The 144,179-nt window shown below is 47.0% G+C and overlaps 1 protein-coding gene across 1 annotated transcript; it reads right to left on the bottom strand.

Annotated features, from left to right (window-relative positions):
* Nucleotides 1–47,848: 47,848 nt before the first annotated feature.
* On the bottom strand, nt 47,849–111,879 carry Mme (membrane metalloendopeptidase). The gene is made up of 23 exons (XM_090337926.1): nt 111,737–111,879; nt 106,822–106,991; nt 105,966–106,001; nt 88,054–88,215; nt 87,180–87,260; nt 86,981–87,076; nt 86,744–86,862; nt 86,151–86,216; nt 79,217–79,351; nt 77,123–77,224; nt 75,559–75,695; nt 75,341–75,434; nt 73,928–74,056; nt 73,164–73,262; nt 69,753–69,833; nt 67,876–67,979; nt 61,339–61,397; nt 55,209–55,328; nt 54,152–54,285; nt 53,989–54,054; nt 52,224–52,319; nt 51,880–51,956; nt 47,849–48,729 (listed from the first exon to the last, which is right to left on the bottom strand). The coding sequence occupies exons 2-23, from the start codon at nt 106,979–106,981 to the stop codon at nt 48,630–48,632; spliced, it is 2,253 nt and encodes a 750-aa protein (XP_090194052.1). The 5' UTR covers nt 106,982–106,991; nt 111,737–111,879; the 3' UTR covers nt 47,849–48,629.
* Between the last annotated feature and the right edge of the window lie 32,300 nt (nt 111,880–144,179).

Genomic DNA, 144,179 nt, shown 5'->3' with positions numbered 1-144,179 from the left:
CACTTAGCTGCAACAGGTTCCCCCGGGGCCTCCAAGACTGTGACCCAGTGTCCCGTCATGTAGCTTTTGTTGGCATTGCAGCTTTCAGTGCAATGAACAGCACGCCTGTGCTCCCTGAGCCTGAGGGTTTGTGGAACGTGGCCTCAGACGAGCTACTTGTGATGGACATGTGACATGAAGCCAGGCTCGTGGTGTGAGCCATGTCCTTTGCCCAGCTCTAACTCTGGCGATTGTCAGTGGTGGAACTGACCCCCCTTCCACCCCCCACCCCAGCCTGGCTTGAGGACAGGCATGATAATCAGAGGAGGGCAGTTTATTAGGAGCAGACGTCCCTCCAGAAGGAGCCCCCAGAGGAGCCAAGGGCACAGAATGGGTGCGCTTGCCTGGCCCCCTTCGGGCTCACCACTGGACTGGCTCCTCTCTGCGGCTGAGAGGCAGAGTTGTGTGGAGACGGAGGAGGGTAAGGGGCAGTGTGGCCGGCGGTTCTGGCCAAGGGCCTGTCCTTGGTGCTGGCCCTGAATTAGTCCCAAAAGTGGGTCCTGGTCATTTGTCCTGATGGAAGCTGGAGTGGACACTTCCAGGTCACTGGGTACTCGACCAGGCTCAATTAGACACAGCGAACCCGCCGGCATTGGCTGCTTGTATTTTTGGAGCAGACTGGTGTGGTAAAAGAGTGGATCGCCAGGGCAGCTCCATGGGCTGGGAGACAGGACATGCTGCTTCCTCATCCTCTGGCTTTGGGATAAATGTCATTTCTGTACCAGTGGATAGAGGTGTTTGTTAGGCTCTCTTGGGCTCCTACTTTCCAATCATTCAGTCTGTAGATTTGCTTATTTTTCTTTCTTAATGTAGACTTTAAAGTGCTATCATTTGGAACACTTCTATCAATCAAGCATGTCACATCTTGCCTTAATTTCAGAACTCAAATTTGCATTGTTCCTGCTATTTAAGTTTTGGAGGCTTTTGTAGAATTCATCACTTACAGCATGTGTGATTTATAGCACTTCTTAGAATTTCCTCTGTCCAGGGTAAACCCTAATGGTTTGCATAAGCACACATCAGACCTGCTCACAGCAAATGAAATGGTTTCGTCGATTTCAGTGCAGTCTTTGCTGCAGTTTCTTTTAACTTTTATTTTGCTTTGAAGCAAGTAGATTCATTAATTCTCCTCTTAAGACAATTTGTTTAGGGTCAAAGACTATTTTCCCCTGTGTTGTTAGTTTCAAACTGGCTTTTTGGTCTTTTATTTCTTGAAGAATTTCTGGCTAAGATGGGTATTGCTGAACAGAGCTAATAATCCAGATGCAATGTTTTTCTCATTACACGTAGCTTTAAACCTGCTTAAGGCTCACTGAGTGATTGTGTGAACTACAAAGTAGGCGGTGTTCTGGTTTGAATTTGCTAATGAAGTTTTCTGCAACTTTCTAAGGAAAAGTTACATCTTACATTGCAGATTAAGGCTTCCAGCAGGGGAGTGAGCGAGTGGACTGAATCTGTGCATTATCTAATTCCACACTCTGTGATTAAGATCAGCTTGTCTTTGGGAGACAAGCTCATTGAATTTCTCTTCCTAGCTTTTGAACATTTGCACTGGTTATTATTTCAGAGGTCAAGCACAAAGTAAGCCATGCACACTAAGCATGTAATGCTTGGAGCTGAGAAAACACTTATCCCATCCAGAGTGCCACGGAACAGTTCCAAGGTGAGGGCAGGACTCTGCCTCCTGGCTGGAAGTGAGGACACCCTTCCCTTTCCAACGAGAAGGACTCGGCGCAAAGGGTCCACTTCCCTTTCTTTGCATTTGATCAGTATCAGATCCACTGCTAAGAAATGCCTTTTATTATCTCCTTGGTTTCCAGCCTCCTCCAAAAATGAGCCTTCAAGATATGACTGGGGCAGTGGTAAAGTCTGCTGTCCACAGTCATAGATCTCAGGTGGCAAAAGAGAAGGACTGACTGTTGAACGCAGGTCTGGACTGTGTGGCGAGGTTCTATAAGCACCTCTATAAGCTGGATATGTAGCCCCGTGACAGAGTACTTGCTTTGCAGGCATAGGCCTCGAGTTTGAGCCCCCGTTTGGAAAAAAAAATAAAGAAGAAAGGCTTGAATATTTCCTGGGACTCAAGGGGCTGAGTGTTCTTGGTGGTAGGATTGTGGCAGAGGGGTTTGCTTGTCATTCCTAAGTCTTTGGCCAAAAGCAGAGAGCTGTGGTTGTAGGTGCAGGTGTAGACTCTTGTATCTTTTTATTTATTTATTGCCAGTTGTGGGTCTGTCCCTGAGCTCTTTGGCTTAAGGCTGGTGCTCTACCACTTTGAACCGCAGCCCCACTCCACTGGTTTGCTGGTGATTAATTGGAGATAAGAGCCTCACAGGCTTTCCTGCCTGGACAAGCTTTGAACCAGGATCCTCAGCTCTCAGCCTCCTGAGAAGCTAGGAGAATAGGCATGAGCCACCAGCGTCTAGCAGGCTACTGTATTTTTATATCCTTTTCTAGTTCATCCGGAAGAATGAGATGATGGCACAGTGTGTCAGAACAAGCGTTTTGAGCAGGTATTTGGCAAGTATTCCACGTTCCTGTCTCCCAGTACATACACACGCAGTGGTGGTAATCTAGTCTGTTTCCCCTGAGGAAGAGAAACATAATGTTGTGGTCATGTTCGATTGTCTTAGTATTTCCGGGCCTCCTTTCTAACATTCTAGCCACATGATTTAACCAATGTCCCAGACATTCTTAGATGCATAAAATATTCTCTTATTTGTTCTGGTAAATCTAAAGTGAATATGATGAGTTAATGGCTGCCCTGAGGATGATGGAAGAATTATATGACAATGGCCTTGTCAACCTAAAATGGTTTACAGAGACCAACTCCTTCAGCAAACGGGTATGGATAGGAATGGTGGTGGGCTGTGGTCTGGCTGTGGGGCCCAAGGCTGGCAATGTGTGTGTGTATCCAAGGATACAGAGGGAAGGGAGGGGCTTGAAAGGCAAAGTGAGGAAGATGCGGTAGTTATTGGAAGCTGTCATCCTTGATCCTAAGAATGTGCTGTGGGGCCCATGCTTGGGGCCGATGTCCATGTGAGCACGAGCTCTGTGCCCAGTGGAGGTGGCCTTTGTTCAAGCTGATGGTGTGCATGAGTTCCTGCCAAGTTCTTGATGTGGCAGAGCCCAGGAGAGCCCTTCCCACACAGACTCCCAGCTTACCCTCCCACTCCATTTTGGTATTGTCAACTTACACATTCACAGGCAAAGTAAGTGTAGAATTGCTAAGCTTGAGTGTTTCCCCTTAGTCATCTGGAGATGGCTATTTACAGTTCTCAGATTCATTATGAGTGAATTCAAGGTATTTGGCTTGTTACATTCATTTATTTATTTTGTATTATCTATTTATATTACAACAAATAAAATAGTTTATTCTGCTCTAAATGGAGAGTGACAATGGAGACAAGTTCTAGTTGACCTCTATGTGTAGTGTGGCTGATGATTTAGTTCTAAAAAAATCTCAGCATAAGCACAACATAATTTATGATTTTTAAGACAGACTTCCTTGAAAGAGCCAAACTTGGCCAGCTTACAAAATCCTCCTTCTTCTGCACCCAAGTGCTGAGATTACAGGCAGGCACTACAAACCCAGCACAATACGTATTTCCTTAGCAGCTATAAAATAGATCCCATATTAATTTATATGATCTCCTTGTCCTTGTATGTCACTTGTACTTATAAGGCAGTGGCTAAAAAAATGAGTCACCTTATTTAAGTTGACATACCTGGTTTCTTTATCTAATGCTACATTTTGCTCAGTGTTTATCATGTGAATTATTTTGTGATTTATTTAGAGCCAAACTTAGAATTATAGTCCTTTAAACATGAAATCTTTTTTTTTTTCCTTTTTTGGCCAGTCCTGGGGCTTGAACTTGGGGCTCTGTCCTTGGGCTTTCTCAAGGCTAGCACTCTACCACTTGAAGCCACAGCACCACTTCTGGCTTTTTCCGTGTATATGGTACTGAGGGATAGAACCCAGGGCTTCATGCATGCTGGGCAGGCACTCTGCCACTAGGCCATGCTCCAGGCCTAAACATGACATTCTTATTGGAAGGTTGATCCTTGGACACTTCTAGAATCAACCAGTGACATCATGATTGCAAGATGTTCTTGCATTCTAAATCCCCGCTCCCATGTGTGGGGGCTGCACAACTTCCTCAGAAGGGCAGAACAGGTGGTCTCTGTAACAGATGGCTCTGCAGCCACTTCTCCAGAGGGGCAGTGTGGGCCCTCAGGCCTCCCTGTGTGAAAGGGAGCCCAGAGGCAGATGGAATAAGAGTACTGTAAGAGCAGGAAACCAGTCTTAAAGACTGGGAGTCCAGAGTGTAAAGCATTAGCAGTGACACCTTCTGTGGTTATTGGGTTATGGCCACAGCTGGATGAGTGAGTGAGGTGTCATGGGGCCTAGTGGATCAGTGGAAGCTTAGAAAGTCACACGCACAAAGTCAGAGTGTTCAGGCTGGGCAAGTCTCTTGGATGAATTTAGCCCATCCAGATGATGGCTGAGGAGGTTGGGCAGAAAGGTGTGAGTCGGTGAATATTGAAAGGATACCTGGAGATCAGTGTCATTAAAGAAGAATAAAGAGGGCTGGGCCCTGCGGCTCATACCTGTAATCCTGGCTGCTCAGGAGGCTGAGGATTAAGGTTCAAAGTGAGCCTAAGCAGGAAAGCCCGTGGTACTCTCATTGCCAATGAATCACTGAAAAGTTAGAAGTGGAGCTGTGGTTCAAGTGGTAGACGCCAGTCTTGAAGGAAAAAGTTACAGGACAGCCCCCAAGCCTTGATTTCAGGACTATAGTACCATACCAGAAAAAAAACCCAGCAAACAGACAACAAAAACAGAAAAGAAGATGAGGAAGAAGAGAAACAGAAGGAAGAAAACAGAGGGGAGAAGAAGGCAAGAGAAACAGCTGTCGAGTGGTAGCTGTAGATACGGCTGGAATGGCCTGATCTTGCCGCCAGCCATCATTCCCAACTCAAAAGTTGTTACTACAACTCTTTTCTATGTGTCCTCTCCCATGAATCCCAAGACCCAAAGCCTTTTCTAGAACAGCCAAGTGCCACAGCATTCCTTCCCCCCACAGGTCCATTAGCAGTGGTAGTTCCTTACTGGACACCGATCCAACTCACACACACATGCACATACACGTACGCACACATGCACACACATGCATGCATACACACACAGCCCTCTGTTTCAGGGAGGTGGTGTCTTGGTTCCACAGAATCTCACTGTCGAAGGAAAACAACAGGGGGCAGTGGGCAGTCTGTTTTGGGAAGGAAAGTATTGCTGATGCCAGCAAAGGCTGCATGCGTAGTGTCAAATCCACAGAGCTCCGTGGACTGCCAGTCTCCGAGCAGGCCTGATGGTAATAGTGTGAGTTTTGCTGCCGTGTCTATTGGTACCAACTTCTGCACAGACTGGGGCTTGAGCTGCACTCAACAGCACTTATGTACAATGGCTTAGAAAGATGTGCAGACTGAATCACTCTGAAGCTGTGGCCTGCGAGCTGGGTGCTCGAGGCGGCCTGCAGTTGTGAGTCCAGGGTGCTGGAGAACGCCCTTGGCTCATTGTGGAAGGACTTACGTGCTCCATCTGCAGAGGAGTCCATCATACACCCAGCATTCCAGTGCTCCCCTTCTGTTCCTGACCTTCTTGCAGCCAAAAGGAACAAGGGAGAGGGAGGAATGTTTCTGAATTGGACTTTCAATGAGCAACCGTAATTGCATCAACTCCTGGGATTTCGTCAATATTCCCGATTAGCCCGGCACACCACTGGGCAGAAGACGGGGTCTGACGCTGCAGAGAAGCTTGAGTCGGGCCTGTTTCTTCGAATCTCTGATTTACTCTCGTTTAGCCTGTCAGAAGGTGTTCTAGCTGCCTGGGATTTGCTGAGAAAACCAGATTGCTTTGGTTAAAATGAAATTTTTGGTTTATGTATTCATCTCAGTTATGAATGTTGATCTTATTATGTCAAAACAGAACCGACAATCAAAAAGGTGTGAAATTTAATTCTGAGGAGGCTGCAGAGAAATGGAGTAGATAATTAAGTGGAGGCCACATGACAGGCACACTGGAAGCATTTCTCTTCCCATCAACATCTTCAGCTGCTTCTCTTCTTAGAAAAAAACCAGGGAGCTGGGCGCAGTGGCTCTCGCCTGTAACCCTAGCCACTCAGGAGGCTGAGATCCGAGGACTGAGGTTCAAAGCCAGCGGGGCACTAAAGTCAGTGAGTCTCTTATCTCAAATTAATCACGGGAAAACCAGATGTGGGGCGGTGGCTCAAGGGATAGGGTGGTAGTCCTGAGCTGAAGAGTTCAGGGACAGCAACAGACCCAGAGTTCAAGCCCCATGACCGACCAAGAAAAAGAAAAAACAAGCAAACAACCCAGGGAAATGGCCTGGGTCATGAAGCAGGGCCTGCCACACATGGTGACTCAGGAATGGGCTCCAGTCCGGGGAGGTGCTGTGTCCACTCACTGATGGCACGACTCTGACCGTGAGTGCTCAGATGCCAGTCCTGAAGAAATCCCCAGCTACAAGGCAAGAGCAGGCATCCATCAGAGGCTTCCCCTGTGCCAGGATTATTCTAATACTGGAGTCACACAGGCACTGTTTTCAGTGTGTACATCAGGACACGAACACGCAGAGGCTGATCCTGCCGCCTGGCTCACAGGGGTTGTGAGCTCCAGAGCCTGGGCTTTCTACTGAAGAAAGGTCATGGATGGAAAGTCTGCCAAACATTCTCACAACTGGAATCTTCCTCCCCCCTCCTTGAACTCCACCCCTTTTTCCCTTCTTCCTCCTGTCTTCCTCCCCCACCTTTCTCCTCCTCCCTCTTTCCCTCCATCTCCTTCTCCTTTGCCAGTCTTGGGGCTACGACTCAGGGCCTTGGTGCTATTCCTGAGCCTTTGTGCTCTATCACTTGAGCCACAGCTTTACTTCTAGCTTCTTAGTGGTTCACTGGAGATAAGAATCTCTTGGAGTTTCCTGCCCTGGCTGGCTTTGAACCACGATCTTCAGATCTCAGCTTCCCGAGTAGCTATGAGCCACCAGTGCCCAGTAACTGTCAATTCTGTCCTGTCTTTCCTGCTGGCTCTCTAGTTGTCTAAGCAATGACATCTGCTCAAGACAATTCAATATGACGGTACTGTTCCAATGACAGGCCCTGAGTCAGCCTTCCTCCAGTTTGCCTCTCTCTAGTCAATCAGATTTCCCTTCAAACAGCCCTCCCTCAACTCAATGTCCAATGGACACTGGTCCTTAGATACCAGGCTCCATCTGTTGGCCCTGAAGAGACCCCTAAAGCTCTACAGTTTGAAGGAGTGGAGAAATCACCTTCTGTCAGGATGTCCTTGACCAGAAATGGTGAAGGATTGGCCCCCACTCTGTTTTCCCAGGTACATACAGATACCAGGCAAGCCACTCAAGGTAGAAAACTGGAAATGGGGCTGTGGCGCAAGGGATAGGGTGGTAGTTCTGAGCTGAAGAGCTCAGGGACAGCAACAGGGCAATCTGAGCCTGGCTGTAAGCATTCCATCATGGGCCCAACAAAAAGCCCCCACCTCCCTTGACCTAGTAGCTTTTGCATTCACCTCTACCTCCTTGCTGTGACCTCATAAAAACCCAGCTCCTTTGCCAGCTCTTTCACAGAGTCTCCAAGCTGATGGGAAGGCTGTGTCCCTCACTGCTCTATCTCAATAAACAGTCTAGACTGTTGAAGATGGAGTCCAGTCTGTTTCCTTCCTTTCTCCTCCATTTTCCTAACAGATGCCAGCTTCCTCGGCTGACAGCTGGTTGTTTTGGAGGGTGGTGGGGTTTTTGTGAATTTATTTGTCTGGATTAAAGAGGTCAATGGCAGTGGGTTAAACGCATCCATCTGTATTTTGCTCTGTGCTTGTTACTGTTTTTCCTGGTAGATAAAATTTTTGTATAGAAAGAGCTGGGGACATGAAAACAGACACGGAGACACGGGTGGCCCCGAGAACTGCACAGGCGATAGCCCAGCAGGGCATCTGCACTGGACAGTCCTTCCAACCCAGAGTCCCTCACATGGCTCCACATAGGCCTGGCTGAGCGGCTTGGCAGGGCCGAGCTTCTTTTCTTACGCTGTCCCCACAGCTGATGTCTGTGGCAGGAAGGCCTCTCGTCTCTCATGGTCCGGTCACCCTGTCGCTGAGTTGCCCAGTAGCTTGAATTCCTTTCCAGGACTGGGAGACTGGCAGGCCTGGTAGGCCTGGAGGGTGGGGAGGAAAGGGAAGGGGTCCAGGTTGCTTTTGTTCTCATGCCCAGCAAGCCTTAGGGGAAAGGTGCAGCCCTGGGCATTTTCCAGCAGAGGTCTTTCAGGAAGGAGACTGTCTCTTCTCCCACCTCACCACTTGGCTCCAGGTGAAGCCCCAGCCAATAAAGTTAAATCAAACATTTCTCCTTTTCCCATGCTCTGAGTGGGGTGGGGGTGGGGTGGAGAGTCCCATGGGAGGTTCCAAAGCATTGGGAAAGCTATTTGCCCATGAGTGCCCTTGAGGAAGCCCAGAGATATGGAGAGGATATGCAAAGGGCAAAAAAAGGTTTTTCTAGAAATCAAATGCAGGCGCTTTGGAGCCAAGGCTGGATTTCAGTCCTCTACTGCCTGGTCCAGAGGCTTAGTGTGACTTAAAATCCCTCAGGCTCCTCAATCTTGCAGGAGTTCAGCCTTCACAGGACATCTGTCCATCCACAGCCACACAAGCCTTCTGCAGGGAACACACCCTCTCTGCAGGTCTCTGAAATGGAGGGGAACTTATAGTCGCTGTCCCAGGTTCTGTTCATGTCTTTCATTCCTCCCATGCGAAGCCTGGAGATCCGTGGGTGATTTAGATTCCTGAAGGTTAGGGAACCATTGTGGAGCTGGCGGGGGACAGGGGTCGTAGTCACAGGAGATGGAGAAGCTCGGGTGGAAACAAGCCACAGGTGCAGTGGGAACGCTCAATCAGGGTCTCTGGAAGGCTAACAGCTCAAGATGAAGGGGGAACTTTGGCCCTGATGGTTCTTCAAGGATGAGTGACCTTCCCAACAAGACATTTCTGAGCAGAGCCCAGTGACTGTGTGGACCTTAGCCCTGTGTGGACCTTAGCCCTCGTGTGAACCTCAGAACCTGTGTGGACCTCAAAACTTGTGTGGGCCTCAGATCCTGTGTGGACCTCAGCCCCTGTGTGGACCTCAGATTCTATGTGGACCTCAGCCCTGTGTTTACCTCAGCCCCTGGGTGGACCTCAGGTCCTGTGTGGACCACAGTGTGGCCATGCATGATCGGCTCTTGTGGTCCTCTTTCATCAAGAGTCCTGCAGAGCCTGGATCTGAGCCCTGCCCTAGGCACCAGGCAGTGTTCCTCCATTTGTGTCCTGTCCATGGTTGCAAACCCTGGCCCATTTCCAGCAAGAGCACAGTGGCGTTCACTTCTGTCCCTGACCTCTCCTCTGGTCATTTTTCACACACCGACCATCGCCACCCCGTCTACTTTGAGCTGAAAGTTCTCACTTTTCCTTGTTGCGGGGCTGAGCCAGTCTCTCCATCGTCCACGCCCTCACCTCCGGGCACGCTCGGTGTGTCTGCCTGTGTGTCTGTAGTAAGTGTGTGTGGGTATGGGTGTGGCTGTGTTGACTTTGTGTACACTTGTGACTTGGAGGCTGTCCTTAAATCTCTGTGAACCTCTCTGCATTTTCCATTCTCTCTAAGCACAGCCCAGTAATTATCGTAGCAAAAAAAAGTGCACTGAGTTGAATATACTAAAATGAGCATAGAAAGTCAGAAAACTCCATTATCACTCTGTTCTTAAGGAGACATTTAAGGTAGATTTTCTTTCCCAGGGAGAGCTGAGATTGAGAACAATGGCTCAACAAAGTTCCTACTTATGAATTATCTTTTTGGGGGAACAAAAGCTTTTTGGTGAATAATGAAAATAATGACAATAATGATGTTATACACATGCTAGAAGATGCCTTGTGTTAACGGAGGCAAAATTATCAGACACTTTTTATGCTAGGTCTGATCACTCCATAAAAACCTGTCAGTTCCAAGCTGCTTTTAGTCAGTTTCACAGCAGGGAAGGGAGCCAGGAGGCTGGCTTAGGAGAAATAAATTGAGTCTAGGCAGAGCAACTTCAGAAATGTTTACAGGAACGGAGAACCTTAAGTGGAGCCAAATGCATGGAAATAAAAAGCAAATCAAGGCAGGGGTGTGTGCTGAGAGCCAGGGATGGTGCTCAGGCCACAGGAGGGGCTGTGAGGCGTGCTGCGGTTGGCACTCCTGTCACCAAAGCCCGTGATTCCTCTTCCACACTTGCTGCACCTCCCTCGTGCCCAGTTGAGGAGTCACATGTTCGAATCTGCCATCGGGCCATCCCTTCCTGATCCCCATCTAAATATCCACATCCGAAATATCCCTTGGCTGTCCCTTCAAGTATCTGGGTTATCTAAGGGCAGCCTGCCTACCCTCTTCCCATCCTTGGCCTTTCCTAGGCTGCTCACTGGGCACAAAACCCTCAAGGGCAAACCCCATGCAGAGTTATAGAGGAAGGAAGTTAGTTTGGCTTTTTATCAAAACCAGTTGTAATTCACCTGGCTGGTGACGCTGTTGAAATCTTAGCCTGGGAGAAGGTGCGTTTGGCACTGTCTTTCTTGTGAAGACTTCATTGATTGTGTTCTGTGACAACAAAAGGAGCATGGAGAATCTTGTGTGATTAAAGCATGAAGCTCCTGCGACTGATTTTAACCCACTGGAGTTTCTCTGTGAGCTTTACCACTGTCTCCGTGGAGTGGCCACTGCCTTTCTACGTCTGGAATTGTGTTTCCCACACAGTGAGGTGTGCTGCCAGGTACAGTCTGGGTAAAGAAAGACCCTCCTGTTCCGGGGGTGACCCTGATGTGAGCAAGTGTGGCCTGTGGGTTCTGTGGGTTTGGGAAAGCCCAGGAGAAAGAGTGTGTGGGTGGAGGCAGGACAGCCATACCAGATGTGTGACACCTTCAGCTGTCCGCAGAAAACAAGCAGGAAGCTAAAGACACATGGCGAAAGTAGTTATGTCATATTATGGTAAGAATGTTCAAAGACACACAGAAAACACTGGGGTTTAAAAGGTCAAATTTCTTGGGTTGCGTGATAGGGATGCTGAGCTTAGGAAGGGAGCAACAATGGTTTAACCAAATATGCCTTTAGGAAGTGTCGTTTCATTTATTCTGTTAATCCCCCAGCCTCTCGATTTCTCCATCACCCTTATGGCAGGAAAATCCCTTGCCTGTTGCCACTGCCAATGCAAAATGTCACCAGCTGGGTGGCTTAAAAAACCACAATCTGTTTTCTTGGAGGTGTGGGGTCACAAGTCCAAGATCAAGTGGCATTTCCTCGGGTCCTCTCCCGGGTTTCCATGCCCTCCATCCCTATGTACACAGACTCACCTAGTTAAGGGGTAAGGTGACACTCAAAGCACCTCATTTTAACTACCATTTGGGGTTTTCCTGGGCTTGGGCAACTGAGCAGCAAACTTATGGGGCACAGACTTCTGCAAGATGGAGGTGGGAGGTTTGAGTCCACCATCAGTCCAGGACAGAGGCTGAGGTCTGCACAGTCAGGACAGAGCCAGCTTCCCTCCTCACCCCTCCCCATCTCCTCTTAGGATGGTGCCAGGCTCTATTCAGTGTCTGGGTGCCTGGAGCCTGAACCCAGAGTCCTGCATGCTGTGTGCTTGGCGCGCTCCACCACTGAGCTATATCCCACCTTTTTTTTTTAACCTCTTCTTTTCTTGTTTTGTTTTGTTTTTTTAAGGAAGCAAAAATAGAGAGCATTCATGAAGATGTAAACACCAGAGCACTGCCAGAGACACACCACCTCCTACGGGAAGCTTTCCTGTGCCCCTCAGGAGCTGGCCTATAGAGCCCACGGTGCTCTCCCCCCCCGCCCCCCGGCTCCCCACTACAGGTCCTGTTTTCTAGATTGGAGCCGATTGGCCCACTTCTGTAGGAGTGACTACGTTTTGTCCACTCACACTTTGACATCCTACATGTTATGTCATTTGCTTTAAGCTTTTCAACATTATTAAATTGTTACTGTAAAGCTGATGCACAGAGGGGTTACAGTTGTGTAGAGAAGTGAGCACATTTCTTTTTGAGCTATGTCACCCCTTCCCTCCATCTCTCCAATGTTTCCCTCCCTCCCCACATTCATTTTCAACTGGCCCCACGGGTGCCCAACCCTAGCACCCTGGGGCAAGAGCACAGAGCCACGGAGGTGGGGCCAGCCCAGGACAGACACCACCTCCCCTGGACACCCACCCACGGGCCGCCCCTCCCTGCAGACACCCGACCCCTCCCCGGGCTCACTGTACTACAGGGGTATGGCAGAGATGGAGGTGGGGCCAGGCCTGTCTCCTCTCCCAGTCTCGAGACCCAGATCCACTCTGCGCCCTCAGGAAACTCCATTTCTTTTCTTAACTTCATTTATGATTTGGCTGGTGCTTTCAAACATTTCTTCCTCTTCCCCCATTGACACAGGGGTTTGGCCTGGGGCTTGGAGCTGGCTTTGCTTCTTCCCAGCCCTGCCATTCTCCAGGGCTGGAGCCTCCACTGGCCTGGCCAGGACCAGGCTTTGGCACCTGGGTTTCCTGCCTCTGCCCAAGTTCTTGGGTTTAGGAGGTGTATGTGCGCCATCTCGTGCCAACATGTGAGAAATGCCAGCTCTTTTTTTTTTTTTTTTTTGCTAAATAACACAGAACAATTCTGTGAGGAATATCAGGAAAACCCAGGATAGAACTTTCTCCAGCATCTGTATCAGTGACACAGGATCATTCAAATATGTTCTTAAAACCATGTCTAAGCTTTAAAGGACAAGAAAAAAAACATCATGGGTTTTAAGTCAGATTTAGGATAGGCATGAACTTTTTTTGGCATTGTATGAATGTATTATGTAGCTTTAGAGACAACAATGCCCCCCCCCATCTCTCATCAGAGCATGAGGGAAGATAGATATTCTTTTTGTGCTGACCCTACCACGATGGCCTTAGCCCTCATGAAACCAGGTCTAGCCCCTGTGGCTTTGCCTCTTCCTGTGAGAGAAATAGGGAGCCAGAATAGGGTTTGGAACAGGAAGTGGCACCATCTGATTTCTAATAGGACGATTCTCGTCATGGGGTGAACGAGTCATGAGAGGTAGGTCAGATACAGGGTCAAGATATGAGAGTACTCAGACCAATGTGTGTGTGTGTGTGTGTGTGTGTGTGTGTGTGTGTGTGTGTGTGTGTAGTTGTATGTGTGCATGCACACATATTAAAGGGAGGTTGGGCCTGGTTGTATCTCACAACTAGAATTTGCTTGGTTGGCAGATGGCTTGGCCCGAGGCCTGTCTGACCTGGGAGCTAATAGTGGCCCCAAAACTCCTGTCCCAGAGGTGGAATTCCATTAACCGCACATTGGGAGACTGGCTAGGGGCACTTTGAAGGAAATAAATAACCATGATGATGCATTACAATTTATAAATTGCTATAAAATTCTCAGCCATTAGGAGATGGCATGCTCAATCTATATAATTAAGCATACACTTGGTAGAAAGGGTTGCTGTGTTAATTTTCTGGTTTCTGAGTATCACATCACACAACAGAACTAAAGAAACATACCTTTTCCTCTCATACCTGTCCCCACACACCGCCAGAAGGCTGAGGTTAAGAGGTTCCAGTTACAACATTTGCACTTGTGGACTGTTGGCAAGCCCACCATTCTGCTTGGCTGGTGAAATCACTCGAAAAGCAGCCTGTGGTTTCTACCCACACTCTCCCCTAATAGCCGTGAATTCCACATGAAGCTGATTTCGCGGGGTTCCTCAGGTTGGATCTACTAGACACTGTTTTCAGGTTTAGATTAAAAAAAAATGTCTTGAAGACAAAACCAACTGGCATCTAACATGCTTGAAAAGTCACACATGGTAGGCACGAAGGAGACTGAGGAGCAGAAATCAGCTTTTATTCACTTAAAAATAAAGAACACTCTTTTTGCCATGATGCTATGGAAAGGACTGGCTCCTTTTAGGAGAGAAGGGGGAGGGGACGGGGAGAGGCTTCCTGCCTCTCAGTGGTCTTTGATCCTATTTTGCCTTTGGATGCAGAGGAGAACCTCATGGAGGCCCCTGGTCTGTCTGTCTCTCTTTCTCCCACACCCTCGCCCTCTCATTCCCGTCCCCGACCCCCCCTCTCTCTCGCTCTTGCTCTCTCGCTCTCTCTCACTCTCTCCTTGGGCTTGAGCACAGTGCCTGAGCACTGTCCTTGGACTTTCTCAAGGCTAGAGCTCTAGCACTTGAGACACAGCACCACTTCTGGCTTTTTCTGTGTATGTGGTACTGAGGAATCAAACTCAGGGCTTTGTGCATGTCAGGCAAGCACTCTACCTCTAGGCCATGCTCCCGGCCTGGCCCCTGGTCTTTCTGAAGCAAGGGAGCATGGCCTGGCTCATCTCCTCAGGCGGGACCCTTACTCCCTGGGGAAGCCCCAGGAACTTTAGTCCAGGCTCGTGATGAATCTTTCAGGTGGTGTAATTCCTCTACAAATTATTTACTGCCCCCCAACATTGTCTAGAGACCCCATTTCCCTCTCCCCCATGACAAGGGCGTGCTAACTTCATGCCTGAGGCTCATGTTGTATGTGCAGTCCTGAATGTGGGCTCTGAAGCTCTGTTGACCTGCATTTTCTCCCGTAGATTTGCTGGCTGTGGAACCCTGTCACTGAAGCCTCAGCCAAAGCTGGAACTTACAAGGGGGTAGAGGGTACTCACTGGCCATTTTCCCTATAATGAGGGGAAGAGTGTGCTCACTGGCTGTTTCCTGTAGGAAGGGGGTAGGGGACACTCCCCGGCTGTACCTGTGTCAGACATAACTTCCCAAACGCGTGGGCCAGTGACATCCCTGACCACTTCTTGGACTCAGGCTCCGGCGGTGTGCCCAGAGACTGCTATGTGCAGCTCTTCCCCAATCCACCGCAGGCCTGGCCTGCGTGTGCGGGTACGCCCTTTGTACTGTCTCACGTTCCACAAGTGGCCTCTCCAAGTCCTGTGTCTGCACCCCTGGTTTCAAATGCAACAGGCTCACTGTGCTTGGATAGAGCCCTCGTTGTGACCAAACGCCAGCAGTACAGCCAGAACCACCCACAGTCTGAGCAGGGGGAAACAGAAAGGGCGCTGGGTCTCCAGGGAGGCAGCCCCTGGGGTGCTGGGCTGAGTCTCGGGGGAGCCAAGGCACTGAGTTACTGACATCTGGTCAGAAGTGTCCACGGCACGGTTCCTGGTGCCCCTGGGTGAGTCATGCTTGGGCTCCCTCCCTGTGCAAAAGTGGGGCCTTAGTGTTCAGCCTAGGAGGACCACTCAGCAGGGAGGTGAGAGCTACTCGTCTCACTATGACCTGCCTCTGGGGCAGGAAGGAGGAGTGACCCCAGGACCCTGTCATGTTCAGATGAGGAGGGGCCAGCACCCTGAGAGGAGTGGCCTGTGGCCACTTGGTGGTGGTCACCAGCAGTGTGGTCTGTATCAGCACACTGTTCAGGACCAGGGACCACAGGCCCCTGTGGTGACCCAGAAGCCCAGAAGTGACCACAGGGTCCCAGTGGTGACCACAGAGAGGACCACATAACCACAGAGGGACCACAGAGGTAACCACAGGGCCACAGAGGTAACCATAGAGGTAGACAGTGGTCACGGGGCAGCAGGCACAGGATGGCATCCGTGTTGTTTTGGAGGAATCTTCACACACACTTCTAGAATGCCCACATTTGTTAAAGCTGCTATGTTTGGGTTTAATGTCAATCTTTTCAGATCAAATCAGTTAATAATGCAATTCTACTTTTTTGTGCCAGTCCTGGGCTTGAACTCAGGGCCTGAGCACTGTTCTTGGACTTTCTCAAGGCTAGATCTCTACCACTCAGCATCACTTTGGGCTTTTTTTTTTCCTGTGTATATTGTACCGAGGAATCAAACCCGGGCCTTCATGCATGCTAAGCAAGCGCTCTACCACTAGGCCAAACTCCTGGCCTCCTGATTTTACTTTTATGTAGAACAATGTTGGAGTCATGAGGGAATTCAAATAGGTTGGTAATTTTCAAGTTGACTTTTTATGCAGAATTTGCATAATTGCTTAATATGATATTAATGTGTTTATGAACTGTTGGTATTTCCTTACTGGCCTCATTTTTGTAGTTTCTTTACATTTATTTGTATATTCTTTCCTTTCTTCAGAACAAGGGGCATTCATTACATGGATATAGATAGATAGATAGATAGATAGATAGACAGATACAGATATAGATAGATTATACACACATATATGTATGCACACACATGGATACACACATATATGTGATATAATTTGGTTGGTCATGGGACTTGAACGCAGGGCCTGGGTGTTGTTCCTATGCTCTTCAGCTCAAGGCTACAGCTCTACCACTTCAGCCACAGTGCTGGTTTTCTAGTGGTTAATTGGAGATTAGAGTCCTATGGACTTTTGTGCCCTGGCTGGGCTTTGGACTGCAATCCTCAGATCTCATCCTCCTGAGTAGCCAGGATTACAGGTGTGAGCCACCAGTACCAAGAAAGATGGATATGAATTTTTTTTTTTGCCAGTCCTGGGCTTAGACTCAGGGCCTGAGCACTGTTCGTGAGCTTTCTCAAGGCTAGAGCTCTACCACTTGAGCCACAGCACCACTTCCGGCTTTTTTCTATGTATGTGGTACCAAGGAATCGAACCTGGGCCTTCATGCACGCTAGGCAAGCACTCTACCACTAGGTCAAACTCCTGGCCCGGATATGATTTTTAAAAGCAAAATTTCTTCTCTCATTATGTCAAATTGAGAGCAAAGCACAATGAGTTGCATCTCATAAGGTGATTACAAATGCTGGTAGAACCAACAAAGGAAGAAAGGTTGAAAGCATTCCCTCTAGGCTCGCTGCTCAGGGCTTCTGAGAAGAGAGGCTTTGGGCCATCAGTGCACCCAGAATGTCCCCGTAGACACAATCCTAACTCTGAAAGCAGTGAGTATGAGATTTAAGATGTGAGGGAAGTATGAATAAATACATGTCATTCGATGTTGATTTATTTATTGGATTCATCAAATTGAAGTCGGTGCAGTCAATCTAAGTGTATGGCATACATAAAAGAAATGCAAATCAAAACAACTTTGAGATTTCACCCTACCCCAGTTAGAAAGGCCATTATTAAGAAATCTAACAAAAGATGCTTGCAGGGGTGTGAATAGAAGGAAATGCTACTCACTGTTGGTGGGAGAGTGAACTCATTCAACCACTCTGGAAAGCAGTATGGCGATTCCTCAAAAGATTAAATATAGAGCTCCCCTGTGACCCAGCATTCCCACTCCTGGGCATTTATCCAAATGTCCAGAAACAAGGACATACTGAAGTCACTAGCACAACAATGTTCATTGCAGCATTATTTACCATAGCTAAGGTATGGAACCAACCCAGATGCTCTTAGTAGATGATTGGGTCAAGAAGATTTGGTATTTATATATAATGGAATTCTATGCTGCCATCAGAAAGAATGATATCACCCCTTTTGTAAGGAAGTGGAAAGACTTGGAAAAATCATTAAGTGAAGTAAGCCAGACTCAAAGGAACATAGGCTCAATGGTTTCCCTCATTTGTAATAATTAGTATACGTCTAGGATTCTTCTAACAGAAGATTATAATAGCTCAAAAGCTATGAATATATGCCTATATAAGATGAGGCCTAAGCAAAATGAACTCCAGGATATGGAAATAAGAGATTTATCTTCGTGATTGTTGTTCTTAATGTGCTGTGTGAAGCTATTTATTTTCTCTTCTTTTCCCTTCATGGTTTAATCTTATATTGTTACTCTATCTGACTTTGTTACCTAGTATATTGTATATACGTTTATTTGTTTATTTGAAATAAGGAAGGTAAGAAGGAAAACAAGATGATTAGGAGGGGATTGGGGGAGGGAAAGTGGGAGAAAAACATGATAAGGGGTATCAGTGCTCGAGAAGTAATGCACCCACTACCTGATGAATGTCACTGCATATCACCCTGACAATCTCTTTTTAAAGTATGGCATATGTTCAACTTTCAGTTAAAACACAAAGAACCAACTGGATGTACTCAAGTCCTGCAAAGGACTGAGATTTACCAAGCTTTGGAATAAATAACAACCTCAAGAGCTGTTTGCAGAAGATTAGCCTGTCGCTCCCCCTGTCACCCCATCTACATGTACAGGCCCTGGGCTCCCCCTGTCACCCCAGCCCACCTGTACAGGCCCTGGGCTCCCCCTGCCACCCCAGTTCACCTGTATAGGGCCTGGGCTCCCCCTGTCACCCCAGTTCACCTGTATAGGGCCTGGGCTCCCCCTGTCACCCCAGTTCACCTGTATAGGGCCTGGGCTCCCCCTGTCACCCCAGTCCACCTGTACAGGCCCTGGGCTCCCCTGTCACCCCAGTTCACCTGTACAGGCCCTGGGCTCCCCCTGTCACCCCAGTTCACCTGTATAGGGCCTGGGCTCCTCCTGTTACCCCAGCCCACCTGTCCAGGCCCTGGGCTCCCCCTGTCACCCCAGCCCACCTGTACAGGCCCTGGGCTCCCCCTGTCACACCAGTCCACTGTACAGGCCCTGGGCTCCCCCTGTCACCCCAGTCCACCTGTACAGGCCCTGGGCTCCCCCTGTCACCCCAGTTCACCTGTATAGGGCCTGGGCTCCCCCTGTCACCCCAGTTCACCTGTATAGGGCCTGGGCTCCCCCTGTCACCCCAGTCCACCTGTACAGGCCCTGGGCTCCCCCTGTCACCCCAGTTCACCTGTACAGGCCCTGGGCTCCCCCTGTCACCCCAGTTCACCTGTATAGGGCCTGGGCTCCTCCTGTCACCCCAGTCCACCTGTACAGACCCTGACCTCCCCATCCCCTGTCACCCCGGTCCATCTGAACAGGCTCTGGGCTCCCCCTGTCACCCCAGTCCATCAGTACAGGCCCTGGGCTCCCCCTGTCACCCCAGTCCACCTGTACAGACCCTGACCTCCCCATCCCCTGTCACCCCAGTCCATCTGAACAGGCTCTGGGCTCCCCCTGTCACTCCAGTTCACCTATACAGGCTCTGGACTCCTATACAGGGACTTGACTCCTCCCTGTCACCCCAGCCTACCTCTACCGCCTCTACTGGTTCTTCCTGCGAGGGATGTGGGCAGGGCTGGTGGTCACATGGAGATAGAAAGAAGTCTGGTTAATTTGTAAACATGAGACTCTGCATTGCATCTTTGCTACTCAAATTAAATTAGAGGTAAATGTGGATAGCAGAAACACAGGGCCCATTTGGCCCAGGAGAAATAAACACTGGGCCCATTTAGGAAGTCATACTCAAGGCTTTCTGTGATTAAAGGCTGTTAAGAGTGTGCTGGCACTGGACTGCTTGGCTTTTGGGCACATTCCAGTGTGAGTGTATTGTTTGCAACCTGCTCACTAGAGGGAGACAGAGGCTAAGGAGCAGCCTTGCAGGGCTGTGCTGAGCGGGGCTCACAGCAAACTTGACCCAGCTGGGAGTGTGGTCACTCCTGTCTTTTCATAGATGTTAAAAAGGAGTTCCTATATAGGGTCACGTTGTCCCAACAGAAATGCACTAGCCAGCTATGGAGCTAACTCCTCTGTACATCACCTTCATATAATAACAATAGTAAAAAGAATTCTTTGTTATCACATTCAACAAGAGTATTTTTTCCTCATTAACAAATAAATATTCACTAAAGAATAAAAGAACATTCCTTGAAGATATTTTTGTCCACTTATAAAGTTTGTGCCTAGAACTAGACATGGTTAGTTTACATTTTAGCCTTATAAACTTGCTGGAAGTTGAAGATTCTTGAAGAAATTTAAACAAAACAGCCTTCTCCAGCAAAACAAACTGAAATGAACTCACCACACAGGTTTTGTATCTAGATTTTTTAAAAATGTGTATGTGGGCCCTTTAGTTTAGCCTAGTTTAGCATAGCATGCATGAAATCCGGGTTCAATTCTTTGGTGCCACATTCATAGAAACAGTTGGAAATGATGCTGTGGTTCAAGTGGTAGAGTACTAACCTTGAGAAAGCCCAAGGACAGTGCTCAGGCCCTGAGTTAAGTTCCCAGGACTGGAAAAATATAAAAAAGAAAATTTAAAATGTGCATATGTAGTGATACTAGTTTATCTTTTACACTCAATATCATACAGTATTCATGAACTAAGTATGTGTGCATTTGTGTCTTGAGGCTGAGGGAAAAGGCATTCTCTGCTCTTGCATGGAGGCTGAACACAATCTCCCGAATTGGCCTGCTTCAAGAAGGCCTGCTTCAAGAAGGCCTGTTTCAAGACAGCCTGCTCACCTGCTCTCGTGGCTTGCCGTTCACTGGTGTTAGATCACATTTGAAACACAGCTTGAACTCAAGACCTCTCTGTGCAAGCATTGTGTGTACACCCAGGGAACAACTTTCAGGGTGAACGACAGTGTAAGGACGATATGGTTTCATCTTCGGTTACAATGCAGGGATGGAAAAGGATTAGAGAAGAAAGTAATCAAGACTCCCTCTCCCCCCCCCCAAAAAAAATTAACAGAGCTCCTGGAAGAAGCAGAATTCAGGACTCAGCTCTCCAGCAGCAGGGACTGCATTGAACGTTCTCCTTCCAGCATCCCTGGGACCCAAGGTAAGACCTGGACTGTAGCTGGCACTACTGGCTTCTGGTTTTTCACAAGTGTCACTCCTGACCTGCAGATAAAAGACGATGGTAGCCCCTGTCCGGAAGTGGGAGGTGGCCATCCATGTGCCAGGCACTGTCTCCATGAGGCGCTGGAGTGCCCACTAGCACACAGTGCAAATCAGAGGGAAGTGACTCTACATGTGCAAAGCTGCCATTCTTCCTGGCTTCACAAGCACTGAACGAGCCCATCCACCAGAGAGCTTGTGTGATATTTGCTCAACAATAATGTGTCTGGGGTTGAGATAAATCTGTGAATAGGAGGAGAAGTGCACGTGCATGCATATGCATGTACATGTCCATGAACAGATACTTTTTTCCTAGGGCCCAGAGGAAAAGCCAAAAGCAAAGGTAGAGAGAACTTTTAGGGGTTGGGAGGTGTGTGTTTATAGGATCCCCTTCTCCTCCTGTGTTTTAGGGGTTGGGAGGTGTGTGGTTACAGGATCCCCTCCTCCTCCTTTGTTTTCTTTAGAAAGTCTGGCTCAAAGTTCTGTTCCCAATCAAGTGGGAAAACTGTAGCGCACAGTGCAGGGCCAGCCAAACATTTCAAATGCTTTGCAGATTTTTTGAAACTGTTCTAGTTTGATTTTTGTTTGTGCTGTGTGATTGTGCTGGCTCTGCCGCCATCTCCCTGTGCAGACAGAACAGCGTAGGAAGCCAATTCCCCCAGGGCATGGACCCCATGGGCCAGTGCGTGTCCACAGGCCAGGGAAGGTGGGCCCTACAGGCCAGTGTGTGTCCACTGGTCAGGGCCCGGGCGAGCAGCTTCTACACCATGCTCTTAAAGCTATTGATTAAGCAACCACATCACCCGCTTTTTGCGGCATACAAACTACGTAACCAGGATTGCCCAAGATAAAAAAAAAAATCTGGCCACACAATTTTATATTGTGCTTAAAACACTACAGCAGTGTGTCTCTGTGTGAATGGAGTTGACCTTGAGGTTGAGAACCATGGTCTGACTGGATCACGTGTGGTCTGACTGGATTACATGCAGAGAAGTGATGGGATGACACTTGCCCCAATGGGATTGCATGTGAACTCGCCACAGAGAGCTAGAGCCAGACCACATGTCTTGAAGTGTGCCTAGGGTAGATTGTGGCACAGACTGTTGCTGTTTTGAGAATGGGGTACCATGCAACACAGCTACTTACTTGTTTGGTGTCCACTGGCTTTCTGGAACTGTCGTTCCCCCCAACCTTGGGAACACTCCCATGAATGGGGTTGTAGACTTTACTTGTCACTCACGTGTTTCTAGAATGTCCTTGTTTGTGTGCCCGGAGTCAATGAGGGAGGCCAGCCCTGACGTACTTGTTACCTGTCCTGAGTGATGATGACCCAGTCTTGTTTCACCTCATCTCCCCTGACCGTCACCCTGGGGGACAGCTATCAAGGATTTTGCGGATGATATCTCTCAGTTTGGGGTTGTCTGATCAGAGGTTCTGCTGCCTACAGGGTAACTTTTCCAGAAATTGGGTTTTGGAAGTAGTCAGATTATGTATTTATTTAATCTACACTCTGGTAGGGCTACTGATTAGGAGTTTGGGTTGGAGACTTTGGAATGTCTAAGCCAGATTTCCTTTGGAGAAAGAATATGAACTTGGGAGACACTGGCTCATCCCCAGCATTTAACATGCAGATGACAGCGAAGAAGAAAGCCGAGCACCAAGTCTTGACATTATTCAACATAGAACTTGTGCACTAGAGAAGAGAGAGGTAAGGCAGGGAGTAAGTAAGGCTGGATTTTAGCTGCCTTGGGAACTGGGCGAGACAGAAGGGCTCCAATTTGAAAGATTGCATTTTAAAAACTAATACATAGTTTTAAAATAGATACTGAACACCAGTAGGAAGAATACAGGCTATTAAAAAGAAAGCAGCAGGAAGAATACAGGCTATTAAAAAGAAAGCAGCAGGAAGAATGCGAGCAAATTAAAAAGAAAGCAGTAGCTGGGTGGTGGCTCACACCTGCAATCCCTGCCCTCTGGAGACAGACGCAGGAGAGCTGGGTTTGAGCCCAGCCTGGGCTATATGGTAAAACTATCCAACAACAACAACAGGATACTGCTTCAGAATTATTAAATAAAACCCTTGTCAACCCGACAGAAATGAATATGCATATTTATATAATACTTCATGCTGAGTGCAAGTATCATTAAACTTGCTCACTCAGATGTGAACCTTAATTGTTCTCCTGAGATTGATTCGAATCCATTAGTTCAAGTGAATAAACTATTGGTGAAGAATAAGTTTGATCTCATCTTGGCAGCCTTTACCATCTTGCTGTGTTGTGTAGATTTGTGGATGGCAAACAGTCCGAAAACCAAGGTACAGGGCAGTCAGGAATGGCTTGATTGCAGCTGTTCTCGGAGGCTGATACAAACTACCGTGCCAAGCAATTGCTTCAACTTATACTAATTATGTGAAACTCAAAACATTTCCCACAGAGCAGCCAAGAAGTTAGTGCTTATGAGCACATGTAATATCCCACTAATTCTTTTAATTTTTTATTATCTTTGTAGTTGTTTAAAGGAGGTGCCATTTAACACAGCAGTTTATTATGAATACAATGCATCGTGATTGGTGTCACCCATCAACACTCATCCCACGTGCTCCCACTCATTCTAGCAGTGGCAATTATGTGTATGGAAACATACACACCACATATGAAGGGCAAATTACAGGAAATAATCATTTCCACCTCAGTGTAAAAATATTCATTCAAGGGGGAGAAGATAAGCAGAGGCAAAAAATAAATATATCGCCGATTGCAAAAGGAGCCATAGCAGAGGCCCCTTGATTGGAAGTGTAAACTAATTCGCACTTGCATTATCCCATGGATTGAGATAATCACAGGAGTTTACCTATTTAATTTACCAGCTATCTCAGGAGCAGATTATAGGGAAGTAACCTGCATACTGATTGTTCATGGCTGAAACTTGGGCTGAATTTTGCCTAAGATTTAAGGAATTTTAAGCCATCTAAAACCACTACATTGGCTAGTGACAATGAAACACACTGTTAAGTTCGGGGTCTTTTGTGACAGTGTAAGTTCTGGGTCTTTGCTCTCACCAGCATTCCCCAGAGAAATAGAGAGCAGGAATGCAGTTATGGCTGGGATACCAGAGGAGATGATTATGAAATCTGGCCCTCAAGGCTGTTGAGAAGTTCGGTGGGGAGTGTCTGCAGGCTGGAGAGGACTTGCTCAGTGTGAGCGCAGAGACCTGACCCCAGGCAGCCGCTGGCACCCCTCCCAGTCAAGCTGGAGGTGAGAGCAAGTGGAGGGTACACTGTGGTGGAAGTGAGAAGAGTCAGGAGCTCTGTGGTCAGACAGCTGTCACAGCTCAAGGAAAGAGGGAGATCTTTCTGGTGTGCAGCTGGGAGGACTGGAGGATGTCTGTTTGTGGTAAAGATGGATCTTTTCACTCACTATCAGAGACACGACCAGGTACACATGCGTGGAATAACATACAAGGTATGCAGACTCTCTCAGCCAATCAATCAGACACTTGGGATTAATCCTCTCAAGGCCACCTTGCCACCCATAGGTGTCTCCTGAAGCCATGCACAACACAACACACAACAACAATAAACCACAAGCCACAGACCCACTTAGTGTGGGATAACTAACCCATGTATGATTTTCAGCAGAGGGGTGGCGCATGCTGTGTGCTTTGTGCACTCTTCCTGTAGCAGCCCAGATCATAAGTGTGTGCAAAGATAGCCTCGTTTACTACTCCATTCAAAGCAGCGCTGCAAGTCTTAGGCATAGTAATCAGGTAAGAGGGAGAAATAAGGGGTGTCCAAAGGGGATTAACATTTAGAAAATGGAAGGAGCTCCCAAAACTCAATAGCCGAAATAAATAAAAAAATGAGAAAGACTTGAAAAAAATAGGTTCCACATCCAAATAGAGACTGCTCAAAAGAAGCTGTACTAATATCTAGCAGGCACATCCTCAGGGCTTTCTACATTTTATTTGCTGTCCAAATGTCTGCTTGAATGTTCTAGGCTGAGAACAGTAAACCACAGTGACCACAGAGGACAATCAAGGCACAAGTTTGGTCTTGTGGCAGAGTTTACTCTGTAGTGTGCTAGTCATGACGGGTACAGCACTTCCAGGTCAGGCAAATAACACATGAATTGAACATATCTGTCTACTAAAAGATTACTTAGAATTTCTAGTTTGGTAATCACCAAGTAAGTCCTATACTGCCTCTTAGGTATCCTATATAGGTAAGTGTGTGTGAAGTTGTTCCTTGAGAAAGTTGTATATCCCAGGGCCTTATTTAGAAAACCCCGTGTTGGAGAAGGGTACAAGAACTGAGAATGGATGCCTGCTTGGGCACTGAGTTAAGTTCTTGGTTTGACCATGGATGTATATTAGTGTTTGATCTTGTTCCGATCACATTGGCTCTTTGGGCCTTATTTTCTTCCTCTGTAAAATTAGGCATGGAACTAAAAGACCCTACAGGCTTCCTGTAGCTATAAGGTACACATCTCTGGTATATGTAAGGGTGTCATGATCATTGTTGACTAGACGATGTACTGTCAACAAGCTTTTGTGGATCCATGAACCAGGAATTTACCAAAGCCTGTTTTCAAGCTGTGACTTAGAAATTTTCAGTGGTAAACGCTTACCGAGCCCACTTCTTCTATTTGGTTAAAACTATTCATTTTTGAATGATGTGTCCTCCTCCTTTTGTCCACTCTGCCTTTGGGTACCACTGTAAAGCAGCTTTCTGTTTTGTTGTTTGAACTAACATTGCCGAGGTCTATTGGCACATCTTCTCTTAGGCATCTCACGATCAGTTCTGCTCAGTTTCTTACATCACTAGATATTCCACCTAACATCATTGTCCCGCCCTGGAGACATCAAGTTATAGGGGATACACTGAGCAATGCTGTGCCACTTGGGGTCGAAGGTCAAGATGGGCTAGATGCAGACAGTGTGGAGTGCTGAGGTTCCCAGCCACGTGTGAAAACGTGCAGGGCAGGGCCCCGTTAGGCCGCCACGGCACACATCTCTGTGCGTGTCATGCCACACCAGGGCATTTTCCCTGTTCACTTAACCAGCCCTTGCAATATCAGTCTGTTTAAACTCTGTCTCTCTTTATAATTTTAGAAAACAATCAAGATGAAATCAGTGGCTATTTTCTTGCCTAATATCTACCATAAATATATAAGATGTTTCAGTTGAGAGAATACGAATCAAAACATTAAAAAAAAAACAAAACAAAACCTTAGGTCGGGAGTTTGGCCTAGTGGTAGAGTGCTTGCCTAGCATGCACGAAGACCCAGGTTCAATTCCTCGGTACCACAAACATAGAAAAATTCCGGAAGTGGTGTTGAGGCTCAAGTGGTAGAGCTCTAGCCTTCAGAAAGTCCAAGGACAGGGTTCTTGCCCTGAGCTCAAGCCCAGGACTGGCAAAAACAAAACAAAACAAAACTTTAACACATTAAAAAAAAATCTCAGTGGCTATTTTCTTGTCTAATAGCTACAGAAACAAACAAGATGTTTTTGATGAGGGAAAAAGAACCTGCAACACATAAAACTCTTTGGTTTATGTAAAGAAACAACTTCCAAACTGAAGTTTAAATGAGTTTCACAAGAGGACCTTAACTTGTTTGTAAATGGTAGAATATAGTTTAAATATTCTCCAAAATGATCTGGTGAAACACAACATTTTTAAAGAAGATGGCATGAATAAGACAAAAGTGTCAGTTCTCTTTGTTTAAGAAACCATATAGCTATCCCTGCTTCGGACAGAGCCAGATTGCTGCAGGTCAAGAAGCATGGTAGTCTAGTAGATATCAATGATTTTGTTCCAAACATCTGATTCTTTCTAAGGCAGAATCACAGTCTGATCTGGTATACGTCTCCTGATTCTTTCTTTTTTCCATAGTCATCCACCAGGGAGAAACAATGATGGTAACCAAAGCTTCTGGGTCAACTCATAGTAATTAGAAAAGAAGGATCCCTATGTTACAGAAAAGGAAAAATTGAGTTCATCAAATTCTTCTTCTGCTTTGTCCACGCGTGGGACAGTCCTGACTTTCAAGCTCTCTGAGGAGAGAGAGAGAGACCATGCACGCTCCCCTCTGTCCCAGAAAAATATCTGATCTGCTTGTGTGTTGAGTCATAGAAAGGCTGCTGACTTCTTGTGGGATTCTTTATGAGGATTTCCTTCCCGGAAGGAACGGCATTGGCGTCTTGTAGCTTGGACTTTGTGGCTCCTGCAGAACCACACCATTATTGTGTGGCCTGCGGTGATGTTTACTTTCCTTGTTTTGTCTTTCCAGTGTCTTTTCCCTGACTGGGGCACAGAGCGCCAGCTTGTGCTTTGCTCTTAATTTATAAGCTGACTAGGATGAGTAAGTGACAGGGTAGCTGCCTAAGCCTTAAGAAGCAAGGTTAACGGTCAGCAAAACTGCAAAGTTGTTGAGTGGAGAGAGAGGAGTGGGAAGAGAGGAAAGGGAGGGGATTTTTTCCTTGGCCTTCTGCTACTTCCCAGTTCTCACGCCATAGACATGAATGTCATTGTGTGTATGTACACGCTTCATTCTTGCTCTCCCTCCTTCCTTCCCTCTCTCTAGATAACCATGACATCTCCTGGATCCCCTATTTTATTCCCTGATGTCTATAAATCCATCCTAAGATGTTAGTTGGTTTTTTTTGGGGGGGGGGTATATCATGGGGCTTTAACTTGGCCTGGGCACTGTCCCTGAGCTTTTCAGCTCAAGGCTACCACCTTACCCCTGGCCTGGTTGTTGTCCCTGAGCTCTTCAGCTCAAGGCTACTACCTTACCCTTGAGCCAAGCCCCACTTCTCATTTTCTAGAGGTTAACTGGAGATGAGTCTCAGGTCCTTTTGTATCCGGGCTGGCTTTGAACTTTGATCCTCAGATCTCAGCCTCAGGAGTAGCTAAGATTACAGGTGTGAGCCACTGTGCCCAGCCCTAAGATGTTAGTTTTTCACTGGGATATATACCGCTGCTCATACAGAACATAATTTCTCAGTATTATTTTTACTTGATTCAGAAATCCAGACCAAAAACTTAAAGACTTCATGGAATGAGAAAGTAGTAGGACTACTAATTACTAATTCCAGAGTCATCACCTTATTATAATAGGCATAGATTTAAAAAGACCAAGAAATTATTCAAAACAGACCACTGAATAACATGACAATCCTACAGATTTATAACAATACATTTTATCTAGAAGTTTCTGCCAATACTGTGTTTTGGATCTGTAAATTAGAAACAGATCAGTTGATTAGATAGTGGCCTTAAGGATATTAGATAATATCTCACTTGCCTTCCACATTATATACATGTTAATTGTTTTTTTTTTGCCCTTGTTGTGATCTGGCTGCTTTTGAAATAAGCCTGTTATTGTGAGGACTCTGAGACGAGAGAGCTTTGATATGTTTTTAGTTAGAGACCCTGGCAGAGTTGTTCTGACTCTGTTAACTCTTCCTGTTTCCCAGAACTTAATCATGGCTAAGCCTGTTTGGTAAGTTTTGACTTGAGTGTACGGAAGCATGTAGCTGGTGTCATTATCCACGGATGTTGATGGCTGGCACAGCCTGGGGTGGGAGCAGGGCCTCCAGGGCCCTTCCTGACTGTGGTGTACTGTGTACAGGGAGCAGGCCTGTGCCACCCACCATCTGCCCCGCGCCCTGGATGGGTGCCAGGCATGCTGGTCTTCTCTTTCTAGATAGGGTCTGGAGGGAGTCCACAGAGGCAAGCAGGAGCAAGGGCAGGCTGCAATGCCCTTGAAAAACAATGGGCCTTAAATTGGAAGGAGAGACTGCCAGACAATTTAAGACTGTGGCCTGGAAGTGGAGCCGTGGCTCAAAGTGGTAGAGCTGTGAGTGAAAAAGCTCAGGGACAATGCCTGGGCCCTGAGTTCAAGCCCCTGGTCTGACAAAAAGAAAAGAAAAAGAATATACTTCGGGGATCATAGAAATGGAGGGACGAAGAGTGAGCAAATGTAGCAGTGGTTCTCATTAGTTACTGTGTTGAAAATGAACCATACAACTGTGTGTATGGGGGAGGGTGGGGGGTTGTGGAGATGGAGGGAAGACTGGGAGAAAGCCAGGGAAGGGCAGACAGTGCCCAGAGAGAAATGCACTCAGTACCTGACTTCTGTAACTTTAACCCCTCTGTACATTCTCTTTATAATAACCATTAACATAAAAATAAATAAAGAAGACAATGTGGCCTAAGGTAAAGATTTAGAGCCTGCCATTGAATGTGTTCAAGACTCACATTAGTTCTGCATAGCAAAGTTAGTTTTCTAGCTGGGAAACAGCCATTTGCCAGGCAAAGTCTGTGCTCACACACAGATAAAATTACCCGTGCCAGGCCTGGGCTCCCAGGGGCCCATCAGCCATGAGAGCCCAGCCCTCAGTCCACGCCAGGACGCAGGAGCCCGAGCCCAGACATGCCCGCTGACCGTGTGTGTTCCCGGGCCCCAGTGGACACCACAGCACACACACAGACACACATGGACACCATTGCAGACATAAACACACACACGTGCACTCACGCATGTGCATACACACGGACACCGATGCAAACACGATACACATGTACGCACACACACCCGGACACACACACACACAAGCACGGGGAAGGGAAATGCAAGCTCCATTACCTAGATGTCCCTGGGATGCCAGGGCTCCCCTCCCCCCCTAGGATGTGGGGGCTCCCCACCCTATCCTCGCAGAGAGACCACCCGCCTGGCTGCCTCTCTTGGCTTCTCCATTGTGGGGAGCATGTTTCTCGGATGCTCCTGGGGTAGCAGCCGGCAGATGTGCGCTCACTTACACTGGCCCCAGAGCACAGACGGTGGTCAGGATGGGGCAATGTGGGCTCTGGGATGAGGAGGCTGAGGCTGAGCTCCTGGGCGGAGTGAGCAAAACAGCACCCCATCAACATCATGGAGCCTGGAGCCAGTAAAGCAGGCCCTGAACCCTGGGGGGCTGAGCCAATGTCTCACCCAGAAGAGGGGGGACTCCCCGACTTCTCAGTCCAGGCAGGTACAGCAGACAGGAGAGAAAGACCCCAGCAGGGAGGGTTGAGGACTGGAGGGGTGAGGACAGGGAGGGTGAGGAGGGGAGGGGTGAGGTGGGGAGTGATGAGGACAGGAAAGGTGAGGAGGGGATGGGTAAGGACGGGAGGAGTGAGGAAGGAAGAGGTGAGGAGGGGAGGGGTGAGGAGGGGAGGGCTGAGGACAGGGAAGGGTGAGGAGGAGAGAGGTGAGGAGGGGGGTGAGGAGGGGAGGGGTGAGGACAGGAGAGGGGAGGAGGGGTGAGGATGGGAGAAGTGAGGAGGGAATGGGTTAGGACAGTAGGAGTGAGGTCGGGAGTGGTAAGGAGGTGAGGGGTGAGGAAGGGAGAGGTGAGGATAGGGACGGGTGAGGAGAGGAGGAGTGAGGAGGGGAGGCTTGAGGACAGGGAGGGGTGAGGAGGGGAGAGGTGAAGAAAGGAGGGGTGAGAAGGGGAGAGGTGAGGAGGGAAGGGGTGAGGAGGGCAGGAGTGAGGACAGGGAGGGATCAGGAGGGGAGAGGTGAGGAGGGGAGAGGTGAGGACGGGAGGCCTTTCCTGCAGGTCACTAAGGCGGGCCTTGGGCGCCGGAGCAGCACGGGGAGGAGAGGGATGGGAAGCGAGAGTGGAGTGGAGTGAAGGGAGGTGACTGCATGCCGTCCTGAGCCTGTGGGAACTGTGGCCAGGTAGAGCAGGGTGAGTGCTGAGTTCGAGTCAGGAAGATGGGTGAAGCTGAGCAAGCCACTCTATGAGTACACACTCAAAGAGCCCGGCCAAAGCCTTGTACAGTTAATGGATGCTCCTATGCATTTAAAGCTAAGTCATGTGGTGCAGACAAAAGTTGTGTGTGGACTGGGCCAGGATTGCCTGGTTTTGATCTCAGGTGCAGGGTCAGATTTTCTTAGGGTACCTTGTTAGGTGAGCATTTTTCTCCTGCTTTGCATGGCTGCTGTTTGCACCCTGCATCACCGACAGGTGAGAAGATTGGGTGATTTTCCCTGAGTTCTGGGGACAGTGTGATGCCACTCCGAGGATAAATATTTTTTGTTGGCTCTGTCTTTATTCTATAAAAGTTCATGCTGGGGCCGGGAGTTTGGCCTTGTGCTGGAGTGCTTGACTGTCATGCACGAAGACCTGGGTTTGATTCCTTGGTACCACATACATAGAAAAAAGCCAGAAATGGTGATGAGGCTCAAGTGGTAGAGCTCTGGTCTTGAGAAAGTCCAAGGACAGTGCTCAAGCCCTGAGCTCAAACCCAGGACTGGCAAAAAAAAAAAGTTCATGCTAACTTTTGAAGACAGCTGTCTGATATATTTTGCACTGTTCTGTGCCTTGCCATTGTTCTTGTTCTTGCCAATAGCAGAGCATCAGTCGATATCTATTCCCAGAGGGGCTGGGCTTCTGTGAGGTGGGTCCTGCTTGTTCTGTTCCTAATATTATATTAAAATCATCCACTGGAGTCAGCCCTGCTCTGACCACCCCTCCATTAACTGCCATGTCCAGTCTGAGAGGACAAGGAGACTCAGTTCTTAAAATCCACTTGGTGCTCCAGGGTTCTCTGGCCTCATAAAGTCCTGTGAACCCAAACACACATTGTTTACTGTGCGCATGAGTGAGTCAGTATTTGGTGACTCCCAGAGCTGTCTAGATAATTCAAAACCTACACTGTTCCAAGCTTTCCTGGGAGGGAAAGATGAATAGGAACAAAGAGTTAGCCAATCTTGTTTAATTAGTCCAGTGTGAGAGGCTGATGGAGAAGGAGAAGAAATGGTTTCCTCCTGGAGGGGGAATGAGGACTGTGTTCCTGGGGCCCTGGGTGCAGTTCCTGTGAGAAATCTCAGCATCTGAGTTCCAGGCAGGATGCTGTGCCTCGCACACACAGAAGGGCCACCGAGGTCCCGGCTTGGGCCTGGCACCTAAGAACAGCTCACAAAGTCTCTGTCGTGAACAAGAATGTATCATTCACAGACACCATGGTAGAGACCCCAAGAGCTGCACTTCATGTGGTTTGAACTCTGCAGGAGTACCTGCTGGCTTTCATTTGGACATATCATGAGTGTTCTCTCCCTTTCATTTTATTCTGCCTTGGGAAATGTTCCACCATGTGAAACAGATTACTCTCTGCACAATCATTGGAAAGCACATATGAGGACCACATGGCTCGTGGCCAGGCTCGTGGAGTGTTTTATGGAGGAAGGGTCAGAGCTCACGATCTTAACCAAAAATTCAATATTGGGGCTTGGAAACAAGATCAAATCGTCTTCCTCACTCCTCCATTTTTCCTGCAGCCCAGACCTCAGTGAACCTGGGGATTTTCAAGAACCTTCTCTCCAGCACTGACCAAAGCCTGGGGCTGCACAGCCTCCCAGAGAACTCCCCCTGACCCCCCCCCCATGTCTGCCACAACTAGGAGGTAGGGTGACCAGAGGAGGCAGAGCCAGACTGCAGTGAGAGCCTGTTGGGAAGTGGGAGTTTCAGGCTTAAAAGTAGCTTACATTAAAAAGCAGTGATGGTTTGTGGATATTGAAATGTTACAGACCCAGCTCAAGGCATGGCAAAGCTAATTGGAAACAAAATAAAAGCCAGCAGACTCTGCCTGTGGGTTGGCTGCTCTCAAGCCCTGGTTTAAAGATCAAAGGACCTGAGCTCAGTCAACATACCCCAGCCACCACGGAGAATGTGAATCTCCCTTTTTTATTTGTCTTACTCTTAAATATGAGCAGATAGATTTCTGAAGAAAACCTCCAACACGAAATACGCCCCCCCCCCACACACACACTTTGAGGAAATGAAAATGATGCCAAAGCACTGACACATGGGAAGGGGCATTAGCATCACTATCCTCCAGGAGAAAACCAAAATCTATTTTGTCCTGGAAGCCTGGGTGAGGCACTGCTAATACCAAGGAACATTCAGAGAACAAACAGTCCTCAGAAAAAAAGAAAAGGTGTGTTATCAAACATGAGGAAATTCTGACATAATTGTTGGAAAGTGAACTGGAGAAAAGCTGTTGTAATTACAGAAACTTGTTAGCTTGCTAAGGCTGCCAGAGCAAAGCGGCCCTGCATGGGTGGCCTAAGTTACAGAGATTTCTTTCCTCAGGCCAACAAGCATCTGCAACATTGATGTCTGAAGCCTGAGGGCTGTGGGGGGAGGGGAGGGGGGTAACTTCATGGTCGAAATTTAGCACATCCTAAGACCAAAAAGACCTAGATATGGAATGTAGAAAAGAATGGAGGGTCAGGAGCATGGCCTAATGGTAGCATGCTCGCCTAGTATGCACAAAGCCCTGGGTTCGATTCCCCGGAACCACATACACAGAAAAAGCTCAAAGTGGTGCTGTGGCTCAAGTGGCAAATCACTAGCCTTCAGCAAAAGGTGTCTGAGGACAGTGCTTAGGCCCTGAGTTCAAGCCCAGGAATGGCAAAAAAATAAATAAATAAAAGGAAAAGAATAGGATGGTCACAACTGTCCCATACAAAAAAATTATGAACTTCTGAATAAGAAGTAAAATGTTTCATTGACAAGACTGTAGGTATGTAAGAAAACAGACACACACAAGGCAATCACTGAATTTTCTTTTGAATATCAAGGCAAAGGAGAGATAAATGGAGATTACCAAAGTTAGGAATGCCTATAGATTTCTCAAAGACATTGAAAACTAGAAGAGAGTGGAGCAATGCCCTCAATCATTTAGAGAAAATAGTTCCAAACATGAATTCCATACTAGGCAAATTCTAAGACATAATAAAAATGTGTTCAGAAACATTTAGGCTCTGAGCCAGGTGTCATTGGTGCATGCTTATAATCCTAGCTACTCAGGAGGCTGAGATCTGAGGGTGGAAGCTTGAAGCCAGCCTAGATGGAAAAGTCTATAAGACTCTTATCTCCAACTAACCAGTAAAAAGCCAGAAGTGGAGATGTGGCTAAAAGTGGTAGAGAGCTAGTTGAGCAAAAAGCTCAGGAACAGAGTCCAGACCCTGAGTTCCTCAGCATTAGGATAAGAAAGCAAACAAGGAAAAATTCATATTTGGTGATTAGAGTCTGGTCCTCCCCCAAAATAAACAGACAAAAGGAAGTAAATGAAGGATGCCAACTGGCACCTCACATTTCTTCCTCAGCCTTCTCGCTCCTGTTGATTTATTCTGAAGTTGAATACAAGTCTTGGAAGGTTCTAAGTATTGACCTAGAATGGGCAGCCGGGGTTTTAAGTTCTTAGGGGACTTTTAGAAGTAGTCCAGGCAGATAGGAAGAAGAGAGTCATGAGGGAGTCACCGTGGAGGTAGAAGGAACGACTCTGGGACAGGAGTTCTCCATGGAGAGTAGGCCCAGCCCCAGGGCCACATCTGCCTCCATTCTCTCCTAACAGAAGAGGAGGGCACTATCGTTAAGAGTGGAGGAAACCAATAACCAATCAAGAGTTAAAACATGAACATTATGAGCTCCAGGGGAATGGAAAACCAGTGAGGAAAGCCAAGTTATGTGGGCCTGTGAGAGCTGTTGTGGGAGCTCTGACCGGGACCAGGGGCCAGGAAGTGCTGCCCTTCTGCAGAGTCTGCTGGTGTACAGCCTGCCAGTCTCCTGGTCCCCGGTGCCCAGGCCATCGACAAGGGCGAGCACCACAAGGTTGAAGAGTGTTAGTTCAAGCAGTCTATGTAGAAAGCTTGAATGTTTGCCAGGAGCTTCTCTGGAGAGGAGAGATCGGGCAGAAACCATGGCATGTCAGAGCTGCTCTGTGGGGCTTGGCTGTGAAATGCTTTCGCCTTGGGCCAGGCACTTCTCCAGACTGGGCTTCCCAAGAGACTGAGCGATAAGAATCCAGATCTCCCTACAGTGGGCATGGCGTCCCTGCCCTCGGTCTGGAAGCCTTGCTCTATCTACCTTTCCCCCAGTGTGTCGGTACTTTGAGCACCAATCCGTCTTTTATCACCAATTCCTAGTCATGTGCCAACCACAGAGACAGAACCTAATAAAACACATTGCTGAATGAGGGCACATTCCTAGAATTGCTATCCTAAGACAGATGTGGACATCACAGGGAGAAAGACTTCGGGATCCAAAATGAAGCCTTACTCTCACCATCTTATTTCAAGGCTTTCTTCTTCCCTGTTTTGGTCCCACAAAGCCCCTTCTCTTTGGGTCCTGAATGTCTGTCAGAAGATGGCTCTGTGTTTGCTGGACCCAGTCCTGGGAGGCTGCCACGTGGGAAGCCCTTGGTGTCACCTTTGTGGGGGAGATAGAGGACACTTGATAATTGCTTAAATCCAGCAGAATGCAGCATACTCAAGTCTTCTCAACAACACTACATCTTTTTTCTATTTTCTGAAGTAGCTGACTATTAGTGTTGTATGTATAGGAAAATAAAAAACATTTATCAACTGCTAACAGACATCTTCTTCAGGAAGAAATTTGCCTTTGTGTAGGAAAAGGTCTTTCCCCAAACAGGAAACGGACTGGAGAAAGTTTGCCTGCTGTGCCTGAGAAGGAACCCGTGGCAGGCGGAGAGGAGCCACCGGGAGCCATGGAGTTGGTGGTGAGGCCACCTCAGCTTCGGTGGGGAGGTGCTGGGCAGGAGCAGTGCCTGTGCCGCTGTACCCGGCCTGTGTTCCAGGGCTGAATGTGACAAGGACCCTGCCCACCTGCACGAGCCACTGCCATGACCCCACAGCTTGGCGTTTCCGAGGAGTCCTTCGGCACCAGACACGTCCTACAGGTTACCTGTGGGCCTTGGGGCAGGTTTATGAGGATAGAAATTATGTGTTCTGTTTACTGCTGAACTCTAGGAGAGTATGTGGCTCACACTAAAGGAAAGATAAATATTTGTTGAACAAATGAAAAATTAATAGTAGCTTTGTAAATTTTTAAATAGTTTCTTTAATAATGCATTCCAGTGAGCTGGAGCTAGATGGCATGTGGTGGTTGGTGACTAATGAGAAACAGATGCAGACAACTACAGGATGGCTGATCCAGCTCACTAATGGTTGGACATTTTTCTTTGTGCCAACAAATCTCATGATAGGTACACGGATTATCTTAACTCTGGCAATTTTCCAATTAATTCACAAATCCATCGCAATATTTGCCAGCAAATGGATTAGGCTCACTAAAATCCAGTTATTTAAAAAATTATCATTTGAAATTCTGTTCCTTTTATGATTTTAAACAAATTATTTTGTTTCTTTGTCCATCAGCATCACAATATGCCTGCACTAAAGTGAAATATAAGCCTGAGTTTCACTGTCTCAGTATCATCCATTTCCCCTGTGAACCGGAAGTATGCTTGCCAGTATCATATTCATAAGCTATAAAGAATATAGTTTGGGGTCGGGAGTGTGGCCTAGTGCTTGCCCAGTATGCATGAAGCCCAGGGTTCCATTCCTCAGTACCATGTACACAGAAAAAGCCAGAAGTGGTGCTGTGGCTCAAATGGCAAGGTGTTAGCTTTGAGCAAAAAATGCCCAAGGACAGTGCCCAGGCCCTGAGTTCAAGCCCCAGGACAAGCCAAAAGAAAGAAAGAAAGAAAGAAAGAAAGAAAGAAAGAAAGAAAGAAAGAAAGAAAGAAAGAAAGAAAATAGTACTATTACTAGACTAAATGCTTTTTGTGTTATAAGCAATTAATGTAATTAAAATAGTGGGTTACATGTGATGGCCTCATCTAATAGTGCCCAGATTAGCATAAATATATATTGATCAATACTGAGTTGTTTTTTTTTTTAAATTGGTGCCAGTATTGGGATTTGAAGTCAGGGCCTGTGCTCTTGTTTAGCTTTTCCCCTAGTGGCTGCCCCTCTACCACTTGAGCTATAGACTCTTTGCTGGTCAGTTGAGTGATGAGAGGATTTGGGAGCTTGTGAGTCTCAGCTCCCCTTCTGGAGTAGCTAGGATTTCAGGCTGGACAACAGGGCCATCCCCTCCACCCACTGGGCCTGTGTTGTCCATGAACTGGGCCTGTTCCATTCATGGACTGGGCCAGTCCCATCCATTGACTGGACCGGTCCCATGCCTACACGGGCCTGTCCCCTCCACCCACTGGGCCTATTCCCATCTGAGCACTGGGCCGGTCCCATGCACACATTGAGGTTAGGGTGCTGGCCTCCTTCGGTAGAGTCACAGTGACTGGCTGTTGTCAGGGAATGTGGAGAGGCAGTGAGTGAACAGACTGCTGGACAGAGACTGACCACTAGCCATGCTCCACACTCAGTGTGGTCCCTTCAGGCTCTACGTCCTGGTGATGAGCGCCAATGTGTGGTAGGCTCCACCCTAGAGGAGCCCACACCTCCATCCCAGGGTCTTTTGCGCATGTGCTTGCTTGGCCCAAAGTACTTCCAGTCATTCACTTGTGATTTACTGAGCCCCTGCTGTGTGGGGGGCTTTGTGGCAGGTGCAAGTGTGTGGTTTGCAAAGCCTCTCCACCCTTGTCCTCTCTGGAGCTCCTGTGATGCTGCCTCCACCGGAAGCACATTTTGGTAGGTGGGGCTCAGGGAAGCTGGTATGTGTATGTGTGTGTGTGTGTGTGTGTGTGTGTGTGTGTGCATGCACACACATGCACGTGCTAAGGAAAGGATGTTGCTAACGCTATAGGTGCAGAGGATATGGATCTACAGACTAGGGTCAGTTATATTTTAGAACTGGCCCAGCTGTAGAGAAGAAAGAAAGAAACCCTAATTCTTAAACAATGATTATAGTGATACAACATGGGTAAATATTTTTGTAATATTAAGAATCTATCTTAAAACAGAACACATCGCAAAATGGCCAGGGACATTTGTGTGGTGTCCTGAAGACGACTGTATTGTCCATGAGGCACCGGAAATAATGTCCTCAGGAGGAAATGAGGAGGGAAGTTTAATAAGAACCTGGGCTTTGCTAGGCTCCATTCCTTTTGTCCACCAGATCATACTGTGCCATTGATTTGGTCCCACTACATTGAGAGGTGTGTCAGTGCCATTCAGTGTTACAGACGGAGCACTGTCTAGTCCATCTAGACCATCTCCCTGGCACCGCAGCACAGAACTCCAGCACCGGGCTCAGTGCAGAGGTGACACTGCAGCACAGGGCTCCAGCATCTCACTCAGCACAGAGGTGACACTGCAGCACAGAGCCTCAGCAGATCGCCCAGCGTCCTTTCCTCTTTTGGGACAAATCTGGTTCTAGCAGTCCTGTTTTTCTCCTTGGGGACTTGGGACCAAGTTGCCACTTGTTCTTCCATGGTCAAGAGAGGGACTTGGAAGTTCTTTCTGCTCTTTTTTCTCTCCTAGTCTATCAAACTCAAGCTAAAACTCTTATGTTGAGATCTTCTGTGTTCTAAACTTGAGTCATCTGAATTCAAATTTATTGGCATGAGAAATCTGACTTTTCCTTGCTGCTCACAGGGCACCCGCTGTACCTGGACTGGTTCCTTACTCGGTGCTCCAGTCATCCATCTAGCTCTTTTTATCACTGAGTTTTGGTTTTCATTAACGGCCAGGGGTTAGGCAGCTGGGATTCTCATTTTGGGCTCATCCTAATTTTTGGGTTCCTCTTTTATTAGAGCCATTTGCATAGAACTTCTTAATGGCTTGGCTGAATCCCCACTTACAAAATAATATGAGTTGTAACAACTTACATATTGGCCAAATCTCATTGATATCAGAAAGTGCCATGGTTTGTTTGTTTTTTTAGATACTTTGCACTAATTTTTAATAGTGACCTTACATGACTTTATGGTCTTAGTTTAAAAAGAGTTCTATCAGAATGTTAAAGGCAGGGAATGTCAAGTAATTTTATTTGGTTTTCATGGCTCATCAGCCATGGACATTCAAACAAAGAGATTATTATGTTGGTTTTATGTCCCTTAATCAAGCTTGTGTCTTGCAGGCATTTTTTTGTTTAAGTACCCCATTTTATTGGCAACAGCCTCTAGTGTCCCTCCAAAGACCTGACTAATTCGCTGCAAGTTCAGTCAGCAGAGAGAGATGTTTTGGCAGTCTGCAGCCCGCTGGTGTTTCTGGGCGGTGGGCCTCCTAACAGAATAGAATTCCTCCAGCGCTTCTGTTCCTCGCCAGCTCAGATCACCCACCCTGACCTCGGTGACGTACCCCAGGAAGACCTAAGTCCAAGCGTGTGAGCGGCTGACACAGGTGTTTACTGGTGCCAGGCTGGACCAAGCCCGCCGCCAGCTGTGATTTTCCTTCCCTAGGCTCAACGTCAGCTGATCTTGGGGGAGGAAGTTCTGTGGACACAGTGTTTTCCTTTCACGGATCAGCAGTGTCACCAGCTGGTGGCTTCAGGGCAAGATGGCAGACCCATCCCTGGAGGCTGGCAAGGACTGGCCAATCTGGCCAAGAGCTGGGCCTTCTGCAGGAAGGCTCGGTCTGCTGAGCTTCTTCATGGAGGAGGCTATTCTGCCTAATAACCCATGTGATTCTGAAGCACTTTGTGTGTCACTTCCTCTAGTTCACCTCCTTCAAATGTTCTCATGGGAAAGGGAACGCCCTTTCAGGTCTTTATGCCGAATCAGTGTTCTGACCTCACTCCCCTGCCGGCTCTGGCTCTCTGAGCTCTGTGCCCCTGCGCTGCTTGCAGTGTGAAGCTGTCTCCTGACCATCGTTCTTCTGGCTCCTCTGCTTTCTCCAGGGAGTCTGGTGGTGGTGGTGGCATTTTCATTTGTGTGCCACTCTGTGGGGACTGTGAACCTGTGAAGACATGCCGAAACCTATTTTCTAACAATTCAGAGAGCCACTTTTAGTTTCGTGAGGATAAACGAATTGGGTTATGTCGTCATAGTGTTGAGACCAATAAAATCTTTTAGATTTGACAGTTATTGGCTCTAAGCATGAAGGCGCTTGTACAGTGACACGGGCATTGTCATTCTTTTTGACTGTTTTCTGCCATGGCCACAAACACTGGTTTCTGTTTGATCAATGGGAGGCATAAGTGAATTCAGTGCCCTCTTCTCTGGTCCTCGGCTCAGGCCAACGGGCCTTCCCTCCACAAACCGTATTACTTGTAAGACCTGAGTCTGTGCCAGTATAAAGCAGTGCAGCACCTTCAGAATTGAGAATGCACAGGAGGCCTAAAAACTCATAAAATTCCTGGGTTCAGGAACTGGGTGGGACCTACAGCAAGTCATATTCAGTGAGGTGTATGCCAAGCTCAGAGACAAACGGCATGTTTTCTCTCATTTGTGGAAGCTAGATCTATCCAGACTACCCGGACATGGCACAGGACTCTCAGAGATCTCGGCGGTCACAGGGTGCTGTGAGACCAAGGGTGGAGACTCATAGGGAGGAAACCATGCCTGTGCATCTGATGCTATCAAATAGTATTTTTGAAATGAATGCCAACCACAGGGCTTGTCATTTTTGCTGTTTTTCTTTCCTCTTTGCTCTGTTTAATCACTTATTTGACTTTGGGAGGGGAAGCGAAGGGACAGAAACAGAGGGACAAAGAGCGAATGAATGCAGCCGGGGTTCTCTCTAGATGCCATGTGGAAAATGAACCATAGGACCTGTGGGGAGGATGGAGGGAGAACTGGGCCTGAGTGGGGAGGGGCTGCACTGTCCGCAAAGAGGCATCGCTCCCTGATGTGTAACTGCAGGCCCTCGCAGCCCTCTTCCTCCTAGCAGTGAGAACACTCTCGAAGGTCAGCCACCCACGACTGGAGGTGCCCGGCCCTGACCAGAGGTGCCAGGCCCTGTCTGGAGGTGCCCGGCCTTGGGGGGGCCTTCCTGTTCCCCCTCCCCCTCCCCCCTCCTCCCCTTCCCCCTCCTCCTTCTCCTTCCCCTCCTCCTCCTCCTCCTCCTCCTCCTCTCCCTAGCATCACTCCCAGCAGACTGCCCAGGTCTTGGCGGCAGCGCACACGGGCTGCACCAGGCTCACCACACAGCTCCCACCATCACCACTCCATGGTCCCGGCCACGCACTACCTGCACCGCCCTCACATCTTGGGCCCACGCAGGAAGGCCCCGCGGTTAGAGCCCCGCAGGCCCGAGGCTGACCAGCAGCCCCTGTCCAGGACCCCTGTCCAGGGTGCCTCCATCCCGAGACGGAGGCTGCAGGGCCGCGTATAGACCTGATGAGGCCTGGCCCAGCACCTCTGTTTCCATGCGAGGAGGAGGCACGTGTCCCTCGTGCCTTCGCTCCGGCCCTGCGGGGAGCCTGGGGAGCCCAGAGCCTTGGGTGCCACTGCCCTGATGCTCCGGACGCGTGCCCAGCGCCCAGCACCCAGTGCCTGGGGAGTGGCCCCACGGCCAGTCCAGCCCAGCAGTGGCCGGGGACAGCTGCAAATGCGAGCCCTGGCTCTGCCCTGGGCACCTGCGCCCTGGGACTGGCCACCAGGGCTTTGCCTCTGTGCAAGAGCTGACACCAGGCAGCAGCGTCCTTCTCCAAGTCCTCTGAGAAGAGGAGCCAGGCTCAGGTGGCTGTGGCCAGCATTGGATATGGCCAGCTCCCAAGCTCCTGAAGCCCCCAGCTCCAACCACTGTGGGGGGCCAGCTTCCCAGTGCCCAGGGCTGGGGTTTTAAGTCCATCTTGCTGTCCATAGCACTGAGCTCATGCTGAAGGGCCTGGAGAAATGCCAACGTCCAGCTGCAGATGTGTATTAAAACCCAACCCAACCCAAAAAGTCCTCCCGGGCTTCTGGCGTTGAGCCCAAGGACAGAGCAATCTCTATTTTTAATATTGCTGCACTGGAGCCGGTAATATATCTTTCTAACGACAACCCCCTTAATGCTGAAGTACAGAAGTTCCCGAGAACAGAGCAATTGGTGATTAGTTAGCCGCAGGTAAAAATCACAGCTATAAATAAGTTTTCAGGAAAATGCAGCGTTCTCAGGCTAGACGCTCTGAAGGCTGTTTTGTGATTAGTATTTCCACAGCCCTGGTTTTCTATTTTCTTAACGCTTCACCTAAACAATTTATGTTTTAGCTACTTTCATGAATGACAGCATAACTATTTCCCTGGCACCTCAGAGCTTCCACAAGCAAGGCACTCTCGGTGGTTAATTGGTTTGCACGCTGAGATGAAAGGGGGGATGGGCCAGACTGGACTATTGCCAAATCCCTAACCTCTGTGTGACAAATCCTGTTTATTTGATAAAGGCCAGTGTTCCGGCCTTGGCTGCACTGACTCAGGACAGCTCGCTTTAGTTTAGAATAATGTCCACCCCTATCGGCGCTGCCTTCATTCACCACTGTTCAAAGGCAGATGGCTGGGGATTGTGCATGCTTTAACTGACCCTCCATCATGTTACAAGATAGCATCTGAACTCTGTACCATTATCAAAAAGTTGCAGTAATTCCGAGGCTTTAGCTACTGAATATTATTTACTCATAGTGTGTCTATTCTTTAACTTCTCTTACTAATTAGCATAGACTCAATCAGCTGACCCAAATGTGTTACCTCGCAGTAGTGTAGGTCAGAAATCCTGAAATATGCACCGTATTGGAACAATACTCCAGGTGTAGGCCGAGCTGTTTCCTTTCCAAGGGTTCTCAGACAGAATCCATTTCTTGTCTTCTCCATCTGGTTTCTAGGGGCCATTTCCTCTCCTGATCCAGCCTCTTTCTCCGTCTCAAACCATGATCCAATCTCTTCCTCCATCTTCAAAGTACTCAAGAAGCAGTCAGACCTCGAACAACTTGAGTCATACCTACAGCTCTTTTTCCTGTGATTACTTTACAGGTAGGCTCTTGCATCTTTGCCTCAGATTGGCCTCGGACTGTGATCCTCCTGTGTCTGCCTTCTGCACTGGCTGGGATTACAGGTGTGCACAACCACTTTAGGGACAACGTCTCAGGAAACTCTCCCTGAGCTAGCATCCCCTCTCGGTTCTGCTGTCTCTGCCTCCGGAGTTAGTGTGAGTGGACGCAGCTGGGACCTCTCTTCTACTTTTAAAGGTTCTTGACCTGACGCTGGGTCATGTCTTTTTTTCTGAAGGCAGCTGAGGAGAACATGCCTTTTCATCTGTGACCCTCACGTCCTCTTGGCCATGTGCCCTGATGTGCCCTCAGATTTTGGGGTTAGGCAGTGGACAGGTCAGGGGAGGGTTTAGTCACACAAGACTGAGGGAAATATGCTTTATACTTTATTTCTGAAGTGGTCCACCTTCTTGAAATAGTTTCTCCAAGGTCGCTGGTGTGAAAGCAAAGCGAAAATCCTTGTCTAATAATTACCTTCTCCCAGATTATCATCTTGTTCAAAAAAATTTGTTTGCTGTTTTACCTGTGAGGAAATTACTACTTGAAAGATGGCACTTTTTATCTTTTCCATTTTAGGATTATCTGGTTAATAAAAGAGTGATTCGGAGGGGGTCCAGAGCAACCATGAGGACGATAGGGTGAAATGGGAGAACGGAGAGCTACTCTTTTTAGCCAAAGGCCCTCGTGTTTGTTGAGGGCCTCAGAATGCACCCAGGGCCAGGGGAATGTCAGGGGTGACAGTCAGGCCTTTAGCCTTCAGTGCAGTCGAGATGCAATTGGCTGGCAATGGCTCAGGGCCTTTCCTGAAAGGTGAATGTGATTGGGGCCGTTTGGGAGGAAGTTAAAGCTCAGAAGCCAAGCGTTCACCATGAGGACGTCTGGCCTCTCTTTGCCTTGACCCTGGAGGTCCATCTGGCTGTTTCAGTGTTGAGATTTTTCCACAACACTATGCCCTACTTTTTCTGATGCTGGTATGTTTCACCATTCCCAAAGAGTTTTATTTGCGAAATATACCATCTGCTTGACTTCTGGCTTTGAGAAAGCCTTGATCCTAACTCTGAGTTTTATTTTGACAACACTGGAAACAGAAATTAGTTTCTGGTGCTATGCAGCAAGTTAACCACAGGATCTAAAATGGAGCAGAGATCCGGGCTCCCAAGGGCAGGGTAAATTGTGGCTTCTGCACAGAAAGATCCAGAGTAGACCTGGAGTGCAGGGTGAGATGCTGGCAGAGGGGGGAGGAGAGCGCCCCCTGGGCTAGGCATACCGCACAGCTCCGGGCAGCGTAGGCCCAGTGCAGGTCTTTGCCGAATTGTCTCAGCCAGTTCTGCTTTACTCTTGTTGCCTGATCTTGTGCAGGAGCTAGCTTTAGATGAAGCTACTTCCCCGTCGCTTTCATCAAATCCCATCCTTTCACCAAGAGTGACTGCTGTCTCTCCAGATGTCTTAAACATGCTGGGCAGAAATCCCAGCTGTGTCTACCCATCTTTGATATGTTGGTATACTTTGTAAGGGCACAGCTTTCATGTACACTTACCTTTAATGGACCTAGGATATGGGTACATGATCAAGAAATAAGTGAATACATGAATGAGCCTAATGCTGGTCGAAGAGTATTATTTTATTTTGTTTTTCTTTGCCCGTTACTCTCATTTCTGCTTCTAATACAGTATTTTGAACAAGGCAGGGACTCCACTAGTGTTTCCTGATATAACTCATCAAAAGATGCTAATATTCTTTTAGAAATAATTTCTTTCATTACATAAAGAAATTGGAACATATATTGCTTTTCAATAATTTTTCTTAAAAGACACATATGTTTTGAGACTTGTTAGCTCTCATCGCTGACTAGCTTCTGGCAGGCAGAATGTGCTGTGAGATGAACATGCCTGATTCGTAGATTTATATAGATTTTGAAGTCCAGTGTAATACTGTCTCATCATTTGGCAAATCTGTTCACCTTTCTGACTTTAAACCAACTGTAAAATATGGTACCCATATTAACGTCACACTTCAGTTTCATTCAACAAAAATATTATTTGATCTAAATTCGGGGCCTGACTCAAATCCATACTATAGAGCTTCCTGTTTCTAAACCTCTTTTGGTGATGACATACCTTTCTTAAATACTAGATCTGATTTAAAGGCATGACGTCATCATTAAGATACTATTCATGGAAAGTTTCAATGTACAACTTAGTGCAGTCTCGGCTATTCTGGGAAATTACTGTGTACTGGACATTTCCATTTCCTTCTAGAAATGGTGATTTTCTTCTTATGGAAAAATGACTGTCCTTTAAAGGGACCCAAGATCATATTTCTACAGGTATGAGGGTAAAAGCTTACGATTTCCTTGGCCCACTGGTTTCTCCAGGCCTCTTTCTTGGGGTGAGGGTGGACTGGTTTCATGCACACTGAGTGGAGGAGCCCGGCCTGTGGTCAGGACAGTGACGGAAGGCGACTGGTCATTCCCACTGCACTTTAGGTGACACGCTCGCCATGATCTCTCCCTGGGCTAGACAGCATGAGCCTGATTAGTGCGTCTGCTGTGATGTCTTGACACAGAACTACACCAAAGTGGCGCATCGCCTATGAGGAGCAGCTGCCTCTTCCAGATCCAACCCTAAGTGCCAACTCTACCTAGAAGGGAAACCGAGGCGGTTGGTTTGGCATGGACGGTCCTCCAGTGCTGGCTTGTCCTCAGGTTGTCCAGTCTGGCGAGTGCTGAGGCTTTGTCGGGGGACACTGAGTTGGAGTGCATGGTTGGGTCAGTGCACTGGCTGGCCTGCCCAGGAAAAGCAGACCATGCCCCCCCACACCCAATGGGGCCCCCACTTTTCCCTCACAGGACAACAGTCAGAGGAAAGGCCACCAGCTCTCTTGACCCTTCTGTCTGGGAAGCTGTGTGTCAAAACCACAAAATGTCCCGAGATCGGGGCCACTCCAACCAAAGTCACTGTGCCAGGTCCTATCTATCCAAGGTGCCAGGGTGGACTGGACTCAGTTCTCTTTCTTGGCCCATTTGCCTGTCACCGCCTCACCTTCCACCTTCCCTTTCTTTCTCCCTTCACAATAGCACTTTAAAAATGCTTTTTAAAACCTAACATTTTCTCACCATGGAAAATGTATAAATTCAGAAAACTAAAAAAATTTTTAAAAAAGGATGAAAATGCAAACAAGAAAAGAACCTTGCTCTTCCAATCCTCCCATCCAGAGATGTTTTGGAGAAATGTCTGGCACATACACTTACAAGTCTTTATCTGTGCAGTGATATTTTGACAAAGTTGAAAATGATAATGCATTATTCAGCATCATTCCCCTTTTGCATTTCTACTCAACAAGTCTAAATATTTTGGAGTGCTTAGATCCCTGTTTCTCTGGGGCTATAGAGCCGCCACCAATATTGGGCACTCGGTTGCATTTGTACCCTTTTGGCTCTCCAAACAGAGATGCTGCAAGGCATGGGCAGACATCACCACCCAGAGAAGCCAGGGCCCTGCGAAGCGTGGAAAGAAAACTCCAGGCCATAAAAATCCACCACGAACATCAGGGTTTCCAGTCTCGCTTCCCTGCCAGGCTGCAGGGCTGCCATGCTTGTTTTTCTGTTCAGATTTCCTGGACAACTGAAAACTATTTTTTCAGACAAGACAGAAATAAGGTGCAAAATGATAGGAGTGTTTCTCACTGTTCCAGAGGAAATGCAAGCACAAGGGAGTTAAAACTAAGAAAATATTATTAGAGAAAAGATTAGTATGCAATCAATGTGCTATCAGGACATGAGTTACTTCTTCCCAGTGTCCAGTGCCTCAGCAGAGAGAGGGGAAATCCTTGGCTTCTAAGTCACGTGCTTTTATGACTGGCTATGACATTTGGTTACCATCGCATTTATTTATTTGTTTGTTTATTTATTTATTTATTTAGTCCTGGGGCTTGAACTCTGGGCCTGGGCATTGTTCCTGAGCTCTAAAGCCATTGTTGCCTGGCTTACCATTTCCTTTATATCTGAAAACAAATCTCATCATAATCTTCAGTTATCTTCAGAAGGGCTCACAAAACAAGAAAATATCATTTGTACAATTCATTTAAAAATTCAGTTTAAAGTTACTGGAAAGTATAAGACTATATAGAGACAGCATACTCTATATGGTCTTAATATTTATCTGGATATTAATGGGGTGGGAGTTAGCTTGGAGTTGGATTATTGGGACAGAGCAGAGTAGGCATAAAAGCAACAGGATGAAGAATTTTGCTGCTGTTACTTTGTATTTTTGAAATTAGAACTTGAATAAAATGTCTGAGCATCCTTCTTTGACACATGGAGCAATGTTCTTTCCAAATGAACAGATGTCTTCCACTCAGAACTCAGTCTGTGGCAAAATGAATTATAAATGCCTTTAAGAAAATTAGCAAGCCTGTTTTTTCTTATTAAATGTCAAATACTAATGGCAGTATCAATAGACATGAGCTCAAGAGGACTTTGTATTCTATTCTTACACTAAAATGTAGTTTTGTGGGACTCAGGCATTGAAGTGGGGTGCTTGTGTGTGCATATGTGTGTGTGTATGTACTGAGATCATCCCCCTCCCCCACCTGTGGTCCTTAACAGGGGACAGAGCAAGAAGCCACTACTGGACCCTGCCGAGAACCACAGGAATCACATTCTACTTTACATGGATGAGAAACCAAGGCCCAAACAATTGCCCATGGTCCACTGCAGCAGGACAAAAGCAAGGACTCAACTTCCAGAACCAATGGCTATTCTGCCTTCTCTGAAGCCCACAAGGCCCTTCAGTACGGAGACGGACTCCACACTGCCCAGCGCATGGTCCAGCGCTGCCCATCTGAGTTACCTGGTCTGGCCTTCACCCCTGGTGACTTCAGCTTTTCGTGTTTGGGTTAAAACACTCTAGTTTTCCTCTTTAATTAGGAAAAATGAGGACTTGTGAGTGACCCTCTTTTATAAAATCTTTACTAGATAATGGAATCGCAGCTATTCAGGAGGCTGAGATCTGGAAACTGGCCCAGGCAGGAAAGTCTGTGAAATTTTTGTCTTTAATTAACTACTGTAAAGCTAGAAGTAGTGGTCCAGTACTAGCCTTGAGTGAAAAAGCTAGAGGATAGCACCCAGGCCCTGAGAACCCTGGGTTCTCAGCCCAGCACCGGAAGAAAACAGAAAAAGCTAAAGTAGCCAATAAGACCAGAAGAGCCAGAGGCTCGTGGGAGGCTCCACAGTGGATGTGACCTGGTAATTCCAGAGCAAGCCCTCCCCCGCCCCTAGGGCCCCCATTCCCATTCAGAAATGCGTGCACTAAAGCCAGACGCCGTGTGAGTGAAGGCTCACCACTTGAGTTTATTTGTAATCAAAATACTTCTGTCAGGTGGTCCCCCTTGAGAGGGCCTGTGCAGAGTCATAGCGTGTGTAGCTGCCAGTCCCTGCAACCACAGGGAGGAAGACTTCAATTTGAAAATCTTCCTTGTCAACCCCAAAGATTGTACATCTCTAGAAAACTTCTCCAAGTTCGTGCTTAAAGCTTTTCATCAATATGATTTATAAGTTTAAACAGTCCCCAATTTTCATCTGTATGTCATTTTACAGATCTTGGTTCATAATCGCTTGGTCTAAAACTTCAATTGTCAATGATTATGATAACAGTTCCTTAGTCATAAATGTAATTGACAATTAAATATAAAAATTATAATTTTATACGTTACTACAAATCCCTTTAAAAAGACCAAGTTCTGAAAGACAGAGAGAGGGAACAAGAAGTTGCTTAGAAAACTGCAGGAGTTTCAAGAGTCTCTATCAATAAAGCAGAATCAAGAAAAAAAAGAACAGTCGTTTTGCCCTCAAGATTGCTTAAGGTAAGAGATGGCAGACTGAGTGGTGGGCGAGTGGTAAGACACGTGTGAGCAGAGAGCCCGAGGCCCAGGAGTGACTGACTGGATGGTTTTAGACGCCCCTCCTCCTGTGCTGTGCTAGAATGAGCGGTCTCATTGTGCGATGACCCCCGTCACGCCAGGGGCCAGGGTCCGTGAGCTCTGGGCTCGGAGGGCTCCTGGGCCTGTAGGGTGGGTGAGTTTGGCCACGAGTGGTGCTGCTTCCAGTGACGGTCACCAAACACGGCACTTCTTCTCGGGGTTCATATAGGAGTTCTTGCGGCAGTGAAAGGCTTTGGAAAACTCAGGAGAGTTCTGCAATGTCCCGATAATCCTTGGAGACAAACAAAAAGAAAGTTCCCGTCAGTGAGGGACCCTCAGGTATGTGGCACATGGGGCCTGGAGGTTCCCTGGAAGGTTCAGTGAGTAGACCCTTCTTTACTTTCAGTGATATTGAGAAGTTTGTCAACAGTTGCTAAAGATAAAATGTGCAGACCACATAAAAATCCATCTCTATGTAAAATAAAATATCAGGAATCAAGGCCCAGGTTTAAAGTAAATGAAGAAACCTTGACATCTCAAAGATGGGCTAGCCCAAAAATTTGCTAATGCATATGGCTCAAGTCAGTCAAGCAAGCTGAGCAAGCACAAGGCTCTGAGTTCAAACTCTAGTACTTCCAAAACAAGCAAACAGAAATACTGGAATTAGGCAATGAAAAACATTACATAGCTTGTCAGACATATGAGTTTTATAAGGCAGTATAAAGAACTTTATCTGCATGAAAATAGAACAGTGAAACATACTGAAATTGATGAGGGAGAGAAGTAGATTTAATTTGGATACATTGTATGTGTGTATAGAAATTTCATAATGATATTTTCTTCTGCACAACCAGTATATGATATAAAAATGTAAAAATGGAAAGAGGTCACAATCATTCTGCAATATGACCACGAACAGCTAACCAAACACTGAGTTTCCAAAAGGAAATACATATTTAACTAGTGTATTCAAAGTCTACCATATTTAAAGGAAATAGTTTCTAAGTCTTAAGGTTTATTAGGAGTACATATGGGTTTAGTAAGGCAGAATGAGCCAACCATAGGTTCTGGTTTTACATCAAGAATATGTTTTCTTTTGATTGTAATACTATGTGTGGCTATTTGGGCACAGGCCTATAAATCTCCCTCTGAAAATATTTTTACATGCAACATCAAGCCTGGTTTGTGAGTAGCGACTCCATGGCTGTTACTTTTAAAGTTCTTGCACAAATATGTTTTGCTTTGTACAGCCAGGAAACAGCCTGCTTGCAAAACGAAATGTAAACTCAACCTTTTGCCAAGGAAATCCCTTCACCTCCAGGGAAAATAATAATTTCCTTGACAAAAATTTGGCGTACAATTTACTCTTAAGAGCACAACACACTTTTCTCATTATGAATGAACAATAGCTGGAGATATCTTTCCAGTCAGAACCCCAAAAGCTATGAAGTGTGACAAATACATTCCCACATTTTATGAAGCAAAATGATATTAGTGATTATAACTCTATAAAGTTATATAAAATGTTTATGAATTTTCAAATTGGGTGTAGAATACTGTTTTGTGCTTGCCTACCTACTAACGCTGAAGTTAGTTATTGACATTCTCAACATAAGAATAAGCAATGTAGCCGGGCGCCGTGGCTCACACTGTGATGCTAGCTACTCTGGAGGCTGAGAGCTGAGGACTGAACTTTGAAGCCAACCTGGGAACTCAATATGAAACTCTTTCTTTTTTTTTTTTTTGCCAGTCCTGGGCTTGAGCTCAGGGCTTGAGCACTGTCCTTGGACTTTCTCAAGGCTAGAGCTCTACCACTTGAGCCTCAGCACCACTTCCGGCTTTTTTCTATGTATGTGGTACCAAGGAATCGAACCCGGGTCTTCATGCATGCTAGGCAAGCACTTTAACCACTAGGCCAAACTCCCGGCCCCACTCTTTCTTTTTTTTTTTGTCAGTCATGGGACTCGAACTCTAGGTCTGGGTGTTGTCCCTGAGCTCTTCAGCTCAAGGATACTGCCCTACCCCTGGAGCCACAGTGCCACTTCCGGTTTTCTGGTAGTTAATTGGAGATAAGAGTCTCACAGACTTTAGTGCCCGGGCTGGCTTTGAACTGTGATCCTCAGATCTCAACCTCCTGAGTGGCTAGGATGACAGGCGTGAGCCTGACACAACTATGAAACTTATCTCCAGTGAGCCAGCAGAGAGTTGGAAGAGGTGGGGCTCAAGCCTTGAGGAAAAAACCTAAACAAGAGTGTGAGTTTCTAAGTTCACACCCCAGTGATGGCACAAAGGAAAGAGAGAGATGGAGAGAGGGTGAGATAGAGTCAGAAAGATAGCGGAGAGAAGCAACAAAAAGCCCCAGAGTACTAGCTAATAGAGCTATGTTATGCAGTTCATAAATTTATGATAAAAAAGTACAGTTCAAGATTCTGTGTTCATCAAGGAAGGCAGTGAATGCATTTTAAGAAAACATTGCTGTAGTGGTTGAGACTAATTTTTCCTGCTGCGAAGTTTATTTCTAATTCTTCCTTCAGGGGGGAGAGCAGAGGTACAAAGCATTCCATTAATGTCACACAAACCCAAGTTTTCATGGGGTATGTGTGTGTGGGGGGAGCTGACAAAATGGATTATATGGTGGTTTGTGTGAATTATAAATGTTCCCTGCTATACTTTTAACTTGCCAAGATTCTAGTAATGGGAAGTCCCTCGCCTCAGTTAGTGTGGGCTTGCATGGAGCACGGCTGTTGCGTGAGTGGGGTCTGAGGGAATGGCTGAGGAGCATGCTCACTCGGTGGGGATGAGCTGGGTGCATTCTTTCCTTTGCACACGGGCTATGTGGTATTCTGGATCAGATGTAGGATGCTCACACCCCTTCTAGGTAGGGCACTTGCTCCCTTCTGTTCCCAAAATCCCACAAGGACTTCAGTCACTATTTTTTCCAGACTCTCTTGACTGGGGCTGGTGCCATGGATCTGTGTGTGGATGGATGGTAGCCTGTCACAATTCATGGAGGAAGGAGCACTGATCAGAATTCAGCCAAATAGCTGCTTATGTTGCCAGAGATCAAAATTCACGAGTTGGCTGGCAGTTCTCTTCCAACCCATGGATCTGCTTGATGTTCTAATTTGGGAAGGGCTTCGAGTATCTCCTGACTCAATTCTGGATCCAAGCTCAGGACACTAGAGCTATGGTCCTGGGGGCTCTGAGAAGTGCCTGACTGGCTTTCAGTCAGGAATCCGCCAAGACCTGGGTCCAGGACATAGATATGCTAGAGGAAAACACCCGGGAATCTGTGGGGGAGTTCATTTCCTCCTGGGTTATGGAATGCCTTGGCTCTCTCTCCGTGTGTCTCTGTCTCTCTCGCACAACACTATATTATAAAGCTGGAGCTAGGAAACTTTCAGACACCGTGTGGCACCCTGGCTGCTCTTCAGCCACCTACCTGAAGTTGCCTGGGCTGTGCACATCCGTTTTAATGGAATTGAGTGCGTACTCTGGCCGGTAGGTGCCACACCACACCTAGAGATCGGAATAGAAAAGGCAAAGCAGGTTGTAGGAAAAGTAACATTAAAGTGAATTCTGCATCCTTCAGCTATAGACTCTTCAAATAACACTTAACACATGGCAGCCAGGACACATCGTGTGTCACAGAGACAGTCTGGCAATCTGTGGTAAACCCTAGATGAAGATCACCCCAAGGCACTGTCACACAACACCGTCACACAATACTGTCACACAGTGCTCTGTGAAATCACAACCCCACAGGCTTCCCATCACAATCCATACCTGAGCGAAGTTCAGGAAGAACAGTTGCTTGTGATTCAGGTCAAGCCCAGGAAGGAGTTTCTCTTCCCCGTGCTTTTTAACGTAATTCTGATAGGCCTGGAGACAGAGAGATGGTTGCACTGCCTAAATCGTGGTGTATAAACCTATGCAAAAGAGCATGGACCTTCTATATCAAAAGACTCATTCTTTTATACCACTTCATGGATTTATTTATAAATATGCAGCAAAGCACGTGAAGCTAATGAGTCTGGCATAGGTTCCACGACCACAGTGACTTAGGCCCATCAGAGACGACTTAAATGAACGTCAGCTCGCAGGAGATGTCACGTGCAGCCAGTTGCCGGGGCGGTCATTTATCATGGCTATATTTAGCTTAGTTACTACTCTTAACAAAATAAACGCTCCCAGACTTAGCCTGAGTGACTCTTGCCAAAAGTAAGAGATCCTTAGTATCTCTAAGGGGAAGGACCCGCCACACTCTGGTCCGGGACATGGTGGGAGGAACTGGATCTCACTTGCCTTCGGAGGAAGGAATTTAGGCCACTTGAATGACAGAGATGGTTCTGAATTCTTAAGGGTTTACACACCACCTTTGAAAAATCTAACTATCCTGGATTCCTCTACCACACACACACACACACACACACACACACACACACACACACACACACATTGTTTAACCTGTGTTTGTAGGTGGATCTCCTTAGTGTATCTAGGTACTGAAAGAGATTGACCACAAATGTCCTGTCGGGGGGGGGGAGGGGTGATAGGTGGAGGGACATCCCCTTTCTTCACCTCCTCCACATGGATCTGTGGACTCTCTGCATGTGAACTCATGGAATCCTGCCTCTGGCCCAGCTCTCTGCTGTGAGTGGTTTCAGGGCCCAGTGAAAGGGTGGGAAACTCAGAGCCAGGAGGACTGTAGTTGAAGAAAAGCAGACAGCCGGGGCCCCAGAGAGAGATGAGACATCTCAAGGAAAGAGGGGCTTAGGACCGGGGAGGGGATGCGGCTCTGGGGCTCTCGGGACTCCTCATCTCTCTTGGCCCTGGACACTGTGTACTACGGCAAAAGCGGGCCACAAGGATCAACTTACTCGCGAGGAATTTGACTCCATGTAGAATAAAACCTGGATAATTTAGAGGAAAACAAAAATTTCCCAGCACCCAGGGAGCAAAACACTCCAAGTCTAACATCTGGGAAAAAAAAATAGCCAGCATTTGCAGTATGGGAACCTGGCCCCTTTGGGGAGCGGGCTGGGACTGCGGCAGGGCCTACAGGCCTGTGCGGGTTCACAGGCCCGAGGCCTCACCCTGCTCACACTTCTCCAGGGGATGTTGCGCCCTCCACTCTCAGGGGTGGTGAGGGAGAGGCAGCAAGGCCTAGGCTATCCGCATGCTTGAAGGCTCCGTCTCCTGGCAGGTCTTGCTCAGGCTGTGCCTCAGTGGCCCAGAAATACTCCCTCTGCAGGCATAGTTTTTCTTTCTTAGGAAGCCCTGCACACAATCTTTTCTCAACACAACTTGTGTGCATCACCTCATTTCTTTGTATGGAGGACGGAGTCTCTCCTCTTCTTGACTTACATTAATTAAGCTCACCCTTACGGTGAGAGCATCCACAATCTCCTTTCCTCTCACATCCTTTCCAGTTTCTATTCCTCATTCACCAAGTCTGTGACACGAGTCTCTCGTAAAGGCTTTACCGAAGTGCCCACAGAGGACTCATCAACATTGCCATCACCAGTGGGAATGAAACAGCCCCACTCACCCTGTACGCCTGGCCAAGGCCTCCGTTATCAGCGATGTTTTCCCCCAGCGTGTTAATTCCGTTGAGCTGTTTAGAAAAGATCCTTTATTAGGGTTGCTGAGAAAAGCCAAGCCTTCTCCTCACTGAACACATCTGAGGCTTTTCTGGACAATCTAGGACGTACGTGCTGTCCGCCCGCCAGGTCCCAGGTGAAGTTTCCGTACTGGTACACCATGCACTGAGACTGGGCCTTAAAGTTGTCAGCTGACTGCTGAGTCCACCAATCCACGAGGTCTCCGTCCTTGTTAAAATTTCTACCTGTGAAATGTTTATTTGTGAAGGAGACACATTACAACAGGAGTCATGGCATTTTCTGCCCTAGCTTGGTTTTGTTCTTTCATTGAAATGCTCATGAAAGAAATACTACCGAAATGTACCTAGTACCCGGTGAATATAACTGTAACCCCTTTAGACATCACCCCAACAATAAAATCTTAAAAAAAGAAATACTACAGAAAAACATCCCTGCAGACCTCCATTTTCAGAATTCTAAAATCCTAACAAAGGCATGGACACACAACACCGTTAGTTTCACATGACAGGAGAGGAAGCTCTACCAAATGGAGAACTGGGCAGAGGATGCCGGATCGCTGTCCTCTCATTCGGGGGAGGCCCTCCTGGCTGGTGTCCTGAGACCCGGCCTTCCCCAAGAACCAAGTCTGATATTCTGAGATGTTCACCCGGGGCTGTGTCCTCCTCCTGCTCCAGGAGCCACTGTGCCGTGCTGTGGCTTTCCTACCTGACACTCTGTTCTACGGATGAGCTGCTTTCCCTCCTTTGGAGTTGTAGGTGTTTGAGCACTAACTGTTTCATTGCATTGTGCACCCCAGCAAGAGGGCTGCCAGGGGACACGGTGGCCCCTGATCCCCACTGATCAAGAGATGGAGTTTTCTACAGATAAATTATGTCCAGTTTTAAATTTCTTTTGTGGTGGTGCCAAGGTTGGGATGCAGGGTCCACCTGTTTGCCTGGTAGCTGGCACTCCACCACCTGGGTCATGCCTCCAGCCTGTTTTTGTGACTATTTTAGATACAGGGTCTCACAGGCTTGGCTGTCTTGGAGCCATGTTTCTCTGGATCTCAGACTTGTGAGCTGCTAAAATTTCGGGCGTGAAGCTGTCAGGTCCAGGGGATAGACTGCTAATTCCTAATCAAAACTGTGAAGGTGTTAGCAGCACTTACCATTATCATCAAAGCCGTGGGTGATTTCGTGTCCTATGACCATACCGATGCCACCATAGTTGAGCGAGTTGGACTGCTGGGCACTGAAGAAGGGCGGTTGCAGGATGCCAGCCGGGAAGACTGCAAGGAGAGGTCGCCGGAGGTTAGCCCTGTCTATTCTGCGGCATGGTGGCAGGCACATGGCTGGCGTCTGGCTTGCCAACCCTTTGCCTCTGCACCAGCATCAATAAGGCACTCACAGAACATGTGGTGGGAATCAGGACAAGCCTTTCCACATGAAGCCAGGAAGTCCCTCATCCTGGACAGATGCCACCATCTGATTTACCTACCCGACCCACTTCCAGAGCGCTTTTAAGATTGGCTTTTGGTTAGGAAGAGTTTAGAGCAAGGAAAATGTATTCCTAATCTTCACAAAGTCCTTTCCCCATGGGGTTCATGAGGGAGAAATGGTTGCTCAATCACACTTGAATAGTCTTTAATACTTCAAAGATTTTATCCTTTTCTTAAAGTATCTCAGCTAACACAGCCCCCTCATGCTAGCTGCCCTCCTGTACATGATTCCGATCTTACGGTCTTCAAGGTACCTTGGGTTACCTCATACTCAGTTCCGTTTTTCTTCCTTTTCCGTTCTTCTCACTCCCATCCCAGGACCACAGATGCCTTTGAGAGCAAAGGTCAGAGAGTCTGTGCATAGATTTGTGCTTCTTCGTTGCTGGTTCATTGGAATTTGATTCATTGTCCCAGAGTCTGAAGCCATAGCAGTGGCTGACCTGAACTGTGACCAGTGAACTGTGACCAGTGTTGAGGCGATGGATGGGGGCATCATGAGAAGCAAACAGATGGAAAATTCTAAAAAGTGCAGCCCATTGGGCACACTGCGGCCTGTGGCAGTCCACCTGGACTCTCCTGTACTGCCCACTGGTGCTTGCCACTGCACATGAGGGAACACGGCGCTCATGTCTCCTTTGAGCCCCCGACTGTCCACTGTTACTGCCCCAAAGCAGCTGACAGGTCCAGACACTGACACCTCCTCTGGTCTCAAGAACTGCCTAATCCTCTGACCAGCCTCCTTATCTCCTGTCTCATCCAACAATCATGGCGCCACATCTCATCCGCCCTTCATCTATGCCATGGTGGAATGACAGCGCACCTCTGGTCATGATCCCTCCTGGCCCAAGAGGCTGCCGGGTGGCACCTTTGCTCTCCAACTCACACAACACCTTTGCCCCCAGCCTGGAATCTGCCCCCTCTCCACCTCCCCATGGGGCTCCAGCCCTCCCCTTCCCTGCTCCTGCATTGTCCTTTTGCAACAAATACTCAGGCCTACTTATGCTTCCAAGCACAAGTAGCACACGGCCGCACCTCCCTTCTCTTCCTTTGGGGTGTATTTAATAACAACAACAACTGCAACACTACTCATTGTTGTTTTGAGACAACATCGGGTAGCATGATTAATCTCTGACCTTACAAATTAATGCGTATAGCTCGGTAATTCTGTATTTTCATGCTTCCAAATTCTAGGCTCTGTGAAGGCATTGACTCATTGTGTTGTATTATTGGGAAAGGAGCCTTCAGTGGGAACACATTTTTCCATGCAAAACCCCAGGACTGGTGTTGTGCAAGATGGCAGGGATACACACGAATGGCCCTGACCTTAAGAAATTTAAAATATTAAAAAAAACAACCCTTGAGATCTAAGTAGCACAGAATAATAAATGTTTTCTGTGCAGGCTAAATATGACCTAACCTCCTGCTCTTATTTTGCAGGGATAAATATTATTTTTACAGAAGACTTTAAAAACACTAGCTCTGAGATCTCTAAAAAACAGGAAAGTTGCCTTCATGTTCAAATGACAAAATAATAATAAAAAAACCTCTTTGTCCTTGGGGAGTTTTGATGAAAGTTGGATCTCACGTGTCTCTGCCTGTTCTAAAGTGTGCCAAGAAGTTATTTTTAGCTGGAGGTATGAAAGCAGTCTGCAGTATTTTATTAAACTTAAAGTGAGCGCTATCTCCCACACTCTGCACTTGGATTAAAATCTATCCATTACATAAAATGCTCTTATGAAATATGCTATCAAGACTAAACATTAACTACAAAGATCCTATGAGTTTAATTATATAGCCTTGCATGCCACTCTTCAAGCAAGCAATAAGATTTTTCTCCAGATTATTTTTTTTGATGGGTCATGGAGCTTGAACTGTGGCTCTGGGTGCTATTGCTGAGCAATTCAGCTTAAGGCTACCGCCCTACCACTGGAGCCACAGTCCGACTTCTGTAAGCGATAAGGTTTTTATGGCTCATATTAAATACTAGTCTTTAAGTTCAACTTTGCAAATTATTATCTCACCTTTTGTTTTGTCAGCTAAATCTTGGTCACGAGAATCTCTCCATTCACCTCATTACTGTTGTTAGTAAACTTTGCAACTGTTGTTTGTAACCAACTGCTTAGCTGTGCTTTCTTTCAGTACTTGGATTTGAACTCAGGGCTTCACCCTTGCTGGACATGTAGGTGCTCTATGACTCCAGTCACACTTCCAGCCCTTTTTGCTTCTGGTTGTTTATGACATGGCATCTTACTTTTCCCCAAGTGGGCCTGGACTGTGGTCTCCCGGTGCAAGCCATCATGCCTGGGACAGCAGGGCTAAATCACTGTGACCAGCTTTCTTGAGGAGGACGATTCTGACCTTTCTTGCCCCGTTTTCCCGGAGCCACTGTCCTCCTGTTTTTAGCCTCTTGCACAGCAGGGATAACAGTGACATGCCACCATGCCCAGTGAATGGATATGAAGGGGGTGTCATAGCTTTTTGCTTGGTGAGCCTCCTGAGCTCAACCACTCAAGTCGACAGGATGACGAGCATGAGCCATGGCTGTCAGCAGCTGTACTCTTATTATGTTCAATACGTCAAAGGACTACCAGCTGCTGGTAGTTCCGCTTGTCATCCTAGCCACTCAGGAGGTTGAGACCTGAGGATCAGGGTTCAAAGCCAGCCCAGAGAGAAAAGTCTTTATGCGACTCTTCTCTCCAAGTAATCACTAAAAATCTGGAAATGGTGCTGTGGCTCAAGTGGTAGAGCACATAGAGCTCAGAGACAGCTCTGGAGCCCTGAATTCAAGCTCCTTGACTGACAAAAAAGAAAGTCAAATGAGTAAGTCATTGGTTCATGTATAATTTGATTTGAGGTATTTTGTGTCTCTGTGTGGGGTTATTTTATGTGTTACATGCTTTTCTATATTCTCTCTCATTTCTAATGGACCTCATGTCAAACCCACCAAGGCAGTGATGCAGGAGGCTCACACGGTTATGTGGAGGTGATGTGGGAGGCACACACGGCTGTGTGGAGGTGATGTGGGAGGCACACACGGCTGTGTGGAGGTGATGTGGGAGGCACACACGGCTGTGTGGTGGTGATGTGGGAGGCACACATGACTGTGTGGCACGTGGTCAACCAAGAATGGAGAGGTGAGTAGTCCCATGGGGTTTGGTTCACAGCACCTCCTTTTAAAACATAAATGTATTTTCTGAGAGAAAAAAGTTGAATTTCAAGGATTTCCTCTTTTACAAGATGCCTGCCCCTTCTCAGAATGGTTGTGAATTGCAGACAAATATAACGAGAGAGGGAAAAAAGTTATGTCCTATTTCCATCAGATCAGCAGATCATGAGGCTCTGAGAGAAGTGATTATGATTAATAAAAATTGTTATTTTAATATTTTAAAATGAAAAGAGAGACTGCACAAATGCAGCAATAGTACCCACTGGAGAATATGTAGAAAATGAATTATGCTACTTGTGAATGTGGACAGGAGGGAAAACTGGGAGAATGAGGGAAGACTGACATTGTCCAAAAGGAACTGTACTCTTTACCTGACTTATCATGGTAACCCCTCTGCTTTAAGCACTTTTTCCAGTATTAAAACAATGACTTTTTTCAAAGAGTCCCTCAATGCTTTGTTAAAAGGTAAGAAAGCTTGGTGCGGTGGCTCACATCTGTTGTCCTAGCTACTCAGGAAGCTGAGATCTGAGGATCAAGGTTCAAAGCCAGTCCTGGCACTAAAGTCTGTGAGACTCATTTCCAATTAACTACCAGAAAACCGGAAGTGATCTGTGCTCAGGGGTAGGGCCGTAGCCTTGAGATGAAGAGCTCAGGGACAACACCGAGACCTAGAGGTAGGTTGGTAGCCTTGAGCTGAAGAGCTTAGGGACAACGCCCAGGCCCAGAGTTCAAGGTTCACAACTGAAAAAAAAAGAAAGAAAGGAAAAGAAAGAAAGGGCAACACTGACCAAGATGCACTGCATTCATAAAGTGATTTGGTGAGTGACAACTCTTTTGTATAATTACTTAAAGATTTTATGTGTGTGTGTGTGTGTGTGTGTGTGTGTGTGTGTGCTTGTTTGTTACAGCTGTTTCTGAATTGTTTGTGGGTAACTGTGTGGTGGAATGTGATTCACAGGGTAACTAGCCCCCATTTCCCTTGTGCCTGGCTGGCTGAAGACTGTTGAAGCCCAAATGAGAACATGTCCAGCTCTTCTGTGGTCAGGAAAGAGAAGAAAACTAATTTTGAGCCTTCAGGACATGATGTTGTACACTCACCTAAGTCCCTGGCAAAGGGACTCATGCCAGGCTTCTCTGTAGGGGGTGTGCCCTGGGGGGAGCCTGGGACTCAGGAACAGGAGGATCCAGGTTCTCTCTGGCGGGCACAGACATGAAGCTGTTCCCCTCAGTCTGCCCTTGCTTTGTTCTGGAAGTGAATTGTGTTTCTTGGTGGAGGTGTAGAGGGATAGACTGAAGATGGGAAGAGTCTCTGGGTCCAGATTGTAGCTCAGTGATAGTGCATGCAGAGCTTCTGTGAGGCCCTGGGTTCAATTCCCAGAAGCACATGAAGGAGAAGCAGCGGGAGAGACAGAGGTGAGGAGGAGGAAGAGGAACAGAGGAGGCAGAGGTCTCCAGAGGGATGATGCCCCAAGTGGGAAAGGCATTGTGGGAAAGGCCTCTCTGGTCCTAGAAGGACACACCAGGCCTGGTGAGACGGGTGCAAGCTCTCCATGAGCCTGGCTCAGTCTGGGTTCACAGGCCCAGGAGACCATCATTCTAGACTCTGAGCTGATTGAACTTAGAGGTCTGTGCTTTGCTTCCTTATCTCTGTACTATGTGACCATAACCTCTTCTGACTAGTTGTTTCTTATTTTCATATCAAGGATTGGAGTAAATTCCAGATGAATTTGAGATGTACCCTAACAATAGAAACCATGAAAACAGCAGAAGAAAAGAGATAACTTCTTAACCTCTTTCCCTAGGCTGAGGAACAAAAGGTGTCCATTGCTTTACAATGAAAGATACATTTTTCTTTCAGAGTTTTAAAAATATCCATGATAATATCTTCAAATATCGACGAAATACCTTGAAAGATAGTTCATAATTTCTAATCAAATTCATAACACATTAAACATGGGTTTAAGGACCTTCAAATATAGACTGGGACTTTAGTCCTTGGTTCTAGGCAGCCTTACATGGAAATGCAGGGTGGGCTGAGTTCTTAGGGAAGCCCACACCACTGGCTGCTGAGACCACCAGGGAGACAGAGCTGTGTGGGTGTTTTCTATATATATACATATATGTGTGTATATATATACATATATATATATTTGTGTGTGTATATGTGTATATATGGATAGATACAGATTTTCTTTTCATCAAAAGTGATTGCCAGGCCATTTCACATAGATCAACATGATGCAAGTGAGATGAGTGATCCAGAGCCAGCACACAGAATCCCTAAAGAACAGGATCTGCACACAGCTGAGTCTTGGGTGCTGGCATAGTCCTGGTTCTGACTCTGAAAGTCATCATTACTTCATGGAGATTTACTGAGCAAAAAACCTTTGGAAAGTACTGATAAGCTGTTTTAGCTATACATTGGAATATCATAAGTGAAGTGAAACTACTTGATACAATGCATGTTGATTTATGCTTTCTTATACAATGGAAGGAAGTCCGTGGACATATCCTACTTTTAAGAAGTGTAACCAACCCATCAGTAACCCAGCCTCAGCTCTAATTCTGGATGGGTATTATAAACCTGTCAGGAGTGACAGAAATATTAAAGGATTATTTAGGAAGGCAACTTACCTATCTGATTTCTGCCCGAAGAATAGAAGGCATTTACCACAGCAGCACCGCTGATCCACCTGGAGAGAGAAAAAGAGAAGTCAGCCCAGCATCTGATCCCATCTGCTCACAAAAACTGTCACCTCCTTCCCAGATGCATTTTAGCTTGGTTCAAAACAGGATCAACAAGTTAAAATTAGCTTGCTAAGGGGAAGCTCATGTGAAAATATTTTTCTTGCTGGAAAAAAATCAGTGCGTATGTAGGTCTGCAATCTGTTTCTTCACTTGTATAGACTTTTAGGCAGGCATCTGACAGTGTGAAAGATATTATAATGTAGCTTTCCAGAAACTTCAGTGGCTTAAGGCCATATTAAAACATATTTTAAACTTATAGTCCTAATATGAAATAAGTAGGCCAGAAATTCTGGAGAAGTTGAAAAAATATTGAAGATTAGGTCTCTAAAATTTCTTGTTCGGGGCCAGGAAGGTGGCCTGGTGGTAGAGTGCTCGCCTCGCATGTATGAAGCCCTGGGTTCAATTCCTTGGTACCTCATACAGAGAAAAAGCCAGAAGTGGTGCTGTGGCTCAAGAGGTAGAGTGCTAGCCTTGAGAAAGCCCAAGACAAGTGCCCAGGCCCTGAGTTCAAGCCCCAGGACTGGTATAAGTATAAAGCAAAGGGAATAATACTCTCATGTTAACAGACTTGCATGCACATGTACTGCCCAGAGAACATGGATGGGGCTTCACATGAGAGGCCACGTTCAGTGGCAGCACACCACGCATGGGTAACTGAACCTTCTGGGGTTACCCAGCAGTTTCATGGCTGCCTGTTTTGGTCCACAGCAGGACAAGGAGCATTATCTCCCCTGAAGAGCACCGGGAAGAACCCACCCAGTGCAGCCAGATCTGCCCAGATCTGCAGGGCCACCTGGGCAGTTCTGAGTTAGAAGTGACCTTGCCCAGAGGGCACGCCTCCCCGACTGCTCTGGAAATGGGGTGGAAGTACGATTCTGATCTCTTCTAATGAATGGCAAAAGCCCGGAGCACAAGAACCAGCTTGTACTTTCCCAACACACACTTTGTCTCCAGGACAGGATCCGGGCTTTTCTTAGAAGGCACAGCACAAGGTTGGTTTTTCACAGCTAACGTTCCTGTGACCTTTTCTTTGGGAAGACAGTGAGTTTGGCTGGAGCTGAAGGCGGTGGTTGGCCATCCGTCCACCGGCATGTCTGTCCCCCAGCTCATTAGTGCTGCTAATTTAACTGCAGTGAAACATTTCCCACCTGGTGGTGGCTGACGTACCTGTCTTCCCTAACTTCATCTCAGCCGAGTCATTCATGTTGTGGCATTTCTTGGGAGTTGATGACTAGAGGAATATAGTTTGCTTATTTTAATTAAACCCCATTCACCGCCCATTCAGTGGTGACACATGGGATAAACGAGGCCTCTAGGCCTTGGAAACCCAGTGGATGCTGCATCGGAAACCAAACGGAACAAGTGGATCCCTTTCTCTTGACAAACACATGCTATGAGGAGGAAATGACTGCTGGGCAGGCTCAGGGAGGACACTGTGCCAGGTCTGTACTTGCACATGTTCACAGAACTTGCGCTGACCCAGGGGCAAGCACCACTGGGTAGCCGTGAAGAGGGTCAGACTGGTACTGTGCCCTGCAGCTCCTGAGCAGTTACTGTGCCTCATGGAGTGGGAGAATGGTATTCTGGAGGTGCCCCTAACACCTTCAGAGTGGTCCTGGCAGTAAAACTGATCTATGAGCCATTTGTGATGGCTCAAAGTTGAGTTGCAATAGAAGTTAATGCCTTTCCAGGTCTCAGTGGTTCAATTTCTCAGTGATAGACTTCTAATTTAGGCAGTGAACTCTGTGTGGACATTTATGCATAACTACAAATGACAGCTGAAAATTGTCTGCCTCTGAACGTGTCAAAATCTGAATGATGAAATAGAAAAAGTGTCCCTTCAAATTATTTTCAAATTAACTCTGATTACAGAGGAGATGGACCAGACACAGGGGAGTAGTATTCCCATAGATGGATGAAGCTCCAATTTCCCATCTTGTGCTGAGTGCTTTGGTAAAAATAAGCACCACAATTTTCATTGTAGTGCTTTTCTATCCTCCTGCTCTGTTACTATGAGGAGTTTAAGACTCCATGTGATTAATATTAGCAACGTTCCAGCTGGGAGGACTTTATATATTAAAATGTCCACTGTGAATTATGCCCTCAAGAAAATAGGTAGCTATTTATAACCAGAGAACACCCAAATAAAATTAGAACTCTGGTGGCAGGGTTGTGGAGCGCTGGCTTATGCAGTGGCTGCCTTTTCTTCTTTGAAATCTCTTACATTGCAGCCCCACACCCCCAGGGGAGCCATCAGCTCAGAAGCACAGGGTGGTTTGTCCTGGCAGAGAAGGAGCATGACGTACTCCGGTTAGATGCTGCAGTCTGACTTAGGCCATGGGAACCTTGGCCCCAGCAACATGCTGAATGGCAGCGGTGCATCGGGAAATGTCTCACTCACTCTTCTCACATAAGAGTGAGACCAACGGGCTAAGCAGCGTTCTTCATTTCAAATTAAGCAGCTCTGTGTTGAGAACTGCAAGTTCTGTTGGCCGAGGTGGGTCTCCACACCCACAGACAGTATAAGTGAGTGAAGCACAAATAGGACCCTGGGGTGTGCGATGGGAGAGGACTCACCAGAGGGGGAAGGGAAGCCAGACGCTACCCACAGAGGCCACAGCACTTGTGTGCATGCGTGTCTGTGTGGAGACATGTGTGTGCACATGTGAAGTAGAGGATGGATGGGGATGCAGGAAGGAAGAGCCTTGGTTTTAACTTCTGACATCTAATTTTTGTCAGCTAAGCTTGGCTGGCATTGGGCACTGAACAGTGGAATAAGCAGGGCCGGGGTTTTTGGCTGACCATCCATGAGCCCAGTGGGCAACGCTGGGTTGCTGGCTCATCCGGCCAATGCCCATGCAAATGGTTAATTGGGGTGGTCACGGGCAGCAGCCTGAATTCCTCAGTTTTGTACTTTTCAATTGGTTGCACTGAGAGCATTGAGGGTGGGGCTGGTGGGGGCAGTGCCAGCCTGATGGCGGCATGCCCACTCCCTGGAGCCATGCCTCCATCAGCACAGAGGAGGCCAGATCTGCACCCGTACCCCTGGCTGTCCGGTCAAGTCTTCCCTGGAGTGAAGCTCACCAGGGCTTTCGGCCAGCTGAGGAGCTGATGTCCCCGGTAAGACATGCGAGCCACAGGGCAGTGGGGGAGGAGAAGAGCTAATGGCGCCTTCAATCACAGGCCTCACGGCAGATGAGGCAGACATGGAAAACGGCAGAAGAAGTCTTCTGGTGACTTCATGCCTGGAGCTCTGGGCCTCCTGGAGGCTCTGGTAAATACCGAGGACTTCTGGGGGCCTTCGACCTATCTTAAAAGCACTCCTGCTACACAGCGGGCAGAGCTCCGCTGAGAGGCTGTCCTCAGCAAACAACACGGCATAAAAACTCCAGTCCCAGAAGGGCCAGCTAAAGACGTGAGATGGCTGGGATGAGAGGCTGGCAAGTAATGGAAATAACTCCGGGTGACTGAAGCAACATGTAAATCAAGGAGGCTAAAATGGGGTTCATGAGATAGACATGTTGCCTACTCCAGTCTGGTATTGAACTAGCAGCCGGTAGAAACAGACTTTGCCTCTGGACGGAGACGTGGAGTCAGAGGTGCGGAGGAATGGAGCCCCTGGGTTGTTTTGCTTAGCAGTAGTGCAAGGGGGGAGTTTAGAAAACAGATATAAGAATATGGGATTGTTCATCTTTGCATCAGTGGGAATTCTGTGTCTGCGGGTCAACGTGACAGTTCAAAGTCAGCTGGAAAGAGTATGGAGATCGGAAAGTGAATCTGGCCCCAAGCACAGTGATACTGAGGGCTAGGGAGCCACGGCCGAGCAGGAAGAGGAAAGGCTGAAAGCCTAGCCGGCTAATTGGAGTTAGTTAAGTTAGCCGATACTTTGGCCATGTGGTGCCCTTACCGCCCCCTCCCCACTAGTCAGGGCCTCAGGTCTACCCACCAACCCTGGGGCATAGACAAGGAATTCTTCAAAACACCATGGGAGCGAGGATATTGCGTCTCTGAAACGCAATTCTACAAGACACGGGACCATGGCAGAGAGAAGGGACACGGCCGCACGGTTTATCCATGGCTCTGGAGGTCAGATGTCAGCTTCAAGTCTAAACTGGCACATTCCACGAGTCATCTCGTGTGAAAACCCACCCTAAGAGATGTCCAACCCGAGTCTGCAGGGATAGTAGCACTAATGCAGATGCTTCTCCAAGAAACAATGCAGCGCCTGACTTCCAGCCACAGAGCAAGCACAACCCGATTCAGGCCACAGGAAATCCAGGCGCTGTTTGTTAAGCTGCCCTGGCAAAGCCAGCATACATGCAGAGTTTCAAATCTCTGTCTCCGAAAGAGACAGCGAATGGAGGAGAGCAGCAAACAGAGCAAAGCTAGACATAATGTAGCTCCTGGAAACGAGGGTGCCCAAGTCGCCGTCAGAAACTTATGGAGAGGACCCAGAAAGGAATACAGAAGTTTGCAAGTGATTGATCACACATTCAGTAAACATCGCACAGAGTTTTGCCTTGGTGTTACAGAGAGTCAGACTTGGATAAAAATCACCTGTGATGGGGCCAGGAATGTGGCCTAGTGGTACAGTGCCCGCCTGGCATGCACGAGAAGCCCTGGGTGAGATTTCTCAGTACTATATACTGAGAAAAAAGCCAGAAGTGGGGCTGTGGCTCAAGTGGTAGAGTTCTAGCCTTGAGAAAGCCCAAGGACAGTACCAGGGTTCCAAGTTCAAGCCCAGGACTGGGGCAAAAGATCCCGTATGATGAAAGTGAGTACAGAAAACTATATTACAAGATGACTGCAGCTGCCAGTCATAATGCATCTACCACAGTGGCGCCGGCCTGTAAGTTTAGGCACATGGGAGACAGAGGAGGGGGTGTGGAACTCAGGGCTAATCCTGGCAAAATCATCAAGGTCCTACCTCAGAACTAAAACAAAACAATAGCCCAGAAGGACTCCAGCATGGCTCTAGTTGTAGAGCAGAGCCACGCTAGCTTTTCTGCTCAGAGCTGGCGCTCTACCGCTCCAGCCCAGCTCCACTTCCAGTATTTTGGTGCTTAATTGGAGATAAGAGTCTCATGGACTTCCCTGACCAGGCTGGCTTTGAGCTGTTATCCTCCGATCTTGGCCTCTGAGTAACTGGAACTGCAGGGGTGAACACCAACACCCAGCTGGCAGTTTCTTTCTTTCTTTTTTTTTTTTTTTTTAGCACCATAGGAAAATGTGCTTGCTCACAAAGATAAACTCAGAGGGCAGTGGAACTTCTTATCCTTCAGGCTTTTCAGCATGACAAGAGCTTTAGCAAGGACTAAAATGCACTGCCATACCCACGTGCCCAGCATGCATTCTGTTGGACACCTGCCTCCTTCCTGGCACACTTCCCTCCTGTGGCAGAGTTTATTGTCTCATGTCTTGTCCACTTTCTGCTGCTGTTCACCTTTTAATTTTCCCAGGGCCCACTGGGCACCTGCACTTAGTCTGTATTCTCAAATAAGTCCAATAAATAAGAGGATGTGAACAACAGGCAAGTACATGAATGAATCTGGCATCTCTTTGGTATGTGATTGTTTAGCTAACATCAAGTTCATGAGTGTAGTTTTCACTCGCTCATTCATGTATGAACTCAGTTTTTACTGAGAGTGTTGTGTGTGCTAGATGCTGAGACTTTATGGTGAAAAGATGGACCTTGACCCCTGGAAGCTCAGAGCCTCAAGCAGAGAGTGCTAGTGCTAATTAGCAGATGAGATGCATGCAGGCGACCCATTGAGAAACCAAGAGCTGACTCTGAGCCCCTGTGCCACCAGTAAACATTAGAAGCAGGAGAAGGCCACTTGTGGGCAAGCCCTGCTTTCCTATCTGGCACCTACAGAGGTGAGACAGGTGTGAGAGAGGGAAGAGGTGGAGCTGGGGGACCTTTACCTGGTGGAACAAGGAGGGGATGCCAGCCGAGGAACATTCTAGACATGGCAGGAAGCCTAAGAGCAGACTGGAAGGGACAAGAGGCAACATAAGCTAAGGGACACAGTCAGCCTAAGGTATGGCTAAAGAAATGAGGTAAATTTGAGAATGGCTTAAATTGGTCTAATTCTTGACCATATTTTTAGCACAGTGAATTATTGTCCCCAGAAGTTCTAAACAGAAAGAGGGTATTGTACTTCTTAATTTTCCTACTGGCCTGATACAGTCAGGGGCGGGAAGGGCCCTGGTGAATGGGCTCAGAGTACAGCTGGGCCAACAGCGAGGCTTCTTGACCTCTGCCAGACAGGGGCAGACCACAGGGAGCACGGGGAGCCTGGGGAGCACTGCCATACTCACACAGGGAGCATTGCTACACTCACACACAGGGAGCATGGCCACACACACACACACACACACAGGGAGCGTCGGGAGCACGGCTTCTCAGCTAAGCATACTCACTCATCCTTGTCCACTTTCTCTCGGAGCTTCTTCAGTTGTTTGCTTTGGCTGAATCCCAAATTTTGAATTATGTTCTCAAAGTATTCATCTTCTTGGTAGTTCAGCTATAGCATATAAAAGATTTGGGGAAACATATTAAAGCTACCGCTTGCAAACTTTCCATGAGGAAGTACATTTTCTTGAGCTTGACCAGTTAATAAGAAATCCATCCTCACAGGTAGACATATCATGTGCATCTGTCCACGTTTTTCTTTCATGTACGATGGGCTGAACTCAGGACTCACATGCTGCCACGGAAACTGGGTCCCCAGCCCAGCCTCCCTCTAAGGGCCAGGATTCTAGAGAGTAGGCTGGCTGCCCGGCAGTCTCCATGTACACATGCATCACTGTTCACGGACAGAAGCCTGGCCCTGCAGCTCTGGCGCTGTCACATCCACAGTCTGGGAGGGAGCCCTGCGCTCTCTCAGTCCTGGCTGTGGCTTGCGCCTGCTTGCGCTACTCCCAATACGCATTCCACTCTCTCACCCTTATGATGAACTGTACACCGGGGGCTGTAGCCAGTGCTCTCAAGCTGAAGCAGCCGAGGCACAGGAAAGGTAGCCACTTGTCCCTGTCTGAGTGGTGGACCTTGGATTTGAACCAGTGTCTCTCACTTGTCCCTGTCTGAGCGGTGGACCTTAGATTTGAACCAGTGTCTCTCACTTGGCCCTGTTTGAGCGGTGGACCTGGGATTTGAACCAGCGTCTTTCATGTCCTAGCTGCTGCACTGCTCATGGCTCCTGAGCTGGCAAACATAGCAGCTCATACAGGGACAACCCCAGATGTGTTTCCTGCAGGTGGACAGGAGGCAGCATTCATGGCCTTGCAGGCCTCCTCTCGGCTAGTCTCTGTCATGGTCACCCAAGCCCAGGAGGGCTCCTGGGGAAAAACCAAGGTATGGGTCCTGATGGCCACAAGGGGAGTCACATCACTGTCAGCTGACTCTGAAATCAGAACTGCAGTGGCTTTTAGAAACTACAGTCCTTACAATGCATCTCAACCCATGCCACCCCTCAGCCTTCTCCTCCCCGTCCTTCCCGACTCTTGGCCTCCTTGACGTTGTAAAACACACTTCACTGCATCCTCCCTCCTCTCCTCTTCCCATCCTCCCCTCCTCACTTGGTCCTACCCCACCCATTCCAAACTCTCCCTTCCTGGTGTTTATTTTGTTGAAGTTTGCCTCTGCCTTTCTAAGAATGACACAATGTGAGTTCTCCCTTGAATCTACCATAGTTCAACGAACACATTTATACACACTTGCATACCACCCCAACACACTTAGTTTTTAGGTGCATCCTGGCTTCCACATACCAGAGAAAACATGCCACCTTTGTCTTTCTGGGTCTGACTTATTTCACATAACAGAAATGCTTCTAGGTCTTTCTATTTCTCTACAAATGGTCCAGTACCATTCTTTCTAATGGCTGCATTTCAAGTGGTTTCCCTTGTGGGCCTTACTGCCCCATGGCAGGGAAATCTAGCTCCTGGTTCTCATCTACCGACTACCTGTTGCTTTGCAGAGCAAGCAGGATGTGGGTCCCTGGGGCCCACGGGTGGGCTAACTAGAAAGGGGAGAAAGCTGAGGTGAAGCTGCCTGCCATTCATTCCTCCACACCTGCACCCAGGCAGCCCTGACTTTTTGAAAAGGAAAGCATACGGAGAACAAAGCAGCAACACCCAGTGTAAGACAGGGGAATGGAACAGAGCTGGGTTGATGGGGCTCCGTCCTGGCCGCTCCAGGCTTCTGCAGGGGGCGCCATGGAGCAGGGCCCCTGCTCATGAGTTGGAGCTCCTCCTAGCTAGAGCAGGCCTCTGGCCGGCATTAGCCCAGTGCTTACCTCCAAGTACTCATTGTTCAGTTTGTTGTCATTTGAAATGATGTCATCAGGATAGCCGATCCTTTCTTTAATCGCTAAAGCCTAGGAAAATCAAAATATTCACAGTGAGAATGATCCTGTGATTCTAAACGCCCATGTCATTTATCACCAATCAGCAGAGGCGCTGTGGGGTCACTGTTGGTGGAGATTATGTGACAACACTCAGCCAGAGTCCTTTGCCATTGCTTTTGTTCTTGGTTAAAAATAAACAAACCAAAGCCAGGTCTGGAATCTGGTTTCTAATACCCACTTTGCACACCGCTGTGGTTTTACCAAGAAAGCCAAAATGAAAACAGGACCAAGGCCATTGTTTCAAGTGCATTGTGTTATTTTACAGAAGGGTAATAGAGCTTCCAGTCTCACTAGATATAATCATCTTTCCACTTCATTGCTTTGGCTGAGGGAACAGATAAGGGCTTTCATGCTAATGTTCTTTCTGAATATTGATTCCTTGAGTTTTTCTGTTTTCCTTTGTTCCCAGAACTCAGTGCAGCCATCTTCTCAAGTTAAACAAATAACATTAATTCAACAAGCAGAAAACCGCCTTTCCCTTCTTATCCCAGCTTGCATTTATCTTTTATTTACACTTCTAATTTTTATTTTAATTATTTTAAAATTACTTATTTGACTTAGTTATTTAATTATCATTGCTTGTCTATTGCTTTTAAAATTTCTCTCTTGTTTTTGTCACTGGTGACTTTTACTTCTCTCGCATCTTATTATTCTTAATTAATCTAATTAATGTAAGCTTTTCATGGAGAGGGAAGCTTGCATCTCTGAGCTATTTGGTTTGTTAACAAGCGATGTGATCTGGATACAAAATTGTCGTATAAACTTGGGCCCAGGCCTAGCTAGTATGGAAGAGAATTGCCTTGCAGAAGTGTTCACATGTCCACAGAAGAGCCTTACTACTCAAGATGCTGGGAACAACTTTCTACGTGGTAGTGCTTCCTCTGAAGGAAGGTGGTTGGCATGAAATGAACTCACGTGTGCCGGCCTGCGTTCTGGGCTTGAGCGTGGCCAGGAAGCTTTCCCACAGGAATTATTTCCTATACACTTTACCCCAGTGTAGCGCAGCCTGCATGACTGGTGTTTTGTGACAGTGCTTTGGAAATGCCAATCAGAACAAGCCAGCTGGCCATGTCAGACAGGCCACGTCAGACAGGGCCACGTTGTGGCAAGCTGAGACACACACAGACCAATCCAGCAGAGCAGTGAAGGAATTACACAGAGAGAGATGGCCCTGGAAGCCCAGGTTCTAGGCCCAACCCAGCCTAGCTTCTAGGTTCTTTTAAGAGCCCTGAAGGAAAGGAATTTTGTGTGGTTTAATTCTAAGACAGAGCTAAAATCACAGCAGTTTACTCCAGACCCCAACCCCAGTCCAGAGAGGTCTGTTCTTTCTGCCCCCATAGCCAGGGACAGGCCAAGGTGGGAAATGCTCCTGCCTGCTTTTCCCACAGACGCCTTCCTCCCAGCTCTTACGTAGTCACAAAGACAACAAGCACAGTAAACATAATGTTTTCCCAGGAATCTTGCATTTATTGTTATGCAAGATACTGACACCAAAAGTCTCATTTAAAGTTGCTCCTGGAGGGTAGTTAGGAATAATTATAAAAATATTTCATCAACATCCCTTAGCTCAAGTTTACTGACACAAAAGTAACATACCATGTAACACTTAAATAGCAATGTAGTAATCATTTTTTCTTTTCTAAGCAGTACCAAAAAGTTAAATAGGGGCTATTTTAGGTGTATAAATGGATTTTTATATTGCAAAAAAGGGTGAATTTAGAGTGCTTGATAGAGATATTATGACATTTGAACTAATAATATATTTTCCTTAAATTCACAAGTCCTTATTTGTTCATACAGGATTTTCCTCTTGTTTTCTAAAGTCTTTCGATAAACAGGATTGCATTAAACTGCAGAGCTCCTGCATGGCAAAGGATACCGTTAACAAGATAAAATATCCTGCAAATAGGGAAATGATCTTCAGTAGCTTCACAATAGACAAGGGCCTCATACCTAAAATATATGTAGTACGCAAAAAAAATTAACCCCCCCCAAAACAAATCCTCAAAGAAATGAGCAGCCTAATAATAAGTGGGCTAAAGATTTACAGAGACGTCTCTGAAGAGGAAATAAGAATGGCCTATAGACACGAAGAAATGCTCGACATCTCTGGTCATAAAAGAAATGCAAATCAAAACCATATTGAGATTCTACCTCACCCCAGTTAGAATGGCCATGATCAAGAAAACAAATAATAGTAGATACTGGCTGGGATATAGACAAAAGGGAACACTACTACACCGTTGGTGGGAATGTAAACTGGTTCAACCACTCTGGAAAGCATTATGGAGGTTCCTCAAAGGACTAGACACATAGCTCCCCTATGACCCAGCAATTCCACACCTTGGCATTTACCCAAACATCCAGAAATAAGGACATCCTAAAGCCGCTAGCACAATGATGTTCATTGCAGCACTATTTATCATAGCTAAGATATGGAACCAACCCAGATGCCCCTCAGTGAATGAGTGGATCAAGTACATGTGGATATATACACAATGAAATTCTATGCTGCCATCGGAAAGAATGGTGCCATTCCAAACATAAGGAAATGGAAAGACTTGGAAAGTAGAATAAGCCAGACCCAAAGGAACATAGGCTCCATGGTTTCCCTCCTTTGTAATAATTAGTATTTGTCTAGGGTAGTTCTAGTAGAGGATCATAATAGCTCAATAGCTATGTATATATGACCTCATACAATGATGCTAATCAAAATGAACTCCGAGATATGGAAATAAGAGTGTTTTGTTCCTTAGCACATTGTATGCAGTTATTACTTTTTTTTTCTTTCCCCCACTTTGGCTTACCCCCTGTTGTCACTGTTTATTTGAGTAACCTTTGTTTTGCATATAAGTTTGGTTTTGGGTGGGAAGGGAATCAGAAATGGTGAGACAAAGGACAAAGGATGAATCAATGCAACAGTGATACACACTAGACACTAGTTGGAAATAAACTTTACAAATGTGGGGGGGAGAGCAGGAGAAAATGAGAAAGTAGCATTGTTTGATGAGAAATGTATTGATAATCACACTGTGTAACTGTAACTACTCTGTACATCACCTTTACAACAAAAAAATAAAGAAAATCCTAATATTAAGGTTTTAAACTAAATATGGATTGTGCTTTTTGTTACTGTTATAAAAAATTCTTATGAAAAGACTTTATCCATGAAACTGGAAATGTATTTCAAAGGAGCTTGGAACTTTTCACACCATATTTAGTTATAATTTTTCTTTAGTATTTTGTAGTTAATTTCTTACTATAAAGAAAATTTTACTTATAGCCCCTCTAGGTTTTTACCTTCTCTTCAGCTTTTTTCTTGGTTTCTGCATCCATCCACGTGAGGTCATCCAACGTCTGAATAAAAACTTCTCGGATCTCAGCAATCAGATTTTCAACCTCAGATAAAGAGAACAGAAGCCACAGATAGGCTTGCATGCTTCTTTGCGTCTCAAAGGTGTAAACACAGAGCAGCATGCTGTCTTTGTAGAAGGCCATACATGTTAACACATGTAAATCGAGAGGCAAATTATGATCAAACAAATGAACATAGGGGATCATTCTACTTGAAAATGTTCTTACTGTATATTCCTGTATTCCTGTCTGTTCTTACTCTGATGCCAATTCCATTATCTATTCATCTGTTCATCTCACACAAATATTCATGTTGAAGAACTGCCATTACTGAATCACTATCCGTTGGTATGGAAAGTAATGACCCTATTTCCCTTGCAAAAAACTATCAAAACCTTAGCTGATTAACACTTAAATGAGTAAAAGGTTAATTAAGCATGAAGCAGAATCTCAATACATCCTTAGCTGGGCTGGTAAATTCACTGTCTTTTCAGTAATGGTGAAAAATGGAGTCTTTCCTATCCCTCCAGAACCCCTGGACATCAGCACTGCACATATCTAGACCACCACCACGATCCCGTCCTCACATATCTAGACCACCACCACACTCCCGGCCTTGTCCTCACAGATCTAGACCACCATCACGCTCCCGTCCCCACAGGCCTAGGCCAAGGTATCATGGGCTCCCATCCCCTGGCCTGAGGCAGTACCACGTGCTTGCTGTCCCCCGCGAACGCCTCTTCCACGTAAAGTCGCCCCACAGCATTTTCCATGTTTCCGTTAACGTAGTTGGCGCAGCGTCGCCAGGTCGCCGTCTCCGAGGTTGTGCCGTACAGAGCCTGTGGAGGGCCAGGGTAAGGGTGCTGCCGGCTGTCCGGTGGCAGGCATCCCTGGTGTGGGCTCGGGGTGTGGGCTCGGAGCTGAGGCCTCGCCCTGCCTCCTCTCATAAAATGTACTCCAGCCAGGATCTTTACTTAAAATCAGCCCGTGAACTGTGTATATGTTCAGTGGCGTGCCTCAGGAGAACTTTTGGCCATTATAAGTTAATATCCTTCTAGAAAGCCTTGCAAAAGCAAATATTGTACTCATTACATAAACGTGTGCAATAAATGTAACAGAGGGGAAAATATTCTACAGAAAAGAACACATTGCTGGTTTCATTTTTTTAATGCTTTAGCAGAACTTGGAGTACCTTAGAACAACTGAAGTATCAGGGGATTAACCTTGGTAAAGGAAATATAGCACACTACCCCTTTTTGTTTTCTTTAAAGCATGGCTATGCTTTCTTTTTAAGAAGGGGAGATGGGAGTTTTCCAGGTTTTTTCTTTTTTCTTTCCAGGACATTAGTCAAGGTAGCTTAGGGTTTCTCCTTCTGCTCCTCTTTCACCAGGACTACAGCAGCTCTTTACACGGTAAATTCTCTACAGCCTACAGCAAGGCCTCAGACTGTTTCTCCCAATAGGCCTGTTCCCAATGGATTTTCCATGTCAATCTGATCTATTTGCATCTATGTCCAGTGGGCTAAGGGCCCAAAAATCAGGTTCATTGAGACAGATGCCCTGCCATGGCTTTTAACACAGCCACAGTGGCAACCACAGAATTCAGTGTTCACCTCCGCCTGCACACACAGCCCTGCCTCTCCATGGAGGCCTAGGCGTCAGGAGGCCACGGGAGCTCATGTCAGGATGGCATGGTCTGTGGGGCAGTGCCCACACAGCGTGCCCTAGACATATGCAAGGCAACTAGCACTTGGCATTTTGTGTGTGTGCATGGAAAAAGTTCACCCTTTTCTAGCAGGGAACATGGCAAACATTCCTAACTGGAGGCCAATCTTTTATGCTGTAAGTCTTTTTTTTTTAAATATTTTATTTATTTATTTATTTATCTATCTATTTATTTATTTGCCAGTCCTGGGCTTGAGCTCAGGGACTGAGCTCTGTCCTTGGGATTTCTCAAGGCTAGAGCTCTACCACTTGAGCCTCAGCACCACTTTTGGCTTTTTCCTGTGTATGTGATGCCGAGGAATTGAACCCGGGTCTTCATGCATGCTAGGCAGGCATTCTACCACTAGGCCAAACTCCCGGCCCTATGCTGTAAGTCTTAAAGAAAGATTATTTCTTCACCTTGCGGAAGGCATTTCTGGACTCCTTGTAGGTTCGGCTGAGGCTGCTTACAAGATCCATTATGAATCTCCAGGCCATTAAATTTTGCAGATCTCTGTGAAACAAAACAAAACAAAACAAAAAACCCACCATTCAGCAACAGAAAACATGAGGCTGTGTGGCTTCTGAAGAGCGAAATGAAATGCCAGCTCCGGGCTCGGGTGTTCCAACACACCTACCTGGCAGAATATCTGGTAAGAATGGGCTTAAGTTTGGTTAAATATTGTCGATCATAAACAACAACATCTTCCTCACTGGGGATACTGATATTCACAGTCGACATGATTTCGTTTGTGAAGTTGGACCAGCTGAATGGCTGGAAAGAAACAAAAGAGCAGGCACAAAACATTCAGTAAAGACAGACTTTTCTTAATTCCAACATTCAATGACGATTAGAAGGTCAGGCGTGGAAGGGCTCATTAACAGCTCTGTTTATTTGTTTGGGATATCTCCTCAATTGTTTCAATCAGCTGTTAAGTAAAAATTAGTTGGGTAACATGATTATTCAGATAGCAGAATTAAACCAACCATTTAAGGGAAGCAACAAAGCTTCAAGCCTCACGAACAGACCGTACAACTAGATATTAGATCCATTGTCATCTTCTCACTTTACCCAATATAAAAAAAAAGAAAAAGCAAATTTGGTTTTCAGAATATAACTTTTGGGGCTTATGCAAAAATGAAAATGAGTACAAAATGTCTTTTAAGTGTATATTTCTGTGATTGTGGATGATGGTTCACTTTGTTTGACGTCAATGAACAGAATACCTGTGAATATTTTAAATATTGAATAAAAATTTAAAAAGGTGGGAAAAATTGATGTTAATAAATTCTTTAATAAAGTTTTTTTAAAAGGTAGAACAAATAAAATAAGTGGATATTAATGAGCAATGGATTTTAACACACTAAAACTGCTCAGGTGAAGCCAGGCCAAAAAACATATTTTAAACTATTAGTATTAGACCAAAAGTCATCTAGGTTTTGTAATTCAGGAGCTAAGTTTAGAATTTCTAGAAGATAAACTCTTGTCTCTTACTTCTTAAATGGAGTCTACATCTTAGACTCTTAGGTGCTGTGCTAAAGACTTGGCTTCCTCTGGCAGTTTAGACACATTTATTATACAAATAGCACATTGAAAAGTTTCTTTAAGATACTAAACTATCCTTGCTAACAAGAATTAGAGTTACAGATTGATACTACGTCATCTTCCATCCCTATGCTTCAAGGAGCACCCAAGTACAGACACACAACTCCAAAATGACATGGTTACAAACTAGCTAAAGTAAAAAGAACTGCATTCCCACTTATAAATAGAATCTATGAGACAGACTGTCTTCTGCCTTCTGTATTCTACTTCTCTATCATTGTTTAGAACGCCTCTAGAGATGGCCTTGAAACTATCAACAGTTCTGTGAATAAATTATCCTGATTTAGGACTTAAGGAGAAATTCAGTGTTTTATTATTCGACAGCCTAAAGACTATACAATGATCTCAAAGATTCCCCCTCACAATCTCTGCTATTGTTTCTAAGATTATTGCATACCTTTATTGAATGCTAATTTAAAATTTATTCTAACTACATGTGAAATGATTTCTAATGGTCCTTTTTGTAAAAGGCCAGTGTCATCTAAATTAATTTTGAATTTTAAATCCTGTCAACAAATAAATCAATGAACTTTAAAACACAGTATTTTAATTTTAGGACACAGTATAATAAGAGGGCCAAGGAAACCCCTGCTCACCTTGCCATTGATTTCGAGTGAGAAGTTATTTTGGAGCTGGGCCACTGTCATTTTGTTGTAAAGAAGCATTGGGTCATTTCGATCTTCAGATTTAGTTGTAGCCTAGAGATAATATTTTTTTCATGATTATCTTAGAATTAAAGGAATTCCTTAGAAAAAATATAACTATAACTATAAATATAACTATACCAAGGAAAGGAAAAAGGTGTTCACTATGGCCTATATGGAACTTGTTTTGTGATTTCTTTTGTCATACTGGAAATGAAAATGAAATTCAAGCTTTTATGCATTTGGTATTTTAAGCTTTTATGCATTTGGTAATAATTTTCAATATGTGGCTATGTGTTGTCTTTAAAATTCTTCAAAACTCTTTTGTATATCTTGACACATTACTGAGCCACATAAGCCATATTTGTGGATCAGTGGCCTGTTCAACTAAATCCTGCTTCATAGGATAACTTTCTCCAGCTCATCTCTCATGGACTCCAGTCTCAGTCCCTCCACCCTTTTCAAGGTCTCAAGAGTCCAGCCAAGAAAAAAAAATTGCCACCATAATTTATGGCAAACAAAAGAAAAGTCAGGTTGTGAGGTAGCTGTTTTTCCTAATTTCCTGCCCTCTCCCATCCTATCCAATGACAACTCAGCTCTCTACTCAAAAGCAGCCAATTAGCCGGGTATGGGGGCTCACACCTGTTGTCCGAGTTTCTCAGGAGATCTGAGGATCGTGGTTCAAAGCCAGTCCAGGCATGAAAGCTCATGAGACTCTTATCTTCAATTAACTACTAGAAAACTGGAAGTGGCGCTATGACTCAAGGGGGAGGGCGGTAGCCTTGAGCTGAAGAGCTTGGGGACAGCGCCCAGGCCCAGAGTTCAAACCACATGACAAAAAAAAAAAAAGGTAGCCAATTTTATTTTGTTATAAGACACATTATACTGCATCCCTCTAATCAGTGGCTAGAATGAGTAAACATGAATTTAAGTGAACAGAGACAAGGTAAGGGAAAAGATTACTTGGTGACAATGGCCAAAATGTTTTCCAGAGGCAATCAGGTGTATGACAGCAGTCACCCTTGCTATTCCTGTAGGCTATTCGGTGGTGGACACCATCAGAGAAGCACAGGCAGTGCTCACAGCGGCTGAGACCCCCTGCCTGCTCAGAGACCAGACATGCCAGAAAGAGTACAGCTCCATCTCTACAGAGCCAAGGCTGAGTGGAGGGAGAGCTGGGCCAGCAGAGAAGTACAGTCCCTGTCAGGGCTGCCCCCACACTTCTGTGCCCTGGCAGAACCACATGGAGCCCATCAGACTGCATCCACCACCATCCACCCAGCTGTAGCCCTCAGCAGTCTGGCTAGACCTGGAGACTTGGCTCCATGCAGCCCAGGAAAGCTAGTTTCCTCTGAGATCGTCTTTCTTTAAAGAATCTGATAAGGCCCCGGGCCGTAGGGAGGCGCTGGGCTGCTCTGAGTATGGGTTCAGTGAATCCAGACACTAAGTAGAGTCAACATTTGCTGGCTCCTGACCACAGGGCCCCACTCCAGGGCCATCAGATAACCAAGTGCCAGCTCAGACTCCAGCATTCACCAGGACCACAGACCTGCACACACCACACATCCTGGGCCCAAGGCTCAGCTTGGCTCCCTGCTGGGAGCTCAGCAGTCTGGAAGCCAGCCCTTGGCCTCTCGCCATGTTTGTGGCCAGCACTTCATGGTGGAGGGATTCACACTGATCTCCGTGCTCATTTTAAATTCCAAAACTACAAAATAAAGTCCAGTTGTTCACAACAGCAAAGCTTTTTGTGTGTCAATCTCACCTACTCTGGGTGTGTTTAACTCCGTAAGGCTCCCAAAAACTGAAATTTCACTATAACGTTCTATCAATTTAGCTTTTGATCCAATTTACTCAAAGGCACACAACAGTTTGACTGCCACCCAGTTTACAATAAAGCCCTCCAGTTTCAAAGGCTCTGGCAGCAGTCAGAGATGCCTTCATTATGGTAGCAGCAGGTACACTTGTGCCCTTACCACAGGAGAGGGGGAGGGGAAAGCCCCAGCTGACATTATTCAGTATATCAGAAAAGAAAATATGTTTTACGTTTGCAATTTCTTTTTCCAGTTCCATAACTTTATTCATCTCCAGAGCAATCTGGTTCTCATCAATAGGCAATCCCTCCTCCTGACGAACCAATTTGGCCACAGAAATCATAAAATCCACGTATGCCGTACAAGCCTGCAAGAAATAAATGGGAAAATGTTAGAGAAGTTTCTTATATCCATCATGGTAGTCTAGCTCAAAATGATCCTTCTCCTCACTGGAAACAAGTCAGAGGTGATGCTGACATACCACAGCTCAGTCAGTACAGAGGGGAAGTGCAGTAAAGGGTTTGCTTTTCATAGCAGATGAAGCACAGTGAGACAGAAACCCTTTCCTAAGTCCTAAAAGAAATGACCCACACAGATTCTTAGAAGACAAAGTTATCTTTTCATTAGAGCATAAATCTGTGGCTCAGTGGTAGAGCACTTCCTTAGCAAGCACAAAGCCCTGTGTTCTAACACCAGGACAGCCAAACAAGCAAAAAGTTGCAATAACTACTTTATGCCCACTGCCTGTGGAAGTCATGGAATGTTCAATCTAATCATTTTACCTTGATGAGAAAGAAACTGCAATAGACAGGCACTGGTGTCTCACATCTGTAATCCTAGCTACTTAGAAGACTGAGATCTGAGAATTAGGTTTCAGAAAAGTTTTTTTTTGAGTCTCTTATCTCCAATTAACCACTCACAAACAGGAAGTGGCGCTGTGGCTTAAACCAGTAGATGCTAGCCTTGAGGGAGGGTGCCTGGGCCCTGAGTTCAAGCCCCACAACCAACAATAATAGAATTGCAAATTCCTTCCTGAGAAATAATCCCATCTTGTTTTTCCTTACTGGACAGTAAATTCCTTACCCAAACCCATTCTTCTCAGGTTTTCTTTGTTCAGAGCTACCATGAAAGTTTTTATGTTTGAGGAGAACACAGCTGCATACTGAAATAATATGATCAGGAAATCTGTCCTTATTGTCAGATCACACAGTAATTCTTCATGAGACTGCTCTCAGGAGCTCCTGAGTGTGTTTAGTTTATGTATGCCACAAGACCCTCAGCGCAGAGGGATTTCACTGTACGATGCCGTCCGATGTCAGCTCTCAATTCCTTTACTTTTGATCCTCAGATGCATTTTGGTTTGCAGATGTAAGCTACAAATGAGTTATTTTCTCATCCACCCCTTATAGACCATGCGAATGCCTTACGCATCACATTCAATGCAACCCAGGAAGTCAAATCTCCCTTTGTTCAATCTAAACTTTCTGCTGCTTCTGAGCCATCATTTCCCATCAGCAATTAAAGTACAATTGTATCTCACTTGAAATGTACCTCACATTTAGGTTCCTATCACCAGCGGCCAAGCAGGTCAAAGTTAACTGGAAAAATAATGGTCTCACCTTGGGAGTGGAGGTGGGGCCCTCTGTGCTTCCAAGGCTAGATTCCAGGGCAGAGACAAGTGAAGGCCTAATGTGGATGATAAAATGTCCAACACTTGCTTTCAAGAATAGTTTCTATCCCTACCAACTGCTCATAAGCAAAGGACGCATTATTCACAGTGGTCCATTACAAGACTAACAGGGAAATGAAATGAGGCTGCCATGCCAGGACCAAGCAGAAGGGGCAAATCTGATCCACGTGCTATCCATGTCAGTTGCATGCTAAATTAAACAGCCTCCTAGGAAGCTTCTTTCTTATAGGAAGGGTCTGTGCGGCTGTGCTCGCCTCCTCTTCTTCCTTCTCCTTCAGTCCTCCCCATTCTTCTCCCCTCTTCTTCTTCCCTTTTTCCTCTTCTCCTCCCCTTCTTTCCCCCTCCTCTCTTTCTTCCCCTTCCCTCTTCCTCCTTTCCTCTTCTTCCCTGGCCCCCCATTTTCTCACCCCCACCTGCCAACTTCTCTATTCAGGCAGCTGCTTCTCCCAGGAGAACGAATAGCATTCAGCTGTGAATCTGCATAAAAAATGAATCACTAAGGTAACAGAAATGAATGTACATATATATATATATATATACACATACACAGACACACATGCACACTTTCATATTTCTCTATATTCTTGCCAACTCCATTCCTTTCCTATTAAAAGGTAATCAGAATTCTTGTTTCATGTTGCAATAAACAAGCTCATCTGAGTTCATGAGGTATGGACCCCCGCTCCGCAAGCAGAAGCTGGCAGTGTTTTGAATGATCCGCATTCACAGCAAATAAATCCATCTCCTTCTGCAGGGAATATTACTATGAAGGTGATGGTAATTTGAATTTTCCAATATCTACCCACTGAGATTTTTCTTTGCACGATGCTGAGTATTTCTATGAATGAGGTGAGAAGAGAATTGGGGCCCCGTGAGCTTCTTTTTGCTCTGAGCCAGCTCTGCTTGCACATCTGCAGCTGCGGCGAGGGCAGAAAGCTACCAGGACCCAGCCCGGGCTTCCTACCCTGGGCCCTGCCTGGTCTGCATTCCCTGTCATCTAGTGTGTTAACGGGACCTGCCACAGTGGTCAGAAACCTGTGTTAGGACCTTGAGCGACCTTCCTGGCTTCCAAATGACCCAGGGTTTATCAGCATTCAAGCTGGCTGCTACAGTTCCTGCCCTTGTCAGGATGTGACTCTGCTGTGAAGCCATGGCTTGTTTTAAGAATTGAGACTACAGACGCCTGTGTCTCTGACATTCATGAAGTCAATTTTTCTTCCCCCACCACAGTGTGGTTTGAACTTGAGACAAGTAAATTCTCTGCTAGGGCTCGAGCCACTCCATGCTTTAAAGAGATAAGGATGAGGATGACGACAATGATAACTTGCTAGCAATGGAAAGAACTGACCCCAGGACCTTGGACATGCTGGGCAATCACTATTTGATGTGAACCAACCTCCAGCACTTCAAATTAGCTTCTTTTTAGTCAGCCAGTGATCATGAGTGGAGAAGGCCCCAAGAAAATCTCTCCACAGCCTCCGAGCAGGAATCAATGGTTAAATTCTGGCTCCGACAAGAGCTGTTTTAAGGGGATGGCTGTGTGAAAGGGAAGGATGAAGTCCATAAAACAGCCACTGGGTGGAGAGTTAAGCCACACATGGCCCCAGAGACCAGCCCCATAGTGCAGTGTCCCACCAGCACTGCCCTCCTGCAGCGGGCCGGACAAGGACATGTGGCAAAGTGGCTGGAGCCATTTTAATACAGCCCTTCCTGCCTCCGTGTCATGGCTGATGAGGGACGGTGAGAGCCAGGGAGGAGAAGCACCTCTCTCCACTCAGACTGGCAGGTCCCTGGGTACTTTGGAGGACCCATCAGTTAAGGAATCGGAGGCTCCACTCTCAGGGGATTTGTTTAGGACACTGGCTCTTAGCAGTGGTGTGTCTGCCCTGAGAAGGAAATTGGGTAGTGCAGGCAGAGAGGACTGAGCAGGGCAGAGCTGTGTGATTCTTGGCCGAGAGGTGGGGGAGATGTGGTTTGCTGGGGGGCTGCATAGGAGCTGGACTATAATAGATGGGGTTCCTCTCACAATGGCCAGGGTATATCCCAGCTGACACGTGGCAGCCAGCACAGAGAGGGAGCAGCCACCGAGTGTCTGAAAAGACCCAGAGCAGAAAGGAGGAACAGTGCAAACCCACGCAGGATGCAGACCCGGGGCCTGTGTCCCCAGGGGTCTCCTGTCCAGTGCACAGTGTCCAGGGCTCCCTTGGGTCCTCAGAGGCCCAGACGTGCATGGGGTGCCCCCCGGGTTTGGGAAGGGAACAGAGATCTCATAGTCAGGCCCAACTTCCAAAGCATGTCCGGTTGTATTGATGAGGTTCCCAGGTCCCCACACACAAGCAAAGGGATCTGCGAGCTACACACACACACACACACACATACACACACACACACACACACACACACACACAGACCCATAAGCCTCACACACAAATGCTCAAAAAACCACGAGCCTCACACATGTACAAAGGGACCCATGAGCCTCAGAAACACATGTGCATAGGGACCTACGAGCCACACACACACACACACACACACACACACGTGCAAAGGGAACCATGAGACACACACAAGTGTGAAGTGATCCAGAAGCCTCACACACACATGTCCAAAGGGACCCACAAGCCTCACACACACATGCAAAGGGAATCATGAGCCTCACACACACACACATGTGTGAAGGGACCCATGAGCCTCACACACACATGTGAAGGGACTCACAAGCTTCACATACACATACAAAGGACTCACAAACCTCACAAACATGTGCAAAGGATGCACAAGGCCTGTTGAGGGTGTGGGAAGAGGAGAAGGGAGGATGGTGTGTGTGTCAGAAATAATACCCTTGTACAATTAGTCAACACGAATACAAACTTTAAGATGACCAAGAAAGCTCATTCTGGAAGTACCCATCTGTCCATTCATCCACCCACCCATCCACTCACCCATCCACCCATCCATCCACCCATCCACCCACCCATCCATCCACCCTACTCCCACTCTCCTACTGTATTGCTCTTTTATTCTTATAGCACTATCTCAATTTATCTTTTTTCTTGACTTATTTACTTGTTCCTTTAGTGTCTGTCTCTCACACCGGCAGGTGGTTCACGAGAGCAGAGATCTGTTTCCTAGGAGACCTTGATCACACTGAGAAAAGCCTGGTCCTCAGCTCCCACCACGGACAGGGAGCGGGCACCACAGTCCTCTCCAGGTTTAGTCTCGACTCCTGGGGTCCTTCTTAGCTTCAAGACCACACACCTTCGCTCGAGCTCCTTCACAGGTAGACAGGGCTTAGGGGTTTCCTGTCCATTTTCCCTCTGATTTAGACACACATGCATTCCATGATTGGGACATCTCTTTGGCTTTGGTCCATGTGGCCACATTCCAAGTTCTTTTGGCATTCTGAGGACACCCCCTTCTTCCTCCTCCTCTCCTCCTCCTCCTGCTCCTCCTCCTCCTCCTCCTCCAATCACTCACTGCTGCGAAGCTTGCTTCCCACCACCTGCCTGACAGCGCCTCTGCCTGTCCAGAATGGCTTCTTTAGCCCAGCAGGTTACTCACGTGTGTTGTAGTCCTGAAATGCAGTGTGGGCACTGTGCATACATGTGAAATACATTGTGATGACTCATGTGTGAATGGACACATGACATGCACTATGGTGCTCGTGTTCAGGTGTACATGTGTGTGCACACAGGCACATGACATGCAGGATGCTTGTGTGTGTGTGCACACAGACATGTGGCATGCATCATGATGACCTTGTGTGAATACACACATGGGCACAAGAAATACATGATGCTCATGTGTGTGCAGACACATGACATGCATGATGTTTGTGTATGTGCACATGTGAAATGTGTCGTGATGCTTGTGTGCAGATGTGTACATGCATGTGCACACCGAGGCATGTGACCTATGTGATGCTCTTGGGTGTGGACATGCCCACATGTGAACCACATCATGATTTTCATGTGAGCTGCATCCTGATGCTCGTGTGTATGTGTGTGTGTGTGTGTGTGCATGAGTGTAGATGAGTACAGTGGTTGCACTCTCACACAGTGTGGCTGCATTTTCACACAGCATGGCTGCCCTCTCACACAGTGTGGCTGCCCTCTCTCACAGCGTGGCTGCCCTCTCCCACAGCGCATGTCTGTGTTCAGGAAGCCTGGCTGGTCCACACGGCCCCCTGGTCACCAGTGTCTGCTGTTTGCATTTAGATTCTTTAGGTTCCTAGTCCACAGGTCCATGGACTCCCCCGCAGTAGGAGACAGAGGGCCACAGGGCCCGGCCATGGCCTCCTCTGTGTGGCAGAGGCTCTGCACAGAGTCAGGAGAACTAAAACTGCTCCTTGGTGCGGGTCCAGTGCTGGGCTCTCCATGCTCTGTCCCAGCACAGAAGCTTGCCAGCCACGTGTGCACATGCACAAATACAAGCTTAACACTTCCAATCCCACTCATTAATACAACTTGTAAAATCAGTGAAACCCTCCAATTCTAAAATACCAAGAACTTCAGAACTAACACGAACCCTGTAAGTAAAAAAACAACCATACCACGTTCAAGAGTGCCATGTTCCACTGAGTGTGATGTGCACAGACACACCATTATCTCGTATCTTTCAGAAAAACGAAGAACAAACAAGAAACATCACCATGTTGAGTGATTTCAGAAAGACCTCAGAGAGGGGGAAATCTCTGTACATTAGAATGGTGGGGGCAGAGTGAGTCCAAGGTTTGACGTACTGAGCTAAGGACTGAGCTGGGAGGACAGATCAGGCTTGGCTCACACTGAGGCTTTAGGATTGTCGAAGCCAACTACCAAATAACACCCAGGCCAACATCGCAGGACTCAAACCTCCCCTCCTGTCCAACTGCACAGGACTCACCACCATCCTGCTTTTACCCGTGCTGTCCCTTGTGTTGGTGAGGCTGAGCACAATGATGCTGTCCAATGGGGCCCAGTTGTGGTGAAAGGAAGAGCAGCGGGGGTCAGCTGCAGTGGGGAGGGAGGCCCAGGGAAGGTGGACCAGTGTGAGAACCAGAGGGTGGATGCCCTGTTTGCCTGGTCCTCAAAAGGTTCTAGAAGAACGCCTTCATGGCATCAGTCAACCTTTGACACTACCCTATGCTCTGAAAACCTGGTCATTTCCCAAATGCCACAATTTACTAGTGAATTAAATGTTTAAAACTGGCTTCACAAAATTCAGACTAGAATGCTTTTCAGTGCTAAAATCAAGATGCCGATAAGGAATTTAAAGCTTTTTCTTTTTTTCAAACCTTCACGGTCTCTTTGATTAATTCTCTGAAAGATGGCTCATTATTCTGTGTGATATCAGGTGTCTGTCATGAATGAAGAATGTGGGGAGGGTGTTCAGACTTGGCTCTATTCATCTTCATTAATTGCAGGTTTGGGGGGCAGATTGTTCTCTAGTTTATAATTTGGAGTTATTTCCTTCCCCTACCCCTTTCAAAACTTACCTCCTTATAAATTCCAGTGCATTCATAGTAGTCTCTGGACGGGAGGCCGAGTCGAGGCTGGTCAAACTAGAAAAAAATATACAAAACAAAAAAATATGATCGCAATCCACAGGTATAGAACAGCTGGAACAAAACCCAGAGATAGGCCGGCCACTGCCTCCAAGCTGGAGGCCAGGCATCAGAGGGAAGCCTGGCAGGAGGCAGCTTTCTACATCACTGTGCCCATGCACTCTGGGACCACTGGAGAAGATAGCAGAGGGGCATTAGGCTCCGCATCCATGCAGGAGCCCCAGGACCTGCACCTCCCACTGCCTTCTCCTCTCCCACTCTCACCTGGGGCCCCATCTCCTCTCTGGGGAGCCTCATGCATCTTTCCCTTTAATCAGGTGCATGAGCAAGCCCCGAGGTAGCTCTAGAACTCACTGGCGAGGGTGAGCCTTCTAGGCTCCTCACAGCAGTCCCATAGCACAGAAGGTCTCTGCCGCTCGTGTGAGTAAAATGAGAAAAGGCCTTGTTTCTAAACCTCAAATGCACAAGGTGTCTGGCAGTCAGGTCACACTGTGAAGACCCCGAGATGTTCAGCACACACTTACATGAATGATGTGCTGGGCAGAGTTCTTGTCATCAGTGCCAACAAAGAAATTGATGAGGACCTTTTTTCCATACTTGGAATTCAGTTGTGCAATAGCTTTCTCGGCTGTCCAAGACCCACCTAAAGCAATGAGAGTGGACACAAGTGTCTAGAAATCGGAGCTCATGACTGACACAATCACAGATGCCACGAGGAAATCCATGCGGTTTAAAAAACAAATAGCGGGGAGCTGCCTTACCATAGGTCTGTTCCCAGTTTTCAGTGGCCACCGGCCAGCCGTGTATCTCTGGCAGCAGTTTGAGGAGAGGCTGCCCACCTCGGCTCTCAATGGCAGCTTTAGGAAACAAAAGAAATGCACGGTGAAGGTCCCACACATTCAGGCCCCAGTGTGGGCATGCGTGCATTCTCTTGATAAAATGAACATAAGGAGCACTTACACTCATTGATACAAGATCTGTACAAGGTTTTGGCTTTCTGCACTGCCACTATGTCCTCTGGTTTGGATTCCTGAAGGACTTCTGAAAGAGGGCATTACAGAAAATACATCAGAACATTTGCTCATCTGCAGCTGTCATGGCTTCCAGTGTAGGCTCTGTAAACACCAGAACCCAAACTTCGTGATTCTTCTTCTGAGTGCCAAACTCCGATGGGAAAAGCCAGGCTTGTCTGCAGATCAACACACCTATCCCACCCTGAGGAGGTGTTTTTTTCAAGCTGATTCGGATGCTAGACTATTTAGATGGCCCTGACTGGCGTGCACTGCTGTCCCCTAGGCGAGAGTGTCTTCGTGGAAGTGACACAAGGAATCTGGAATGTAACAAAGATATCCTCTGGAAGAAGGAAATAGAATTCTCTTGGTGTAGCTGCACCCTTCATGTTCAGAATGTGCTAATGGATGGATGCTTCTACATGGCTAGATGTTAAAGGAGCAAAAGTTCCCCATCCCCCTCTGAAGTAACTTCTAGAGGATGGAACAGAGGATGGAGACTGGAGGTTAGTGCTGACCTTCCTCTAAGCTACCAAGAGAAGATGGGCATGAATCATGCCTTCCAGGAATGGAACGGACATGGAAAAAGCAGTGTTCCCTGATGCTTATTCATTTTTCCCTCTAAAATGGCATAAATACCCCATCTCTGGGGATGAAAGGCCTTTGTCACTTGTGTGCCCACAAACCTAGGCAAGACTGGGGGAGAGGAAAACAAGTCCACCAGCGCCAGATGCCTCAGCAACTCGAATCTTCTGCATGGAGCCCAGTAAGCACTCGCAGTACCAGCTTTTAAAATAAAGTAGGCAGACCGAGGGGCCACTCACCTTTGAGAACCACCTCCAGCTCATCCCTGAGGACGTCGAAATTGCTGTAGCGGGAGCTGGTCTCTGGGATGACATTGCGCTTCAGCCAGCCTCCGCAGGCGTACTTGAAAAAGTCTGTGCAAGGCTCGGCACTGGAGTCCATGTTCTGGATCAGCCGGGCAGCTGAAAGACCAGGGGAGAAGCCGGGTCTGATGCAGGCACATCCTCACACAAACGGACTTCTGCTTATGGTCACACCAGTGGCACCGGTGCTCCCTTTTCTTGTCTGTAGAACTGTCCATTTTGCTGCTGCGCTAATATCTGGGTGCATTCCCTGCTGTTCCTTTAGTCTAGTGGGCTTGTTTTGTTCTGGCAGCGCTGGGTCCTCCCATCCTCTCTCCAGTCTCTCCTAACCGCAGTAAGTCTTCTAGCCATTCCCATCTAACTAACTGGGTTTCTTGGTAGTCATCATTTCCAAAGGGAACACACACACACACACACCATTTCCTTGCCCTGACCACCTGGCCTGGTTATTCCCCTGCTCTGGTAACTCCGCTCTTCAGGGTGCAGGGATTTCACTCGTCTCTGGGAGTCCAGAGATGGAGGCCTACTAGTGGATTTTAACAGCTCAGTGGATCCAAAGCCAGTTATGCCTCCTTGCTTCTTGCATACAAAAGGTTTGCAATTCAAATTCACATCCCATTTGCATTTCTGTATGCAGAGTATGTCGTAAGACTGTCTGCAAGTATGTTCATTTTTCTTATGTCCCCTCTTTTATCTTGGAGACTGTAATGGAAATGCAAATCAAGCAACACTGAGAATTTACTGACTCTGCTAGGTGCTGCAGTTGATAAAAGGTGTGTAAGACACAGTGGGCTGGCACATAGGAGGACACGGCTGGAGCTGAAGGGAGGCCCACAGAGTCTTGCTCCACTCTCCTAGCCACTCTCTTTCTCAGAGCAAGCTGTGCTGTTTACAGTGAAGACAAAAGAGCCATTCCGCCCGCCTCCATGAGGGGAGTGGTGGCTTTCAGATGGGCTTTCCAAAGAACTTCAATCAATCAATCAGTGAAAAACTCCACTGAGTTGCCTTGCCGGGTGGTGAGGGTGTCTCCAGTTTGCAGTGGGCCTCAGCTCCCATGTCTGTCTGCCTCTGTCCACCCCTGGCCATGCCTGTCCACCCCTGCCATCCCCTCAGGCTCCGGTTTCTGGGTGCTAGGGTTAGGTTATGCTTGGCTCTGTAGTAGCCTCCCAGCCTGGAAATCCTCCTCCTCCCTCCTCAGCTGGTTGGTCACTTCTTACACTCAGTTGGTCACTCTTTACACTCTTTTCTGCAATCCCTTCCACAACCAAGGTGAATCCATAGGGTCACTCCTACTGAGTACAAGTCACACAACCAAGGCCCTGGCAGTCCCGCCCGTTTCTCCACAGTGCTCAGCTTGGCTCACAACCTTGCTCAGAAATGTCTGGCTTGTCTTTCCCCAGGTGAAAGCACCCATTTTCACCTTGGCCCTCAATACTGGATTTTCCTTCTCCCCGCACATTCTCTGTCAGTGCTGTCCCCAGCAGACAGAGTAGTTACTATCCCAAAGCACTTCTGTGCTTGGTCCTGGCCCTCTTACCTCCAACTGGCCAGCAAAAAGCTGGAAGGAGGTGTAGCTCACACAGGACAGTGCCAGCCTAGAGTGACAGAAACCTAAGGGAAAGCATCAGACTCCGGTACTGGTACAAAAAGAAATTCAAGGCAGGATGTTGGAAAGGCATGGGGGCTTAGGTAGGAAATGCTCCTCTCTGGGGAATGGGTGGCTGAGTCATAATGTCACTCAAGAGACAATGCATGGTAGGAGCGAGAAGAGCACAGGACAGAGATGGGAGAGGGACTGAGGATGGACAAGATTTCCTTCTCCCTAGACCTGCAGCACAGCCAACCTCCCAGCATCCCATGTCCACCACAGCAAAGACGGCTGGGCAGATGTGGGCAGGAGGGAGGAAGCGTGCTCAGGCAGGCAGGAGCACTGTCCACTTCAGTGCCACCCTGTAGAGTTCCTCTGAGCCAGGGTGCTTCCAGGACTTCAAAGTCAGCTGTGTTCTGAGGATAGCTCTGGGGCCATGGGCCAAGTCAAATCACAGGCTAACGCTTTCATGCCAGGGCTTTGATCAACCTCCTTTAATCTCCTCTTGTGGGTGGGGTGGGGTTCTGGGTTTGTCCCTCACTCTCCGGACCTCCTGGGTGCTGGCTCTTGGTTGAAGTGAGCAGTAGAGGCTGGGGGCTCACAGCTGTCATGCTGGCTGTGTTAGTGTTTTGTACTTTGTTGTAAATTACCCAACCTCTGCTCAGCCAACCTGGGCTCTCCTCAGATGTTTCCTCATCTGTGGGTTTCTGACTTCGGAACAAATACATGGAGTTTAAAAGTCAAACAAAGCTATCCTCTGAATAGATCCACACACGAAATCATCTAGGAAAGGCAAATACTGGGTGTGAGTGTGGGTGAGCAGGTGCCATGTAAGGCACGGGACAACTCAAAACATCACCTCAGCACAGAAGGTCCAGGCAGGCATGCGCCCAGGTATGTAAACCTAGGGAGATGGGTCATGGTGCCTCTCATTTTGCATTTCTTGCTCCTCTTTATTTTCCAATTTGTATTAGATGAATGCTCATTTCTTTTGCAATAAAGAAAAAAGATTTTTAATTTAAGAAAATAGTCACATAAAGACAAGAAAAGTAATCTCCTATTAATAATGAGCTTATTTCTTATAAATGACAATTCTGAATGTTCTGGGCTGATAATAAATGACACACTGATTTTTTTCCCCTAACTAATCTCCTTGTAATATTCTCCCAGCTTATTTGACTATAACAACTTAAAAACAGCTCAGCAAGCCTCTGGGAAGCCATTAATTACTGTATTCATGACTGAGTGCATGGAAATGGGGAGATGCTTGCAGGCTGCAGGAAGGTTCAGGTTCTTAAATGAGGCACACTGGCCTTGAATCCCAAGGCTCTGCAACATTTGAGTTGTGGAAGATTAAGTCACTTTCACAAGACTAAGTCAGAACTTGCACTCAAAGGTATGCAAGGGTCTGAGCTAAGGTGCTCCCTACAGGCGTGGGGTACAGAGCAGGGGCTGATAGTTGATAGGTGGGTAAGAAGAACATGTGAACAGCCCGCATCTCGTAGTCCCTAGCTCTCTGTCTCATTTTCTCTTTCTGTCAATGCCAAGGGCTGCTGGCTGGAATAGCACCGGAGCCATAAAAATGCACACTCCTAGGGACTATCTTTCTGGCCCAAAGTGGCCCTGAACATGCCTGCAGGCCTATGTTTTAAAACAATTTTTTTTCATTTGTCAAGCACTCCTGGGGAAATTGTCAGCAAAGCAGGGACACCTGAAATCAGTGATTGCAATGATCCGTTAGCTGTGTGGCTGGCACTCTACCGCGTGAGCCACAGCATCACTTGCCGTTTGCTGGTGGTTAACTGCAAATGAGAATCTCACTGACTTTTCTGCCTGGGCTGGCTTTGAAGTGCGCTCCTCAGATCTCAGCCTCCTGTGTAGTTAGGAATGCAGGCGTGAACCACTAGCACTAAGCATGGATTTCGGTTTTTTCCCCCATTATTTAGAGAATACTGTTTCTGTGATCAAACCCATGTAGATAAGACCTTAATATTTAATACAGTGGATTTCATTTTTAAAAACTTGATCCCTGCATAGACCACCTGAACTTTTCTGCATGAGTGATGTTATGGAAGCAAAATGCCAGATGTATGGTTGATGCTTATTATTCCTAGGACTTCTGTTTCGTACACCGACACCATCACCGAGTCAGTGCAGTAACTTTAGAGGAAATACAGGAGTGTCTGGTCAGCTGATGGATATGAGCATGTTGTGTGCTTCTGCTTAGAGACCTTCCTTCCATGGCTCTTGCCAGCCGCACTGCAGCTGGCACTGAGCATCTGTATGGATCCACGAGTGTTCTCAGTAGGCACAGTCCATGCTTATGTGGTGCGGTCTCACTCCATGCCCGTGGCTCTGCACCAGGCCAGGGAGGAGCTCTGTGTGCTTGCATTCTCCAGTAACCAGCTCTGTATTTGGCGGTCCCACTTGAAGAATAATCAGTTGCTAGCTGCATTTCATGTGCTCAACTCAACTGGACTACATCCTGTAAACCCTCTGCAGGCTGGAAATAGTTACGACACATACGGACCTGACCAATGCTTAGCCACGGGGCTAGCTGTGTGTCCACAATGGTCGGCTGCCTGTCTGAGCACTGTGGCTCACCATTCTATCCAGCACCTCCAGAGGATGTCGTTCAGCCTGCCACTAGCCGCGGGAAAGATCCACAGCCAGAATTTGGAGAGATTTCTAGCACACACATTTGCAGCATGCACTGATTTATGCATAAAGTCAAATAGTCTCAAAAGCTATCACTCAAATGGGGAACTGGTTGGCACTGGTGACACAGGTCAGGGGCTGAGATCTGGCAATCAGACGAGCAGCCAGCTGCACAGACATATCTTGAGATTCTTGTCTCTAATTAACTGGAGAAACTCAGATGTGATACAACCCCAGCCATGAGCCAAAACGCTGAGCAAGAAAACCCTGAGTTCAAGCCCTAGTACCAACACACACGTGCACACACCACACCTGTGCCTAGTGCACGTAGTCCATTCCCATGAGATTTACAGTCACATGTGGTGACGGGGCCTGACAGGTGTGTTCTGGGCACTCACTAAGCACTGAGCCTGATGCTAAGCACTTCCACATCTACTTTGGTATTTTCATTTAATCCCCTATTATAAATGCATCTCTGTTACCTTTATGTTCACTTGCTTGCTTACTGACTTTGAGACCATCTTGTGAAGTAGCCCAGGTTGGTCTATCACTTGCATCCTCCCGCCTCAGCCTCCCTGGTATATGAGCCGGAGGTGAGGATCAGCGTACATGACGTGGTAACTCTTTGGAGGTTTAGAATATGAGGACTCATGGTTTGTGGCCAAGGCCAAATGCTGATTTAGGGGTAATGCTGGGATTTAAACACAGATAGCTTAGTATCAGAGTCTAGATAGATAAGGACTGACCTACATTTGCCTGTTGCTTTGAATTATTTCCCTGAAAATTGTTCTATAGCCAGGCAACAGAGGCCTCAAACCTGCAATTCTAGGTACTCAAGCGGCTGAGATTTGAGGATTGCAATTAGAAGCCAGCCCAGAAAGGAAATCCCTGAGACTCTCATCTCCAACTATTCACCATGAAAGCCAGAAGTAGAGTTATAGTTCAAATGGTAGAGCAGAGGTATCCTTGAGACAGAGCCAACCAAGGCCCTGAGTTCCAGCTCCAGGACCAGCATACATTTTTTTAAAAAGTTCTATGAGAGGAAATATCATGCCTATTTCAAAGAAATCTAAGTATATGTCCAAGGTCACAATGAGAATTTAAAGTGAATTTAGGTCTAATTTTAAGATGATATTTTTCATACATGATTATTTTGTCATAACTCTAAGTAATACTAAAAAAAATCACAGAAGCTCTCTAGAGACAGGAAGAAAATCTAAATTAAATTACATAGCAACCACAGTTTTTCTTTATACCCAATTAAGATTTTAATTTCTTCATAACATGCATGCAGCTATATGAAGTATTTTTTAACCTCATTTGGCCCTGGATTTTAAGATTCTAAAATCAGATGGTCTGACATGGTCTTAGTTGGCTGTTCTCAAGCCAGTGAAATTTCATAACTTTACCTCAGAACCTATTTGAAGGAATGGCTCACAATCGAAGCAGGACCAAGTAGAATTTTCCAGAAGAGATTCCCTCAAAATTCACAACCAAAATATATTAAGACACAAAAGAGCTACACCAGTGTTTCTGTGTCAGTTCAAGTGCCATAAGTCTAAAAATAAGTTTTGCTTCACAGGTCCAATTTGCATTTTGAATTCTAATCTGGAAAAAAGCTATTAGGCATTAAGATATCACCTAAATACAATATGATGCTTAAATGAAGTTGGCAAGTTTTCTGTTGCTTCTAATGTGAAGAATAATACAGTTCCTTTAAAAAAAAAAAGTACAGCTGTGCCTGGCATGGTGGCTCACACCTGTAATCCTAGCTACTCAGGAGGCTGAGATCTGAGGATCAAGGTTCAAAGCCAGCCTGGGCACTAAAGTCTGAGAGACTCATCTATAATTAACTACCAGAAAACTGGAAGTGGCGCTGTGGCTCAGGGCTAGGGCAGCAGCGTTGAGCTGAAGAGCTCAGGGACAGTGCCCAGGCTCAGAGTTCAAGCCCCATGACCCACACACATACACAAAAAAAACAGCTGTAGGACATCAGGTGTAGGTAACCCACCTGTCCACCGGGCCCCCACCCACCACCCCAGGGGCACTCTGGGTAAATCCCAAGATCTGGAAGCCTGCTCATGTTCCCCTGGTGTAGACATGTTATGTTGATTATGTTACTGGTCAAGAATGACCGTCAGACCTCAGTTAATATGCAGTTACTGAGGTTAACTCAAAGCCTTCCTCCCGCCTTCGCTTCACTTTGGTGAAGGTACATGCAGAGAGGTTGAGCTAGTCCCCTGGTGCTTCTGGAAAGAGGCCCAGGATGAAATGAAGTCACACAACGTCTCTTCTCTAGATAGCACTGTTAAATTTAGCTCCTACCGTGAGCCTGGAATTGAGGTGGCATGATTCTGTGGAGGGAGTTTCACTACATGTATTTATATTTTCACAGTTCCTGACCAGTCCAGGAGACCTGTGGATTACACTCAATGATTTGCCTTCACCAAAAGACTTTGAACAGGCTTGAAACCTCATCTTATTTCCATTCTTTTTGTGGGCCTCTGCTTATGTGTTACCACATGCATTGGTCACAGTACCAGGAATGGCTGCTCATAGAGCTGTGGCTTTTCATTGGAAACACAACCTTTTCCTTTGTAACTTGGGGTAACTCCTGCATTGCACTCCATCCAGCCATGACATCACTCCACCCCACCACAATATGTCTCTTCAGCCATGACGTCACTCCACCCAGCCCTGAGGTCCCTCTGTCTAGCTCGGATATTACTCTGTCAGCTATGGTGTGGCTCTCTCCAACCACGATGGCTCTTTGATTTGGCTCAGGTTTTAATCTTTCTTTCTCAAACGTAGCCAGTGTTCAGCAGATGAAGAAAACACACTTGATGTGCAATCTAAAGGTTAGGAAGCAGCCCACCTACCGTGCATTTCCAGTAAAATATCTAAGCAGTCGAGGAAATGGAGTTGGCATTTCACAAACACACCATCTCCAAACACAGCAGCCTCCAACAGTGACAGCTGCCGACGGTGTGACTCTGGTGATGCCAGGCCTGCTACTCAGGAGGCAGAGATCCAGAGGACACAGTTTGAAACTAGCCTTGGCAGAAAAGCTTACTAGACTCTATCTCCAGAATAACCACCAGAAAAAGCAGGGCTAGAGGTGTTATTTAAGTGGTATAGCACGAGCCCCACAAGCAAGCTGAGCAAGTTCAAGGCCCTGAGTTCAAATTTTGGTGCAAACAGAAATAGAAAAAGGAAGGAAGGAAGGAAAGAAGGAAAAATAGAAGAAGGAAAAACAAGATAGTTGTTGCGAATAGCAAGAGATTTGGCTCAATAATGGTGTCCAGGGAACAAAGCAGAGCACAAATGACACAGAATGGGGGCTCCAGTGAGAACCAGAGTGAGGAAAGAGTGGGAGAAATGTGCGTGAAAATTTCCTTGCTGACCCAGTTCTGGCTTAGAAGGGAAGAATTAGCAGAGCAATTTAGACCACAGAGAGGGTTATATAATTGATTATTGCTAGCCAAGGAATGGGCTCAGCAAAGAGGAGAGAGATGTAGAGAATAGACAGGGCTGTGTGGAACTGCAAAATGGGGCTAAATGAGCATGGGGGCGCCACAGCAAGCCCTTATTCTCAGTAGTTGGGAGGGGGCTAAGGAGCAGGAGAGGGGAGGGGACTCTGACCAGTATATGCTCCACGTATGCACAGAATGACAGGTGTATTACATTGCACGTATGCACAATGAAACCTTCCCCTGGTTACAACTACAATGTGCTCATTAAAACCATCTTTTAAAAATGAGACCATTACAAATAAAAACAAAGAATGTCTGCAAATTATCACCATCTGCTGTTTATAAAATCCATACACACTGTTATCTGAATCTTAAAATATTTTGCTACTGGATCCTTTTGTCTATTACAATCTTTGTGGTTAAAAAGTGGCTTGTTTAAAGTCAGATAATGAGTATTGGGGAAAGCACTGAACCTTTCCACATGCAATCACATACGTGGTCTCCTTACAGATTGTCTTGACCGGATGGTAAGTCGATCAATGCAGAACCACAGGCATGCACGGCACATGTGCAGGCAGCTCTGTCCTTCCTCTGTGCTGTGCCTACAAAAGCTGCTTCCCCTCTTGCACATCTCCCCCTGCACATCCAGTCTGGAGGTCTAACCACGCTGGGCTCAGGTAAAGGGGCTGAGCAGTTCAGTGGCCAGTCCAGTGGGGCTGAGTCCTATTCCAGACAGATCAGAAACAGAAGAGGCTCTCAAATGAAAAGCACTGGGGCTGGTGCTGGTGGCTCAGGCCTGTAATCCTAGATACCTGGGAGGCTGAGATGTGAGGATCAAGGTTCAAAGCCAGATTCCAACTAACCAGCAAAAAGTTAAAAGTGGAGGCATCTCAAATGGTAGAAAGCCAGCCTTGAGTGAAAAAGCTAAGCAATACATACACACATACATACCCCATTCATATACACATACATGCATACATACATGCACATACATGCACACATACACACATTAAAAATCACTGGAGAGATGCCATCTGGTGGGCAGGAGTGATGGACAGTGTGCTCAGGACTCTTGCAGTTCTCAGCACTGGCAAAAGGTTACAAGGTGAGCTGCTGAGCTCCAGCCAGTCCCAGAAGGCAGCGGGAGGGGGAGTGGAAGCAGAGGCATTTCCAGAACTGGGAGAAGAGTCAGGAGCAAAGTCCCCAAAGAATGATGCAGAAGCTCTGCAACTGGAGTGAAGGTCAGGGCAGAGGAGCAGGCCAGGGCACTGAGGGCCAGAGGGCCCTGAGCCGCCGGCCGTGGCCAGTGGGTGCCAATGGGAACTGGGTGAAGGCTGCGAGCCTCCCGCTTCTTTCGTTGACTTTGCAGAGGGCCGTGAGTGCTGGTGTGGGTAACACTGGAAGGCAGCATTCTTGGCCTCTCATTGCACAGTCATGTGCTCACTACTGAACACTGTGCAAGTTGAGTCAGCAGCTATGTGCACATGGCTTTCTCCATCTGATTCGCTCAAATATAAACTGGAATAATTTCTCAAATATTACTACTTTGCTCCTGGGCTTTTAAGTTGTGAAATCACTCATTGCTATATTCATGCATTTGGGGGGAGATAATAAATTTATTTTTTCTTCAGACCAGTACAGATATAAAAAATAGCTTAATTTCATTATATCAGAAAATTATGCTAAAGAATTTAATAAAGGGATCTTGGGGGAACATTTGTAAGTTAATACTTGGTTGTCATTAACATCTTATTGTAAGTTTTTCATGATTTGAAGTTCTTCAAGAATTTTTTTGAGATCAGGAAAGCTTTGATTAATCCAAAGGAGGGAAAATCTACTTAAAAGATAAGATCTTATTCACGTTTTTGTTTTACTTGCTTGCTTTTGTTTAGGCATCAACCTCAGAAGAAAAGATGCGCTGTTGATTAGCAGATTCCAGCTAGATGCCTTCATTTATCTTCCCAAGCGTCTGGTCTCCCCAGAGACCTTAATTCCAATTTATTACCACAGTGTTCACAGCTAAGGCGCTGTCATCAGACTCACTGGATCAAAGGCACCAAAAGCAAAACCAAACCCAACAGAAAAGACAGTCTGACTTCTGAAATGTAAAAAGTTCTGTTTCCTTTTTTTTTTTTAAGTTTTGAAGGATGCTCACTTGGAGAAATGTTTAAACAAAATGATTTTAAGAACTTGTTGCTTCATTTTGAGTTTTCATCCAGGCTAGGGAAAGAGAAGAAAGTGATGCTAATTATTCTAATTGGCTGCAGAAGTCCTGGGACAACATGGCAGGAAAGTTGAAGCAATGGATGCTGTACACGCAACCCCCAGACCTCCCAGAACCTGGTGGGCAGTCTGCCTACCTTGGCTGTCTCCAGGTCACAGAGCACAGGCTCCTTCTGTCCCTCTCCTCCTTGCCAACAGTGGGACCACAGCCTCCTGTCTCCCATCTCCCACTGGAATCCCGGGCTTCACCCTCCCACTGTGATTAGCGTACCCCAGTTGTCCAAGCCGGACACTTACGCTGAGTTTCCTCACTCCTGTTCACCATCGTGCCTATGCCTTGTGAACCCCACCTTCCACAGAGCATTTCCCAGCTCTCTCCACTCTGTCCACAGCACATATTACCAGCTGGACCCAGGCAATCCTCACCCAGGTAAGCGCAGGAGGCTAACTACTGAGCACAGTACCCTTTCTTCACCACCAGCCCTACTCGGCAACACTGACTGTACCCTGCTTCCCTTGAAACCTTCTCCTTCTGGGACTTCCCATGGGCTGTGGGCAGTCCACTTCCTAGACAAGGCATTTGAGCCGTATGGAAAATGACAGGAGCTTGTTTGCACAGAGACTTGTGGGTATGAGAAAGTTCATGTATTGGAAAATCTATAGACAAACAGAACCAATCAGAAAGGGAAACAATGGACTGGAAAATATATGAGAAAATTGTTGGAAACTGTGTATATGAGCCAGGTGCAGTGGCTCACGCCTGTAATCCTAGCTACTCAGGAGGCTGAGATCTGAGGATCAAGGTTCAAAGCCAGCCTGAGCACAAAAGGACCTGAGACTCTTATCTCCAGTTAACCTCTAGAAAACGGAAAGTGGGGTTTGACTCAAGGGTAGGGCAGTAGCCTTGAGCTGAAGAGCTCATGGACAGTACCCAGGCCCAGGGTTCAAGTTCCATGACCGCCCACCCCCCAAAAAAAAGGTAAAGAAAAGAAACTGTACATGCCAGAAAACACATCTCCACAAAAGCCTTCCTGTCACAGAAGAGCAATGAGGGAGCTGGCACTGCCTGTAATTCTAGCTACTCAGGAGGCTGAGATCTAAAGATCGTAGTTCAAAACCAGCCTGGGCAGGAAGTCTTTGAGACTCTCATCTACAATAAACTACCAAAAAGCTGGAAATAGGGCTGTGGCTCAAGAGGTACAGCACTACTAGCCTTGAGCAAAAATAAAAGCTCAGGGACAAGGCCAAAGCCCTGACCTCAAGCCCCAAGACTGGCACAAAAAGAGAAGTGGAGGTCAAAGGTCCATTTCCAGAATTCAACCCATCAACCTCAAGAGATACATGTATTTGAATTACCCAACAGAAAGTAATGTCACTTAGGTGCCATCCAGGAGAGAATGTAAACCCTACCAGCACTCAGCCAATGAAGAATCAGGAGAGGGGTGTACATGCAGGAGGTGTGAGATTGCTGTAGAATCTCAGAGGGGCCTGCCCATCAGACAGACAGTGACCTTTGCAAGACTGCCAGCAAGTCTCTCTTCCAGTACATTCTTTGAGCTTGGATGCCAGAGGCTTCAAGTCCATCCTCTGAGCTCAGATGGTGGAGGCGTCAAGTCCATCCTTGGAGCTCAGATGGTGGAGGCGTCAAGTCCATCCTCGGAGCTCAGATGGCAGAGGCATCAAGTCCATCTTCGGAGCTTGGACTGTGGATCAGGGTTCTCAGACCATTGCTTCTGACAGGAGTTCAAATGCCCAAGCATGGACTAGACTGTGACTCCTGCCTTGGTCAACACAGGACACTGCCCATCCTGTCCCTTCTTGCATCTTCCTTACACCCTCCCTGGAGTAGCTCCACAGATGCTCTCTGGAGCCCCAGCCTTACCCAGCTCTCCTACACTGGGGACACGGAGATGCCTTTCCTGTCAGGGTAGATCTTTATACCAGGCAAGCTCCAACATGCCAGATCCTTCAGAAAAGCCATATGCTGGCTTTTAGCAAAGTTTGTAGGGAATTACAGCTTGTCCTTGGTATGGTCTGCAGAGTCTTTGCCCACATTATCTCCTCCAGTATTGTGTACTGTAGCCACCAGGAACCACTGGCAGTGAGGCAGGGTAGGCTGGGGAAGAGATGGGGAAAGGAGTTTTAAGAACTATAAAAAGTGCTGGCTCAGCTGGGTGCAGTGGCTCATGCCTGTCATCCTAGCTTTCCCAAGCTGAAATCTGAGGATCACGGTTCAAAGCCAGCCCGGGCACTAAAGACCGAGAGACACTTATCTCCAATTAATCACTAGAAAACAGGAAGTGTGGCTGTGGCTCAGGGGTAGGGCGGTAGATAGCCTTGAGCTGAAGAACTTAGGGACAGCGCCCAGGCAGAGTTCAAGTCCCATGACCAAAAAAAAAAAAAAAAAAAAAAGGCTAGCTGGTCCAGAAGGTGAATTCAGGAAGCAAGTGAAAGGGCAGGTAAGCTCCCCTCCTTTCAGAGGCTAAGATAGTTGCTGGGGACATAAAGGGTCTCTATAATCTGCCTGCTCCTTTGCAGTGACAAACACCTGCAGCTCAATGAAGACAGTGAAATCAGAAGTTTATCCTGTCTCTCTGTCTCTGTCTCTGTCTCTCCCCCCTCTCTGTTTTCTCAATAAAAAGCATTAAGTAGTGCACATGTTATTTCATGAAATTAGATGTTAATTGGAACATATCTGTGTACTAGACCTATGGCATATTTCCATGAAAGGCAATTAACTCAAAGCAGACTGCCATTTGTCCCTGAATCTTCTCTGTGAAATGAGATACTTTTAATTCCAATGTCTCTACATAAGGGAAAGGCATGCACACAGCTAAAAATCACTTCATTAAGGTCACAGACCATATCTCTGATGCCAAACTGTGCTTAATGGAAAAAGATAGAGTAAGCTTTCAAAAGATTCCTTCTTCATTATTCATGATATTAGTGTCTCTTTCAAAGTTTACAGCTGTGTTCTCTCCAGTTTCCTGTGCCCATTAGCAGAGAACCCCTGCTCTACCCCAGACCCAGCAGCCAATATCTGACCCTGTGCTCTTGACTCCTTCGCAAACTGAAGATGAAGGAATTATGCAACACATGATGTTGTGTCTGGCTTACTTCACATTGAGCAGTGATTCTACAGATCTTACGTTCTGTCGCTTGTGAAGGTAGCTTGAAAAGTGTTGTGATGGGCGATCACACAAAATTCTGCTGGGATGTGTGCTCTCCTCGCCAGGATAAGGATTATGGCATTGGAGGCTAATTATAGGGTCAGGTTTGTTTTTTTTTAATTGCCAAATTGTTTCCCAAAATGATTCTCACATTTTGAGGTGGGATGTATGGAAATTTACACTCCCCAGAGACATGTGCCAGTGTGTATTCCTCCCATCCTCGCCAACATGGTAGTCTAGCTTTTTATGACAATGTGTTGTGGTTAGTCATTAGATACCAATTTGCCTGGGTTAAGTGATTCTCTGACCAGGCAGGATTCCCGGGGAGGTAGGCATGAAGCATTTCTGCAAGAGACTGGCATTTGAACCTGTGGACTGTGACTGGCACCAGCGAGAGCAGGAAAGGCAGGAGAGCAAGGAACGCCCTCTCCTCTGGAACCCCACCTCTGCACTCTGAACTCCAGTGCAGTTCCTGTCAGCCCCAGTGCCTCTGGGGCCTCAGACAACACAATTAGGGCACCAGCAGCAGCTTTCCCAGTTCTCATCCATAAGGAAATTGCATGCTGAGACATGCATGAGTGGATTCCCATACAATCTCCTGCTCAGCGGAGCGCCAGTGGCTCTCGCAGTCCTAGCTACTCAGGGAGCTGAGACTTGGAGAATCTCCGTTTGAAGCCAGCCCAGGCAGGAAAGTCTCTAGAGACTTCATCTCCAACTAATGAGCAAAAAGCCAGATTGGATGCATGGCTCAAGCGGTAGAGTACCAGCTGTAAGCAAGATAGCTGAGCAATAGTTCAAGGCCTTAAGTTCAATCTGTTGTACCAGCCAAGAAAAAAAAGAGAGGGAACCCTCTTATATCTGTATCTGTATAGAGATATTCAAGATTCCTCTAGAAGTCTATGGAGCTCTCTGTATTGTTTCTTTTTCTATGCATTTTCCTGAACAGAGAGAACTTTTCTGGTCAGTCTAGAAGTAGGACCAGATAAGAGGCCACCACAATTTCTTCAAGGATGGATATTTTCATGGCATTTCTGTTCTGGTTTTATGACTACACTGGATTTCAATCTCCTTTAAATAATCCACTAATTTGATCTATCTGGGCTGCATATCACGGCCTGGAAGATGTACCAGCAGGGCTCAGCCTGGTCTCTCCTTTGCAGTAGGGTCCTCTGTGTCTCCCCACAATATCTCTACAGAGACTCAGGGTCTGCAGACCACCCCGGGCCAGTGTGACCCACTTTTTACCAGACACATCCCTGCTTTTCCCATTGTCAGAATTTTCTAAATTACTTCTCACACTGTCAAAGGAGTTTAGATAGATAGTGTACATTACACCCAGAAACTGCAAACACACTACTTTGTAGCTGTAAAGCAAACCTTTGAACTCCCTATGATCTTACTGAACATGTCTATCTCCCCTCTACGTGCTTAATTCAGCTTATCTAGGTGTTCCATTCCTCGGCGAGGCATAAAAATGACGGTGTACTGCTGTCTAAAATGTCCCTAGAATGTAAGAAAATCTTCTCTACAGATGCATATTTATCTTGTAATTGACCCTACCTTTTTCTGCCAGAATTGGATTGGCAGACAAAGTTGGCTGGAGAGAGTCTAGGCGAGCATGACCACAGATTGTCTTGGGACCTGAACTGGGCAAGCTGACCAGGGCTAGTCTAGTGAGTGAAGCTGTGTTTCCGGAGTCCATTTGTTGAGAGGCTGGTCTGTTCTGACTCCCCACATGATGTCATCACGCACAAATCTGTCATGCCATGGTCCTATCTCCTGCTCTGAGGGATTCCCACCCAGTGTTGGCCCTGATCCTTCATGGCTGTGTGGCCAGGGCCTTGCAGAAGCATGAGACTCAGCCAGACAAATTCCAAATTACACTGGGAAGCCACTACTTCATCAGAATTTCTCCTTTCCGTGTGTGTCCTCACCCACTGGCTGTCCGCCTGAAAAGTGAACTTTGCACAGTGTAGAAGTAAGGCATCATTCTCAGGAGCCTCATCAGGCTCCTACTGCTTCTCTAAGCTGCAGGAAAAACAGCCATGTCCGCTGCTCTGCCAAGAGTACTGCTCTCTCAGGGTTAAGTTGCCCGCATCTGACTGTGAGCTAAATAAATGCCTAGTTTCTTTTCAGTTTAAAGTACTGGGTGACTGAACCCATGGCCTGGTGCTTGCTAGGCAGGCACTCGATCACGCATGTCCTGCTTCAGCCTTGTGAGCATCGGTCTGGGTGTGAGGCCAGCCACTGCCTGTGGCCCTCTGCATAATATGGATTACAGGCAGGTTCCACCACACTCCACCTACTCTTTACAAGGCTACTTGGCCTCAGATATTCCATTAAGCTGCTAGATAATGGATGCCCAGTGACCTTTGCCATGCCCCAGTATGCAGGGATGGAGGGTGAAGGTGTAGACATCACAAAGCAGCGGGCTTCTGGGGCCTAACAGATAGCCCGGCACTTCTGTCTGGATTTCACTTCTCAGAGTCTTCTCACATCTTTGAGCTCTAAGTTCCAACATGAGGCAATGTTCCACAAACTATGATCAAGTCTAAAGCACTGAACATTTCCAAGACCCCAGGGCTACACCCCACCTGGCCAGGTCCCAAGCTGCTGGCTCACCTGTGACAGAAGCCACCCTAAGTCCATCCTTGGCAGTGCAGGCCAGACAGGCTGCACGTGGCCTGGGTGCCAGGCAGGAACTCCAAAACTCTGTGGCAACATCACCTAGATGTACTTATAAAAAATATGCTGTGCAACTCATAATCCAATTTCCTCAAAATTAAAATGAGAAAAATAAATAAAAAGGAAGAAAACGAAGAACAGATTAAGCTAAGTGATGTAAGAAACACAGGAAATGCACTAAAGACAGAAGTAAGCATCCAGGTGGAAGTTTCTCAGAACACGGCATGATATATGATAGGGCAGTTGTTAGACAAGTTGTGGGGAGATCTGGAAGGGACTAACTCTGACAATGCAGGTACGTGTTGACCCTGCCATCTCCTAACCAAGGAATCTGTGCAGAGCCTGGAGAAGAAAGAAAAATGCCTTTGTTTCCCAGCAAGCCATTGGCTCGGAAAGTCCATGCTGTTAAACTCAGCAGACAGCGGCTTGGATCCAATTGTATATTCCTCATACACAGTTCAGGCCTGGGGCAAAACACCTCAAAAAATCAACCAGAGTCAAGGCCACGGACTCAGACTTGGCGCACTGGACCCTGATGGAGAATGAGCATTTCCTGTCCCCAACGTGCAGCGCTTACCGAGTAAGAGGAAGCAGAGGAGGGGCTCCACGGCACACGGCTAAAGGACACAACTACAATATCACAGATCCTCCTTCATTACAAAGAAGGGGTCCGAGCTCTTGTCAGCCACCTCCTCTCTGCACACTGCTGTACGTGAGCGATTCCTCTGCCCATGTTCTGTCTTTATTACGGAGGGTCCCAAGTCCATCCCCTGTTCCTCTCTTCTGCCATGAGGACTTAGTATCATTCCCAAGGCTCCCCTTCCATGCCCCCCAAGCCAAGAAGTCCTCAAATCCAACTCTAGACAATTCTGCTCGGTGTCTGGCTCCCTGCCATCTGCCTGTCCTGCTGTCTGTCCTCCAGCTTGGACGAAGCACACGGAATTCCTCTTCACCTCTGTATCTGCAAGACTGGTGCTGCTTTCTTTTGGCTTCAGGGTTTTTGAAGGTGACACCATTTCAACTCACCTCTATCCTGGTTTTATCATCCTGTCTAGTCCCTGAATGCTTCCCTCTTGTTGTCTCAACCACATGTACCAGACACAAGCAGAAATTCTAGTACAAGGCTCCATCACAGGAGAGCCTCCATCACAGGAGAGGCCTCATCAAAGGAGAGTCTCCAACGGAGGAGAGACTCCACCACAGGAGAGCCTCTGTCACAGGAACCTCCATCACAGAGAAGTCTCCACCATTGGAAAGTCTCTGTCACAGAAGGTTCTGTTAGAGACAAACCTCTGTCACACATAAGTCTCTTTCACAGGCATGCCTCTGCCACCTCTACACAGGTGTCTCATGCACAATGTTCAGTCCAGCCTTTCCCAAACCACCTCTCAGCTTTTACCTCATCATGCCCCTGTCCCAGAAAACATTTACTCCTCTTCTGTGCTCACAGCTACCATAGGTTTCAAGGCTCTGTAATGTACCTTAGCTGCTCAGCCTGTGTTTTGAGTAATTTCCAAGAACATGGTGCATTCTTTTTTTGTTGTTTTTTTTTCATGACCCACATCATACCCAGGGCCTGGCACATGTTGGCCAAGCATCAAGCTCACCTCCAGAACCATTTCACTCATTTTTGCTCCTTCTCTTGGATATCAGGAATTCCCTCTTCCATGCCTCCACTTTCAAATCCTGGCCCACCCACACCCCTCCTAGTCCTATGTCACTCCCTTCCAAACACATATCCACCATACATCAGCTAACGGTGACCTGCCCCATCCAACACCATTCTTGGCTACACACACACACACGCAAAAGACAGTTTTTACTGCTTTCCTCTATACCCCAAGAGCACAACATGGAATCATTTTCTACACTATGCCAATGAATCCATCTACCACTTAAAATGTTTTTATTTTCCTTAACTAAAGGCAAAACACACAAATAAGTGACCTGAACACAAACATAAACAAAGAACAAATGCACACATCTCCAACAGCATTTGATTATTAAATGCCCACCATTTTGAAACTAGTAAGTGCGAACGTGATCTCTTACCTGATTTTATGCAGTCTGATGACTTGCAAACACCATCTAGGAAAAAGAGAGTGGACATAGAAATATTTACATGTTTTTCAATCCCTCTTTGCCTTTTGCTCTTAAAAAAATAAAAGCCCTGCCAATTAAATAAGCAATTCCTTAAAGTATGAGCTGAATGCGAAGCCTTACACTGCTGGTGGTTAAAAAGCAACACAGGTGGATGCAGGCAGATGGCTTAGACAAATCCTAAATTGGAAGTGTGATTCTACAGAAAAATGCATCTTTTTGTCTTTTCCACCAGCTGGGCCCTGCACTATTCCATTTAAGTAGCTACCTGTTCCACTTATCATCCAGCCATCATATTCTCACATTAAAGAACCAGTCTTGACTAATCCCTGTTGTAAATCTTCCAAGACCAGATCAAGTTTCCCAGTCCCTGGGACAGCCCTTTACAACCTCAGTGGCTACAAAACCCCACTAAAGACTGTGAGTACCGTCAGCCACAGGACGGTGGATACTTAATTAGTCTAATAAAGCCACCCGTTAGCGTCCTCGTACATCTGATCTAAGCACACTCAGTGTACTTGGCAGTTACTGGGCCCTGCGGGGAAGGCCGGCGTTTTGACCAGCAGGAGTCCATTTTATCCAGGGAGGTGTGCCTCTCGCACACCTGCGCGGAGGTGGGAAGGCGCATGCGTGGTGGAGGGAAGGCGCATGCGTAGTGGCAGGAAGGGGGGCATGCATGGCGGCGGGAAGGCTCACAGCGCACGCGCAGCCGTGGCAAGGCGTGTGGCGCATGCTGCAGTGCATGCTGCGGTGCATGCTGCAGCCGCATCCCCTCGGGCCACGAGGACGCTGCAGGCCGGCCACTCACCGTCATAGGTTGCATAGAGCGCTATCATGGTCACGGCGATGACTGTGAGCAACAGGACGAGGACCGAGAGGCTGATCTCCAGCGGGGTCCATCGCTGCTGCTTCTTGGGCTTAGGAGAGCTGAGGTCAGTTATATCCATCTGACTTTCCGACCTGCCCATCACCTACAGGCTGCAGAGACAGAGACAGGTCAGCCACGCGCGACACGTGCGTAGATGCAAAGAAAAAAGTATATATTGATAGCTATCATAAACACACACACACACACACACACACGTGATTTTCCAAATGCTTAGGAATGGGGCAGAAGCCAGATGTCCATGGCTCTCGCCTGCAATCCAAGCTACTCAGGAGGCTGAGATCTGACGACCAAGATTTGATGCCAATCCAGGCAGAAGCGTCCCTAACACCATGACACCTTACCTCTAATTCACCAGCAGAGCGCTGGATGTGGAGGTGTGGCTTAAATGGCAGCGCACCAGCCGTTAGGAAATAAAGCCAAGCAAGAGTACAAGCCCTGAGTTTAAGTTCCATTATCAGCACACACACACACACACACACACACACACACACACACACACACAATCTGAATAAAAACAAAAGGTTAATCTATATTAGCAACTACTTCTTTGGTTGGAAAATCAAAATTTTGAATTTGCAAGAACACATACACAACCACAGGGATTTGATAAGTCTAGATTCCCACCTTTTGTTAATCACCGAAGATCTCAACAGACTCAAACAGAAACTTGGCTGGCTGCCTGCACAGTGTTACTTCAGAAGTTTGTAAGCAAATAAATTCTCTATCATTATTTACAGCATTTTAAACTCACCCTTCTGAACTTTGGACTAATGTGAAAGGTTAACTTTATATCTTGCTCCAAGGGTTTCTATTATAAGTTCCAAAAATCAATGACGAGTGCCTGGAGGTTATGACTAAGCGATAATTTCAAGTAGGATCACAGATAAAGCCCCAGGGGGCAAACACCTGACCAAGAAGTCATCTGAGTCATGACTACTACAGAAAAAAAAATCCAAGAGGAACAAACACCCCAGGTAGTTTATTTTACTTATGACAACAACATGTATTTTTTTTATGGCTCAAAATTACTACTTCTGATATGTGCGTCTAATAAACTGGTTAGACAACATTCTGAAAGTAGTCACTCACTGGATCAAAAGTTGGTGATGAAACATATCCAAGTGGAAAATACATTTGTTGGTGGCTCACACCTGAGCCTGCCTTCTGAGCAGCTACTCAGGAGCCTAGCTACCTGGAGGGTCAGTCTAGACAGAAAAGTCTATGAGAACTCATTTCCTAAACAGTGGAGCAAAAAAGCAAGGATGGAGGCATTGTTCAAGTGGTAGGGCACCAACCAATCAGCAGGAGACTCATTCCACTTTCCAGTCTATGTCTATATCTCCTACACACCTTCTCCCTAAACCTCCTAGGGTGGGCATTACATTCCAATCCTATGCTGCAGAGAAGGGGTGTAGAGAGACTCCAGGCCAGATTTTGTGTTGGCCAAGCCCACACAAATTGTCAACATTCTTTGTGGAAAACACGAGGTTAGGTCACTGTTTGAAATACAATTGTTTCCTGCCATTCCAGCTATTTAGGATCTTGTTGCAGAAATCGAGGGTGGAAAGTTAAAGGGATATATGCCTGAATACTAAATGTCATTGTTTTTGCTAGAGGCCTAGTAATTATTTACAATTAGCTTACCAATTAGCTTAGAGCAACTTCAATTTTCTGGCAGACCTGTAGACATGAATATCAGAAGCTCAGATCACCCATTGAGGGCTCAATACAAATTCAGCCCTAGACCCAACTGCTCCGAAACCATCTTTTGTGGAAATGGTTGCACCACAAAAAGTAGAAAGAGAATGGCTCTCGATTTGAAGGTCATCAGGAAGACCCAGTAGATAACTGCTTCCTGCTGAGTTATTAATAAAGGAATCACACTAGAATTCAAAGTGCCGGGTCCAAAGTCTTACACACATTCCTCTTGATTGCACGAGGCTCTCAGAAGGACAGGGGATAAATAACAGTGTTTTATTGGACAAGGGAAGCAGTGGCTGCTCACTGAAGACAGAATATTATGTACCTGAACGTTGCCATGTCTTGTTAATGATTACGTAATGCTTGTCAGCTGAAAAGTCTCTCGGGTGGTGGGGTGGTGGGGTGGAGATGCACTGACTGGTCCTGGTTCAGACTTAATGCCTGGATTCCTTACAGAAGTAATCATGAAGAATCATTTCCTTGGTCCCCCTGGATTTCCAGGTGGACCTTAGGAACATCAGAATATTAAATCTCATTCACTTGAGAACTCCCTTAAAACCATCTCCCTGCTGCTCTAGTCTACATTTCAGAAGACAATCTTGAGAAATGTGTTAGTGACAGAACAACCCACTTCTTTTCCTTGCCATTAGTTCTTTTTTTAGAAATGTCACTGGATGCCTCTCTGAAGGGAGACTCAAGGCCGGGAACTGGAGCACCCCGTGGGTGGGACCCACCAAGGCCTGTGACTCCCCCACAGAGCTCCTGCCTGGCAGGCAGGCAGGCAGGCGCTTCCACTCCCTGGCTGGCTTCTTACCCTGGGAAGCATGCAAGCCGCTGGGCTCTCATGAGGTTGCCTCCAAGGCTGCATGGAACTGCATTGGAGAGGAAGCACCATCCAACTACCTGAACTCTGCCTTCCCTCTGGCACATGCTTTGTGAATCCTTCAACTAGGCCTGCTTGCCCCTGGGCAGGGCTTTCCAGCAGCACTGAGAGGCAGTGCCTTAACTTCCTCACTGATGTTCCCCCTCATACTTCATTCCAGGTGAGATCAGGTGATGCTGGGATTCTCCCAAGTCAGGAAACTAGGGCTCAGAATGCTGAACCTCCAGATGGGGACCTACTGCTAGCACTCAGCTCTTAATCATCCAAGTTCACCACACCCAGCCACATTTGAGAGAGAGAGAGAGACCGAGACAGACAGGCTAGCAGACAGATAGACAGGCAGACAGGCAGACAAAGAGAGAGAGAGAGAGAGAGGGCATACCATGAAGTTGATACTTCTGGTCCTAAAAATATAGTGGCTATGCAGAGACAAACCTGCACTGGTAATGTCCCGGCTCCCTGCAGATGTCCTTAGAAGCTGGACCTGCGCAGTTAGTGTCACTTTGGAAGGACAGGGAAGGTCGGAAGGCCCAGCTCTACAAGGACCCTGCAAACTTCAACTTCGCCACACCAGGAGAACCAGAGTCTGTCCTGCTGAGTTTCAAATGCCAGGCCCGGCCCGGATTCTCATGGAAGAATCCTCCCCCTCCTCATGCAGCATTAACTTATTCCCGCACGGGCTGCGCAGTGGCCGCCGAATGAAGGGAAACGGAGGCTGGGGAGAACCCTTGGGTTCCAGATTTGCACCGTGCAGGGGCACGCGGGAGAGATTACAGCTCCACAGGCTCCGGTGAAGTCCAGAGGGCGGGACGAAGTCCGCACCCGCAGCGCCAGCCAGCAGCGCCTCTCAGCAAGGGTCCCAGGGCTGCAGGGCGCCAGATCCCGGGTCCCAGGGCTGCAAGGCGCCGGGTCCCGGGTCCCGGGTCACAGGGCTTAAGAGCGCCGGATCTCGGGTCGCAGGACCCGGGTCCCGAGTCACAGGGCTTAAGGGCACCGAGTCCCGGGTCCCGGGTCCCAGGGCTTAAGGGCGCCGGGTCCCAGGGCTGCAGGGCGCCGGGTCCCAGGGTTGCCGGGCAATTCCTTTCCAGCCGGGTCCCCCCACAAACGCCAGAGCCGTGCTACACGGCGCATTTCCGAACCCGCCGCTTCCAGCCAGGTACCAGTGTTCAGAGTCACAGCGCTGCCTCTGGTCCTGGGTGGAGAAGGGACCGGCCCCCGGGGGTGGAGGAAGGCCACGCGGGACCCGGCGCCCGGCACCCCGCCCTCACCCTACAGAGGCTGCGATCGCTTAGGAAGGAAAAAACTTCTCTCCACAAAAGAGCCCCCGCCGCCCCCGAGCGACGCCGGCACCAGGCGTCAATTACATAAGAGAGACCGCGGCGAGCGAGGGGAAGGGCCCGTGGAGCTCGGGGAGGAAAAGTGTAAGAACGAGCAGAAAAGTGGATGCGATCCCGAGGAGAACCCCGCAGAAACCGAAATGAAACAAACCTGGCTCAAAAAAAATCAGCGTCTGTGCGCAGGGCGAATCCGCAGCCCTAGTGTCGCCCGGTGCGGTCTGGGCGCGCCGGCCTCCAGGAGACCTAACCCGGGCGCCGGGAGCCACGCGGGGCCGCGGCCCGAGACCTGACACCACGCCCTGAGCCCTCCTCCAGGTCGCCCGGGCCCGGCCCTCCCCTCGGCCCAGGTCCTCACGGCCCGGCCACGCCTCCCGCCAGGCCGGGACCGGCCCCGCGCGCCCCGGCCGCTGCGCCCTTGCGTGCCCGGTGCCCGGCGCGCGTCCTGCGGGCGCCTGGCGCCCGGGTCACGTTCTCCCCGCCGGCCCGGTGCCCACTCGCTCCCAGGGCTCGCCCGTCTTGCGGGAGAAGTTGGCGGCGGCCGAGCCCCGCAGCGCCCCCGCGAAGCCCGGCGCGCCCCGTGCGCCCCCAGCTGCGCCCAGCCCCGGCCGGGCCCCGGGGTCGACCTCGGCCCACCTGAACCCTGGGAGGGAAGGCAACCGGGACCCGGGCACCCCTGGGACCCCCGAGAGACTCACCGCAGCCTCTCACCGCATCTCGGGCGGACTAGGGCGGCCGTGGCGCCCGCGCTCGCTCCAGCCCGCCGCCGGCACATGTCCGCGCCCCGCGAACGGCGCCCGCGCCCGCCGTTTCCCCCGTGACCCTAATCCCCCGTGGGTTCCCAGAGCCCCGGGTGCGTCCTGAGCCCGCCCTCGGGCGAGAGAAAGTCCCCTCCCAGCCCCCGCCCGCCGCTCACCGTTCCCCCGAGGACCCTGCCCAACATTCTTGGGATTGTTCAGCTCCGGGCTTTCCAGAAACCAGGCGCAGGCGGTGGGGCGGTGGGGAGCCTCCGAACCGCCCCAGCCACCAGACCACCGGCCGCTCCCGCCTCCCCTTCTCTTCTCCTCTAACCTTCCCTCTCTCTGTGTCCTCCCCTCCCCCAGCTAGTCCCTCCTCACTGATCTCACCTCATCTCCCCCCACCCCCTTTCTGTTTGCCTGGCTTGAGTGATACCGGGAGGACGAGGATGAGCGCTGGCCGGCCTCTCCACCCTCACCTCCCACCCCGAATCTCACCTCTCCTTACCCAGGGCTCCCTCGGATGGACCCCGGGCCAGGGCTTGCACCCTGTGCCCGGTCGTGAGAAACCAGTGTGCGCCCGCATTGATTTCACAGAGTCATTTTCACTGAAGACCCCTAGATTCCATCTGGAAATCTGGAGGTAAAACCGAACGAGACAGGTCTTTTTATAAAAGCTGCTTTTCACAGCGACTGTGCGAGTTTTCATTGCAGAATTTTAATGCAGTTATGGAATGTCAAGTATACCCCCTCTCCCTCCCTTTGAACCATAGATTGTACAGGGGCAGGGGTGTGTAGCATGCATGCGCGTGTACACACACACACACACACACACACACACACACACACAAGAGTGCAAACCAAGGCACAACCAGAGTCTCCTGAACTTGGCAGTCTCTTGTCCTCCTCACCTCTCTCCCACTTTTCCTTTCTGTATTTTAGACACTGTGTGCAGTGCATTACCACCTCCGCGCCCTCCCCAGGCCCTCCCAGGTCTGTGGTCCTGTCCTCCAGCCGGAAGAGGAAGGGGTGGGGGGAGGGGGTGGCCCTAAGTCTGCTGTCACCTTACTGGGTGTAGGGGGGGAGGGGTGGCCCTCAGTCTGCTGTCACCTTACTGGATGTAAGGGGGAGGGGTGGCCCTCAGTCTGGTGTCACGCACCTCACTTAAACTGAGGGTCTCCAGCTCGCACCATGGTCCTCTCCAGGACATCATGGAGTTCGTTTCCTGCTGCTCCCCTGCGGGTACCTGGGCTGAGGGCCTGTTTCTGCTGTTGTGAGCTGTGCTGGCACCAGGTCTATGCAGGAATCCTGGCGGTACACTGTCTGCTGTTCCTCTGTTCCTGGAGTAATGCAGCAGGGTCCTGTGGAAATTATGTGTAAGTTTCTCTTCTTTTTTTTTTTTTTTGACATCTCCATACTGATTTCCATAGTGGCTGTACTAATTTGTGTTCTCAGCTATCATGTGCAAAAGCTCCCATCCTCACTAGCTGTATTGTTATTTATTTTTTATAATGATTGCCCTTCTGTCGGGGGTGAGAAGGAATCTCATGTCTCAGATGAGACATGTTTCTTCAGTTTGTCTGCTCATTTACAGTGGCAGGTTTTGTTGATTTGGTGCTTAATGTTTAGAGCTCTTTATGTGCTTGGATCTTAACACTTTATCTGATGAAGAATTCCTCTCCTTTCTGCTGATTGTCTCTTGATTCCTTTGCTGTACATAGCTTTTTAAATTGATATTTTTTCCTACCTGTCAACTCTTGTGCTTCTTTACTGAGCAATTCAAGTGTCATTGAGAGAGTTATGGTTCAAGCTGTATCTTTAAGGGTTTTCTCTGGTGGAGTCAGCATGTCATGTCTTATATTAAGATCTGTGATCCATTTAGAACTAACATTTATATAAGGTAAGGCATACAGATTAGCTCCAATCCTCTGCCTGTGGACATCCAGGTTTCTTGATATCAGCGGCTGGAGACTGTCCCCCCGAGCGTACTTTTTTTCCCCCCATAACTGTCACAAATTACATGGCTGTGGCTATGTGGAATTATTTCTTTTTCTTTCTTTCTTTCTTTCTTTTTTTTCCATTTTGGTCCTAGGGTTTAAACTCTGGGCCTGGGCGCTGTTCCTGAGTTCTTCATCTCAAAGCTACTGCCCTACCTCTTGAGCCGCAGCGCCACTTCCCATTTTCTAGGATTAATTAGAGATGAGTTCCACGAACTTTAGTGCACAGACTGGCTTTGAACCTAGACCTCAGATCTCAGCCTCCTGAGTAGCTAGGATGACAAGAATGAGCCACTGCGCTTGGCTTGGGATTATTTGTGTATCTACTATTCCATGGGTCTTTTCTTCTGCTTTGGAGACAATGCCATGCTGTTTTTGTTATTATAGCTCTGCAGTACAATTTGATGTCAGGGATTGCAATTCTCTGGCATAACTCTTCTGCTCTGAATTTCTTTGATTATTTAGGGTCTTTGATTATTCAGGGTCTTTTGTGCTTCTGTCTGAATTTCAGGGTTGATTTTTGCTTTCTATTTCCCTGAAAATGGCCTTGGCATTTTAATGAGAAATGCACTGAGTCAGTAAGTTGCTTTTGGTAGTGAAGCCATGTTCACAGTCTTAATTTTGCCATCCATGAACACAGGAGGCCTTTCTCTCTCTAGAGTGTTCCTCAGGCTCCTTCTTTCTGGTGGTATTATAGTCTAGTCTTTTGGGGAGGGATCTTTCATTTCCTTACATTTATTCTTAAGTGTTCTGTCTGAATGTGACTATTTTTCCTGATTTCTTTCCTTACTGGTATTTGAAAGCTGCTGTTTTTTTTTTTTTAAAAAAAAACTTGATGTTGTATCCTGCTGCTCTGCCAAATGTGTTCATCAAATCAAAGAGATTTTTCGTGGAGCCATGGAATGCTTTTTGCGGGTGGATCTCAGGCGCCGTGGTTTCTGTGTGGAAGGCGTGACACTTGGAGAGCCGCTCATCTGTTCTCTAGTGGCTTCAGCACTGCTTGGCACTGTCCCGAGAACGGTGGCTGACGAAAAACCTAACACAGGCAGGGAACGCAAGACAAGGATGCAGCCACGGCATAGCAAAGCCGTGAGAATTTTTTATTTGAAGTTTAACTAAGCCAGGTGGTGGTGGCTCACATTTGAAATCCAGGCTACACAGGAGACAGAGATCAGTAGGATCCTGGTTCAAAGCCAGCTATGGGAAGGCAAGTCCTCAAGATGTTATCCAATTAACAGCAAAATTGCGCACTGGAGGTATGGCTCAAGTAGTAGAGTACCCATTGAGCACACAAGACGAGTAAGTGAAAGACCCTAAGATACAACCTGACTGACACACACACACACACAATCACACTCTACCACACACACTATTACACGCACATAATACCATACACACAACCACACACACATACTACTACATACACACTACCACACACTGCTACACACACACACACACGCACACATGCAGTTAAATATCAGGTGAGGGTGTGGTATGAACTGGGAGAACATCTACTGGAGTTCAAGCTCTAAGCTGCAAGCATCCTTGCTAATGCCATTAGAATACCAAAAAAATGACATTAATTAATTCTAGACTTTAGATTTCATTAAGTTAATTCTACAGGTGAAGATTACCAGTGGAAGTACAAAAAGATAAGAAGAGAATGCACAAGGTTAAATCTCAGAGAGAGAGAAGTACTGCAATTAACTTTAAAAATCAATCTAAAACGAAATAAGCAAAAGATTGAAATACTAGAAAAGTACAAATGAGTAAAAGGCAAGAAGGTAGGTATGCATCCAGTTATATTAATTACAGTATATATAATTATCAAATTTCCCAGTTAGAAGCCAAAGATTAAACAAAAATAAAGCCCAGTTATATCTGTTTAACAGAAATTCATTAAAAATGCCAAGTAGAATTTGCATTAAAAATGTGAGAAAGCCAAGGCACGGAAACAAAAGAGAAAGCAGGAAGGGCTTAATTTACTGAGTCAAACACTATGGCGTGATATCAATAGTATCTGAATTTTCTAGTAAGTGATATGTAACTGGTTCTGGCACAGTGCGTGCATGCACCACGAGAGGCTGCAAAACCCAGGCCTGTGCCTGTGAGAAAACTTGTGTTTAGGCAGAGGAGGGGCAACCCTTTTCAGAAGAGGGGGTAACACTTCCTCTATGATGCTCCTGAACCTCAAACCAGGCTAAAGAAAGACAGGCATCACAGAGCTCCTCTGTCGAAGAATTTCCTGGCATGGGATTGTGCAGACAATTCATGCAGAGACCCACAGAGGCCCTTCTCCCCACACTGCCTGGAATGAGGCTCGAGGGGGTTTCATGGCTTTTGGGGTGGGGAGAGGAACCACAAGACTAGCTAGCACCTGTCGAGCATGAGGGTGAGGGGCGGGACACATGAGCAGAGAGAACACTTGTTTTCAGGCTTGGACTGTGTGGAGAGTGGGCATCAGAGCACAAGTTTTGTTCTTGTTGAAAAAGGTTTGTTGCTCTTACAATCTTGCAGAATACCCGTCTGTTAGAATGAAGATTTTGAATTGTTGAAAGAGGGCTCAGATCTGCAGGTGGACACAATATTACATCCCTATGACATACCAAAAAACCCCACGAACTCTTAGTTCTATGTGAATTAGGTATTTAAATGCAACAAGCAATATTTAATTAAAAAGTGCTATGTTCAGGCTGAGCGCTGGTGACTCATGCCTGTAATTCTGACTACTGAGAAAACTGAGATCTGAGGATATAGGTTCAAAGGCAGGAAAGTCCATAAAACTCTTATCTTCATTAAACTATCCCAAATCCAGAAATGGTTCCATGGTTCAAGTGGTAGAATACTAGCCTGAAGGGGAAAAAAAAAGCTCAGGGACAGCATCCAGGCCCTGATTTCAAGCCCCACAACTGGTACCAAAAAAAAAAAAAGTGATACAAGTGTTTGAAATCTCTATTATCTAGGCTTCTCTGAGAACAACTCAGTTGTAGAACTCTTGGCTACCATGCAAAAGGCCTTGGGTTCAATCCCTCAATCCCCGCACCAACCTGGCATGGAAGTGTAGAAGCAGCACACAGTTGAACTTGGGAAAAGGAATGTGCAGAGGTGTGCCTGCTGAAATGTCCCAAGACCTCATGGCATCCTTGTTGTATAATAATTTGTTAGCAACTGGGATACAACAATTCATTGATGCAAGAAAGGATAAAGTATTGTAATATAGTCACAAAACAGAATACTATACAAAATGCAAAATAGCCATCTGCAGCTAAACAAATCAATATGGTGACTCCAAAAATTACTATTGAGACAAAAAGCAGTCCTATGATGGTATTATAGAAGTAAAGAAAAGCTGTAATGATTATGTAACAAAGGAATAAACACCACACTAGACTGTGGGGACTTTTGTATTTGATTTATACACAAAGTCCATCAGAAATATATTCTAGGGACTTCTTAACATAGTGTCATGCAGAACATGTTTATTTGATTTGAGGAACGGGCAGGGTTTGCCAGATAAAGGAGGAGATGAGGGATCTCAACACAGAAATGTGGTCCAACCTCTATTCACCGAATGAGTGTGTGATGTCGTTGCACATGTGATACTGATGAGTGTGGGTGCACACGTGATACTAGACGAATGTGGATGCACTCGTGATACTGGATAGATAGCATCTGCAGCCCACTTGCAGCAAGAAGACCAGGCATTCTTGAAGGAAAGTCACAACAATGTCTCCATATGAGACCCACAATTGTTCCCATCATGGGGGAGGGAGGGGGTGGGGCTGGGAAGATGGAGGCAATACAGTCTCAAAAAGCTAGTCTAGAGACTCTGTACTTAAAAATACAAGGCAAGTAAAGGTGAGGTTTTCAAGGTGGGCTCCACAGAATTGGTCTGTGTGTGTGTGTTCCATTTAATACCGAGGGTATAGACGAGAGGAAATGGAGCAGGCCCTCTTCGCCGTGTGCAGCGTCTGGTCCTCCCCCCACCCCTTCACTGACCGGAGCCCCTGGATTAAGGATTGGCCACCTGGTTAAAATTGCATCATTTCTATCATGATAGAATGTAACAATGAGAGGTCTGTTGCTCCTGACATCTGACAAACCATCTAAATATTGGTTGCACGCCAAATTTGTGATAATTAATGGTAACTACAGAACCACCCGGACTCTGGCACATGACAGCAATGTGCACTGCTCAGGAGAAAATAACTCACAATCATCAAATTGCTACTTTGAAATTGGTCACTCACTGAGCAGGTTGTTTTAGTTAATGATAACTGAGTAACTGGAAATGAAGTTTGTAACTGTGGTATGGAGATTGGTCTTTGGCTGAACTTTTCCCGGTGTGCTGACATCACTGGCCAGGAAAGACGCTGCTGGGCCAGGCTTCTCTAGACATTCCAAGAAGCCACACTGGGCTCTGCACAGAGATGCTCTGTCTTCTCCCATTCCTGGGATAGTTTCCTGTCATCCAACAAGACACTCAGACTTCACTGGGACGGAAAGGAGAAGGTGGTTTCCAGCTTCACTTGTGTGGGCATGAGGCATATTCAGATCTGGAACCAATTGTCGCCTCGCCTTGGGGAGGGCTGATGTCTGAGCCCTTGGCACTCCTGGCACTGCACACCAGCGCACAGGAGGCTCTGGTTTGCTGCCACGAGACCTCTCTGCTGCTCAGCCAGGCTAGGGCTGATTTCTTACAACAGCAGAGAAACCAAAGCCCGGGTTGGTGCTGTGGGAGCTGGCTGGGCAGCTCTGGCCTGGCTGACCTTTCTGGCTCTGGCCGGGACTCTGGCCTTGTGTAGAGAAGCTCTGTCTAAGAGTCAAAACCAGGAGAAGCAACATAGAGCTAAGTGAGTCCAGGAGCTATGGAGTCAAGAATGTGGCATTTTACTTAGAAACAATGAATCCTCTCTGTAACTAATCCGAGTGCTCTTGTATCTCCACCTTTCTTTCTTTCTTTCTTTCTTTTTTGCCAGTCCTGGGCTTGAGCTCAGGGCCTGAGCACTGTCCTTGGGTTTTCTCAAGGCTAGAGCTTTACCACTTAAGCCTCAGTATCACTTCTGGCTTTTTTTCTATGTATGTGATACCGAGGAATCGAACCTGGGTCTTTGTACATGCTAGTCAAGCACTCTACCACTAGGCCAAACTCCCTTTCTAGATAAAGCACCAAGCAAGCTAGAAGCCCTTCACCAGCGTCCTGGGCACTCTTCCTGTGTTATTTCCTACCCACCCTTGGGTGTAGTCTTCAAGGCTGTCATTTTTAATCTTTGTCTTCAGAGGACCATTTTTGCAGTGAACAAGAATGTAGAGGCCCTGTCCTGGTGGCTTTCAGTGTATTCCGTCAGCCTTGGCCGCTGTGGGAGATTGGTGCCAGTTCCTTCCCCCCCTGTACCCCCACCCCGATCTGGATGCCTAGCATTATTAGTGTACCTGTACAATTTAGGTCATCTCTAGACTGCTGTACTCCAAATACCTACCATAATGTGAAGTGTGGTGTATGTCGTTGTTGCCTTGTGGTTTTTAGTCACATTTTTTATGTTTTTGGATCATTTGTGGGTATTTTTCTTTCCGTCAGCTTTTTTATGTAGGCTTTCCCCCTCTCTCAGTTGATTGGACCCATGGGTGTGAAATCTAGATATATTTTTATGATAGTATCTAAAGTATCTACATGATAATTTTTCAGAAATTAAAAGATGTTAGGAGATGGCTTTTACTGTACAAAGTTTTTACAATAAAACTCCTAGCATCTTTATTTCAGTTTTTTGAGTAAATTACAGCTATTTAACTTTCTGCAATAGAAGCCGTCTTTTCTTTTCTTTCTTTCTTTCTTTTTTTTTTCCAGTCCTGGGCTTGAGCTCAGGGCCTGAGCACTGTCCTTGGACTTTCTCAAGGCTAGAGCTCTACCACTTGAGCCTCAGCACCACTTCCAGCTTTTTTCTATGTATGTGGTACCAAGGAATCGAACCTGGGTCTTCATGCATGCTAGGCAAGCACTTTAACCACCAGGCCAAACTCCTGGCCCAGAAGCCATCTTTTCTATCAAAGTGAGTTGCTTAAAAGTTCCTGCTCAGCCTGGTGGTTGGGCTCTGGATTACTGGGCTCAGCAATTATAGGAAGGAATAGATGAACTACTTTAGGAGGAGGAAGGATTTTTGAAATGTGAGGTTTCTGTCTTAACTGGTTATTCTAAGATGGAATTAAGACATGCTTCAGAAGGCACCTTACCAAGGAAAAATTAAATAGGACACACCTGTGCAGCACACCTTGGCTTGTACCTGGAGGATGGTTTCCAGAGTGTGGCACAAGTGGCTTGTTTGTTTTCACTCCTGTCACAGCATTGTCTGCTCCCCTCGTTGGCCTATGGTGTCTAAGTGTGGGACAAGGCAGCAGCTCGATTTCTGAGGGAGCTCAGTCTCTTTGTCCACCCTCTGGCTCTGCCCATTTCCAGCAGTTTCTAGACTGGGTCCTGTTTGCAAAAAGGGCTTTCTGCTGGGTGCCCAGTACCCCAAAAGTAAGAGGTGGGTTCCATCACCTGCTAGTGGGAGGAGCCTTCATTGCACGCATTCTCAGTGGAGCGAGAGAGCTCTGCGATACCACAGTAGCCAGGGGCTGTGAATGGAGCCTGTTTTCTTGACCTCATGGAATTGACTTTGACTCTCCTGAAATGGTATGCTTTTCATTTTGCTGCGGAATTCAGCACAATGTCTCTGAGAACTCTCTCAAATAGATCAAAACAGCTTTGTTTCCCCTAGAATACAATTTCTCTCCTCTGGTAATGACCCTAGGACATTCTAGCAGAAATGGATCAATAATGGGGCTTGAACTCCATGTCTGGGTATTGTTCCTTAGCTTTGTTACTTAAGGCTGGTGCCCTACCTCGTGAGCCAGACCTCCACGTCCAGCTTTTTACTAGTTAATTGGAGAAGAGCCTTTCATATTTGTTTTCGTGGGCTGGCTTGGAACCTTGCTCTTCAGTTATCAGTCTCTTCAGTAGCAAGGATTACAGGCATGAGTCACAGGGGCTGAAACTTCCTTAATCTTTAATCTAGGGATTTCTTGCATCTTCCGCTTCTCTCTGCTTCCCCACTGTGGTGCTCCCACTGAGTCTCCTTCATTCTTCTTCCTCCAGGAGCACACACAAATCTCCTTTCTGTCTACCCTTTCTTCCTTCAGCACGTCCATCTGCTCTTCTTCATTTCAGCCTCTAACACAGGCAGACTGCTTCAAATCTGCACCAGACAGCTCAATGTCTTTCCCTTTTTTATTCAATTTGCGGGGCGTTTGGTAGATCCAGTTTCCGTGACTCTAACAACTGCACTGACTCCGCTTTGTCACAGTTTATCAGTGCTTAAAACGTACAGGTGACCTTCAGTGAGATTTCTATTGACTACAGTGAGTTTCCGGGCGTTACAGTTTTTATATCATGAGCCCTCTTAAATCCTTGCACTGCCTTCCACCTGCTTCTTCTGGATGATTATATTAACACGTTCACCATTGTCCCTCAAAGATATCCAGTGAGCAGGTTGCAGCTCAAGGCCCGGTCTGAAGGCACTGCTGAAGTCATGGAGCCCAGGCTGTGGTGTGGGGCTGATTTCAGGCCCCAGTACCAGCACAAACAGTCAGAGTGCACAGTGCCCACCGCACGAGACAGGAGGCCTTTGGGCAGATGGCAGGAAGGCTGCCCTCGTGGGCAGAACTGGGAGCCCTGAAAAGGTAGGAGCTCCGCTCTGCTCCTCTAAGGAGACCTGTGCCCTCGGTGGCACAGTCCCTCACCTGACCCCAGCTGTGTCCCCTTCCGTCCCTCAGCTGGGAGCATTCTGTTTCCTGGGTTTATGGATCTCTGTCTATTTTGTTGTACCAGTGAGACTGAACCATGACCTATGGGCCTGGGGCAATCCATTTACTTCTGCAAATGACATGGCTGGAACTAAACTCAGGTTAAGTGTTGCTAAAGGGCCCTTAACCACTACCTTTCCTCTCCCTGATGCGACGAAGGTTGTCATGTGATAAAATGATAACTCCTGTTAAGGATGGCTTTAATATTTGGTTGCCCTTGGCTGACATTAGTAACTGCCCATTCTGACACAATAATATGATGCAAAACTTGCTAAGATCAGTTTTTATAACAAAATCAATTCTGAACAAAAGATCACTTCTCTTTGCCTGGAAAAAGAACATTTCCACCTGATTGATATCTTGGAGAAAATTATTTGACCTCTTCTAAGCTAAAATTTGCAAAGTACTTCTGTGATCATTTTTCTCAGTAACATTTTTAATGGCATGGACTAACTTTTGACTACCTAATTTAAATCTATAAAATACAACTCCTTTCCTTAGAACCAGAAAGTTTATAAATGATATTGCTTCTTTTGTCAAAGACTTCTTCAAGCAAGCTAGATCACACAGTTACTTCTGTTTAAAATAATACTGTGGTTAGCAGTGGATATTCATATTTTCATCATGCATCAATCATCTGTCAATAATTTGACTTTCAAATGATCATGTTAGTCTAAACACTCAGAAGGACTTATTTCTACAGATACAAGTTATGTGATCGTTTGTGTAATTAAAGTCATTTTTACACCATGAGAAGTTGATGGCGACTTTCATCCACAATCCCCAGCGCTTTTCCTTTCCAACTCGGGCCAGCGGGATGGCTTCCGTGAAGATGGGGTGCAAAGAAGAAGGGCCACTCTGCCATCAGGGAGGAGGTGACCTGAGAATATGCCATCAAGCCTCAGGAGCGCAGAGTGCAGAGAAATTGGAAGTGTGCCAGGAGGAAGGCAGGGACCCCCATGTGTGCTTCCACACCAGGCCCCGTAACGCTGCCTGAGCAAAGGAACAGGACATGCCATCCAGAGAGGAACCGGGGTGCAGGCTCACTAGACAAACCAAGCTCAAAAATGTACAATGTGGATGACAACCAACCAGTGAGTGTTCAATAAAGCCATAAAATTGCTTTAAAAATGATCTCAGCAACATTAAAAGATCAAAGCCCAAGTGAAGGGCAGAAAAAAAATAAATCCTCCCAGAAGCCCTGGGTGCACGGGTGATTCCGCACTGGGTGTCTGTGTTGTCTGTCGTCTGGCTCAGTTTTGCTTCTGTTCTCTTTTTTTTCCTGTTCCTGATTGTTTTGGGGGAAGGGCTGGGAAGTGTGCACAGAATGCTGTGGAGGGAGTCTCAGTTGTACGAGATTTTCTGCTCCTCAAGGAGGCTTCTTGCTGGCAGCGAGGGCAATTCAGTGCTCTCTTCTCAGAGCAGAGGTGGAGGGCAGTGTCTGGGCCTGCCTGGATCCTCCTGCCTGTGGCTTTCTGGTGGCTGGGATGGCAGGTGTCTGCTACAACATCTGGCCAAGAGAAGGATCTAGAAAAGTGGCACTTCTGACTTCAGCAAACTCAGAGGAAAGGTATTCACAGATCAGGCAGCTGTCTGACAGCTGCGAAATCGTGTCATTTTGCTGCCTGCTCTTACAACTGTCATTTTGCTCCCCAGACTCCTAGAAGGCAGATGGGAAGAAGTGATTCCGGGCCCCAGGGACATGGGATCCAGGTGCTCTAAGTAATTGTAAGTGGCAAGCTCAGTACTTGTCGTTGTCTTTATGATTTCACTAACAGCTTAACAAATAAAGACTAGATAATATAATAACACTGCTTTCAAATTCTAGGTGCAATTCTCTGACCACCAAAATCACAACACCCTTGTACTGAATTCTCACATTCTTGCTTGCTCAAATCCTATTTACCTGCATTTGTTATGCTAGTGAATAATGATTATTTTTGTCCCATGTATGTTTCTCATATATAACATGTGTATTTCTCTTTTCTAATTGAATAAGCTACATGAACATTTTAATTGATCTGGAGTTGAGGAATTGTATATATAGTTTTATACTGTTAATCTATCTTAGAGTTTAATTAACTAATTTATTTATTGCCAGTCCTGGGGCTTGAACTCAGGGCCTGAGCACTGTTCTTGGGCTTTCTCAAGGCTAGAGCTCTACCACTTGAGCCACAGCACCACTTCTGACCTTTTCTATGTACGTGGTACCAAGGAATCAAACCCGGGTCTTCATGCATCCTAGGCAAGCACTCTACCACTAGGCCAAACTCTCGGCCCCTAGAGTTTCTTAAATATGCCCCATTTTGGTCTTGGTATATATGAAAATTTACAATTGTTAGTGTGTCTTTAAAACTCCATTTCTTTGCTTGTTTTTGTGGCAATTCTAGACTCAAGTCTTGGTTTAGTCATTAGCCTTAGTTTCTTTTCGTTTTAAAGTATGTCTCCCCCTTACATTTTTATTTTCTTGGCTCATTAAGTTGATACCTGTTTGTTGCTTTTGGTTCAAAGCTGGCAAAGGGCCTAGCCTGGTGAAGGAATGCTGAAGAGGTTTGTCCTGTCTGCCTTTTTCTCTGACATCATGGTGTTTATGTCTTGTTATGATTCTGCTCCCATTCCTTTCTTTGTTTATCCATACACAAGTACTTATTAGTTCTTACTGAGTCCTCGCTGCAGGGTGGCAGTGAGTAGTAAATGTAGTGCTGGCTGTGACATCAAGTCCTCTGGGGAGGCCCTGCTCTCCTGCCCCGCAGAACCCCCTCCTGCAGTCACTGCCAAGGAGTCTCTGCTGTGTACCAGTGTCCTCTAATGATAATTACAAATCTAGGAGAGAGGGTCTACAAGAGTTTAGTCAACTACCAAGTGCATTTCAGCACATGTGATAGCTGTTATAGAAAGGGTTTTCTGGGGTAAGGTGGTGGAAAGAAGTTATACCTTAGACTCCTCTTTGTCCCAACTAAAAGTTAAAACAGTAAGTTGTAAAACAGCACCAATTACAGACACCCATGGGAAAGTAATATATGGCCACAGGACATTCATGATCAAGTCAGGAAAAATGTGAAGTAGGACATGCATTATGAAGAGTCTGTCCTCTGTCCACCCAAAAGCAATGTGGGAAAGAAGATGACTTCAGTCTTAAGTGACACCACTGAACTCCTTCCCCTGCTCCCTCCATTTCCGCCCTCACCGGGTCACCAGAGTCTGAAGAGACAAGGAAGGCAAGGGTGAGGGCTCAGCTTGGGGAAATGTACCCAACTTGGAGGGAAATAGGAAACACTTCCTCATGCTGGGCCAGTACCATCTGCAGGCAAACCCTCCAGGACTGACTGGCCAGGAAGGCAGCGGAGCCATGGGCGGCAGTCCAGAGAGACTGACCTCAACACTGCTCACAGGCGCCAGCGAAGGGTGCCAGGAGAGAAGAGAAGGCGTCCGGTGGATGAGGAGGTTCAGGCAGGTGGCAGGCAAAGCCCGGTGTCCCTGTCTTCAATCCAGAGGCAGTGGGAGAATGAAGAAAGGAAGGTGGCCCAGGCAGCTGAGGGGAGAGAAGGGAAGGAGGCAGGGCATTGATGAAGAAGGGAGCTGAGCCCTGCCAGTGGCTCAGGTAGAGACAAACTTAGAAAGGAAAACCAGGCAAACCTGGACCTGACTCACAGTGGGAACTGAGGCTTTGAACTGGAGCCAAATACCACGAAACTACGAAAGTCTAAGGCCCACCTGTCTCCGTGGAAATGCAATCCACACTTAAGATGAACGGGATTGGAGTCATTTTTAGCAAGCTAGGACACTCACTTGGCCAGCAATGACATCAAGACCCAGCACCACTAGTGCCCCAGACATGTCCTGTGGCCTTTCCTGGAGGCCAGACAGCTGACAATGGCCCACAGCTACCCAGATCTCCCCCTGCTCTTCCCAGAGACCCCCCCACCACCTATGCTCAGGCCCCACAGAAGCTCACCAGCCATCCAGGTCTCCCCTTCCTCCTTCTTAGTGATTCCCTCCCCCACCTGCCCTGCTCTGCCCCACCCTCCTTGGAGACACCATCCCTTGCCATTTCCTAGTTTTCTGCCTCGTTTTAATTCTCAGTCCTCAAAACCGGGGCAGTTCTTCAATTTTTTTTTTTTTTTTTGCCAGTCCTGGGCTTGAGCTCAGGGCCTGAGCACTGTCCTTGGACTTTCTCAAGGCTAGAGCTCTACCACTTGAGCCTCAGCACCACTTCCGGCTTTTTTCTATGTATGTGGTACCGAGGAATCGAACCCGGGTCTTCATGCATGCTAGGCAAGCACTTTAACCACTAGGCCAAACTCCCTGCCAATTCTTCAATTTTTAAAAATAGTTTCTAAGATTTGTTTCTTTACATGGAAATATTAGTGCTCAGAATTGATGTTGTTTCCTGTTCAACTCTTTGAGGTGTCTGAGTAACCCATTCAAAAAAAGTTTCTCATTTCATTGTTTTCACATGCCTTTATTTGTAACAGTTTATATTTATATGTGCATGTACATTTATATATTATAATTTTATACAATACATGCAATCTAAACGCTGTCGTGGGTGAATGTATAAAGAACACATGTATTCAAAGAAGTAGCATTCAGCCTTCAAAAAGAAAGCAATCTTGTCCTTTACAAAACAGAAGATGTTGCACAGAGAGAATTTAGCCAGGCAGAGGAAAATTTCCTTCCTGTCTTCGGTCCACACAGCCTGGACATGGTGGCTTCTTGCCCCTCAGCCAACGTCCCCCTCTGGTCAGCCCAGAGGGCCACCACTGACCAACAGGATTCTACAGGAAACATGGATGTGTTTGTTATTCTGGATATAAATTTAAACTTTTTTTTTTTTGCTTAGTTTCTAAACTGACCAGCAGACCTGGGCCCATGGGGTGGAATGGAAATTCCCTGCTCTTTGAAGTTCTTCCAGCTTTTGTAGGAAGGGGCAGGAAAGGCAGAGACCCTGTCCAAGAATGCCTGCTGCACATTTTATGAAAACCCTAGGGGGCTGCTTTAACAAATGAAACTCCAGCTTCTCCTTCCTCTGGGCTTTGTAAAACCTCCACTTAATTGAGTCACCATCCTCCATCCTCACCTCAAGTCTAATCCATCACAGACCTCAAAGGCGAACGCAGAAATCCTGCAAAAGGCTGGCTTCCCTGGCATTAATGATGGCCTGTGAGCGCAGGGTTGCTGGGCTGAGTGCACAGTCCCTACCCCTAATGAGGTGCTTGGCGATAAAGGGAGATGGTGATTACTGCCTGGGGACCTTCTGCTTGGGCAAGGCGGGGAAACTACTTACGGAGCAAGTAAATCTTGCAAGAACATCCCCCTGAATCTCAGAGCTGCAGGAATTTACTGGCAGCGTTTCTTTGGGGGTTGGGGAGGACCAGGCAGGCCCAAATTCTGTTTCTGACTTCCAGACACAATTGGAAAGTGTCCGTCTGGTCTTCAGACTTGAATCTTGCCATTGAGGAGTCAGAGTCCTGTTGGGGATCCAGTGGAAAAAAAAATCTATAACCTGGCTCTCTGGGAGCAGTTGACACAGTTGGTTCATTAACTGAGATAAAATTCTAACGTTGAGCCTGTTTATATCCTAATTTCAAAGAGCATCTCGCAGCGTAGCTGTTGCTAAATTCTTTGCACCACCACCCCATCGCAAGTTTATTGTGGAGGAAGTCACAAGAGCTATTTAGAAACATCTCAGTTGGTCTTCTAGTGGCCGCTGACCCTTGCTGGACCAGCCTATTCATCAACAAAGGCACTGCACTTAGTATCATCTAAATGCTTCCTTTGGAAGTGCCCTCAAGAGATCAGTGGCTATATTTTCTTATTTGTTTGGTCTGCGATTTCAGCCTTGAAAAATTGATAGAATGTTTTAGCAGCAAATCGGAAAAAATGCTTGGCATACAAATGTTGGTTCCTATCACTGAAGTGTCTCTTATTTTATCCTTCATTTAAACATGTTTAAAGGGAGTTGAGCTCTGGTGGCTCATTCCTGTTGTCCTAGCTACAGACATCTAGAGGACTGTGGTTTAAAGCCAGCCTAGGGAAGAAATGTCTGAGATTCTATCACCAAAATAGCCATCAAAAGGCTGAGCTAGAGACTTGGCTCAAGTGATAGAGTGAGAAAGAGGTCCTCAGTTTACACTTTTGGGATGGACAAAAAGAATATAGTTAAAGGTTTTAGACTTTGGTGAGTTTAAAATTTGTTTGTTGTTTATATAAACAGGCATTTTGATCTGATCGGTGAAAGGTACTAGGTTAGCTGAGCTTGTAGAACAGCCCTGGAATCTCATCCTCAGTTCAAGACCAGCCTGGGTTACACAGTAAGACCTTCTTTACAGAACCACTCATATCTCTCCAAGACAAAGAAGCAACAGAAAAGGCAATGAAACCATTGCATGCACAATAAAGCCGTTGCTCAGTTTCCACAATCATTGTGACCAAATAGGGGGAAAAAAAAAACTGAACATGTAACTCAGAAATAAGGGGGAACTTAATGCCAGGGAGGGATGGATCTGGGGGAGCCACAGGGAGCCATTCCACCCAGAGTGCCACTGAAAATGGCCCAGACCCCGAGAAATACTAGAAATGCAAAGAGAAGGCAGAGACTTCACTTTGGAGAATGCATCGAGCCTGCAATCAGGATTGGTTAAAATGCAGCTACTATCTCAGTGGTCAGATGGACAGTTATAAACTCCTGCTTTGTGGAGATAAACCATCAACAATGACATCTCTCAGATCAAAATTCCCTGAAATTTGCAATTCTGCAACTGTACTTTCAAAGAACCAGATACCAAAACAACTAGATTAGAATATTACTTAAGAGGTTCATTTTATCAAAAGCAGGGCTGTGTACTCAGCCATCAAGTTGAACGACTAGAGCTTGTAGCCATTTGATGGTTACAAAAGAACTATTAGCGTCTCACCAGAGCCAGACACTGGGATGAGCTTTCTCCATGAGTTAATTTGTTTAGCCCTCACCTTATAAAATGGCACCATTATTGTCATTGTCACTGTCGTTGTTGTTGTTATTATTATTATTATTATTATTATTTTATCTAGGTTACAGGAAAAGAAATTGAGGCAGGGCATTGCCAAGTCATGGAACCCCAGGGAGTGATTTAATGGCTACTGTTCTTGGCCCCAGAGTTCACTCCACCTTCAACAAATAGGCCCATTGCTGGTGCATGGCTTCTCTTAAGGCAGTGCTTCCCCCCAACCAAAACAGTGCAATCGCCCTACAGAAGTGCCTAAGTGCTTGGAACTGCATTCTGCGCAGAAGGACGAAGGCATCTCCAGATGCGGGGGCAATGTCCCCAGTGACACAGGACAATCAGGAAACTTGCATTTGATGCTGTCTGTCAGTTCTTCTTGGTTTCTTTTCAGTGGTTTGTAAAACCGGATAACTGGTGTCCAATCAGCCTCTACTAAATCCAAAATCCAGTACCCCTTCTTGTCTACTTTGAGTCCATTTTGCTTACAGATATCCTTCTGATCTCCAGAGAAGTTTTACAAAAACAAATCACAATGCTGCAGTTCTGAGGCTAAGGAAGAAGGATCAGGAGTTTGAGGCCAGGCCCAGTGACTAAGTGAGAGTGTGTCTCATGAACACAAAACAAGAAGGAAAACCCATCAGTATTTGTCTCTGGTGCTTGTAAGAATGTCTGTGTGCCAAGATGTCCCTGTGGTTTCTGAGGGGCAGGAGGGCCCATGGTGGCCTCTGGGACCCACTGGGGGACAGAAATTATGCAGTCAAGCAGAACATGTGGGAATTGCTTTAGGTTCCAAAGGCTCACACCTCCAAGAGGGCCAGGGAGTGTGTGGACACCACTTAAATGCTAACTGCAGTGGTTTTGCAAATGCCAAACTCTTCAGCCTTCTGTTTGAGTCATCACTGTTTATCCCAGGCTCCATTCTGACACCTGGCCTAGGCCAGAGACAGCTCTCAGACTCTTGAAGAGCCGTGATGGGTCCCTGAAGAGGTGGCATGGATTATTCTGTACCAGCCCAGGGGCAGAGGCTCCAGGAGGCTGCACACAGGCTGACATCAGAAGGGCCACAGAAGGCAATGATAGACAGGGCCAATTAAGGATTTTGTGAGTGACACGGGAGTTGCTAAGTTTTCTTAGGATTGCAGACCCTGCTCTATACAGCTCGAGAATTCCTTGGGTGCTGGTTGTAGAAACTGGAGCAGAGGGTGCAAACAGGAAAGCCGGACTCTTAGACTTATCCTAAGCAGTGCCTGGTGGACCGTGGCCTGTGCCCGTCACTGGGCCATCCTAGTGAGGTGATGGTTGCAAGGGACTTAGGCAATCTTTGACATTTTCTGTCTCCATCCAGACATTCTGCTGTCTCCAGGCCATGGGAATGCATATGCACAAATCCAGCTCACTGCAGCAACGCTGTGTGAAACTCTCTGATCTTCCTGTTCCTACTTCTAGGGGACACTGGACAGTTAATGTTTCCTACCCCCCACCCTGTTTTAATCTGCATCCTTATCAGCGATCTAACTTCCTGCCATCTGATTTACCAGAGAAAGCACTAGGTTATCTGCCCGCTCCCCCCCCCCCCAAGATCCTATTCTCTGGGGAAATGAAAGTTGCTTAACTGTGGTTTCCTGGTTGAGGTTCTCAGGGGAGGATAGTCTGTACTACCTTCTCGCCTGGGGGCCTGGTAGGGCCTCCCCGGCCCCTGGGAAGGAACACTGAGGAGAGAGCAGTGAGCCTGACTGGTCAAGGGCCCAGAGCAAAGCCAGGGTCATTCCCAACCAGACTCCGCCGTGACTTTGAGAATTGCCAAATGTCACCACCGTTCCAAGCGGGACCCCAAGGGGCTCCCCAATTGGGCTCCGGCCTTGAGGAGTGGACAGTCCCAAGGGTCTGCTCCTTACTGGGGAGGTTAAACGTGTCCCCATGACGGGGGTACCCATGGGGCGGCAACTCCCCAGGTTAAGGCCAAGAGAACCCCACGGAGACAGGGCCCACTAGCGGAGCCCAGGGTGACGTGCTCCCCTTCTGAGTCCTCACATTTTCGGCATGGAGGACAGGGCAGGAGGAAGGGCAGAGTCAGGAAAGCAGGGTGTTGAGCTGAGTGTGGAAGGGTGAGGAGCACGGGGAGGAAGCCCTGCCTGGCCCACAGCCTCACCAGACACATCTGCCTGAGAGAGGCGTCCCGAGCTCCGGTCTCTGCTATGGGACCCTTAGCTTTAAGGGAGTGAAAAAAGCCTGATAAATCATTCTAATGGAATTGACACACACTTGTGAAGAACCTGACTACTGGAATAGAGCTCATCACACACCTATTGAAGCAGTGGATTCCATAGCAGGGAAGCTTCAGCATTCCTATCGCTGGTTTGTGAAAGAGTCACTGTCAAGACATTTCTTTTTAAAGAAGGAGGTAGAAGTTGTGAGATGTTACAGCAGGCTAATTTATGAAAACACAATGTTCTAATATAATGCAAAAGTTCTGTATTAATTCATGTCATCAAGATGGCAGTGTCTACTTATCATCTGTTTAAAGGAAAACTGTTCTTGAGTAGACTAGCGCCACATAAAGAAGCCTTAGGACACACCTTTACGTAGTGACCTCCTCAAAAACCCATATGCTGAAGCTCTAACCTCCAATAGCTCAGACTGAGACTCTGTGCAGAGAGGGGCGTTGAAAGAAGCCATTAGGGTAAAGCGGGGATGGGGCCATTGCATAGGCTGGAAGTCTTCCTCTGAGGGGGCAGAGCTCACATCACAGGGAGACTTGCGGGTTGGAAGATGAGGAGAGAGCCCAGCAGAAGTAAAACTGGAGACTCCCTTAACCTGGAGCTTGCTGGGCCGGGAGGAAGATTTTTGTTGCTCCCACACCCCTCCTGCCCCATCAGCACACACGGACGGCAGAGTGAAGGTCCTGGATCTGTGGCACAGCAGCCACGCTGCTCCTGAAGGCATCTGAAGATCACCAAAGCAGAAAATAGCCCCAGGTGGGTGCTGGCTGGTGACAAATCAGCACACACGTTCTGAAATTCAGTGTCCAAGACCGCGTGGGATGCTTGAAGAGCAACTGTGGTTAAAGCACTGTATTGTGACTGGACTTACAAATACATACGTGGGTCAGTGAAGATGAAGAAATACCATCGTCCAGTCCAGGCAGCTCTTCTGCCTCATGCCATACATTTCCACAGTCAACTGCGGACTCTAAGAAGTGCTCAGGACTAAAGCCGTGGCTAGAGCCCCTTCAAAGTGTTCCCAGTCATTTTTCTGTCTGCGCCAGCTTTCAGGAAGGAGGCCTGTTGAAAGACAGCTTAAGGACGGTTTACAGGCATGCCGACCACGACAGAGCCGGCATGCTGTAGTTCCAGGCCAGGTCACCCAGTGTGCCCAGAGCTGCACAGTGGAATGTTGCTCCAGCCACGCACAAGACACAGTGTGTCTGAGAAGCCACATTAAGAAAAGGCTTCGTGCTGGGCGATTTGAAGTTAAGTCTTTCTTCATGACAGAACACAGCACTGAGGGTTTTTATGCGCAAAGGACTCGATGTGCTTGGAACCCATGGGGAACGCTTTCTGAGTCATGTGCTTGTGATGAGGGATGTTTGCACACTTCATAAATATCTAGAGGATAGGACCAGAACCATTCTCCATCCAGTTTCTAGCCACTTTAGTTGTTTCTTATTTCCTAAGTTTGTCCATGCATTTGTTCAGAAGTTCTGATTAAGCAATAATGGCTTAGCACATGCAAAGCATTAAACCAAAACAGATGGAATCGATGACGTCTGGTTTTCTTGAGGTGGTGCCAGTTATTTACTATGAGGAATGAGACTGCTGGACACTTTGGAAAGAATGAGGATTGTGAACTACCCATACTGCAGAGCGAGAGTTAGCGTAGGGAGAGAAGAACGAAAGACCCCGGGCTCCATGTCTGCAGTTCCTCAAGACCCTTGCATTACAGCCGATGCTGCTGGGAATGAGGTGTTCCTCTGTATCTTTGGGGGACCTTCTGCCCTGGCAGGTACTCTCATCAGTCAGATATGCAGGGGTCCCCCTACAAAAGCCACCCTGCTTCTTCCCCCACTCAGCCTCAGGACTGTCAAGGCTGCTTCCTCTTCTTCCCAAGGGGAGTTTGGGCATGGAGGGAGGGTAGTGTGAGGACTTGTGGGTAATATTCATGTTGTTGGCAGTAGGGCTGGTGTGAAAATGAACGGAAACCCCCAACTCACAAGCCAAAAGTTTCCTCTCTGTGGGATTGCATTTGGGCGGGGGGAGTTGTTTGGGAAGGGGTAGGTTACATGAAATTCAGGCTAGGACTTTAATGTTGCCATAGGATGTGGAAGTGACAACAGGTGTCTCTCTCTTTCTCAGAGCAGGAGAGAGAAGGGGAGAGGAGGAGAGGAAAAGAGAGAAGAAGGGGAGGAGAAAGAAGGAGAGAAGAGAAAGGAGGGAAGGGGAGGGGAGAAGGAGGGAAGGGAAGGGAAAGCAGGAGAGGAGATAGACAAGAGAGGAGAGGGGAGGAGAGGAGGGGAGAAGGTGGAAGGTGGGCAGTGGAGGGGAGGGTAAGAGCAGATAGGGCAGCCTGCTAGCTGTTCCCTATAAGCCAGCTCCTACAACTCCCCTAACATTCCTTGATCTTGGGCCTATTGTCTCCAGAACAGAACAGTAAGGAAGTAGACTTCAGCTGTCCAGTGCAGGGGCTGTGCTGCCTTGCGTGGCCACAGTGGATGAACACAGGTCTAAGGCAGTGGCCTCACATTATCCGATCTGCTTTTTTGGTTGGGGTCAGGGGTTGGTGGCCTGTGCAGATAGCTGCTTCCTACAACACTGGTGGCATGGGCTGACAGTTTTGAGTCTCTATAGATTTTCTTTCAACTGTAACAAGTGTCGAATGTTCATAACTGGTATTCCAGAAGGAGGAGAAAGCCAAGCACAGGCTAATGAAGGCCGGAGGAGACAGCTAGGAGATGCTTGGTTCTGGGTGTCTGTGACTAGGAACAAAGGTGCCATAGCATGTACATACACACCTGCTGCCTGGAGCAGACCCAGAAAGAGCTTGTGGGGGGCCTGGCAGCCTCAAGGCAGGTGCCCAGACAACCCAAACTTCTCCAAGTGGAAAGCACTGCCATGTGTTAAATCTGAGTTTCGTCGTGACACCTATTGAGTGTTTACCAAATGCGGTCATTTGGTAGACTGATGTCTCCTGCTCACTCAGTCTCCACACGAAGTTCACAAGTGAGAGGAGGTTAGCACTGAGGTGCAGAGATGAAGCTTAGAGATACGTGGATGCACACTGGAGGCCTAAGTCTTCGGTTACAGCAGCAGGGTGGGAATCCAGATCTGTTCAATTTGGATGAAGTCTGAGATCTGAGCCACTGCAATACACCTGCCAGAAACAGAAGCACATCATCCAGGACATCCCCATATAAAGTGGTGGTGATACATCTGGTCCAGGACTAGATGTACTATTTGATGCTACTTGAGGGTCAATAGTTCTTTAGGTCTTACTCCTTCCCTTCTTCCCTCCCTCCATCCTTCCCTTCTTCCCTCCCTCTATCCTTCCCTTCTTCCTTCCTTCCCTCCTTCCATCCTTCCCTCTTCTTCCTTTTATGTACACCCTGAAATGATTAAATTTTCAAATTTCTTATAGTAAAAATGCTTGCTACATTTTGAAATTTTGTCTTGTGGTTCTGTCAGGGTGAGCTGCTCCCTCAAATGACTCTACAAGGCTGACTGAAATAACTTCTCCACTTATCAAAAGAGACCCATGTTTAAATTGCTCCCTTTGGAGAAAAATTGTCATCTGGAAGAAAATGTGTCTAAATGTCCACTTTAAAAAATTGTCTGGAGTGATTGGTTCTCAAATTTCACTGTATTCTTAAACATTTCTTTCTTTCTTAAAAAAAAAGTCATCTCAAAAGGACAGGCCTGCTAAGTGTTCCTGATCTTGTAGTTTCATCTGAGGATTCATTTCAGCAACTGCCATGCTTTTATCTTTCAGATCATGAATGTCTTATCAAACTAGGAGAAAGCCTGGTGACTTTAAAGGTCATTGAACCATTGTTTACCATAGCTAAGCTATGGAACCAGTCCAGATGACCCTCCGTATATGAATGGATCAAGAAGATGTGCTATACACAATGGAATTCTCTGCTACCACCAGAAAGAATGACATTGCTGCATTCATAACGAAATGGGAAGACTTGGAAAAAATTATATTAAGCAAAATAAGCCAGACCCAAAGAAACACAGGCAGCATGGTTTGTAATAATTAGAATGTGCCTATAAATCTACAAGTAAACCCAAGGGATGGCAAAATACAAAAAGTTATACCAAAGTTATACCTGGTCATGGTAAATTAAACCAGACTCTAAACATTCACACAGTGGGATCAAAAAAGGATATTCTTAGGAGAGGATCACAAGGGCTCAATTCCTATGTGCATACAATCATATAAAGGGATATTTATTGAAATAAACTCCAAAGAAATGAAAACAAGAGTGGTTTTTTTTCTGTTTGCAACTCTTTTTTTTTGTTTTGTTTTGTTTATTCTTTGGTTTCTTTATCTTTTCTCTGTCTTGAACTCAGGGCCTGAGCACTGTCCTTGGGCTTTCTCAAGGCTAGAGCCTTACCACCTGAGCCTCAACACCACTTCCAGCGTTGTTGTATGTATGTGGTACCAAGGAATCGAACCCGGGTTTTCGTGCATGCTAGGCAAGCACTTTAACCACTAGGCCAAACTCCCGGGCCTGAACCTTACAACTTGAATGGGAAGTAGAGTGGGAGAAAGTAGAAGAAAATGAGGGAGGGGAGGATACTGTTCAAAAAGAAAGGTACTCATTACTTATGGAACTATAACCCCTCTGCACATCACCTTTACAATTATAAAAAAAAAAAAAAACCACCACCAACAACAAAAAAAAAAATAGCTTGAGCCAACCCCTTGTTACTGGAGAGGGAATCTAGGCTCTCTCAGCTCCTGTATAGAATGTTGTTGGGGCACAAGAAAGCATGGTAGGAAAGCCAGTGGCTTGCCAGGGTTCTGCAGACCTTAGAAACTGCTTGTGGGACTGGCAGCCAGCACAGAATGTTCGTCTTTACCTCAGTACCACCGACACCTGGAGCCTGCGTTAATCAAACCATTCAGGAGGAGTGGCAGATACTCTCCAGCAGGCTCATCAGTGACTCCCTTACCTGCAGGAGACACACTGACACACCCGCCTGCCTGAGGCCTGCAGCCCCAAGAATGGACTTGTCTCATGGTCAGGATTTTGCTAACAGTACCCTAGGAACAGAACCAGGCCCCTGGAGTTAGGAAGAGGGACCGCCTCTCTCCAGATAGCTGAGGTTCACCTCCCATCACTTAACCTGGGATTTCCACATCTCAGCCTCCTCAGTAGCTAGGATTGCTGGCATGAACCACTGGTGCCAGGTCTATTTTGTTATTCTGGAGGGTCTAGCTTTAAGACTGGGAAACCTGGACCTTGATCCTCCTGGTTTTTGTTTCCCACTCACAGTTGTGAGGTGCCACCTTGCCCAGCGTCCTTCCCTGGGAGGGGTCTCTTCTGCCCCAGCTGCCATCTCCTAGCTGATATGATAGGTGTGTGCCATCGTGCCCAGCTAATGGGCTGAGAAAAGGTCTTAGGAGCTTTTGTGCCAAGGCTGGCTTGAACTGTGATCCCCCTATTCTAGCCCCACAAGTAGCTAGAATTGTATTTGTGAGTCACTTGGCCTTTGCCTCACTTGTTTTGAATCTTCTTGGAGACAAGACTGTTTGGGAAAGCTAGTCTCTGGAACTTTCTGGGGAAACTACTTCATCTTTATCTCTCACACTATCTTTTAGGAATGTTGAGTGAAACCTGCACCTTTGTTTACCCAAACATCTTCCTTTTGAACTCAAGTGGCTTTCAGTCGAAAAGCAGCTGGTTTGGAATTAGTGGTCAAAAATTGATTTTCTGAAGAACTTGGTTCAATTCTAAAATAATTAGATGGTGGAAGGAAGGTATCCAGACCAACAGCACTGAAAGAACAGGGCCCAGAAGTGAAGCTGAGCCTGCAGGCAGGGCCTGCTTACCGCCCCCACCCCCAAGATAGGACCATTCCTGAGATAGCTTGCACACAGGCTCCTGAGCTAACCCTCACCCATAGAGCCAGTGGACTCTTAGTTTGCCCTTTCACTCTGAGAAACATGCGGTGTTGACAGTAGATCGTAGGGTCATCTCGGTCATCTCGCTCACATCTTCCATACGTGGCGTTTTGCAAAACTCCATGAGTCATATGCATTGGGTTCTGACATTCTCTTGGCCAGAGTACAATGAGACCAGGCTAACAGCCAAAGAGCTGATGCTTCAGAAGACATTTTGGAGGAAAAACTCAGAGAACATTGTTAAGTGATGTCCATCACAGAAACAACAACTAATTGAGAGAAATATATAGGGAGATTTTTTTTTAAATAAGTAAGGAATTTGTTTTAGGGTATTGGGAAACATGGCTGTGATCCCAACACTTGAGAGGCAGAGGCAGGGGATCACAGATTCCACACTAGGCTGGGCTACATAGTGAGTTCTAAGCCAGCCTGGGAGGAGAGCAAGAACATTTCAGTAAAGGAAAGAGAAGGGAAGAAAAAGCGGGGGGGGGGGGGGAGGAGAAAAGGAAGGGAAAGGAAAGGAAGGCTTTAATAAACCTTGAAACCCACTTGTCTGAATTTAACACATCCACCCTATTTGTATTTATGTATGTGTATTAAAAAGTAAGTGACAATCTTCTGATTTTAGGATTCATCATTTATCTAGGCAGGAGGAAGAGTGCCCTGGCCTGTGAGTTCACAGGGCTCTGTTCTGAGTGTCTGGTGTCCGTGTCCAAGTCACCAGACAAGCTGCTGTAGTGCTGTCCTGGTCAAAAAGCGGGGTCACCCATACTGCTCGGGGTTTGTCCCTAGTTAACCTCCTTGCTCTTTAGAAAACTCAAATTCATCTCTAGGAAGCTGCCACCTTCCCTTTGGTTTTATGAGAACCACATCAAGGGAAAGGGGTGCAATTTGATTTCTGTCCTTACTGCCCTGTGTTTGGGTCTCCCAAGCTGAATTTGTGAAAGGGCTTCATTTGCACGGGAGGCAGGCACCCCTTTTGGTCCTGGGGTAGGTCCCTGCCAGAGGTCCCCACACACTTTATTCTTCTGACACATGCCAGTGCCCTGCCCATGGGAGCTACTGCCTGAAATCTGGACCTGCGTCTCTGCTGGCTGTCTCGGTGAGTATTTTTATAGATGAGGTTATCAGGCATTAAAGGTCGCCCTCAAAGTCTTTAAGATTATGTGGATGGACAAAAATGACCTCTTTTAAAACAGAAATTTAAAAGGCCTACACACAAAGCCACAGAGAAGAGGACATTTCATTTCCTTTATTGTTACTTATGAGGTGGTAACCCTGTATGAAAACTTGGCTTTCAATAAAAGGCAATGGTGAAACACAACGACAAATCACCAAGCATCAACACAACACAATCTAAAAGAATTTAGTCTGAAGTCATTCTCTCTGGCTGGAGATTTCGCCTGGTAGTGGAGTATTAGAAGCTCTGAGTCTCCAGAGCTGTTAGAACAAAAATAAATCAGAAAAACAAAAACTAATAGCAAAACAAATATCTCCACCACAAAACTCGCTGTCTTCAGCCCACAGATACACACGAAGCTCCAGGTCATCCGCCCTGGACCACAACAGACACTTTCACACTCCACCCCTGCTTTCCTAAATGATACCGCCACCTCCAGCGCTGGCGTGGCACATCGTCTCCTCCTCTGAGGGGTGCAATAGCAGAGGCTGCCCTGAACTGCTTCCATCTGCCCCCTGTCTATCTGTGGGGTTCAGGACTGAGCAGCACATCCCACACACAGCGGCATCACCCAGCCAAAACGACATCCACTGAACCCCGAATTACAACTCACCACAGAGGCCTTTTCTGTCACACCTGTCAGATTTTATCACGTACCCCCTGTGTGCAGGCGTAGGAAGGGAAACAAAGGCAGCGCTGGCGCCAGGATGCCGCTGTCACCTCTCTGGCGGGCCCACGGAGGCACTGGAGAGGCTGGGAGCGTCAGGACGCACCACAAGCTGGAGCTCCACTCATCCCCTGCCGGCCCACTCCACTGGGCACAACCTCCTGTTGCCATCACGCTGCACGCCCGCCCCACGCCGGTCTCTGCCCTCGTGTCACTTGAATGTCGACCGCGGACCCACGCCCCACGCTTCCCCTCCCCCCCATCCCCCCTCCATCCCACCCCTTCCCCCCCCTCCCGCGGTGAGCTCAGGAGCGCACTGATAAGAAAGGCCAGCTGCTCCAAACCAAAATGGTGATGGCGCACACAGCCCGGCGGCCCCATGACGCACGCGGGCCCCCAAAGCCCACGAAGCCCCCCAACCCCGCAGCACACTCTGTGCGCAGCCTCCATCGCCCCACTCCAGCAGAGGTGTCTTCCGTTCGTTAAACGAAGCAAAATGGGTTTAAGTACAGGGACCTGGAGCTGCAGACAACAAACGGTGATGTTTGATTAGTGCTGCTTCTGAAGCTGTTGTTGTTGTTGTTGGTGGTGGTGGTGGTGGTGGTGGTGGTGGTTTTGTTCTCTTTTTTGAGAAGCTCTCCAGATGACTAGCAGTGATTCAGTGATTATCAGAGTCCTAGAAGAATCCACGGCATGTGTTCTTGAGCTGCCTTGCATAATATAAACATTATGACCTGAAGCTGGCAGCCGGACACTGGCAGACGCAGCCACTGGGTATCTGCAGACAAAGTCACTTGGACACAGAGGCTAATGAGGGGTTCACTGGAGAGCTGAGAAGACCTATACTTGTTCACGTCTCTCCCTCAATATGAGTGGCTTGCAGAGGTTTGCCTCAACTGTGTTCTTGATGGCTGTAGAAAATAATAGTGCCCTTATGTTTACAGTGCTTGAGAGCTGGGAATCACAATCCCCTCCTCCCTTTCTTCTTTTTTCCTTTCTTTCTTTCTTTTAACAGAGTTTTCATATATACTCCATCCTGGAATCAAATTTGTGATTCTCTAGCCTCAACCCTCCTGAGTGTGGGATTACAAATGTGTGCCACTGTGCTAGTTCTACTTGTATTGTCCTCTTTAATCTTTACCAAACGGAATATGCAGAGTTGTTATTTTCTCATTAAAAACATGCAGATGTGAGGCTTGGAGGGTTCTTTCTTTCTTTCCTTTTTCTTTCTTTCTTTTGTGGGACATGGGGCCTGAACTCTGCCTAGGCGCTGTCCCTGAGCTCTTGAGCTCAAGGCTATTGCCCTACTCTTGAGCCAAGCCCCACTTCCCATTTTCTAGAAGTTAATTGGAGATAAGAGTATCAGGTCCTTTTGTGCCCGGGCTGGCTTTGAACCTTGATCCTCAGATCTCAGCCTCCTGAGTAGCTAGGATTACAGGTGTGAGCTACTGCACCCAACAAGGTTTGGGTTTTACTAGGATTTCTCTAGAGATTTTTGACTATTTGGTAATATAGGACCATAAGAATTTTGAGTTCACTGTGATACATATTATAAGTATTTGTGAGTTTATATATATATGCCTCTTTATTATTTGCATTTATATTTAAGAAATGTTTTGTCTAGCATCAAAAAGGCATATTTAAGATTTGTTCTTTCCAAGAAGACAGAATAAGGTCAAAGGGAAAGCATGGATCTGCAGTTTGACGTTTAAGCCGTGGATGAGCCATGGAACACGCTGGATTCTATTTGGGGGTCTTGTCACTAATTAAAGTCTCAGCAAAGAAGAGGTTTGATTGCAGAAAGAAATGACATGAATTCCTTGGAATGTGAAAGGAAAAAACTTCCCTATGTATTGCAATATTACTTATCCATCATTCAGTTCCTCTCTCTCTCTTCTTCATTGTCCCTTGAGCAAGTCCCACACTTGTTTGTGTGATATTTCTATCATCTCTCATCTACCATCTATCTATCTAGACTTCAGATTCTATAGATGAGTGAACTTATGCCACATTAAGCTTTCATGGTGATCTCCATTTCCACCCATTTTTGTGAGAATGATGTAATTTCATATTTCTTTATGGTTGAGTAATATCCTATGGTATTTATGTATCATAGTTTCTTTATCTAGTCACCAGTTTGGGGGGGTCCTTGCCTGATTGTACTGTTGGGCTACTGCAAAGAGTGTTGTGGTAAACTTGTGTATTAATTTTGGGTCCTGGGGACGTGGGCTCCGAACGGTGTCAGGAGCCCTAGGGTCAGCCCGTTTTCAGTTTATTTGAGGAACTGCCATGCTCCTCTCCGCATTGACCACACTGATTGCCATTCCCAGCAGCAGTGTGTGAGGTTTTCTCCTCTCCCTCCCACGGCCTAGCAGCACTTGTGGTTTGTTTTCTTGATGGCTGCTATTCTGAACGGGATAAGTGTGGTTTTGATGTATATTTCCTTGATGGGAAGATATTGAGCATTTATTCATTTGTAGGCAGTAAGAGGGACAAGGCAAGAGAGAGCAGGAGATGAGCTTGGTAACTAAATTATAATGTGTGCCCTTGTGAATTGCCATCATGAAACCCCTTTGTAAAGTTAATACATGCTGGAAAAATGAATCACAGGAAACTAAAGCAAGCTCTGTGTCGAGGGCGGCAGATACCAATGGGAACGCAGAGCCCTGGGGACAGAATCCAGGGGCCTGCTGAAATTGTTCTGAGGAGAAGGGGAGAATAAGGAGAGAGATGGAGGGGTGAGTTTTATCAGGATAGGTCTCCATGCATGGTAATGTCCCAATGAAAGCCCCCTTTGTACACTGATACGTGCTGAGACAACTTTTCTTAAAATGGGAAGACTCTTTGGTAATCTATAGATTGCCATGATGAATCACTGATGTGCTTTTAGGCATTGATGGGTGAGAAGGGAAGCGTCATGGAATGGCTGGTGTGTGATTTTTCGCCTTTGCTTTCTGTGTTTCTGTTCCCTTTGGTAAGATACAGAACCCAGGGCCATCACAGAGTCGGCTGGTCAGCCAGTCACCTGCCCAGGGCCAGGGGAGCCTCTTTCTGGGGGAATGGAGATGTCCTCCGTGTCATCCTGCCACTCGCTTTTGCTGAGGCCATGGGCTGTCTGTCTCCTCTGGCTCCTAGCCTTTTCTGCTCCCAGCTGGATTATCTTTTCTGGCGGCGGCTCTTTCTGCACACCCTGGGCCAGCATCAGCACATTCTGCAGGGTTGGTACGCAGCTGCCTTTCCCTGTTTGGACTTCTGAATGGGTGGCCAATTTCTCCCCAGTTCTTCTTTGCTTATTTTCTGATTGACCCCAAATGGGTGCAGATGTGGCAAGCATGCAAGGGAAAGTTGTTGTTAAATATTATTTTCACCCAGCAGAAAGGCCTGACACAGCACTTTTCTGGGTGTGTGGATTCCTGGGCCTCCCAGCTGGTTCTCCTGCCACAGCTAAGGGAGCTGGGGGGCGGGGTGAGGGGGTGGGGAAGGCGGGGAGCCGTCTAGGCAGACCGCAGACCAGACCAGCCCAGATCCCAGCCATCCACAGCCTTTCTGGCATGGCTTCTGGTGAAATGTAGAAGTGAGGAAAGCCTTGGTTTTCAGGACTGGTAGTCAGGGCTAACGCCTTTCATTTTTTTCAGCCAACCTAGGCGTGGAACCGAGGGCCCATGCCTGCTTGGTAGGCTGAGTTCTACTGCTCAGCCAAGGTGCAATTTCCTCTTATGTTTCAGCATAGACCTAGAGAAGCTAATTTGTTCTATTTTGGTTTCTTATAACAAAGATAATAGTCTTTTGGTTCCGATTCTGAGTTTGGGGCTTTCTTTTTCATTTTGTTTATAGAATCATCTGGCTGTATATTACATAAGAGCCCTCAAAAGAGGCTTCAAATATCTCCACTTTCTTTCTCTTCAGTTTTGTGAATTGATTACAAATCTGTAATTTCCAAAAATAAAGACAATGTAATCTTCTCTGAACTGTAGACAGTAGCTAATCGCACTGCTCAGAAACTGTGTTTTAGTACTTAATTGGAAAGCAGGCCACGGGGTGCAATTGACATGACTCTGTATATCCTTTTTTGTCTGGGATCTAAAGCTTTTGATTGAGAAGGTTCTGCCAAGAAAGTTTCAATTCTGGGGCCGGGAGTTTGGCCTAGTGGTTGAAGTGCTTGCCTAGCATGCATGAAAACCCGGGTTCGATTCCTCGGTACCACATACATAGAAAAAAGCCGGAAGTGGTGCTGAGGCTCAAGTGGTAGAGCTCTAGCCTTGAGAAAGTCCAAGGACAGTGCTTAGGCCCTGAGCTCAAGCCCAGGACTAGCGAAAAAAAAAAAAAGTTTCAATTCTGACAGATACACTCCTTTTGAAACCTGGGGAAATTAGTGGCTTGTTTTTTGTTTTTTTTTTCCCATATTAGTGACTTCTTTCTTGGTGGATGAATGAGTTTATTTTCACCCTAAGCTTGTGTGTGGTGGCCTAATGTGTTGTTCCTATGCTTATGTAACAGAAGATATGCTGGTTTATCGAGGCTCTGCCTCACATCAGGTACTTTCTGGGACCAGGAGCTATTGAGGCCAGTTAGAGTTACAAACCCTGCCAAGTTTTATAGACCAGAGACAGAAGGTCAAGTGTGCTCAGCCAACCAAACTGGATGGAGAGCCTGAGCCTAGTTTGGCTGGTGGGGCGGGGGGCTGGACAAAAGATCCTGAGAGTGAGGTGGGCTGGAAAAATGAATAGAAATGGCCTATGCTTCTGTGTGTGTCAAGGAAGACAAAAGAAAAGTGTGTGAATCAATTTACCTCTGAAGAAATAGAGAAGGAAAGAGGACAGAGAGAGAAGAGGAACAGATGAAGGAAGACAGTGGAAGGAAAGAAGACAGATACAGGTATGGAGGGAGGGAGAGAAAGGGAGAGAGAAACAGAGAGGGGGGAGGGAGGGAGGGAGGGAGAGAGAGGGAGGGAGGGATAGAGAGAGAGAGACTGGTGGTGCAAACTAAAATAGTATTAAACCTTAGTGAAAACTAATTCCAGGGCCATCATTAGGCTCTTATAAGCTTGTAGGCCAGTTCCTAAGTTTGTCTTCCTAGAACACAGGAAAAGGCTTAACAATTTTCCCCTTGGGGTGGGAGAAAGTTAATAGACCACTAAAAGGGTCTAATTTACCTTCCTGGATTTGATTACTCAGAATTAAAATAGAGCAATTAGGAGTCAGATGCCCTGTTTCAAAGCCAGGAAGCAATTCTACGAGGCCAAAGTTTTCCACAGTACCAGCGTTTGTTAAATGTATTTTCTCCATTACCTCCTACCTTGAGTCAGGTAAAAGGAGAAGGGAATGGCTCCGTTGTGTTTTCAAACACACCAGTCAGGAGGGAGCTGACACAGCCATAAGAAAACCAAGTCATTTTCTTTTCTCTTCCAAAAATATGTCTAAAGTTTCTGCTGCCAGCTCACAGGCACAATCCATTGACCTCACACCAGGGACAGCTTCCTAAGCTCAAGTTCTAATCTTTAGGTGGTTCTCGGCTGTCTGTTTTTGCCTCACTTGCTAGTTTGGCTGTGGTGCAATATCTGTCCCCACGCCCAGGGCTAACCATCTCCTGCTGCCCTAGCACTGGAGGAAAAACAGGGATTATCCAGGCTCTCACCCCTGAGGCTGGGATGTCTAAGGCATCCATGGCTCCACTGCAGTTCCAGAGCTTCGAAGTCAATTTGTTCAAGCTATGCACAGGCAGGGGTCGCCTCCATGCATTCTGTCTCTGAAACTCAGGATGTACTGATTTGCTAGGGAGAGATAAGAAACACTGTATCCAGCACACGGTGGATGCTGCAGTGGGGCC

Source organism: Megascapheus bottae, chromosome 1 (genome assembly GCF_031878675.1).
Source record: "Megascapheus bottae isolate mThoBot1 chromosome 1, mThoBot2.hap1, whole genome shotgun sequence".
NCBI classification, from domain to species: Eukaryota; Metazoa; Chordata; class Mammalia; order Rodentia; family Geomyidae; genus Megascapheus; species Megascapheus bottae.
The sequence above is the reverse complement of the archived record's forward strand: the minus strand, read 5'-3'. Positions and strand labels throughout refer to the sequence as shown.

Excerpts from the sequence above, each read along its gene's own strand:
- Mme (XM_090337926.1), bottom strand. The coding sequence starts at position 106,981 with ATGGGCAGGTCGGAAAGTCAGATGGATATAACTGACCTCAGCTCTCCT. Across the intron at positions 75,696-77,122 it reads CACTCGAAATCAATGGCAAG|CCATTCAGCTGGTCCAACTT; the intron begins GTGAGCAGGGGT and ends GTTTCTTTCCAG. Across the intron at positions 67,980-69,752 it reads TGAACAATGAGTACTTGGAG|CTGAACTACCAAGAAGATGA; the intron begins GTAAGCACTGGG and ends TATATGCTATAG.